Source organism: Eutrigla gurnardus (assembly GCF_963514095.1).
Source record: "Eutrigla gurnardus genome assembly, chromosome: 7".
NCBI classification, from domain to species: domain Eukaryota; kingdom Metazoa; phylum Chordata; class Actinopteri; order Perciformes; family Triglidae; genus Eutrigla; species Eutrigla gurnardus.
The window spans coordinates 23,571,436-23,715,614 of record NC_139921.1 but is presented as its reverse complement, the minus strand read 5'-3'; the positions used below and the strand labels follow the sequence as shown (position 1 = coordinate 23,715,614).

The window sequence follows — 144,179 nt, the reverse complement described above, 5'->3', positions numbered from 1 at the left end:
GTTTCACAGTCTCTCTTTAACATAAAACCAAATAAAAGTGTCCAATAGGAACCGTAACGTTCCTTTAATGTTCTTGAATGTTCTTGTTGTTGGTCAGCGCGCTTCAGTCAATTGTGTGTAAGTCAAGTCAAGGGAAAGTTCAAAGAGTCAGGTGTGTGTGTGGTGGTCCTACCACAGACACACTCAGTTAAGGTGAAGAAGGGCTGGATGTTCTCCTCGGGCTCAGGTGCTGGTTCTCTGCTCCTTTGGGCAAGGAACATTTCACTGGCTCGCCATCTCCCTCAATCAGGAGAATCCAGATCCACATCAAAAGGTTTCTCAAGGGTCTCAAAAAAACCTAGCCTGTATAAAGACAGGGCTATCACTTAACACAGAATCATCAAACTTCTCTTATGGCCATATTCAATACATACTATAAATCTCAACACACTCCTGGAACACAATAGTGATTGAATTAATTATCTTTTTAACTGTACAGTTCTTTTATTTTTATCTCAAGGTGAGTATTTTCACACATTCTTAATCATTTTAAATCAACATGAATTATTTTAGCTATTTAACCATGAATTATGATCATTTTAGCTTCTTTACCATGAATTATGATCATTTTAACTCAGTTTTCCACATGAAAAATTGTTCATTTTAATCCTTTTTAACCATTTCACACATTTTGAACTGAAAATTAGCTAAATGCACCTTTAACACACATCACAATATCAATTCAGTGCTTCAGAGTTTCTGCCTCTGTGATAAATGGACATGTTTAGCCGTATTTAACAGACACACACCCTAAACAGTGCATCTCAGAGTGAATACACACACAGGAAAATAAATAGCACACCTCATATTTTCATCAGATTATCAGAGCAAAATATGCAGCTTTAACTCTTAAAACACACAGTAAACAGTAGCGGCAGGTCACGTTCATGAGTAAACAAGCTTTCTGCCCTCTCACAGACTGAATCACGATGTGGCTACTCCGGTTAGCATGGGCTAGCGCTAGTTAGCTCGAGCGACTCACCAAGCCTCTGCCGAAAACAATAACCCACAGGTCCTCGACCACCTCTCTGCTTCAGGTAGGTACACTCTCACGGGTTATTCTGTGTTGATAAGTGAGTTAAACAACCGCCGTTTTCGTGACTTCTTATTGTCTTTCTCTTCCGTGTTTCTCATCTGCTCGTACCGCTGCTCTGACTCTGCACCGCGCTACTCTATACTCTCACTCACGCACTGTAACTCTCGCGAGACGAGGGTGGGACTACTTCCTCTTTCCTATCATGCATATAATACAACAAATAAGGACTATGTGTGTGCAAAATAATATTATTGACAGAATAATAAATTAAAGAGGGTGAAATAAATAAAAAATATATTTTAAGGGAAATAACAATATCTGTTTTCTACTGGGTTACAGTATGGAGTCAGCCAGAAGAGGGCGGCCTGTATCTATTTACCAGCAAAGGCAGAAGGAGCAGAGAGATGCAGAGTCCAACGTTTCTTCTGAATCAGTCCACAGGGAGATGTAGCCTCTACTTCCTCCACCTCCTCTCTCCCTTTCACTTCCACAACCGCAGCTGGGCCCAAACGGGTTTTGCATGATTTGAATGCATCGCTGCTCCTCGCAGTTTTAAGTTCTCGTGTCACCGTGAGTCTGAACTGTTTTCTCGTACTCACACTGAAAACTGCTTCAGGATGATGTTGCCAATAACTCTGATTGTCATGCTGGGTTTTCTGAGTCAGGGTGAGAGGTTTTGAAGACATATGTGATCATTTTTGCTGCTGATTTCTTCTCATGTTTGCGTCCAATTTTCTTTTCAAATGTCACAGAGAAATAAACATACGACCATCTCCTCTACTAACAGATGTATTAGATACTGAAAATATCAAGACGGTATTTTTCATGTTGAATTAAAAAGAAAAACAGGCTCATTATGATCCAGTTTTATTTAATGATGGTTTATGGTTCATGCTACATTCTTGATGAATAAATCGTTTCTCTTTGTGTGAAACAAATAAAACTCAGAGAAATCATTCCCATAGAGAGGAGGCTTTATTTATTGAACTATTTGTTTATTTAATAGGGACAGTGCATATTTATGGACATCAGTTTAAATACACAATGTAAATACTCGATAGTACAATGGCTAGTTTTCATCTATTGTACCCAGGCAGAAAACATAGAAAACATAAAAACAAAGTAACATACATACAACACCCTCATATTTAATCTGAGGGTCAAGACAAACACTAACAACAACAGACAAGACAAGATGCAACAGGACATGTGAGTGACACACATAATGAAGTGTGTGATGCAGTTAAAAGTGAGTGCAGCTTTGATTTTCCCTGAGCCACAATTTTAAATGAGTCTTAAAGTTCATAAACGTGGGACGGTCCCGTATTATGAGGGGCAGGCAATTTGCATCGTCAGCTGATCCTCCAGTGAACTGAGAAGCTTTATAGTCCTGTGAGTTCAACACTGCAGGACTCAGATCTGTCAGTCAACACAGCAGAGACCACAACCACCATGACTCTCATCACCATCCTCATCTGGACGCTGGCCTGCTGCTGGTTTACAGGTTCGTTGGCTCGGCAACATCTCAAACACGACGCCTCGCCTTTTCTCTCCTTTCCTTCTGCTGATGAATGAATGATTTGTTTTGTCCTGCAGGATGCAGCGGTCAGGTGACTGTGACTCAGCCTCCAGTAGTGACATCTACTCCAGGATCCACTGTCGCTCTCACCTGTAAGACTAGTCAACCTGTTAGCAATAATAATTATTTGCACTGGTATCAACAGAAATCTGGACAGCCTCCAAAGCTCCTGATATATGACGCTAGCACACGTTACTCAGGAACACCATCTCGGTTTAGTGGCAGTGGAAGCAGGTCTGACTTCACTTTGACCATCAGTGGAGTTCAGGCTGAAGATGCAGCAGTTTATTACTGTCAGAGTGAGCACAGTGGCTATGTGTTCACACAGTGATTTGTCGTCGTACAAAAACCTCCTTCAGTGTGACTGAAGTGAGAACGGCCTGCTGCAGGTGCAGAGGGTTGTTGAAGAGACGGTGATGAGAATAACTGGTCCAGTGAACACAACACCAAGCAGAGTCACCAAGCAGAACCACAATGACTCTAAATAAAACTGAAACAGACTCACAGACGCTCTTCCACATGCAGTTTTAAACTCATATTCTTATCAGTTCATTCAGTCTCTTTATGAGTGAGATGGTCAGATTAGATTCTTCTCAGACTAGCAAACTTTTCCAATTTATTAGTCATTATATAAAAATCCATTCATTTTCTTCTTCAAAATATATTATTCTCTTCAAATGTCACTGCAAAATAAACATACGACTATTAGCTTTCATTTTCAGCAGGGCGCAGTACTAGTAGTTGTACTCTTTAAAAATGCCATCTCCTCGTTACCACCTCTAAACCCATGTCATGTTGACGATCTTGTAAACATCTTTAATTCCAAAATTCTGAATGTCATAGATGTCATTGCACCTGCGACGGTTAAAACATTTTCTGGTAAGCAAAAGGCACCCTGGAGAAAAGCTGCTGTTGTGACAGCCCAGAGAAGAGAGGCAGGAAGGCTGAACGAATCCTCTCGGAGTACTAAACTTCATATTCACCATGACATCTATAAAGACAGCCTCCGGGCCTACAATTTAGTCTTAAAAAGTGCGAGAGAAACATTCTTCTCCAATATCATAAACAACAACACTAATAAGGGGAAAACCCTATTTGCAACTGTTGACAGACTGACCAACCCCCCAACACAAATACCAGCTAAACTCCATTCCACGCAGAAATGCAATGAGTTTGCATTCTTTTACACTATTAAAAATTGAAGGCATCAGACGCGCCATCAATATCTCAAACAAAAAAGTTGGATCACCACCTTGTTCAGGCAAAAGTAACACAGCAATGATGGCAAGCTTTAATGCCATAGACTCTAAAACTCTAGTGGAAACGGTGACAAATCTAAAATCATCCACCTGCTGCCTTGATGCTTTACCTACCAACTTTTTTAAGAATGTTTTTGACTGCCTATCAATAGACGTATTGCAAATAATTAATAACTCCATTCAATCAGGCAATTTCCCAAAGGCCTTCAAAACTGCAGTCATTAAACCTCTTCTAAAAAAGCCGAGCCTAGATGCCTCTATTATCAACAACTACAGACCAATTTCAAATCTACCCTTTATAAGTAAAATAATTGAGAAAGTTGTCCTCCAACAACTAAATCACTTCCTGGCTTCAACTGGCTGCCACAACAACTTCCAGTCAGGATTTCGACCTTTTCATAGCACCGAGAGGGCCCTTATTAAAGTTGTAAATGACATCCGTCTCAACACAGACTCTGGCAAAACTTAAATATTAATGCTTTTAGACCTCAGTGCTGCATTTGACACTGTCGACCACTCAATACTCTTGGACAGGTTGGAAAACTGGGTGGGGCTCTCAGGCACAGTCTTAAGCTGGTTCAAGTCATATCTACAAGATAGGAACTATTTTGTTTCCATTGGCGACTTTGTATCAGAACCTACCAATGTAACGTGTGGAGTCCCCCAAGGTTCAATCTTGGGGCCGACTTTATTCAACATCTACATAATCCCACGAGGACAAATCATGCAAAATAATAACATTGAGCACCATTGCTATGCCGATGACACCAAAATCTATGTAGCACTATCACCAAACGACTATCGCCCCATAGATCTTCTGTGCCAGTGCATTGAGCAAGTCAAAGACTGGATGTGCCAAAACTTCCTACAACTAAATGAGGACAAAACTGAGATAATTGTTTTTGGTGCTAAAAAAGAAAGGTTTAAAGTAATTCAACACCTTCACTCTCTGTCCCTGAAAACCTCAAAGAAAGCCAGAAATCTTGGGGTTATTATGGATTCTGATTTACATTTCGACAGTCACATTAAATCAGTAACAAAATCAGCCTACTATCACCTCAAAAATGTAGCAAGACTTAGAGGGCTCATGTCAGCTCAAGACTTAGAAAAACTTGTACATGCCTTTATTACTAGTAGGCTAGACTACTGTAATGGTCTCCTTGCAGGTCTTCCAAAAAAAAACTGTCAGGCAGCTACAGCTTGTTCAGAACGCTGCTGCTAGAGTTCTTACAAAGACCAAAAAATGTGAGCACATTACACCAATTCTTAAATCCTTGCATTGGCTCCCTGTATGTCAGAGGATTGATTTCAAAGTCCTCCTGCTCACATATAAATCACTACATGGTCTAGGGCCGAAGTATATCACTGATATGCTCCCACTATATAAGACTTCTAGACCACTAAGATCTTCTGAGACCAATCTGTTAGTGATTCCCAGAGTAAACAACAATCACGGGAGAGCATCATTTAGTCACTATGCAACAAATGGCTGGAATAAACTTCCTGAAGATGTAAGACTTGCCCCAACTCTGACCACTTTTAAAACTAGACTGAAAACCTTTATGTTCACCATAGCTTTCTGCTAAATCTTTTAATGTCTGCACTGTTTTTATTTATTGCAAATATGTTTTTATCCTCCTTTCTTTCTGTAATGCATTTTAATTTTGCCTTTATTTTCTTTTAATTCTTTTCTTTTCACTTTATTGTATGACATGTCATGATGTGAAGCACTTTGAGTCTGCCTTGTGGATGAAATGTGCTACACAAATAAAGTTGCCTTGCCTAAAAATAACACAGAGACTCTGACTTCTTATAATCAGTTTTATTTTAGGACGGTATAACCTTTTTGAATGTATCAATCATTTAAAATGTTTATTTCGTAAAGTAATGAACATAAAGAAGATTATGGAAAATCAGCTTTCCTTCCTCTCGGACGTTTGTGCCGTTATCTTCACCGACTGCCTTCCTGTGTACCGAACCTGAACTGGTTTATTGAACACTGAGCCTCGGCACTGCAACCTTGTCTGTCTGCATGTGTGGGTCCTGTCTTCTCTGTCTGATGGATGGAGGTGAAGTTTCTGCAGAATCCTCCCTCAGTTTCACATCTCTGTATTATTGTATTGTAATGTAGAAATATCGATATTTACAAGATGAATCCAAAGCTTTATTTTTCTGCAGGGAGTAGTAGTAGTAGTTATAAAACCATATAATTCTCTAGTCCTATTCATAAAATAAAACACCAAACACTTCATCATGTTATTCATCAGTGAACGCTTTATTATTATAAAAAGACAGTTATTAAAAGCACACATCTACTTGCTGAGCTACACACATTACTCTCTAGCTACTTTACAGCAGTCACACAAGGCTTTATAGTTTCCTCTACAAACGCTGTCCTCAGATTGTTCAGAGCAGCAGGTGTGTTCCTCCTGCTCCCCCCATGCAGAGCTCCTGTCCTGGCCTCCATCCAGACCCTCTAGGCCTTACACTGGCTCCTGTGGAGGGACTGCATCTGGTTGTGGTTGTGATGGAGGACCTTGCAGGAGTACAGCTCTCCTGCCATCCAGCGCTCCTGGCTCAGGCTCAGGGTGCTGCTGCTGCTGTAGAGTCCGCTCTTCTCCTCCTCTGAGCTGCTCAGGACCCCCTCCGTCACCTCGGTGCCGTCCACCTCCCAGCTCACCACGGCTCCCTGAGGAGAGTAGCCGGTCAGCAGGCAGGCCAGCGTGGCCGAGCCCCCAGAGAGCTCCTTAGAGGAGGGGGGAAGCAGGGAGACTGAGGGCCGGATCATGGAGCCAGCTGGAGGGGAGAGCAGAGACACACGAGGAGCAGATTAACTTCCACTGTAGGAAAGACAGCTGAACATGACAGAGGTGACGTTACTGAGGGTTAGCTGTGTGCATGATGCTGTGGTCACACAGAGACATGGGATGGAGGGAGGATTTAACAAATACAACGCTGACTGGAGTTCTGTCATTTACAGGAACCAATCTTCTCCTGCGGCTCTCCTCATTAAATCATTATAGAATCATATACAATGTGACTGAGGAGTCATTGGAATAGAAAAGTTTCATTAATCATCTGTAAACTGTAAGCAGTGAAAGACTTTGACATCTGTCTGTTTCACTTCCTTTTCATCACTTTGAACTAACGAACCGTGAACACAAACTGCAGCGACACTGAATGTACAATAAACCCTCTTATTAGTTTGATCAACATTAGATTTTATAACGTACAGCTAACACACTAACAGATGTTTCAATGTTACAAAATAAAATACTGCATCTACTTCACCAAAACATAATCTATAATAGGAAAATAATATGCAGTGTTTTCCTAAACTCCAATATCAGCCTAGATTAATGAATAATAAATATCCAAAAAGTATAAATGATCTTAAATAATGATTTGGTTCATCACATTTACTTTAAACAAAACGATTATAATATTGAACGTTGTAGAAATCATAAATCTGTGATACTTACAGTTAACGATGAGTTTGGTTCCTCCACCAAAAGTCAACCACAGTGATACAACCTCGTTAAGTGGCCGTACAAAAACCTCCTGCACTGTGAACAAGCATCTGTCCACTGAAAACAGAGTTATTTTATAGCAAGAATGCATAATTAATCATTTGTTTTCATTAAGTAATGATTTATCTCCTATTCCTTCAACGTCTACATGTTTTTTAAAGAATTTTATAGCATATTTTTAAATTTGAGAGACAAATCTATCCACTGAAAACACCTTTTCAATTAATATAGAAATAATTATATTTAATGGAATCTACAAAATCTTTCAAATTATATGGATTTAAACTTATTGTAAAAATAAAGATTGATTATATGATTTTTTTTACTTTTCTACTCCAGAGAGAAAAAGATTACAGCCTCCTCATAAGTCATATTTTCAGTCTTATTTAAGTTCATACATGGTTAAATGAACATGATGCTTATAGATAATGATGATTTACAAAATCATATGATGAAAAAGTGAAATATCTGATAGATTTCATTAAATCCTGTCAGTAAATGAACAGCAGACAAACGTTTCATACCAACCACAGTGAACACAAACGTATCCTTAAATCCTCAACTGCACTTTTAATGTGAGTGTTTTCCTCTGTTCCATTAAGATCCTCCATGTTGTTCATCCGAGCCGTATTCCTCCTGATTTCGTGTCCCACGTTGCCTTCAGTCTGTTGAGAGCAGAGAAATCATTTCCATAGAGAGGAGGTTTTGCATCGTCAGCTGATCCTCCAGTGAACTGAGAAGCTTTATAGTCCTGTGAGTTCAACACTGCAGGACTCAGATCTGTCAGTCAACACAGCAGAGACCACAACCACCATGACTCTCATCACCATCCTCATCTGGACGCTGGCCTGCTGCTGTTTTACAGGTTCGTTGGCTCGGCAACATCTCAAACACGACGCCTCGCCTTTTCTCTCCTTTCCTTCTGCTGATGAATGAATGATTTGTTTTGTCCTGCAGGATGCAGCGGTCAGGTGACTGTGACTCAGCCTCCAGTAGTGACATCTACTCCAGGATCCACTGTCACTCTCACCTGTAAAATTAGTGAACCTGTTTACGATGATGGAGATGAGTATTTGTCCTGGTATCAACAGAAATCTGGACAGCCTCCAAAGCTCCTGATATATGAAGTTAGCAAACTTAACTCAGGAACACCATCTCGGTTTAGTGGCAGTGGAAGCAGCTCTGACTTCACTTTGACCATCAGTGGAGTTCAGGCTGAAGATGCAGCAGTTTATTACTGTCAGAGTGGCCATATCATAAACGGTGCTTGGGTGTTCACACAGTGATTTAGAGCCGTACAAAAACCTCCTTCAGTGTGACTGAAGTGAGAACGGCCTGCTGCAGGTGCAGAGGGTTGTTGAAGAGACGGTGATGAGAATAACTGGTCCAGTGAACACAACACCAAGCAGAGTCACCAAGCAGAACCACAATGACTCTAAATAAAACTGAAACAGACTCACAGACGCTCTTCCACATGCAGTTTTAAACTCATATTCTTATCAGTTCTTTCAGTCTCTTTATGAGTGAGCTGGTCAGGTTCAATTCTACTCAGACTAGCACATTTTTTACAATTTATTCAATCATAATTGACAAAATCCACTAATTTTCTTCCTCAAAAAATATAGTATTCTCTTCAAATGTCACAGCAAAATAAACATCCGACTATTAGCTTTCATTTTCTGCAGGGAGATGTACTAGTAGTTATAAAACTCCCTGCTCTCCTGAGTTGGACACATTTGAACCTGTGACCCTGTCCTTCCTTCAGGAGACTGTTTAATAATTTGAAGCCCTCGGGGTCCCCTGAAGATACTGTCCCTCCCCGACTTTTTAAGGAGGTTTTCCAGACTGTTGGTCCATCCTTTCTTTCATTAATTAATTGCAGTCTGTCCTCTGGAGTGTCCCCTGCTAATTTTAAGCATGCAGTTGTTCAACCTTTGCTGTAGAAACCTGGGCTTGATCCTACAGTGAGACACCTTTCAGGCCTATCTCTAAATTGCCTTTCCTTTCTAAAATCTTTAAAAGATTGTGCATTCTCAGCTCATGGACTTTTTAAATGAACAAAATATTCTTGAGATTTTCCAATCCGGTTTTAAAACATTGCACAGCACAGGACCATAAAATCCTGGTTGCTCGTTTAGAGCAGTGGGTGGGCATCAGTGGCACAGCACTTGAATGGTTCAGGTCATACCTGTCACATCGAACCTTCTGTGTCAGCCTTGATGACTCTGTGTCCTCCACTGCTCCTCTCTCATGTGGGGTACCGCAGGGCTCTGTGCTTGGCCCTCTTTTATTTTCCCTCTATCTACTCCCTCTTGGCTCGATTCTCAGGAAACATGGCATTTCCTTTCATTGTTAAGCTGATGACAGTCAGATCTATGTCCCCCTTAAAAAGCCAGACCTCTACAATATTAACCCTGTAACACCCCTTGTTGTAAAATTACAACGTTACCTAAAAAACAATCTGGTATATTTTATTTTGTTTTTTACCACATATACATAGTCATTGGGTTCTATTGTTCAGTCTCACAATGCTATTGGAACATACCTTTGTTTATAAGTCCCGCTTTATGGCCATGAACTCACACAACCTCTCAACAACATCTCTCTGTTTCATTGGACTGGATTCATCAGATTCAAGTAAGTAAATAAAATATCTTTTAGTGTAGTAAGCAATCAACCTTGCAAATGAACCCTTAGTTGTTCTGAATTGTTGTTCAGACAATGTGAGCACAAATACAGGAATTCTGCTCCTATCCAAGCCCAATTTTGCAATATTATTATTTATTATTATTATTCTCTAAAATCATACATAACATTTTTTTTTTAAAAACTCTTTAATTTCTGCATCGAAGGCCTCCTACAACAACATCTGAAAGGTAAAATAACTTTTTTTTTGTTTTTTCTATATCTGGGTCTTACAGGGTTAAGCCACTCCTAGACTGCCTACATGACATCAAAGCCGTGATGTCTTTAAATGTTCTTAATTTTAATGAAAAAAAGACAGAGGTCATGGTCTTTGGTGGCGCTTCTGTGACCCCCCTAGTTGACCTGGGTTCTTTGGCACAACATCACAAGCCAATTGTGAACAATCTGGGTGTAAAGGTGGATGCAGAGCTTAAATTCGACAGCCAGATTAAAGCTGTGGTGAAGTCGAGCTTTTTTCAGTTGAGGCAGTTGGCAAAAATTAAACCGCTCCTCCAGAGACAACATTTTGAGACAGTGATCCACGCCTTTGTGACCACTCGGCTGGATTACTGCAATGGACTTTATATGGGGGTTAGTGGGTCCTCCATTGCCCGTCTTCAACTGGTTCACAATGCTGCTGCACGTCTTTTAACTGGCACAAGAAAGTTTGAGCACATTTCACCTATTTTAGCTTCCCTCCACTGGCTGCCCGTTCATTTAAGGATTCATTTTAAAATCCTTTTATTTGCTATTAAAGCCTTAAATGGCCTTGCTCCACCCTACCTCTCTGAGCTGCTACACCCCTACACTCCCAGCCGCTCTCTGACAGTGCCTAAAGCCAGGCTGAAGCTCAGAGGGGAGCGAGCATTTGCGGTCGCAGCTCCAAGACTTTGGAACGGATTGCCGCTGCACATGAGACAGGCGTCTTCACTGTCTCATTTTAAATCTCTTCTTAAAACCCACCTCTTCTCTTTGGCGTTTGACACCATGTAGCGTGTTGATTTTAAGTGTATATGTGCTTACTTTTTACCTTTTAATTTTTTTTATTTTTTTTTTATTTAATTTAATTTTTATGTTGTGCGGGCGGTGCACCCTTTGATTTTCTTTATTAGGGCCCGAGCGCCGACAACGTCGGGCTGCGAAGCCCTATTGAAATTCGATTGTTTATTATTATTATTATTATTATTATTATTATTATTATGCAAAGTAACTGCCTTTTTGGGGGCCTTAGCAATATAATTAGCTTACCAAAATTCACGTGCATATTGGGACTGGCGAAAAATTTGATATTTTAAAGGTTTTATAGTTGGCCACAAAAAGGTGGCTCTCTAGCGCCATCTAACGCGTCTTATGCCAGCCCCAGCACATCGTAACTCTAATTGACACAAAATTCGCCTCACATGTGCAGGCAAGTGTGCTCTACAAAAAAGCCTCTTGGAGTACTAAAGTCCGCCTACCGAAATTTTCCGCCATTTTGAATTTTGTGAAGAACACGTTTTTGCTAATTCCTCCTAAACCGTAAATCCGATTCTCACCAAAATTGCTGTGTGTCATCACTACACCGAGCTGATTAATCCCTACAAAGGGCATAGTGAAACATTGTTGCGTTCAGAAGTTATAAGCCAATGAACATTAGAGGGGCGGGGCTCTAGAAATCAATACACATAACTCCACAATATTTAACCCAATCATCATGAAACTTGCAGGACATGTTGACATATGTCCCTGGAACATATCCTGAAAGTTTTATTAAAATTGACCACTCGGGGACGCTACAGTAAATCAGCCATTTTTCAATTGTAAGCTTTGTATTTTAACGAACTCCTCCTAAACCGTTGATCCGATTCCTACCAAACTTTGTGAGCCTGTTCTAGAGGCCTCGATGATTAAAAATGATCAAGAGGTCTTACATAAGTCCTATGGGAGCGCAATTACAGCGCCCTGAACATGGACGAATTTCATGCTTCGCCACAATACTCAATACTTACTGTTATAACTTCAATGTACATTGTCCGATCCTGTTCAAACTTCTCACATTTGATGAGAGTCCCACCCTGAACACGTCTGCACTGCAATATTGACTCACAATCAGAGCGCCACCTAGTGGCGACATAAAATGTCATGTTTTTACACCCGTATAAGGTCCCAGTGTCGTGGAACTTTGCACCCCAGTCTAGCAGGACAACTTCAATCGTCTGATACGGTGATCGACGCGACGATTCAGGCAAGGGACGACCGGCTGCGTGGCAATGGACGGGGATGACGCGCGCCATGGCGGGGGCCGGGGACGACGCGCGCCGTGGCGGTGGCCGGGGACAACAGGCGCCAGCCGTGGCGGTGGCCGGGGACGACCCGCGCCGTGGCGGTGGCCGGGGACGACCGGGGACGACTGGCAACGTGGCGGTGGCCGGGGACGACCCGCCCCGTGGCGGTGGCCAGGCCAGGCGGTCCGACACGTCAGGCGGCCGTAGCACTAACCGAGTTACGTGCCATGCGAGGGCCCGTTATCACTGCTCGCAGTTTTAATTTGTATTTGTTTTTTAATTATTTTATTTGAGTTTTATCTGATTTTATCTGGCTTTATTTGCGTTTTATCTTATTTATTTGATTTTATATTGTTTCTATCCTATTGTGTCCATCATTGTTATTGCGCTTCTGTTGTATTGAAATTGATTTATTTACTGTGAAGTACTTTGGAAACCGTTGTGTTTGTTTAAATTGTGCTAAATAAATAAAGTGGATTGGATTGGATTGGATTGAAAACCACTACATTCTCTAGTCCTATTCATAAAATAAAACACCAAACACTTCATCATGTAATTCATCAGTGAAAGCTTTATTATTATAAAAAGACAGTTATTAAACGCACACATCTACTTGCTGAGCTACACACATTACTCTCTAGCTACTTTACAGCAGTCACACAAGGCTTTATAGTTTCCTCTACAAACGTTGTCCTCAGATTGTTCAGAGCAGCAGGTGTGTTCCTCCTGCTCCCCCCATGCAGAGCTCCTGTCCTGGCCTCCATCCAGACCCTCTAGGCCTTACACTGGCTCCTGTGGAGGGACTGCATCTGGTTGTGGTTGTGATGGAGGACCTTGCAGGAGTACAGCTCTCCTGCCATCCAGCGCTCCTGGCTCAGGCTCAGGGTGCTGCTGCTGCTGTAGAGTCCGCTCTTCTCCTCCTCTGAGCTGCTCAGGACCCCCTCCGTCACCTCGGTGCCGTCCACCTCCCAGCTCACCACGGCTCCCTGAGGAGAGTAGCCGGTCAGCAGGCAGGCCAGCGTGGCCGAGCCCCCAGAGAGCTGCTCAGAGGAGGGGGGAAGCAGGGAGACTGAGGGCCGGATCATGGAGCCAGCTGGAGGGGAGAGCAGAGACACACGAGGAGCAATTAACTTCCACTGTAGGAAAGACAGCTGAACATGACAGAGGTGACGTTACTGAGGGTTAGCTGTGTGCATGATGCTGTGGTCACACAGAGACATGGGATGGAGGGAGGATTTAACAAATACAACGCTGACTGGAGTTCTGTCATTTACAGGAACCAATCTTCTCCTGCGGCTCTCCTCATTAAATCATTATAGAATCATATACAATGTGACTGAGGAGTCATTGGAATAGAAAAGTTTCATTAATCATCTGTAAACTGTAAGCAGTGAAAGATTTTGACATCTGTCTGTTTCACTTCCTTTTCATCACTTTGAACTAACGGACCGTGAACACAAACTGCAGCGACACTGAATGTACAATAAACCCTCTTATTTGTTGATCAACATTAGATTTTATAACGTACAGCTAACACACTAACAGATGTTTCAATGTTACAAAATAAAATACTGCATCTACTTCACCAAAACATAATCTATAATAGGAAAATAATATGCAGTGTTTTCCTAAACTCCAATATCAGCCTAGATTAATGAATAATAAATATCCAAAAAGTATAAATGATCCAAAATAATGATTTGGTTCATCACATTTACTTTAAACAAAGCGATTATAATATTGAACGTTGTAGAAATCATAAATCTGTGATACTTACAGTGAAAGATGAGTTTGGTTCCTCCACCAAAAGTCCACCACAGTGATACAACCTCGTTAAGTGGCCGTACAAAAACCTCCTGCACTGTGAACAAGCATCTGTCCACTGAAAACAGAGTTATTTTATAGTAAGAATGCATAATTAATCATTTATTTGAATTAAGTCATGATTCATCTCCTATTCCTTAAACTTCTATATGATTTTTTAACAATTTTATAGCATATTTTTAAATTTGAGAGACAAATCTATCCACTGAAAACACTTTTTAAATTAATATAGAAATAATTATATTTAATTTAATTTACAAAATCTTTCAAATTATATGGATTTAAACGTATTTTAAAAATAAAGATTGATAATATGATTTTTTTTTAATTTTCTACTCCAGAGAGAAATGATCACATCCTCCTCACAAGTTATATTTTCAGTCTTATTTAAGTTCATACATGGTTAAATGAACATGATGCTTATAGATAATGATGATTTACAAAGTCATATGATGAAAAAGTGAAATATCTGATAGATTTCATTAAATCCTGTCAGTAAATGAACAGCAGACAAACGTTTCATACCAACCACAGTGAACACAAACGTATCCTTAAATCCTCAACTGCACTTTTAATGTGAGTGTTTTCCTCTGTTCCATTAAGATCCTCCATGTTGTTCATCCGAGCCGTATTCCTCCTGATTTCGTGTCCCACGTTGCCTTCAGTCTGTTGAGAGCAGAGAAATCATTTCCATAGAGAGGAGGCTTTGCATCGTCAGCTGATCCTCCAGTGAACTGAGAAGCTTTATAGTCCTGTGAGTTCAACACTGCAGGACTCAGATCTGTCAGTCAACACAGCAGAGACCACAACCACCATGACTCTCATCACCATCCTCATCTGGACGCTGGCCTGCTGCTGGTTTACAGGTTCGTTGGCTCGGCAACATCTCAAACACGACGCCTCGCCTTTTCTCTCCTTTCCTTCTGCTGATGAATGAATGATTTGTTTTGTCCTGCAGGATGCAGCGGTCAGGTGACTGTGACTCAGCCTCCAGTAGTGACATCTACTCCAGGATCCACTGTCGCTCTCACCTGTAAGACTAGTCAACCTGTTAGCACATATAATGGAAATGGGTATTTGTCCTGGTATCAACAGAAATCTGGACAGCCTCCAAAGCTCCTGATATATTTAACTCGCACACGTTACTCAGGAACACCATCTCGGTTTAGTGGCAGTGGAAGCAGCTCTGACTTCACTTTGACCATCAGTGGAGTTCAGGCTGAAGATGCAGCAGTTTATTACTGTCAGAGTTACCACAGTGGCGGTGTGTTCACACAGTGATTTGTCGTCGTACAAAAACCTCCCTCAGTCAGACTGCAGAGAAGCTGAGCTGTTCCAGCAGGAACCTTCTGCAGCTGCTGAGGAGACACAGACCAGTGAACACAGAGCTGACACAAACCTCACCAAGCACACACATTACTGGGATCTCTGCCTCTCACTTCAAAGTATTATTTCTTAACATTTTCAGATATTTCTCCAGTTTCATTATCAGCCCAAGGTTCAGAGTGATCGGGCCTCCAGCTGCAACCGTGTTGTTTCTGCTCCAATTCAGGGAAATTGTTTTTGAATTCATCTGAAAAAAAGATCAAACCATTGTTTAGACAAACTACTGTCTGTTCTTGTGTCTTGGTGCCAAAAGCAGTGTGACCTGGAACATTTTATACTTTTAAAGAAGTGTTTACCTTTTCAATTCAATTCAATTCAATTCAATTCCAAAAACTTTATTGTCCGTCACAGGGACAGAACATTTTCATCAGTTTGGGCTCAGTTAAACATAAACATACAGACACCAACATAAAAACTCACATTAAAAGATCTCACATAAAAACCATAAAAATCCTAAAATTCCTGTGGCGCTCACATAAAAGCTGCAACAGCAGATAAATCTTGCCCTAAAAACCGGCACCTATTTCTTTTCGTTTAAAATACGCCCTGCAGTAGGGATGAAAGAGTTCTTGTAGGTCTTTTTTTTGGCCAGGGTTACTCTGAACCGGCTGCCTGATGGTAAAAGCTGAAAGGAGCCGTGTAGGGGATGTAAGGGGTCCCTAGTGATCAAGAGCGCTTTCCTCTGTACTGCACGTCTTTAGAGATCTGGGAGTTGTAACTGAGGTGTACCAGTGATTTTCACAGCTTGTTTTATGATTCTGGAATTGTACCAGGATGCAATGTTGAAAGTGAGGACTGACTCAATGAGTGACCGGTACACTACTGTTAAAATGTCCTGTTTTACATTAAAACCTTTCAGCCTCCTCAATAGAAACATGCGCTGCTGGGCCTTTTTGTAAACTCCATCTGCATGTTGGAGAAAGGACAGGTGGTGATCGATGTCAGTGCCTAAAAGTACCTAAAAACATTGACCTGCTCCACCGCCTGCCCCTCTAGCATGAGAGGCTCAAAGAGGGGGTGGGGGTTATCACGTGTCTGGCGGCCCCCACAACACAGCTCCTTGGTCTTTGAGATGTTTAGGACCATGGAGCTGAGTACAGATGCCTTGTCACGGTGTCCAGGAGGGTTAGGCTGGCGTCCACAACTCCCAGTTTTGACTTATGCAAACTGCAACGGGTCCAGGTTCTCACCCACCATGGTTCTGAGCTCTTCAACCAGCACTCGTTCCATGCATTTACAAAGAATGGAAGTGAGTGCTACAGGCCTGAAGTCACACGTCTTTTGCATTGGGCTTTTTGGGAACAGGAATGATGGTTGTTTCCTTCCATGCCCTTGGGACAAAGCTCGATGCCAGGAACAGCTGGAACAATGGTGCCACAACGCGGCCCAGCTGGGCTGCACGTTCTTTTAGCACCCGTTCTTTAAGCCCATCCGGTCCTGGGGCTTTCTTTGGATGAAGTTTAGACAGGATTGAACTGACCCTCCTCTCCTCTATCCTGATTGGGAGAGGGGAGTGGCTGGTGTTGGTCGGGGTCCAGTCCTCCCTGGCTGCTGAGCTGTCGAACCTGGCATAATGGGTGTTACGTTTTTCTGCAAAGGAGGCAGGGTCTGGGCACTGTAATCCAGCAGGACTCTGAGCTCTTCCCATCATGTTGTTTAGGCTCTGCCATGCCATCCTTGCATCTCCCCTGGAGAACTTCTCTTCCATTCTGTCCTTATAGCGGAGCTTAGCCAGCCTGGTCTTATATTTAGCTCCTTTCTCAGCTCTTCAACTCTTTCTTTGTCTCCCTGCATAAATGCCAACTTTTTGAGATTCAAACAGTGTTTCAGCTCCTTGGTTACCCATGGTTTATTGTTGGGGTATATTCTGATTTGCTTCGTGGGTATGACACTGTCAGAAAGACATATATGAACAGATGGAGTCATTCAGCATATCCAGAGTGTAATGTTAAACAAAAGCAGACAGGAAGGCCTGTCTTGAATGATCCTGATAAACTGAACCAGGACTTAACTGTGGGTATTTTGCTGTATGCAGATGATACTGCGCTGCTGGCTGAATCAGAAGATGATTTACAGATTATGTTACATTTATTAAAGACCTGGTGTTACAGATGGAGGCTGTCAATAAATCAGAGTAAAACACAGATAATTCCTTTTTGGGAAAAAAAGGGTTCCAAGAAGTGGGAACATTTTCACTTTCTGGAACATGACATTGGAATATGAATCTGAGTACAAATATGTGGGATTCCCTCTTGATGAATTTATGACTTACGAAAATGGAATTAAACTCTTGGCTGGTTCAGCTAGCAGAGCTTTGGGGTCTGTTGTTAACAAGTTAAAAATATGTAAAGACCTGGGATATTCCACTTACTCTCAACTGTATGATGCATGTGTTTCTCCTATTATGAATTATGCTGCAGGGATATGGGGATTTAAAGAAAGGTCCATTTCAGATGCAGTACAAAACAGAGCTATACGTTGTTTTCTGGGCATTCATAAATGTGCTGCTCAGGGTGACATGGGTTGGATTCCTGGATCAATAAGGAGGAAATGTGAAATGATTAGACTGTGGAATCGTTTCATTAATATGTCAGATAATAGGATCAGTAAGAAGGTTTTCCTTTGGAGTGAAGTTCAGAATGGTCCATGGGCTGCAGAGCTTCATGCTGTCTTCAGAGAAGCTGAACTACAGTATATCTATAGAAATAATTTATCATGCAGTGGAAACACAATTAGAGAAAAGTTACTCTTTGGATTTGAAAAAAAGTGGTTAAATGACATCTTGTTAAAACCGAAATATCGAACATTCAAATCAAACATAACTATGCTACTGAATTTAATGTAAAAGCAAACTTAGGGAGAAATCAAAGATCCTTGTGTGCTCAGTTAAGAACAGGAATCCTTCCTCTGGCCCTTGAAGTCGGCAGATTTAAAAACATCCCAGAGGAACACAGACTTTGTGAACTTTGTGACTTAGGAGAGGTAGAAAATGAATCTCATTTTATTTTATATTGTCCTTTTTATGATGAGCTGAGAATACCTTTTTTCAACGAAATGTTTATTCAGTATCCTGAAATGTTTTGGAGCACTGATGATGACAGGATTGAAGGGTTGTTTAATTTCAATGTTTTTAAGTTAGCCTCTTTTGTTGCAAAAGCCTGGAAGAAACGTCAGGATGGTTTATTTTGTTAGTATTAGTGTTGTTAAGCATCTACTTTTGGTTTCTGGTCTTTTTATTGTCTAATATTGGTGTCTTGTAAGCCCTTGTGGGCTGGGCATATTGATTATGCATGACACAATAATACATTTAATCAATCAATCAAAAATCAGTCTGTATCATGAAGACAATTCATCAAACGTCTCAGAGGAGGAAATCAGTCCCAACTGGACAAAACGTCTTGCTTCTTTTAGGATGAAGAGTCAAATGTTTTTTAAATAAACTTTCCTAACAGGAAGTGACTCAAATCTCAGCTGAAATGTGTCAGAGCTGCAAATAATTGAACCTGTTTCACACGGATGTTTGTGGAACGCTTGATGATGTTAAACTTATTCAAATTTCTATTGGAGAAAAAAAGCAGAATAATATTTTTGATTTGATTAATTTAACACAATTAAAATACACAACAGAAACAGAGGAGACAAAACAAGGAGAGGCATGAAACCCATAGTGTCACACAGCGGTGAGGGGTGTCCTGTCTTGGGTTTTCTGTCTTGTGAATGTTTTATTTTGAAAAGTAACTCTCCTCTCGTTTCAGGTCACTTGCTCTTCCTCATGTGTCTCCGGTCTGACGTCATCCCTAATCCCTGATTGTTGTCCCCTGTGCTCCCCTCCCTGATGTCTATATAGTCTGTGTCTTCCCCTGTCTCCTTGCCAGAGTGTTTCATCCCACATATACGTCCAGCCCTTGACCACAGCTATCGTTCTCGACCAAGTTTTGTACATTCCAGAGTTTCAGGTTTTCCTGAAGACGAGTGATTTTTGGTTTTGTAATGTTTTAAGTTCCAGGTTCATAGTTAGATATTCTCGTAGTAGTGATTTACCTTAGTTTGTATTCTCGTCGTAGTTTTTGTCCTCCTCTTTTGGGAGCGTTTTCTGTTCTTTAGCCCTGTTAGCGATATTGTTATATTCCTCCCTTGCTGGAGCGTTTTCTGTTCTTGAGTTCTTCCTAGTGTAAGTGTTGATATTCCTTTTCGTAGCCTCGTGCCCTCCCTTTTGGAGAGTTTTTACGTTCTAGAGTTATTCATAGAGTGAGAGTAGTTAATCCTTTTGTAGCCCCGTATCCTCCCTTTTGGAGCGTTTTCTGTTTATTAAAGTTCATAGATTAGTCCTCGCTAGAGTAGACGATTAGTTAGCCTTTTCTTTTGTATCCTCCCCTTCGGAGCACTTTTCCGTTTTGGTGTTTGTTGCGTCCGCTGCCTACCCTTTCCCTTCCCCGTCTCTCCCTTTTTCCTGAAGTCAGGGATCAAGCATTTCATAGCCGAATTTCGTTGTCACTCTGTTTATTGGAATCTTGCAAAGTCTGCGAATAAAAGCTTGGTTCTACTGTCCTCACTCTGAGCCTGAGTCCTCCTTCAAATCCAGTCCTGACACATAGGAGCTTACAATAATATCATATATTATAAAATCAGTAACAAAATAGAGCAGAGACATATAAAGCAGAATATGATTTCATAATCCAACAACTATTTGTTTGAAGAATTAAAGCCTCTAAAGGGATCGTTAACCCTTCACACATGATTGATCCCCTAAATCCATCAGTGTCACATCTGGAGCATCTCCATTAACAGCCAGCAGAGGGCAGCATGCAACTATTTATCAGTACAAAGGCCTTTGGGAAAGTTGACAAAGACAGAAACAGCAGAGAGGTGAGAAACAGAGAGTCACCAGTTTCTTCATGTTCTGGATCAGTCCACAGGGAGATGTAGCCTCTACTTCCTCCACCTCCTCTCTCCCTTTCACTTCCACAACCACAGCTGGGCCCAAACGGGTTTTGCATGATTTGAATGCATCGCTGCTCCTCGCAGTTTTAAGTTCTCGTGTCACCGTGAGTCTGAACTGTTTTCTCGTACTCACACTGAAAACTGCTTCAGGATGATGTTGCCAATAACTCTGATTGTCATGCTGGGTTTTCTGAGTCAGGGTGAGAGGTTTTGAAAACATATGTGATCATTTTTGCAGCTGATGTCTTCTCATGTTTGCGTGCTATTTTCTTTATGTCTTAATCTCTGTATGATTGTTATAATTTAGACTGCTGCTGCATGTTGTTGGCTATTCCATTTCATTCTCAAAATCTCATTTCATTTCTCATTTCAGAGACTTCTGCCCAAAAATTTCTGACTCAGGCCGACAAATCCAAGTCTGTTAGTGTTGGAGGGACTGTGGAACTCACCGCCACGGGGAGCTCAGATATTGGTGGTGATCTCAGTTGGTACCTTCAGAAACCTGGACAGGCTCCCAAACTTCTTATATACTCTACATCAACTCGCTTCTCTGGAACGCCGTCTCGATTCAGTGGCAGTAGATCTGGTTCTCGCTACACTTTAACCATCAGAGGAGTTCAGGCTGAAGATGCTGGAGATTACTACTGTCTGGGTTACCATGGTAGCGGTGTGTTCACACAGTGATTTAGAGCCGTACAAAAACCTCCTTCAGTGTGACTGAAGTGAGAACGGCCTGCTGCAGGTGCAGAGGGTTGTTGAAGAGACGGTGATGAGAATAACTGGTCCAGTGAACACAACACCAAGCAGAGTCACCAAGCAGAACCACAATGACTCTAAATAAAACTGAAACAGACTCACAGACGCTCTTCCACATGCAGTTTTAAACTCATATTCTTATCAGACTAGCAAATTTTCCCAATTTATTAGTCATAATATAAAAATCCATTCATTTTTTTCTTCAAAATATAGTATTCTCTTCAAATGTCACAGCAAAATAAACATACAACTATTAGCATTCATTTGCTGCAGGTAGTAGTACTAGTAGTTGTACTCTTTAAAAATGCCATCTCCTCGTTACCACCTCTAAACCCATGTCATGCTAACGATCTTGTAATCATCTTTAATTCCAAAATTCTGAATGTCATAGATGTCATTGCACCTGCTACGGTTAAAACAATTTCTGGTAAGCAAAAGGCACCCTGGAGAAAAGCTGCTGTTGTGACAGCCCAGAGAAGAGAGGCAGGAAGGCTGAACGAATCCTCTCGGAGTACTAAACTTCATATTCACCATGACATCTATAAAGAGAGCCTCCGGGCCTACAATTTAGTCTTAAAAAGTGCGAGAGAAACATTCTTCTCCAATATCATAAACAACAGCACTAATAAGGGGAAAACCCTATTTGCAACTGTTGACAGACTGACCAACCCCCCAACACAAATACCAGCTAAACTCCATTCCACGCAGAAATGCAATGAGTTTGCATTCTTTTATACTAATAAAATTGAAGGCATCAGACGCGCCATCAATATCTCAAACAAAAAAGTTGGATCACCACCCTGTTCAGGCAAAAGTAACACAGCAATGATGGCAAGCTTTAATGCCATAGACTCTAAAACTCTAGTGGAAACGGTGACAAATCTAAAATCATCCACCTGCTGCCTTGCTGCTTTACCTACCAACTTTTTTAAGAATGTTTTTGACTGCCTATCAATAGACGTATTGCAAATAGTTAATAATTCCATTCAATCAGGAAATTTCCCAAAGGCCTTCAAAACTGCAGTCATTAAACCTCTTCTAAAAAAGCTGAGCCTAGATGCCTCTATTATCAACAACTACAGACCAATTTCAAATCTAACCCTTCATAAGTAAAATAATTGAGAAAGTTGTCCTCCAACAACTAAATCACTTCCTGGCTTCAACTGGCTGCCACAACAACTTCCAGTCAGGATTTCAACCTTTTCATAGCACCGAGACGGCCCTTATTAAATTTGTAAATGACATCCGTCTTAACACAGACTCTGGCAAAACTTCAATATTATTGCTATTAGACCTCAGTGCTGCATTTGACACTGTGGACCACTCAATACTTTTGGACAGGTTGGAAAACTGGGTGGGGCTCTCAGGCACAGTCTTAATCTGGTTCAAGTCATATCTACAAGATAGGAACTATTTTGTTTCAATTGGCGACTTTGTATCTAAACCTACCAATGTAACGTGTGGAGTCCCCCAAGGTTCAATCTTGGGGCCGACTTTATTCAACATCTACATGCTCCCACTAGGACAAATCATGCAAAATAATAACATTGACCACCATTGCTATGCCGATGACACCCAAATCTATGTAGCACTATCACCAAACGACTATCGCCCCATAGATCTTCTGTGCCAGTGCATTGAGCAAGTCAAAGACTGGATGTGCCAAAACTTCCTACAACTAAATGAGGACAAAACTGAGACAATTGTTTTTGGTGCTAAAAAAAGAAAGGTTTAAAGTAATTCAACACCTTCACTCTCTGTCCCTGAAAACCTCAAACAAAGCCAGAAATCTTGGGGTTATTATGGATTCTGATTTACATTTCGACAGTCACATTAAATCAGTAACAAAATCAGCCTACTATCACCTCAAAAATGTAGCAAGACTTAGAGGGCTCATGTCAGCTCAAGACTTAGAAAAACTTGTACATGCCTTTATTACTAGTAGGCTAGACTACTGTAATGGTCTCCTTGCAGGTCTTCCGAAAAAACCTGTCAGGCAGCTACAGCTTGTTCAGAACGCTGCTGCTAGAGTTATTACAAAGACCAAAACATGTGAGCACATTACACCAATTCTTAAATCCTTACATTGGCTCCCTGTATGTCAGAGGATTGATTTCAAAATCCCCCTGCTCACATATAAATCACTACATGGTCTAGGACCGAAGTATATCACTGATATGCTCCCACTACATAAGACTTCTAGACCACTAAGATCTTCTGAGACCAATCTGTTAGTGATTCCCAGAGTAAACAACAATCACGGGAGAGCATAATTTAGTCACTATGCAACAAATAGCTGGAATAAACTTCCTAAAGATGTAAGACTTGCCCCAACTCTGACCACTTTTAAAACTAGACTGAAAACTTTTATGTTCACCATAGCTTTCTGCTAAATCTTTTAATGTCTGCACTGTTTTTAATTATTGCAAATATGTTTTTATTCTCCTTGTCTTTCTGTAATGCATTTTAATTTTGCTTTTATTTTCTTTTAATTCTATTTTTTTCACTTTATTGTATGACATGTCATGATGTGAAGCCCTTTGAGTCTGCCTTGTGGATGAAATGTGCTATACAAATAAAGTTGCCTTGCCTTGCCCTTGCCTAGTTATGAAACCATTTTATTGTCTATTCCTATTCATAAAATAAAACACCAAACACTTCATCATGTTATTCATCAGTGAAAGCTTTATTATTATAAAAAGACAGTTATTAAACGCACACATCTACTTGCTGAGCTACACACATTACTCTCTAGCTACTTTACAGCAGTCACACAAGGCTTTATAGTTTCCTCTACAAACGTTGTCCTCAGATTGTTCAGAGCAGCAGGTGTGTTCCTCCTGCTCCCCCCATGCAGAGCTCCTGTCCTGGCCTCCATCCAGACCCTCTAGGCCTTACACTGGCTCCTGTGGAGGGACTGCATCTGGTTGTGGTTGTGATGGAGGACCTTGCAGGAGTACAGCTCTCCTGCCATCCAGCGCTCCTGGCTCAGGCTCAGGGTGCTGCTGCTGCTGTAGAGTCCGCTCTTCTCCTCCTCTGAGCTGCTCAGGACCCCCTCCGTCACCTCGGTGCCGTCCACCTCCCAGCTCACCACGGCTCCCTGAGGAGAGTAGCCGGTCAGCAGGCAGGCCAGCGTGGCCGAGCCCCCAGAGAGCTGCTCAGAGGAGGGGGGAAGCAGGGAGACTGAGGGCCGGATCATGGAGCCAGCTGGAGGGGAGAGCAGAGACACACGAGGAGCAGATTAACTTCCACTGTAGGAAAGACAGCTGAACATGACAGAGGTGACGTTACTGAGGGTTAGCTGTGTGCATGATGCTGTGGTCACACAGAGACATGGGATGGAGGGAGGATTTAACAAATACAACGCTGACTGGAGTTCTGTCATTTACAGGAACCAATCTTCTCCTGCGGCTCTCCTCATTAAATCATTATAGAATCATATACAATGTGACTGAGGAGTCATTGGAATAGAAAAGTTTCATTAATCATCTGTAAACTGTAAGCAGTGAAAGACTTTGACATCTGTCTGTTTCACTTCCTTTTCATCACTTTGAACCAACGAACCGTGAACACAAACTGCAGCGACACTGAATGTACAATAAACCCTCTTATTTGTTTGATCAACATTAGATTTTATAACGTATAGCTAACACACTAACAGATGTTTCAATGTTACAAAATAAAATACTGCATCTACTTCACCAAAACATAATCTATAATAGGAAAATAATATGCAGTGTTTTCCTAAACTCCAATATCAGCCTAGATTAATGAATAATAAATATCCAAAAAGTATAAATGATCCAAAATAATGATTTGGTTCATCACATTTACTTTAAACAAAGCGATTATAATATTGAACGTTGTAGAAATCATAAATCTGTGATACTTACAGTTAACGATGAGTTTGGTTCCTCCACCAAAAGTGTACCACAGTGATACAACCTCGTTAAGTGGACGTACAAAAACCTCCTGCACTGTGAACAAGCATCTGTCCACTGAAAACAGAGTTATTTTATAGTAAGAATGCATAATTAATCATTTATTTTAATTAAGTAATGATTCATCTCCTATTCCTTCAACATCTACATGTTTTTTAACAATTTTATAGCATATTTTTAAATTTGAGAGACAAATCTATCCACTGAAAACACTTTTTCTAATGATATAGAAATAATTATATTTAATTAAATCTACAAAATCTTTCAAATTATATGGATTTAAACGTATATTAAAAATAAAGATTATATAATATATTTTTTTACTTTTCTATAAGTCATATTTCCAGTCTTATTTAAGTTCATACATGGTTAAATGAACATGATGCTTATAGATAATGATGGGTTACAAAATCATATGATGAAAAAGTGAAATATCTGATAGATTTGCATTAAATCCTGTCAGTAAATGAACAGCAGACAAACGTTTCATACCAACCACAGTGAACACAAACGTATCCTTAAATCCTCAACTGCACTTTTAATGTGAGTGTTTTCCTCTGTTCCATTAAGATCCTCCATGTTGTTCATCCGAGCCGTATTCCTCCTGATTTCGTGTCCCACGTTGCCTTCAGTCTGTTGAGAGCAGAGAAATCATTTCCATAGAGAGGAGGCTTTGCATCGTCAGCTGATCCTCCAGTGAACTGAGAAGCTTTATAGTCCTGTGAGTTCAACACTGCAGGACTCAGATCTGTCAGTCAACACAGCAGAGACCACAACCACCATGACTCTCATCACCATCCTCATCTGGACGCTGGCCTGCTGCTGTTTTACAGGTTCGTTGGCTCGGCAACATCTCAAACACGACGCCTCGCCTTTTCTCTCCTTTCCTTCTGCTGATGAATGAATGATTTGTTTTGTCCTGCAGGATGCAGCGGTCAGGTGACTGTGACTCAGCCTCCAGTAGTGACATCTACTCCAGGATCCACTGTCACTCTCACCTGTAAGACTAGTCAGCCTGTTTACAATGGTATTGTGTTGAACTGGTATCAACAGAAATCTGGACAGCCTCCAAAGCTCCTGATATATGACGCTAGCACACGTTACTCAGGAACACCATCTCGGTTTAGTGGCAGTGGAAGCAGCTCTGACTTCACTTTGACCATCAGTGGAGTTCAGGCTGAAGATGCAGCAGTTTATTACTGTCAGAGTTACCACGAGATAAACGGTGCTGCAGTGTTCACACAGTGATTTGTCGTCGTACAAAAACCTCCCTCAGTCAGACTGCAGAGAAGCTGAGCTGTTCCAGCAGGAACCTTCTGCAGCTGCTGAGGAGACACAGACCAGTGAACACAGAGCTGACACAAACCTCACCAAGCACACACATTACTGGGATCTCTGCCTCTCACTTCAAAGTATTATTTCTTAACATTTTCAGATATTTCTCCAGTTTCATTATCAGCCCAACCTTGGTTCAGAGTGATCGGGCCTCCAGCTGCAACCGTGTTGTTTCTGCTCCAATTCAGGGAAATTGTTTTTTAATTCATCTGAAAAAATCATCAAACCATTGTTTAGACAAACTACTGTCTGTTCTTGTGTCTTGGTGCTAAAAGCAGTGTGACCTGGAACATTTTATACTTTTAAAGAAGTGTTTACCTTTTTAGTATTTGTTATCCCTTAAAATGTATCAACTTTTAATTAAATGCAAACAGACCGTTAAAATGCAGGAGACAGGTTTCCTCCATCATGTGTAATATGCAGGTGAAGGTCACATGATCAGCTCCTGAAGAGAGTGTAAAGTTAAACAAAAGCAGACAGGAAGGCCTGTCTTGAATGATCCTGATAAACTGAACCAGGACTTAACTGTGGGTATTTTGCTGTATGCAGATGATACTGCGCTGCTGGCTGAATCAGAAGATGATTTACAGATTGTTAGGAAAAATTTGAAAAAGGTTATGGATGGGATGGATTTAACACAGCTAATTAATGGGCCCACAAGAATAACAGATTGATTTAGTTTTTAGTAACAAACCTGAGAGAATTTGAAAATCATTCAATATGCTTACAGGACTATCTGATCATAATCTGATTTTAGTGTCCAGGAAGCTGAATAGGAAGCGATTTAAACCCTTGGCTGCATCAGAATCTCATAAAATTCCCCGTACTGAGCAAAATAATTTTAAAACCTTAATCCAGCAGGTAAACTGGAATGAGCTGCTATCAGGAAGTAATCTGGAACAAGATTGTTTAACATTTTCAAACAAAATACAGGACATTATTCAACAATTTACCCGTAAGATTAAAAATGGGGGCAAAAAGAACAATCTCCCTTGGCTAACTGACAACATCTTTAAACTGATGAGAGAGCGTGATCTTGCTCTAAAAAAATCCATCAAAATAAAACTTCAACATGATAAGTATGAATACACAATGTTAAGAAACAAGGTAATGAGAGAAATCAGAAAAGCCAACGCAGCTTATAGCAGCTTTAAGTGAGGCCAGAGGAAGGTTAAAATGATCTGGAGCCACTTAAAGAAACTGACAGGGGAAAGTCTCAGTAATAGAAAAATGTCTGAAATTAACCTAAATGGAACTATTTTAAATCAGCCAAATGAAATAGCGAAGGCTTTCAACCACTACTTTGTTGACTCCGTGGCTGAAATCTCCCAGAGTTTCCAGGTAGACCGGGGTAGAGAGGAGCCAGCCACCATAGTAGAACCTGCCTTTACCCTAACAAACATCACTGAGTCACAGGTCATGAAAACCATCAGGTCTCTCAAACCTTCTAAGGCAAAATATGTGTTTGGGATGGGATGTGATACGACTATGCTTAAAGACCTGGGCTCAGTTCTGGCTTATCCTATTACATCTATTATTAATCAGTCAATATCAACTGGACAGTTTCCAAATGCCTGGAAATCAGGTATTGTCAGTCCGATCTTCAAATCTGGTGAATTAAATTCTCTAAGTAATTATAGGCCGATCAGTATTCTCCCGACAGCATCTAAAATTGCTGAAAAATGGGTAGCTGAGCAGATTATTTTCCATCTTGATTACAGCTCTACCTCTCTCCACCCCATGCAGTTTGGCTTTAGGGCCAAACATTCAACAGAGACAGCTACATGTCTTTTGTTAGAGCAAATAAAATTCTCACTTGATTCGGGTGGTGTTGTAGGTGCAGTATTTCTTGTTCTCAGGAAGGCTTTTGATACGGTCAATCACAAAGTGCTCCTTAATAAAATATCAAAATTTAATTTCTGTAATGGTACAACAAAATGGGTGGAATCATATTTAACAAACAGGTCTCAGTCAGTTTCTATAAATAATCATAGATCAAAGTCGCTGCAGTTGCCCACTGGTGTGCCGCAAGGGTCCATTCTTGGTCCACTCTTGTTCAGTATTTATATTAATGACCTCCCATCTGTGTGTCCTGAGGTTGAAACTATAATGTATGCAGATGATACTGTTTTATTTGTAAATGGCAGGTCCAAGGCAGTTGTTGTAGATAAGCTTACAAGATCCATGGCTCAGGTTACAGCATGGCTGAGAGAATGTTGCCTGCAGTTAAATGTCTCAAAAACAGTCAGTATGTTCTTTTGTAAAACCAATAAACCCAATAGTGACCATCACATTATTGTAGCGGGAGAAAAATTACAGGTTGTGAGTGAATTTAAATATCTCGGGGTGTTAATTGATTCAAACCTTTCCTTTAAGGCACATGTAAAGAAAACCTGCAAAACTGCAAAACTCAATATTGCAAATTTTCGTTCCATTAGAAATTACACGTCCACAGAGGCTGCCAAAATGTTTTTACACTCTATGATTTTTGGTCAAGCTGGTCGCAGGCCAACTTGAGCACATTAAAACCACTTGAATCACAATACAAACAAGCAATAAACATTTTAGATAAAAAGCCAAAACACTTCCATCACTGTTCGATTTTAAAAAAGTACCAGCTTTTAAGCTGGGAAGACCTCAAAAAATATTTTAATGTATGCTTGGTTTTTAAAGTCACTCACAATCTAGCTCCACCACCACTTGTTGCTTACATCAACAGAAGAACAGGTACTGATCGGGTCACAAGGGGATCGTCTAGGGGGGATTGTGTTATTTCATTGCGAAAAAGCACTTTTAGTCAGTCAGACTGGTCCGTCAAAAGTGCAAGAGAATGGAATTCAATCCCACAACATAGAGAACTCAACACATACACATCTTTTACCAAGCAGTTAAGACAATGGATGTTCAATACATATACATGTCAGCACTAAAATAATTTGTTTTGAATGTGGTCTATTTTTTTTCTTTCTTTCTGGTGCTTTGTATTCTACGCTCCGTTATTTTACCCTGCTACCTGCTGTGTTTGTTCCGTGATGTTCTGTGTTGTTCTGTGGAGTTCTGTCCTGCTCATGTTGTTGTTTTTTATACTTTTTATTTGTATTCTTTTTTACATTGATGCCAGGGGACTACAGATGAAAATTAGCATTTTTGGCTAATTCTGGCATTTTTAACCCATGTATTATCATGTGTTTCATTAATTTGCACTGTCCCCTTCTTAAATAAACTGAATTGAATTGAATGTCAAATTTATTTAAGACGTGGTGTTACAGATGGAGGCTGTCAATAAATCAGAGTAAAACACAGATCATTCATTTTCTCTACATAGCATGACCCACTAACACCCCCCCCCCCCCAAAAAAAAAAAAAACACCCTTACCTATAGCACTCTGATCATAGCACTGTTGCTCTTAAGGTACTACTTTACTCAGATGAGGACCTAACACTTGTTCTATTTTTAGCTCTTACTTTATCGGCAATGATACGTTGTGGTTTCTTTGTTTCCTTCTTTTGAAAAATGTACTTATTGTAAGTCGCTTTGTACAAAAGCGTCTGCTAAATGACCTAAATGTAAATGTCATGATAAGGAGAAGAGCAAAGGGCTGTACAAATTAAATGTCATGGTAATATGGAGTCAGCCAGAAGAGGGCGACCTGTATCTATTTACCAGCAAAGGCAGAAGGAGCAGAGAGATGCAGAGTCCAACGTTTCTTCTGAATCAGTCCACAGGGAGATGTAGCCTCTACTTCCTCCACCTCCTCTCTCCCTTTCACTTCCACAACCACAGCTGGGCCCAAACGGGTTTTGCATGATTTGAATGCATCGCTGCTCCTCGCAGTTTTAAGTTCTCGTGTCACCGTGAGTCTGAACTGTTTTCTCGTACTCACACTGAAAACTGCTTCAGGATGATGTTGCCAATAACTCTGATTGTCATGCTGGGTTTTCTGAGTCAGGGTGAGAGGTTTTGAAGACATATGTGATCATTTTTGCAGCTGATGTCTTCTCATGTTTGAGTCCAATTTTCTCTTCAAATGTCAGTGAAATAAACATACGACCATCTCCTCTACTAACAGATGTATTAGATACTGAAAATATCAAGACGGTATTTTTCATGTTGAATATGTAAAAGAAATACAAAAACAGGCTCATTATGATCCAGTTTTATTTAATGATGGTTTATGGTTCATGCTACATTCTTGATGAATAAATCGTTTCTCTTTGTGTGAAACAAATAAAACTCAGAGAAATCATTCCCATAGAGAGGAGGCTTTATTTATTGAACTATTTGTTTATTTAATAGGGACAGTGCATATTTATGGACATCAGTTTAAATACACAATGTAAATACTCGATAGTACAATGGCTAGTTTTCATCTATTGTACCCATGCAGAAAACATAGAAAACATAAAAACAAAGTAACATACATACAACACCCTCATATTTAATCTGAGGGTCAAGACAAACACTAACAACAACAGACAAGACAAGATGCAACAGGACATGTGAGTGACACACATAATGAAGTGTGTGATGCAGTTAAAAGTGAGTGCAGCTTTGATTTTCCCTGAGCCACAATTTTAAATGAGTCTTAAAGTTCATAAACGTGGGACGGTCCCGTATTATGAGGGGCAGGCAATTTGCATCGTCAGCTGATCCTCCAGTGAACTGAGAAGCTTTATAGTCCTGTGAGTTCAACACTGCAGGACTCAGATCTGTCAGTCAACACAGCAGAGACCACAACCACCATGACTCTCATCACCATCCTCATCTGGACGCTGGCCTGCTGCTGTTTTACAGGTTCGTTGGCTCGGCAACATCTCAAACACGACGCCTCGCCTTTTCTCTCCTTTCCTTCTGCTGATGAATGAACGATTTGTTTTGTCCTGCAGGATGCAGCGGTCAGGTGACTGTGACTCAGCCTCCAGTAGTGACATCTACTCCAGGATCCACCGTCACTCTCACCTGCAAGACTAGTCAACCTGTTTACACATATAGTGATGGAGATGAGGGTTTGTTCTGGTATCAACAGAAATCTGGACAGCCTCCAAAGCTCCTGATATATTACGTTAGCACACGTCACTCAGGAACACCATCTCGGTTTAGTGGCAGTGGAAGCAGCTCTGACTTCACTTTGACCATCAGTGGAGTTCAGGCTGAAGATGCAGCAGTTTATTACTGTAAGAGTCTCCACAAGATAAACAGTGCTTGGGTGTTCACACAGTGATTTGTCGCCGTACAAAAACCTCCTTCAGTGTGACTGAAGTGAGAACGGCCTGCTGCAGGTGCAGAGGGTTGTTGAAGAGACGGTGATGAGAATAACTGGTCCAGTGAACACAACACCAAGCAGAGTCACCAAGCAGAACCACAATGACTCTAAATAAAACTGAAACAGACTCACAGACGCTCTTCCACATGCAGTTTTAAACTCATATTCTTATCAGACTAGCACATTTTTCCAATTTATTAGTCATAATATAAAAATCCATTCATTTTCTTCTTCAAAATATAGTATTCTCTTCAAATGTCACAGCAAAATAAACATACGACTATTAGCTTTCATTTTCTGCAGGTAGAAGTACTAGTAGTTGTACTCTTTAAAAATGCCATCTCCTCGTTACCACCTCTAAACCCATGTCATGCTAACGATCTTGTAAACATCTTTAATTACAAAATTCTGAATGTCATAGATGTCATTGCACCTGCTACGGTTAAAACAATTTCTGGTAAGCAAAAGGCACCCTGGAGAAAAGCTGCTGTTGTGACAGCCCAGAGAAGAGAGGCAGGAAGGCTGAACGAATCCTCTCGGAGTACTAAACTTCATATTCACCATGACATCTATAAAGAGAGCCTCCGGGCCTACAATTTAGTCTTAAAAAGTGGGAGAGAAACATTTTTCTCCAATATCATAAACAACAACAATAATAAGGTGAAAACCCTATTTGCAACTGTTGACAGACTGACCAACCCCCCAACACAAATACCAGCTAAACTCCATTCCACGCGGAAATGCAATGAGTTTGCATTCTTTTATACTAATAACATTGAAGGCATCAGACGCGCCATCAATATCTCAAACAAAAAAGTTGGATCACCACCCTGTTCAGGCAAAAGTAACACAGCAATGATGGCAAGCTTTAATGCCATAGACTCTGAAACTCTAGTGGAAACGGTGACAAATCTAAAATCATCCACCTGCTGCCTTGATGCTTTACCTACCAACTTTTTTAAGAATGTTTTTGACTGCCTATCAATAGACGTATTGCAAATAGTTAATAACTCTATTCAATCAGGCAATTTCCCAAAAACCTTCAAAACTGCAGTCATTAAACCTCTTCTAAAAAAGCGGAGCCTAGATGCCTCTATTATCAACAACTACAGACCAATTTCAAATCTACCCTTCATAAGTAAAATAATTGAGAAAGTTGTCCTCCAACAACTAAATCACTTCCTGGCTTCAACTGGCTGCCACAACAACTTCCAGTCAGGATTTCAACCTTTTCATAGCACCGAGACGGCCCTTATTAAAGTTGTAAATGACATCCGTCTTAACACAGACGTTGGCAAAACTTCAATATTAATGCTATTAGACCTCAGTGCTGCATTTGACACTGTCGACCACTCAATACTCTTGGACAGGTTGGAAAACTGGGTGGGGCTCTCAGGCACAGTCTTAAGCTGGTTCAAGTCCTATCTACAAGATAGGAACTATTTTGTTTCCATTAGCGACTTTGTATCAGAACCTACCAATGCAACGTGTGGAGTCCCCCAAGGTTCAATCTTGGGGCCGACTTTATTCAACATCTACATGCTCCCACTAGGACAAATCATGCAAAATAATAACATTGAGCACCATTGCTATGCCGATGACACCAAAATCTATGTAGCACTATCACCAAACGACTATCGCCCCATAGATCTTCTGTGCCAGTGCATTGAGCAAGTCAAAGACTGGATGTGCCAAAACTTCCCTCAACTAAATGAGGACAAAACTGAGATAATTGTTTTTGGTGCTAAAAAAGAAAGGTTTAAAGTAATTCAACACCTTCACTCTCTGTCCCTGAAAACCTCAAACAAAGCCAGAAATCTTGGGGTTATTATGGATTCTGATTTACATTTCGACAGTCACGTTAAATCAGTAACAAAATCAGCCTACTATCACCTCAAAAATGTAGCAAGACTTAGAGGGCTCATGTCAGCTCAAGACTTAGAAAAACTTGTACATGCCTTTATTACTAGTAGGCTAGACTACTGTAATGGTCTCCTTGCAGGTCTTCCAAAAAAAAACTGTCAGGCAGCTACAGCTTGTTCAGAACGCTGCTGCTAGAGTTCTTACAAAGACCAAAAAATGTGAGCACATTACACCAATTCTTAAATCCTTGCATTGGCTCCCTGTATGTCAGAGGATTGATTTAAAAATCCTCCTGCTCACATATAAATCACTACATGGTCTAGGACCGAAGTATATCACTGATATGCTCCCACTACATAAGACTTCTAGACCACTAAGATCTTCTGAGACCAATCTGTTAGTGATTCCCAGAGTAAACAACAATCACGGGAGAGCATCATTTAGTCACTATGCACCAAACGGCTGGAATAAACTTCCTGAAGATGTAAGACTTGCCCCAACTCTGACCACTTTTAAAACTAGACTGAAAACTTTTATGTTCACCATAGCTTTCTGCTAAATCTTTTAATGTCTGCACTGTTTTTAATTATTGCAAATATGTTTTTATTCTCCTTTCTTTCTGTAATGCATTTTAATTTTGCCTTTATTTTCTTTTAATTCTTTTCTTTTCACTTTATTGTATGACATGTCATGATGTGAAGCCATTTGAGTCTGCCTTGTGGATGAAATGTGCTATACAAATAAAGTTGCCTTGCCTTGCCTAAAAATAACACAGAGACACTGACTTCTTATAATCCACAGTTTTATTTTAGGATGGTATAACCTTTTTGAATGTATCAATCATTTAAAATGTTTATTTCGTAAAGTAATGAACATAAAGAAGATTATGGAAAATCAGCTTTCCTTCCTCTCGGACGTTTGTGCCGTTATCTTCACCGACTGCCTTCCTGTGTACCGAACCTGAACTGGTTTATTGAACACTGAGCCTCGGCACTGCAACCTTGTCTGTCTGCATGTGTGGGTCCTGTCTTCTCTGTCTGATGGATGGAGGTGAAGTTTCTGCAGAATCCTCCCTCAGTTTCACATCTCTGTATTATTGTATTGTAATGTAGAAATATGAATTTTTATAAGATGAATCCAAAGCTTTAATTTTCTGCAGGCAGTAAAACCAGTTGATATGAAACCATTTCATTCTTTACTTCTCTTAATAAAATAAAACAACAAACACTTCATCATGTAATTCATCAGTGAAAGCTTTATTATTATAAAAAGACAGTTATTAAACGCACACATCTACTTGCTGAGCTACACACATTACTCTCTAGCTACTTTACAGCAGTCACACAAGGCTTTATAGTTTCCTCTACAAACGTTGTCCTCAGATTGTTCAGAGCAGCAGGTGTGTTCCTCCTGCTCCCCCCATGCAGAGCTCCTGTCCTGGCCTCCATCCAGACCCTGTAGGCCTTACACTGGCTCCTGTGGAGGGACTGCATCTGGTTGTGGTTGTGATGGAGGACCTTGCAGGAGTACAGCTCTCCTGCCATCCAGCGCTCCTGGCTCAGGCTCAGGGTGCTGCTGCTGCTGTAGAGTCCGCTCTTCTCCTCCTCTGAGCTGCTCAGGACCCCCTCCGTCACCTCGGTGCCGTCCACCTCCCAGCTCACCACGGCTCCCTGAGGAGAGTAGCCGGTCAGCAGGCAGGCCAGCGTGGCCGAGCCCCCAGAGAGCTGCTCAGAGGAGGGGGGAAGCAGGGAGACTGAGGGCCGGATCATGGAGCCAGCTGGAGGGGAGAGCAGAGACACACGAGGAGCAGATTAACTTCCACTGTAGGAAAGACAGCTGAACATGACAGAGGTGACGTTACTGAGGGTTAGCTGTGTGCATGATGCTGTGGTCACACAGAGACATGGGATGGAGGGAGGATTTAACAAATACAACGCTGACTGGAGTTCTGTCATTTACAGGAACCAATCTTCTCCTGCGGCTCTCCTCATTAAATCATTATAGAATCATATACAATGTGACTGAGGAGTCATTGGAATAGAAAAGTTTCATTAATCATCTGTAAACTGTAAGCAGTGAAAGACTTTGACATCTGTCTGTTTCACTTCCTTTTCATCACTTTGAACTAACGGACCGTGAACACAAACTGCAGCGACACTGAATGTACAATAAACCCTCTTATTAGTTTGATCAACATTAGATTTTATAACGTACAGCTAACACACTAACAGATGTTTCAATGTTACAAAATAAAATACTGCATCTACTTCACCAAAACATAATCTATAATAGGAAAATAATATGCAGTGTTTTCCTAAACTCCAATATCAGCCTAGATTAATGAATAATAAATATCCAAAAAGTATAAATGATCCAAAATAATGAATTGTTTCATCACATTTACTTTTGACAAAGCGATTATAATATTGAACGTTGTAAAAATCATAAATCTGTGATACTTACAGTTAACGATGAGTTTGGTTCCTCCACCAAAAGTGTACCACAGTGATACAACCTCGTTAAGTGGCCATACAAAAACCTCCTGCACTGTGAACAAGCATCTGTCCACTGAAAACAGAGTTATTTTATAGTAAGAATGCATAATTAATCATTTATTTGAATTAAGTAATGATTCATCTCCTATTCATTCAACTTCTACATGTTTTTTAATAATTTTATAGCATATTTTTAAATTTGAGAGACAAATCTATCCACTGAAAACACTTGTCAATTAATATAGAAATAATTATATTTAATTTAATTCACAAAATCTTTCAAATTATATGGATTTACACTTAATGTAAAAATAAAGATTGATTATATGATTTTTTTAAACTTTTCTACTCCAGAGAGAAAAGATTACAGCCTCCTCATAAGTCATATTTTCAGTCTTATTTAAGTTCATACATGGTTAAATGAACATGATGTTTATAGATAATGATGATTTACAAAATCATGTGATGAAAATGTCAAATATCTGATAGATTTCATTAAATCCTGTCAGTAAATGAACAGCAGACAAACGTTTCATACCAACCACAGTGAACACAAACGTATCCTTAAATCCTCAACTGCACTTTTAATGTGAGTGTTTTCCTCTGTTCCATTAAGATCCTCCATGTTGTTCATCCGAGCCGTATTCCTCCTGATTTCGTGTCCCACGTTGCCTTCAGTCTGTTGAGAGCAGAGAAATCATTTCCATAGAGAGGAGGCTTTGCATCGTCAGCTGATCCTCCAGTGAACTGAGAAGCTTTATAGTCCTGTGAGTTCAACACTGCAGGACTCAGATCTGTCAGTCAACACAGCAGAGACCACAACCACCATGACTCTCATCACCATCCTCATCTGGACGCTGGCCTGCTGCTGGTTTACAGGTTCGTTGGCTCGGCAACATCTCAAACACGACGCCTCGCCTTTTCTCTCCTTTCCTTCTGCTGATGAATGAATGATTTGTTTTGTCCTGCAGGATGCAGCGGTCAGGTGACTGTGACTCAGCCTCCAGTAGTGACATCTACTCCAGGATCCACTGTCGCTCTCACCTGTAAGACTAGTCAACCTGTTAGCACATATAATGGAAATGGGTATTTGTCCTGGTATCAACAGAAATCTGGACAGCCTCCAAAGCTCCTGATATATTTAACTCGCACACGTTACTCAGGAACACCATCTCGGTTTAGTGGCAGTGGAAGCAGCTCTGACTTCACTTTGACCATCAGTGGAGTTCAGGCTGAAGATGCAGCAGTTTATTACTGTCAGAGTTACCACAGTGGCGGTGTGTTCACACAGTGATTTGTCGTCGTACAAAAACCTCCCTCAGTCAGACTGCAGAGAAGCTGAGCTGTTCCAGCAGGAACCTTCTGCAGCTGCTGAGGAGACACAGACCAGTGAACACAGAGCTGACACAAACCTCACCAAGCACACACATTACTGGGATCTCTGCCTCTCACTTCAAAGTATTATTTCTTAACATTTTCAGATATTTCTCCAGTTTCATTATCAGCCCAACCTTGGTTCAGAGTGATCGGGCCTCCAGCTGCAACCGTGTTGTTTCTGCTCCAATTCAGGGAAATTGTTTTTGAATTCATCTGAAAAAAAGGTCAAACCATTGTTTAGACAAACTACTGTCTGTTCTTGTGTCTTGGTGCTAAAAGCAGTGTGACCTGGAACATTTTATACTTTTAAAGAAGTGTTTACGTTTTTAGTATTTGTTATCCCTTAAAATGTATCAACTTTTAATTAAATGCAAACAGACCGTTAAAATGCAGGAGACAGGTTTCCTCCATCATGTGTAATATGCAGGTGAAGGTCACATGATCAGCTCCTGCAGAGAGTGTAACGTTAAACAAAAGCAGACAGGAAGGCCTGTCTTGAATGATCCTGATAAACTGAACCAGGACTTAACTGTGGGTATTTTGCTGTATGCAGATGATACTGCGCTGCTGGCTGAATCAGAAGATGATTTACAGATTATGTTAGGAAAAATTTGAAAAAGGTTATGGATGGGATGGATTTAACACAGCTAATTAATGGGCCCACAAGAATAACAGATTGATTTAGTTTTTAGTAACAAACCTGAGAGAATTTGAAAATCATTCAATATGCTTACAGGACTATCTGATCATAATCTGATTTTATTGTCCAGGAAGCTGAATAGGAAGCGATTTAAACCCTTGGCTGCATCAGAATCTAATCAAATTCCCCGTAATGAGCAAAATAATTTTAAAACCTTAATCCAGCAGGTAAACTGGAATGAGCTGCTATCAGGAAGTAATCTGGAACAAGATTGTTTAACATTTTCAAACAAAATACAGGACATTATTCAACAATTTACCCGTAAGATTAAAAATGGGGGCAAAAAGAACAGTCTCCCTTGGCTAACTGACAACATCTTTAAACTGATGAGAGAGCGTGATCTTGCTCTAAAAAAATCCATCAAAATAAAACTTCAACATGATAAGTATGAATACACAATGTTAAGAAACAAGGTAATGAGAGAAATCAGAAAAGCCAAGGCAAATTTTTTTATAGCAGCTTTAAGTGAGGCCAGAGGAAATGTTAAAATGATCTGGAGCCACTTAAAGAAACTGACAGGGGAAAGTCTCAGTAATAGAAAAATGTCTGAAATTAACCTAAATGGAACTATTTTAAATCAGCCAAATGAAATAGTGAAGGCCTTCAACCACTACTTTGTTGACTCCGTGGCTGAAATCTCCCAGAGTTTCCAGGTAGACCGGGGTAGAGAGGAGCCAGCCACCATAGTAGAACCTGCCTTTACCCTAACAAACATCACTGAGTCACAGGTCATGAAAACCATCAGGTCTCTCAAACCTTCTAAGGCAAAAGATGTGTTTGGGATGGATACGACTATGCTTAAAGACCTGGGCTCAGTTCTGGCTTATCCTATTACATCTATTATTAATCAGTCAATATCAACTGGACAGTTTCCAAATGCCTGGAAATCAGGTATTGTCAGTCCAATCTTCAAATCTGGTGAATTAAATTCTCTAAGTAATTATAGGCCGATCAGTATTCTCCCGACAGCATCTAAAATTGCTGAAAAATGGGTAGCTGAGCAGATTATTTTCCATCTTGATTACAGCTCTACCTCTCTCCCCCCCATGCAGTTTGGCTTTAGGGCCAAACATTCAACAGAGACATGTCTTTTGTTAGAGCAAATAAAATTCTCACTTGATTCGGGTGGTGTTGTAGGTGCAGTATTTCTTGTTCTCAGGAAGGCTTTTGATACGGTCAATCACAAAGTGCTCCTTAATAAAATATCAAAATTTAATTTCAGTAATGGTACAACAAAATGGGTGGAATCATATTTAACAAACAGGTCTCAGTCAGTTTCTATAAATAATCATAGATCAAAGTCGCTGCAGTTGCACACTGGTGTGCCGCAAGGGTCCATTCTTGGTCCACTCTTGTTCAGTATTTATATTAATGACCTCCCATCTGTGTGTCCTGAGGTTGAAACTATAATGTATGCAGATGATACTGTTTTATTTGTAAATGGCAGGTCCAAGGCAGTTGTTGTAGATAAGCTTACTAGATCCATGGCTCAGGTTACAGCATGGCTGAGAGAATGTTGCCTGCAATTAAATGTCTCAAAAACAGTCAGTATGTTCTTTTGTAAACCCAATAGTGACCATCACATTATTGTAGCGGGAGAAAAATTACAGGTTGTGAGTGAATTTAAATATCTCGGGGTGTTAATTGATTCAAACCTTTCCTTTAAGGCACATGTAAAGAAAACCTGCAAAACTCAATATTGCAAATGTTCGTTCCATTAGAAATTACACGTCCACAGAGGCTGCCAAAATGTTTTTACACTCTATGATTTTTAGTCATCTGAATTATTGTTTGACAAGCTGGTCGCAGGCCAACTTGAGCACATTAAAACCACTTGAATCACAATACAAACAAGCAATACAAATTCTAGATAAAAAGCCAAAACACTTCCATCACTGTTCGATTGTAAAAAAGTACCAGCTTTTAAGCTGGGAAGACCTCAAAAAATATTTTAATGTATGCTTGGTTTTTAACCCTCCTGTTATGTTCATTTGTCAGGAACAGCAATGGTGTTCCCGGGTCAATTTGACCCGGTGCATGTTTATTTATCCAAAGGATGTCTGAAACCAAAAAAATCCTAACAAGCAGTGTGAATACTTCATTACTAACTCCATTACTAATTATTCTATCAATATTTAGTGCAATGGTGTTCCTTACCTCTAACAGGAAATGGTTCAATTAGGATAATTTACTCGTTTTTCATTAAAAAAAAATACATGTTCAAACCTTTTTTTAATGTTTCACTACTTTATTACTTTTGAAAGACCAACATATAAATCACAATAGTTTTACATAACTTTGAAATATAACATTGAAATTTTGTTTTACATACATGCAGTGTGAACCAGAAATGAACAAAATCGCAATACAACAATACAACAAATATGAACGTGTGTGTGTGTGTGCGTGTGTGTGTGTGTGTGTGTGTGTGTGTGTGTGTCTGTTCATCTACACAGCACACGAGTGACATGTCATCACACTGTGCTTTGTGCAAATGAATTTTGCACATTTCGCACAGGTCATGTTTGTCTTGACATCGTCAGATGGCCTGCAGACCTGGCACCTCTTCCTCTTTCTTTTTCCCTCAGCAACAACCTAGAAACAAGAGGACCATGATTACTTTACTATGGTGTCTTTTTGCTGATACCAAGACACACACAACACACTCTCATACACTTATACACCCCCCCCCCCCCCCCCCCCCCCCCCCCCCCACACACACACACACACACACACACACTGACTCACCTCACGCACTGGTATAGTATAGTACTTGGTGCAGTGCTCTCCTGGATCTCCCTCACCATGGCTGCAGCGACTGGGGTCCTTGGCAGGTGCTGCTTCCATTGGATGTGCGGTGTCACAAACGCCTTCCCCAGCTCCTCAAGATAAATGCACCTCTTGTACAGCTTCCTGACACATTCCAGTCAGGAAAGATCTCAGTCCAGATGACAAATGCATTGTAGGCCGATACATCTATCATGTTATAAAAGATGACCAATGGCCAGCGCGCAGTCATTCGTTTGGTACTGTAGGACCCTGTTACTTTGTCCAAGTTGTCTACCCCCCCCCCTTTGGTGGCATTGTAATCAAGGATCATGCTTGGTTTCTGGTCTTCTCTTATGCTGATTTCAGCATTTTTGTGCAGAGTGTTCATGAGCACAACATTTTTTCCCTTTTTGGGGCAGTAAGACACCAGGGCTGTGGTGTCTGTGAAGGCAAACATGGAAGATTGAGGGGCCCTGTTCTTGATTACCTGCAGCTCAGCAGGGAGGAGCACACCTGTGTGTGTGTGTGTGTGTGTGTGTGTGTGTGTGTGTGTGTGTGTGTGTGTGTGTGTGTGTGTGTGATTGGGGTGAAATATGTCTCAAAGTTGCAAAGAAAGAAATACTCTGACATTTCTGACACCCTTTTACCTCCAGTTTGACTGCTGGGTCAAATTGACCCGAACAGTATCTATGTGATATAAACATGCAGGGGGTGGTTGCAAATATGTGAGATGAACCATTTTCATATTATATGTTGATTACACTAATTAAGGAAAGCAGAAGAAGTTTCATACTGAAAAAAATACTTTTAACTATTTTTCCTAGATCTTCAAACTTTAAAACGGGTCAATTTGACCCGTAACATAACAGGAGGGTTAAAGTCACTCACAATCTAGCTCCACCACCACTTGCTGCTTACATCAACAGAAGAACAGGTACTGATCGGTCACAAGGGGATCGTCTAGGGGGGATTGTGTTATTTCATTGCGAAAAAGCACTTTTAGTCAGTCAGGCTGGTCCGTCAAAAGTGCAAGAGAATGGAATTCAATCCCACAACATAGAGAACTCAACACATACACATCTTTTACCAAGCAGTTAAGACAATGGATGATCAATACATATACATGTCAGCACTAAAATAATTTGTTTTGAATGTGGTCTATTTTTTTTCTTTCTTTCTGGTGCTTTGTATTCTACGCTCCGTTATTTTACCCTGCTACCTGCTGTGTTTGTTCCGTGATGTTCTGTGTTGTTCTGTGGAGTTCTGTCCTGCTCATTTTGTTGTTTTTTATCCTTTTTATTTGTATTCTTTTTTACATTGATGCCAGGGGACTACAGATGAAAATTAGCCTTTTGGCTAATTCTGGCATTTTTAACCCATGTATTATCATGTGTTTCATTAATTTGCACTGTCCCCTTCTTAAATAAACTGAATTGAATTGAATGTCAAATTGATTTAAGACGTGGTGTTACAGATGGAGGCTGTCAATAAATCAGAGTAAAACACAGATAATTCATTTTCTCTACATAGCATGACCCACTAACACCCCCCCCCCCCCCCCCCCCCCCCCAAAAAAAAAAAAAAAAAACACCCTTACCTATAGCACTCTGATCATAGCACTGTTGCTCTTGAAGTACTACTTTACTCAGATGAGGACCTAACACTTGTTCTATTTTTAGCTCTTACTTTATCGGAAATGATACGTTGTGGTTTCTTTGTTTCCTTCTTTTGACAAAATGTACTTATTGTAAGTCGCTTTGTACAAAAGCGTCTGCTAAATGACCTAAATGTAAATGTAAATGTAATGATAAGGAGAAGAGCAAAGGGCTGTACAAATTAAATGTCATGGTAATATGGAGTCCGCCAGAAGAGGGCGACCTGTATCTATTTACCAGCAAAGGCAGAAGGAGCAGAGAGATGCAGAGTCCAACGTTTCTTCTGAATCAGTCCACAGGGAGATGTAGCCTCTACTTCCTCCACCTCCTCTCTCCCTTTCACTTCCACAACCACAGCTGGGCCCAAACGGGTTTTGCATGATTTGAATGCATCACTGCTCCTCGCAGTTTTAAGTTCTCGTGTCACCGTGAGTCTGAACTGTTTTTTCGTACTCACACTGAAAACTGTGAGTGAGCTGGTCAGGTTCAATTCTTCTCAGACTTTTACAATTTATTAGTCATAATTTAAAAAAACCATTTAATTTCATCCTCAAAATATAATATTTTCTCTTCAAATGTCAGTGAAATAAACATACGACCATCTCCTCTACTAACAGATGTATTAGATACTGAAAATATCAAGAAGGTATTTTCCATTTTGAATTAAAAAGAAATACAAAAACAGGCTCATTATGATCCAGTTTTATTTAATGATGGTTTATGGTTCATGCTACATTCCTGATGAATAAATCGTTTCTCTTTGTGTGAAACAAATAAAACTCAGAGAAATCATTCCCATAGAGAGGAGGCTTTATTTATTGAACTATTAGTTTATTTAATAGGGACAGTGCATATTTATGGACATCAGTTTAAATACACAATGTAAATACTCGATAGTACAATGGCTAGTTTTTCATCTATTGTACCCAGGCAGAAACCATAGGAAACATAAAAACAAAGTAACATACATACAACACCCTCATATTTAATCTGAGGGTCAAGACAAACACTAACAACAACAGACAAGACAAGATGCAACAGGACATGTGAGTGACACACATAATGAAGTGTGTGATGCAGTTAAAAGTGAGTGCAGCTTTGATTTTCCCTGAGCCACAATTTTAAATGAGTCTTAAAATTCATAAACGTGGGACGGTCCCGTATTATGAGGGGCAGGCAATTTGCATCGTCAGCTGATCCTCCAGTGAACTGAGAAGCTTTATAGTCCTGTGAGTTCAACACTGCAGGACTCAGATCTGTCAGTCAACACAGCAGAGACCACAACCACCATGACTCTCATCACCATCCTCATCTGGACGCTGGCCTGCTGCTGGTTTACAGGTTCGTTGGCTCGGCAACATCTCAAACACGACGCCTCGCCTTTTCTCTCCTTTCCTTCTGCTGATGAATGAATGATTTGTTTTGTCCTGCAGGATGCAGCGGTCAGGTGACTGTGACTCAGCCTCCAGTATTGACATCTACTCCAGGATCCACTGTCGCTCTCACCTGTAAGACTAGTAAGCCTGTTGCAACATTTAGTGATGGAGTAAGGGCTTTGTCCTGGTATCAACAGAAATCTGGACAGCCTCCAAAGCGTCTGATATATCGCGTTAGCACACTTCACTCAGGAATACCATCTCGGTTTAGTGGCAGTGGAAGCAGCTCTGACTTCACTTTGACCATCAGTGGAGTTCAGGCTGAAGATGCAGCAGTTTATTACTGTCTGAGTGACTTTGGTAGCGGTGTCTTCACACAGTGATTTAGAGCCGTACAAAAACCTCCTTCAGTGTGACTGAAGTGAGAACGGCCTGCTGCAGGTGCAGAGGGTTGTTGAAGAGACGGTGATGAGAATAACTGGTCCAGTGAACACAACACCAAGCAGAGTCACCAAGCAGAACCACAATGACTCTAAATAAAACTGAAACAGACTCACAGACGCTCTTCCACATGCAGTTTTAAACTCATATTCTTATCAGTTCATTCAGTCTCTTTATGAGTGAGATGGTCAGGTTCAATTCTTCTCAGACTAGCAAGTTTTTCCAATTTATTAGTCATAATATAAAAACCCATTCATTTTCTTCTTCAACATATAGTATTCTCTTCAAATGTCACAGCAAAATAAACATACGACTATTAGCTTTCATTTTCTGCAGGGAGTAGTACTATTAGTTGTACTCTTTAAAAATGCCATCTCCTCGTTACCACCTCTAAACCCATGTCATGCTAACGATCTTGTAATCATCTTTAATTCCAAAATTCTGAATGTCATCGATGTCATTGCACCTGCTACGGTTAAAACAATTTCTGGTAAGCAAAAGGCACCCTGGAGAAAAGCTGCTGTTGTGACAGCCCAGAGAAGAGAGGCAGGAAGGCTGAACGAATCCTCTCGGAGTACTAAACTTCATATTCACCATGACATCTATAAAGAGAGCCTCCGGGCCTACAATTTAGTCTTAAAAAGTGCGAGAGAAACATTCTTCTCCAATATCATAAACAACAACACTAATAAGGTGAAAACCCTATTAGTAACTGTTGACAGACTGACCAACCCCCCAACACAAATACCAGCTAAACTCCATTCCACGCAGAAATGCAATGAGTTTGCATTCTTTTATACTAATAACATTGAAGGCATCAGACGCGCCATCAATATCTCAAACAAAAAAGTTGGATCACCACCCTGTTCAGGCAAAAGTAACACAGCAATGATGGCAAGCTTTAATGCCATAGACTCTAAAACTCTAGTGGAAACGGTGACAAATCTAAAATCATCCACCTGCTGCCTTGATGCTTTACCTACCAACTTTTTTAAGAATGTTTTTGACTGCCTATCAATAGACGTATTGCAAATAGTTAATAACTCCATTCAATCAGGCAATTTCCCAAAGGCCTTCAAAACTGCAGTCATTAAACCTCTTCTAAAAAAGCGGAGCCTAGATGCCTCTATTATCAACAACTAGAGACCAATTTCAAATCTACCCTTCATAAGTAAAATAATTGAGAAAGTTGTCCTCCAACAACTAAATCACTTCCTGGCTTCAACTGGCTGCCACAACAACTTCCAGTCAGGATTTCAACCTTTTCATAGCACCGAGACGGCCCTTATTAAAGTTGTAAATGACATCCGTCTCAACACAGACTCTGGCAAAACTTCAATATTAATGCTTTTAGACCTCAGTGCTGCATTTGACACTGTGGACCACTCAATACTTTTGGACAGGTTGGAAAACTGGGTGGGGCTCTCAGGCACAGTCTTAAGCTGGTTCAAGTCATATCTACAAGATAGGAACTATTTTGTTTCCATTGGCGACTTTGTATCAGAACCTACCAATGTAACGTGTGGAGTCCCCCAAGGTTCAATCTTGGGGCCGACTTTATTCAACATCTACATGCTGCCACTAGGACAAATCATGCAAAATAATAACATTGACCACCATTGCTATGCCGATGACACCCACATCTATGTAGCACTATCACCAAACGACTATCGCCCCATAGATCTTCTGTGCCAGTGCATTGAGCAAGTCAAAGACTGGATGTGCCAAAACTTCCTACAACTAAATGAGGACAAAACTGAGATAATTGTTTTTGGTGCTAAAAAAGAAAGGTTTAAAGTAATTCAACACCTTCACTCTCTGTCCCTGAAAACCTCAAAGAAAGCCAGAAATCTTGGGGTTATTATGGATTCTGATTTACATTTCGACAGTCACATTAAATCAGTAACAAAATCAGCCTACTATCACCTCAAAAATGTAGCAAGACTTAGAGGGCTCATGTCAGCTCAAGACTTAGAAAAACTTGTACATGCCTTTATTACTAGTAGGCTAGACTACTGTAATGGTCTCCTTGCAGGTCTTCCAAAAAAAAACTGTCAGGCAGCTACAGCTTGTTCAGAACGCTGCTGCTAGAGTTCTTACAAAGACCAAAACATGTGAGCACATTACACCAATTCTTAAATCCTTGCATTGGCTCCCTGTATGTCAGAGGATTGATTTCAAAATCCTCCTGCTCACATATAAATCACTACATGGTCTAGGACCGAAGTATATCACTGATATGCTCCCACTATATAAGCCTTCTAGACCACTAAGATCTTCTGAGACCAATCTGTTAGTGATTCCCAGAGTAAACAACAATCACGGGAGAGCATCATTTAGTCACTATGCAACAAATGGCTGGAATAAACTTCCTGAAGATAAGACTTGCCCCAACTCTGACCACTTTTAAAACTAGACTGAAAACTTTTATGTTCACCATAGCTTTCTGCTAAATCTTTTTAATGTCTGCACTGTTTTTAATTATTGCAAATATGTTTTTATTCTCCTTTCTTTCTGTAATGCATTTTAATTTTGCCTTTATTTTCTTTTAATTCTTTTTTTTCACTTTATTGTATGACATGTCACGATGTGAAGCACTTTGAGTCTGCCTTGTGGATGAAATGTGCTATACAAATAAAGTTGCCTTGCCTAAAAATAACACAGAGACACTGACTTCTTATAATCCACAGTTTTATTTTAGGATGGTATAACCTTTTTGAATGTACCAATAATTTAAAATGTTTATTTTGTAAAGTAATGAACATATAGAAGATTATGGGCAAATCAGCTTTCCTTCCTCTCGGACGTTTGTGCCGTTATCTTCACCGACTGCCTTCCTGTGTACCGAACCTGAACTGGTTTATTGAACACTGAGCCTCGGCACTGCAACCTTGTCTGTCTGCATGTGTGGGTCCTGTCTTCTCTGTCTGATGGATGGAGGTGAAGTTTCTGCAGAATCCTCCCTCAGTTTCACATCTCTGTATTATTGTATTGTAATGTAGAAATATGGATTTTATAAAGCTTTAATTTTCTGCAGGGAGTAGAACCAGTTGATATGAAACCATTTAATTATTTACTTCTCTTAATAAAATAAAACACCAAACACTTTATCATGTTATTCATCAGTGAAAGCTTTATTATTATAAAAAGACAGTTATTAAACACATCTACTTGCTGAGCTACACACATTACTCTCTAGCTACTTTACAGCAGTCACACAAGGCTTTATAGTTTCCTCTACAAACGTTGTCCTCAGATTGTTCAGAGCAGCAGGTGTGTTCCTCCTGCTCCCCCCATGCAGAGCTCCTGTCCTGGCCTCCATCCAGACCCTCTAGGCCTTACACTGGCTCCTGTGGAGGGACTGCATCTGGTTGTGGTTGTGATGGAGGACCTTGCAGGAGTACAGCTCTCCTGCCATCCAGCGCTCCCGGCTCAGGCTCAGGGTGCTGCTGCTGCTGTAGAGTCCGCTCTTCTCCTCCTCTGAGCTGCTCAGGACCCCCTCCGTCACCTCGGTGCCGTCCACCTCCCAGCTCACCACGGCTCCCTGAGGAGAGTAGCCGGTCAGCAGGCAGGCCAGCGTGGCCGAGCCCCCAGAGAGCTGCTCAGAGGAGGGGGGAAGCAAGGAGACTGAGGGCCGGATCATGGAGCCAGCTGGAGGGGAGAGCAGAGACACACGAGGAGCAGATTAACTTCCACTGTAGGAAAGACAGCTGAACATGACAGAGGTGACGTTACTGAGGGTTAGCTGTGTGCATGATGCTGTGGTCACACAGAGACATGGGATGGAGGGAGGATTTAACAAATACAACGCTGACTGGAGTTCTGTCATTTACAGGAACCAATCTTCTCCTGCGGTTCTCCTCATTAAATCATTATAGAATCATATACAATGTGACTGAGGAGTCATTGGAATAGAAAAGTTTCATTAATCATCTGTAAACTGTAAGCAGTGAAAGACTTTGACATCTGTCTGTTTCACTTCCTTTTCATCACTTTGAACCAACGAACCGTGAACACAAACTGCAGCGACACTGAATGTACAATCTTATTTGTTTGATCAACATTAGATTTTATAACGTACAGCTAACACACTAACAGATGTTTCAATGTTACAAAATAAAATACTGCATCTACTTCACCAAAACATAATCTATAATAGGAAAATAATATGCAGTGTTTTCCTAAACTCCAATATCAGCCTAGATTAATGAATAATAAATATCCAAAAAGTATAAATGATCCAAAATAATGATTTGGTTCATCACATTTACTTTTGACAAAGCGATTATAATATTGAACGTTGTAGAAATCATAAATCTGTGATACTTACAGTTAACGATGAGTTTGGTTCCTCCACCAAAAGTCCACCACAGTGATACAACCTCGTTAAGTGGCCGTACAAAAACCTCCTGCACTGTGAACAAGCATCTGTCCACTGAAAACAGAGTTATTTTATAGTAAGAATGCATAATTAATCATTTATTTTAATCAAGTAATGATTTATCTCCTATTCCTTCAACTTCTACATGTTTTTTAACAATTTTATAGCATATTTTTAAATTTGAGAGACAAATCTATCATCTACTGAGGAAACTTTTTCTATTAATATAGAAATAATTATATTTAATTGAATCTACAAAATCTTTCAAATTATTTGGATTTAAACTTACTGTAAAAATAAAGATTGATTATATGATTTTTTTTTACTTTTCTACTCCAGAGAGAAAAAGATTAAATCCTCCTCATAAGTCATATTTTCAGTCTTATTTAAGTTCATACATGGTTAAATGAACATGATGCTTATAGATAATGATGATTTTCAAAGTCATACGATGAAAAAGTGAAATATCTGATAGATTTCATTAAATCCTGTCAGTAAATGAACAGCAGACAAACGTTTCATACCAACCACAGTGAACACAAACGTATCCTTAAATCCTCAACTGCACTTTTAATGTGAGTGTTTTCCTCTGTTCCATTAAGATCCTCCATGTTGTTCATCCGAGCCGTATTCCTCCTGATTTCGTGTCCCACGTTGCCTTCAGTCTGTTGAGAGCAGAGAAATCATTTCCATAGAGGAGGCTTTGCATCGTCAGCTGATCCTCCAGTGAACTGAGAAGCTTTATAGTCCTGTGAGTTCAACACTGCAGGACTCAGATCTGTCAGTCAACACAGCAGAGACCACAACCACCATGACTCTCATCACCATCCTCATCTGGACGCTGGCCTGCTGCTGGTTTACAGGTTCGTTGGCTCGGCAACATCTCAAACACGACGCCTCGCCTTTTCTCTCCTTTCCTTCTGCTGATGAAGGAATGATTTGTTTTGTCCTGCAGGATGCAGCGGTCAGGTGACTGTGACTCAACCTCCAGTAGTGACATCTACTCCAGGATCCACTGTCGCTCTCACCTGTAGGACTAGTCGACCTGTTTACAGAGATGGTTTTGGAGATGAGTATTTGTACTGGTATCAACAGAAATCTGGACAGCCTCCAAAGCCCCTGATATATGAAGTTAGCAAACTTCACTCAGGAACACCATCTCGGTTTAGTGGCAGTGGAAGCAACTCTGACTTCACCTTGACCATCAGAGGAGTTCAGGCTGAAGATGCAGCAGTTTATTACTGTCAGAGTGGCCACTATATAAACAGTGGCTATGTGTTCACACAGTGATTTGTCGCCGTACAAAAACCTCCTTCAGTGTGACTGAAGTGAGAACGGCCTGCTGCAGGTGCAGAGGGTTGTTGAAGAGACGGTGATGAGAATAACTGGTCCAGTGAACACAACACCAAGCAGAGTCACCAAGCAGAACCACAATGACTCTAAATAAAACTGAAACAGACTCACAGACGCTCTTCCACATGCAGTTTTAAACTCATATTCTTATCAGTTCATTCAGTCTCTTTGAGAGTGAGCTGGGGAGGTTAAATTCTACTCAGACTAGCACATTTTTTACAATTTATTCAATCATAATTGACAAAATCCACTAATTTTCTTCCTAAAAAATATAGTATTCTCTTCAAATGTCACAGCAAAATAAACATACGACTATTAGCTTTCATTTTCTGCAGGGAGATGTACGAGTAGTTATAAAAGTCCCTGCTCTCCTGAGTTGGACACATTTGAACCTGTGACCCTGTCCTTCCTTCAGGAGACTGTTGATCATTTGAAGCCCTCGGGGTCCCCTGAAGATACTGTCCCTCCCCGACTTTTTAAGGAGGTTTTCCAGACTGTTGGTCCATCCTTTCTTTCATTAAGTAATTGCAGTCTGTCCTCTGGAGTGGTCCCCTGCTAATTTTAAGCCTGCAGTTGTTCAACCTTTGCTGAAGAAACCTGGGCTTGATCCTACAGTGAGACACCTTTCAGGCCTATCTCTAAATTGCCTTTCCTTTCTAAAATCTTAGAAAATATTGTGCATTCTCGGCTCATGGACTTTTTAAATGAACAAAATATTCTTGAGATTTTCCAATCCGGTTTTAAAACATTGCACAGCACTGAATCAGCGCTTTTAAGAGTTTGTAATGACATATTTTTAGCTACTGACTCTGGTCACTGTGTTGTCCTTGTTCTTTTAGATCTGACTGCAGCATTTGATACGGTGGACCATAAAATCCTGATTGCTCGTTTAGAGCAGTGGGTGGGCATCAGTGGCACAGCACTTGAATGGTTCAGGTCATACCTGTCACATCAAACCTTCTGTGTAAGCCTTGATGACTCTGTGTCCTCCACTGCTCCTCTCTCATGTGGGGTACCGCAGGGCTCTGTGCTTGGTCCTCTTTTATTTTCCCTCTATCTACTCCCTCTTGGCTCGATTCTCAGGAAACATGGCATTTCCTTTCATTGTTACGCTGATGATGTCAGATCTATGTCCCCCTTAAAAAGCCAGACCTCTACAATATTAAGCCACTCCTAGACTGCCTACATGACATCAAAGCCATGATGTCTTTAAATTTTCTTAATTTGAATGAAAAAAAGACAGAGGTCATGGTCTTTGGTGGCGCTTCTGTGACCCCCCTAGTTGACCTGGGTTGGCACAACATCACAAGCCAATTGTGAACAATCTGGGTGTAAAGGTGGATGCAGAGCTTAAATTCGACAGCCAGATTAAAGCTGTGGTGAAGTCGAGCTTTTTTCAGTTGAGGCAGTTGGCAAAAATTAAACCGCTCCTCCAGAGACAACATTTTGAGACAGTGATCCACGTGTAGCAGAATGGGGCTGCAGTTTATTCTGCTCCAGTGTCGGTGATCCCGTACGTTGGCCCGGTGATTGACAGCCAATCATTGTAGGCTGGCAATCTATAAAGACAGGCAGGGGTCCTATAGGCTCCCCCTCTAGTCGCTGAAACCACACGTCATCTCCGTTGCGTCCGATGTCCGCTGCAGCAGGTATGTTAGCGGTGGCCGTACAAGTTGTGCCGGCAGCAATCTCTGTTAGCATATCTGAACTAGCTGTATGGTTCTTTTAGATGCCTGTCGTGGACCCTCCTCCCTTCCTCAGACCTGCCGCTATTCTCGATCAATGCTGGTAGGTCGTTTTTATGCCGTGCGCCGCCAACTCAGGTGCGGTGTTGAAACTAATAGGCTGCGTTTCATTTTAGGAATTGGCTCATCTGACAGGCTAAGCTCCAGACACTTGTCTGCTCCCCTCCCCGAGCTCATAGGCACGGCCGGATCGGGACTGCGTGCCGGTGCATCTCTCAGTGCCAGTATTCGGCAGCTAGCGACGTAGCAGCTACATCTGTCCGAACTATCCCTACGCTGCTGCTTTGCCTACCTGTGTTTTTGCCTAAACGTTACCATTGTTTTTGCTCATGGTGGCTGTTGACCGTCTCCATTCATTTTAGTGTCATTTTTAGTATTGTGGGTGCGATCAGTGGGGCTTAACTTGTCATTTTTGATTGCTTAATTGCTAACTGGTTACTGCCATTGTTTCTTTTGAAGTTGATTCTGTTTATTTTCCTTATTCCATTTTTGCTTTGTTAATTTTTTATTATTTGTCATCCCTGGCTGCTTAGACCTACCAAGAATCTGTTTTGTTTGTGTTCGTACAGTAATCATACCTTAATCCTTTGCCGCATGTCGGCCAGTGTTATCCAGTCTTTTTGTTTATTTGTGAGTGATGTCCCACTAATTGTCACGTCTGTTCTTTTCCCGTGCAGAAGCTGAGAGCCTCAAGGTGGTGGTTGGTGCGCGTAGGTGGTGGTGTCCCCTCGTTGTGTGCTGTGTTGACCCCTGGTGTGATCCTCCACGTGCGTGTGTGTGTGCGAGTGTGGAGGTGTGTGTGCACGTGTGCTTGGGGCGTCTCTCTCCCTAGGATACCTCACTCCTGGTGACCCATCCTTCCACTGGTAAGCCTCAGCGTCGGCCGTTTCCCCCCCCCCTTCATAATTGTGTTTGTTGTGTTTTTGGCCTTTTTATTATTGAGGTGTTTGTGTAAAATAAAATATGAACTATTGTTAAATGGAACCACGTCTCCAGCCTCATAAGTATTGCGAACCTCTGTGCCTTTGAATATCTGTTTTAGTCTGAGGTATAAGTATCATTCCTTGGGCGAAATCCCAAGGTGGCGTTGTTGGCTCCTTAATTGTATCAGTTTTCTGGTCTACCTAAAACCGCCCGCCACATTTGGCGTTGTTGACAGGATTTACTTTTGAAGGCAGAAACGTGTGTTCCATTTTTGGTGTTTGTTTTTCCCTTGACAAAAGTGAGTTTAAAGGGACGTTTGGTGTTTTGTTTTTTTGTATTTTTTTGTGTTTGGAGGCAAAGCAGCAGCTAGTGGTGAACCTTGGTGGGGTCTCGTGTTTTGGGGTACTGTGTTGCAGCGTGTCATTTAAACCTATACGGCTGTAGTATGGGGAAAGAGTTGCAGGAACTGAGGGATCTAGTTGCCCAGTTGCGAGCAGATAATGAGAGGTTGTGCCAGGAGCAGGATGTGGCCCTACCTGGCCCTAGTGCAGCGCCTTCTATTTCTGTGCTGCCTACTGCGCCTTCGGCTGCTAGTGCCCATGTAACCGACAGACTAGTTTTTGTACCCAGAGACAGGAAATGCCCCATGTTTAGTGGACGAGCAGGCACCAGTTTGACGGAGTGGATTGAGGAGGCACAAGCTTGCATGAGGGTACGGCATTTATCTACACCTGACCAGGCATTCTTTCTGTTTGATCACCTACAAGGGGAAGCTCGTGAAGAGATAAAGTATCGCTCTAGTGCTGAACGGGGGGATCCAACTAAGATCATTGCTGTGTTGAGGGAGTTGTATGGGTGTTCAGAGTCCTACATAGCCTTACAGCAGGCCTTTTTCTCCCGAAGGCAGCAAGAAGGGGAGACTCTGCAAGAGTTTTCCCACGCTTTGCTCGGGCTCATGGAGGTGGTGAAACAGCGTGCACCGAGTGATATGCCTAATGCTGAAGTTTTACTACGGGACCAGTTTGTTGAGCACGTTATTGATGGAGCCCTTCGTCGCGAGCTGAAGCAGCTTGTGCGCAGGCAGCCCACTGCCACCTTACTTGAGGTCAGGGGAGAGGCGATCAGGTGGGAACGTGAGGGTTTGCCAGGTGGTGCGAGGGGCCGAAGTCAATCCGTCCCCACAGCCTTAGGTATACAGTATGTGGTCCAGAGTGGTCATCAGGGGACAGCTAACTCCCCCCAAGCGTCTGAGATGAGTGAGATGAGCCCAAGCGTCTGAGATGAGTGAGATGAGGGAGTTGTTGAAATGTCAGCAAGAGCAGTTAAATCAGCTTACTCGCAGCATGTCCCTGTTGCAGAGCTCTCATCAGCGCAGTCGTTCCCCTCGGAATGGCCCAATAATATGTAGACGCTGCCAGCAGCCTGGCCACTATGCTAGTGAGTGTGATGGGGTACGTGCTCCCCCTCGTGCCCAGCCCATGTTGCGTGCTCCATTGTCTACTCGGCCGTCTCATCTCTCGGAAAACTAGCGCCCACTGAACTGCAGGGCCACAGTTCGGTTTGGGTAACCACTGGCTCCGGGGTTGTTTCAAGTGTTTTGGGGGATACATCAAAACTGATGGCATCGTGCCCTCATCTAGATGTGAGCATTGGTGGAGTTAAGGTGCCCTGCTTAGTGGATACTGGGTCCATGGTATCTACGGTCACGGAGAGCCTTTTCCTCCAGCATTTTGAGCCATGGGGTCGAGAGCGACTCCAATCTTGTCATTGGTTGGAGCTAAGAGCGGCCAATGGTCTAACTATTCCCTATATTGGCTACCTAGAACTAGATGTTGAGCTCTGTGGTAAGTTAATGCCACGGTGTGGGGTTTTGGTGGTTAAGGACCCCGCTGGGGGTTTGTCAGTGCAGGTCCCTGGTGTTTTGGGAATGAATGTCATCCGCAGGTGCTATCGTGACCTCTTTGGGCAGCATGGCTTTGCCTTGTTTGATTTGCCTTCGGTATTTGAGGCCCCAGAATTAGTTGTGCAGGCGTTGCAGAAGTGTCACCACGCTAGTGTGCAGGCCCCTCAGGAAGCTGCGGGTAGGGCAAAAGTCAGAGGCAGGAAGGTTTGTCGCATTCCAGGCGGTGTAATGAAGATAGTGGAGGCCACATGCTCCGAACAGTATTCCGGTACCACAGTGCTGTTTGAGCCCCTACACTCTGGCTTACCTGCAGGACTGCTTGCTTCCCCAGCTTTAGTTCAGGTGCTACGGGGCACGGCCTACATCCCAATTGTCAATGTTGGTTCAACCGATGTGTTGCTTTACCCCCGCACCATTGTAGGTACGTTGGATGGGGTTAATGTTGTGAGCCTTCCCACAGGAGTCACTGAGGTACCATCTGGCATAGCCACTGTGAGGTCCCAATCAGTGGTTCATGCCATGCAGGGTCAGATAGAGGCCATTGATCTGTCCCCATTGCCTGCCGATGAGCAGGGCCCGGTGAAGTCCCTTCTTAGGAAGTATCACTCAGTTTTTTCAGCTCATGATGGGGATTTGGGGTGCACTAACCTAATGGCCCATGATATCCCTCTCCTAGACCAGGTCCCTGTGCGGCAGCGCTATAGGCGTATACCCCCGTCCGAGTACGAGGTTGTCAAAGAACACATCAACCAACTGCTAGAGGCACAGGTAATCCGAGAGAGCAGCAGCCCCTACGCTTCCCCCATTGTGCTGGTCAAAAAGAAGGACGGCAGTCTGCGCATGTGTGTAGACTATCGACAACTGAACCACAAGACACGGAAAGATGCATTCCCTCTGCCCCGTATCGAGGAATCCCTGGATGCACTGACAGGCGCTCGCTGGTTTTCCACTATGGACCTGGCCAGTGGATATAACCAGGTCCCGGTAACAGAGGAAGATCGTGCCAAGACTGCCTTCTGCACTCCGTTTGGATTATTTGAGTGGAACCGCATGCCCTTTGGGCTCTGTAACGCCCCCAGCACATTCCAGAGACTGATGCAGAGAATATTCGGTGACCAACAGTGCCAATCCTTGCTTCTTTACCTAGATGACATTGTTATTTTCTCCTCCACAGTACAGCAACATCTTGAGAGGCTGGAGGTGGTGCTGGGTCGGCTACAACGGGAAAATCTGAAGGCAAAGCTCACCAAATGTGCGTTTTTCCAGCGAGAGGTGCGCTACTTGGGCCACGTGATCTCGGACAAGGGGGTTTCCACCGACCCAAGTAAGATAGAAGTGGTAGCCAAGTGGCGACCTCCCACTACCATCTCTGAGCTGCGGTCTTTCCTGGGGTTCGCCAGCTACTATCGTCGGTTTGTGGAGGGCTTTGCCAAGTTGGCGGCCCCTCTACATAGGCTGGTGGCAGAGCTAGGAGGCACCAGATCCAGGACAAAGGCAGCGCGGGGTGCTATTGGGGACTGGACGGAGGAGTGCCGTAGCAGTTTTGAGACACTAAAGACCAAGCTAACCACTGCACCAGTACTCGCTTACGCGGACTTCTCACGCCCCTTTGTTCTGGAGGTGGATGCAAGTTACGGTGGCCTTGGGGCGGTGCTTTCCCAGGAGCAAGGAGGCAAGGTCCGGCCTATCGCTTATGCCAGCCGCGGTCTGACCCCCCCCTGAGCGCAATATGCAGAACTATAGTTCCATGAAGTTGGAGTTCCTGGCACTCAAGTGGGCCATGACGGAGAAATTCAGGGAGTACCTGCTTGGCAATAAGTGTGTGGTCTATACCGATAATAACCCACTCAGCCATCTGTCAACAGCTAAACTCGGTGCTACTGAGCAACGGTGGGCAGCCCAACTCGCATCCTTTGACTTTGAGCTGAAGTACCGATCAGGAAGGAGCAACCAGAACGCTGATGCTCTTTCCCGTCAGTATCCATCCGGGGTGCAAGAGATGGAAGCCATGGTCCCTGGCACGTCACTTCCTAAGCCATTACAGCAAGCTTTGCAGTTAGGAAGGACTGAAGCAACTCAAACTGCCATCACAGTCCTGCCCCATCATTCAGCTGCTGACATGGCTACCCTCCAGCAGACAGATCCCGTTATCCAGCAAGTGTTGGTGTTTTTGAGGCGGAAGCAGCGGCCCAACCAGGAGGAGCGGAAACTTGTTTCGCGTCCTGTACTGGCGCTACTCCGGCAGTGGGACCGCCTGGTTGAGAGGAATGGAATCCTCTATCGCCAGGTTTTCCGTCCCGATGGTGCCGAGCCAGTGCTTCAGCTGCTGTTGCCGGCTGCCTTGAAGGAGGAAGTGTTGACTCGGGTTCACCAGGAACATGGCCATCAAGGGGGAGAGAGAACGATGGAGCTACTGCGCCCACGGTGCTACTGGCCAGGGATGTCCTCGGAGGTGGCACAGTGGTGCCAGGCTTGTGAGAGGTGCCAAGTGGCCAAGGATGTTCAACCCGCTGCTCGTAGCTTTATGGGGCATTTGATGGCTTCCCGACCCAATGAAATCCTAGCCATTGATTATACCATGTTGGAACCTGCCAGTACCGGACAGGAAAACGTCTTGGTGATGACGGATGTCTTCAGCAAGTACACACTGGCAGTTCCCACACGTAATCAATGTGCCTCTACTGTGGCACAGGTTTTGGTAGTGGAGTGGTTTTATAAGTTTGGTGTTCCAGCTCGCATACACTCAGACCAGGGTCGGAATTTCGAGAGTGCTCTCATCCAGCAGCTTTGCGGCCTGTACAACATTGAGAAATCTCGCACAACCCCGTACCATCCAGCCGGCAATGGCCAGTGTGAGCGTTTCAATAGAACCCTCCACAACTTGTTGCGCACGCTACCCGTGTCTCGGAAGAGAGACTGGAGTTCCTGCTTACCACAGGTCCTCTACTGTTATAACACCACTCCCCATCAGGCTACCGGTGAGTCACCCTTCTTTTTGATGTTCGGCCAGGAACCCAGGCTACCAGTCGATTTTCTGCTGGGTAGAGTTCAGGAGCCTGCTGGTGGGAATATTCATGAGTGGATTCAGGAGCACCAGACCCGACTACAGATGGCCTTTGAAGGGACTAGGGAACGGTTGAAGACGGCTGCAGAGCGCCGAAAGAAGAACTATGATCAGCGTGTTCACGATGCACCACTGAAGGAGGGCCAGTTGGTATTGCTGCGTGATTTCAGTGCCCGAGGGCGTCATAAAATCCAAGATCTTTGGAGCTCTGTAACATACCAAGTCCTGAAAGCGCCTCAAGAGGGTGGATCAGTATATACCATCGCCCCTGTAGACGACCGGTCCAAAATCAGGCGAGTCAATCGTGCCTTGTTGAAAGCCATGGTCAGAAAGCACTCCCCGGGTGGTGTCTTCACCAGTAACCCACTCCCCGTCAACGAGCCACCACCAGAGGATTCCGCATCAAGTGACGGTGATGTGTTGGTCCTCTGGCATGACGTTCCTCCAACCGTCCCTACTGGGACTCCTACCAGACCAATCGCAGTGACCCAGACCACCCCTCGGTTGCTGCCCTCACCATCTGAAGTGACTCCCATTGCACCAGGCCCTTCAGTGGCTCCCACTACTGTGATGCAGCGCCAACCCTCGGCTTCGTCAGCTGTTCTACCAACCAGTTATTTTGACACCAGCGAAACAGCAGTACGAAGGACGGCACGGTCAACTGCTGGCCAGCATTCCAACGTCTACCATCTTCCCCGGCCTGTGGGGGAAGTAGCACATGGGGCTGCAAACTCTTCTGGTCCTGTGTGTAATGCAGTTTCTGTCTTATTTAGGCCGTGGACCCAGCTTAGGTAAGGTCTTGATTGGTTCATCGCCGGGTCGACGATGCAAATTGGGGGGGTAGATTGTAGCAGAATGGGGCTGCAGTTTATTCTGCTCCAGTGTCGGTGATCCCGTACGTTGGCCCGGTGATTGACAGCCAATCATTGTAGGCTGGCAATCTATAAAGACAGGCAGGGGTCCTATAGGCTCCCCCTCTAGTCGCTGAAACCACACGTCATCTCCGTTGCGTCCGATGTCCGCTGCAGCAGGTATGTTAGCGGTGGCCGTACAAGTTGTGCCGGCAGCAATCTCTGTTAGCATATCTGAACTAGCTGTATGGTTCTTTTAGATGCCTGTCGTGGACCCTCCTCCCTTCCTCAGACCTGCCGCTATTCTCGATCAATGCTGGTAGGTCGTTTTTATGCCGTGCGCCGCCAACTCAGGTGCGGTGTTGAAACTAATAGGCTGCGTTTCATTTTAGGAATTGGCTCATCTGACAGGCTAAGCTCCAGACACTTGTCTGCTCCCCTCCCCGAGCTCATAGGCACGGCCGGATCGGGACTGCGTGCCGGTGCATCTCTCAGTGCCAGTATTCGGCAGCTAGCGACGTAGCAGCTACATCTGTCCGAACTATCCCTACGCTGCTGCTTTGCCTACCTGTGTTTTTGCCTAAACGTTACCATTGTTTTTGCTCATGGTGGCTGTTGACCGTCTCCATTCATTTTAGTGTCATTTTTAGTATTGTGGGTGCGATCAGTGGGGCTTAACTTGTCATTTTTGATTGCTTAATTGCTAACTGGTTACTGCCATTGTTTCTTTTGAAGTTGATTCTGTTTATTTTCCTTATTCCATTTTTGCTTTGTTAATTTTTTATTATTTGTCATCCCTGGCTGCTTAGACCTACCAAGAATCTGTTTTGTTTGTGTTCGTACAGTAATCATACCTTAATCCTTTGCCGCATGTCGGCCAGTGTTATCCAGTCTTTTTGTTTATTTGTGAGTGATGTCCCACTAATTGTCACGTCTGTTCTTTTCCCGGGCAGAAGCTGAGAGCCTCAAGGTGGTGGTTGGTGCGCGTAGGTGGTGGTGTCCCCTCGTTGTGTGCTGTGTTGACCCCTGGTGTGATCCTCCACGTGCGTGTGTGTGTGCGAGTGTGGAGGTGTGTGTGCACGTGTGCTTGGGGCGTCTCTCTCCCTCGGATACCTCACTCCTGGTGACCCATCCTTCCACTGGTAAGCCTCAGCGTCGGCCGTTTCCCTCCCCCCCCTTCATAATTGTGTTTGTTGTGTTTTTGGCCTTTTTATTATTGAGGTGTTTGTGTAAAATAAAATATGAACTATTGTTAAATGGAACCACGTCTCCAGCCTCATAAGTATTGCGAACCTCTGTGCCTTTGAATATCTGTTTTAGTCTGAGGTATAAGTATCATTCCTTGGGCGAAATCCCAAGGTGGCGTTGTTGGCTCCTTAATTATATCAGTTTTCTGGTCTACCTAAAACCGCCCGCCCGCCACACACGCCTTTGTGACCACTCGGCTGGATTACTGCAATGGACTTTATATGGGGGTTAGTGGGTCCTCCATTGCCCGTCTTCAACTGGTTCACAATGCTGCTGCACGTCTTTTAACTGGCACAAGAAAGTTTGAGCACATTTCACCTATTTTATCTTCCCTCCACTGGCTGCCCGTTCATTTAAGGATTCATTTTAAAATCCTTTTATTTGCTTTTAAAGCCTTAAATGGCCTTGCTCCACCCTACCTCTCTGAGCTGCTACACCCCTACACTCCCAGCCGCTCTCTCAGGTCAGCTGACCAGCTGCTCCTGACAGTGCCTAAAGCCAGGCTGAAGCTCAGAGGGGAGCGAGCATTTGCGGTCGCAGCTCCAAGACTTTGGAACGGATTGCCGCTGCACATGAGACAGGCGTCTTCACTGTCTCATTTTAAATCTCTTCTTAAAACCCACCTCTTCTCTTTGGCGTTTGACACCATGTAGCGTGTTGATTTTATGTGTATATGTGCTTACTTTTGACCTTTTCATTTTTTTTTTTATTTAATTTAATTTAATTTTTATCTTGTGCGGGCGGTGCACCCTTTTATTTTCTTTATTTGTATTTGTTTTTTAATTATTTTAATTATTTTATTTGAGTTTTATCTGATTTTATCTGGCTTTATTTGCGTTTTATCATATTTATTTGATTTTATATTGTTTCTATCCTATTGTGTCCATCATTGTTATTGCGCTTCTGTTGTATTGAAATTTATTTATTTACTGTGAAGTACTTTGGAAACCGTTGTGTTTGTTTAAATTGTGCTAAATAAATAAAGTGGATTGGATTGGATTGGATTGAAAACCACTACATTCTCTAGTCCTATTCATAAAATAAAACACCAAACACTTTATCATGTAATTCATCAGTGAAAGCTTTAATTTTCTGCAGAGAGTAGAACCAGTTGATATGAAACCATTTCATTCCTTACTTCTCTTAATAAAATAAAACACCAAACACTTCATCATGTTATTCATCAGTGAAAGCTTTATTATTATAAAAAGACAGTTATTAAACGCACACATCTACTTGCTGAGCTACACACATTACTCTCTAGCTACTTTACAGCAGTCACACAAGGCTTTATAGTTTCCTCTACAAACGTTGTCCTCAGATTGTTCAGAGCAGCAGGTGTGTTCCTCCTGCTCCCCCCATGCAGCGCTCCTGTCCTGGCCTCCATCCAGACCCTCTAGGCCTTACACTGGCTACTGTGGAGGGACTGCATCTGGTTGTGGTTGTGATGGAGGACCTTGCAGGAGTACAGCTCTCCTGCCATCCAGCGCTCCTGGCTCAGGCTCAGGGTGCTGCTGCTGCTGTAGAGTCCGCTCTTCTCCTCCTCTGAGCTGCTCAGGACCCCCTCCGTCACCTCGGTGCCGTCCACCTCCCAGCTCACCACGGCTCCCTGAGGAGAGTAGCCGGTCAGCAGGCAGGCCAGCGTGGCCGAGCCCCCAGAGAGCTGCTCAGAAGAGGGGGGAAGCAGGGAGACTGAGGGCCGGATCATGGAGCCAGCTGGAGGGGAGAGCAGAGACACACGAGGAGCAGATTAACTTCCACTGTAGGAAAGACAGCTGAACATGACAGAGGTGACGTTACTGAGGGTTAGCTGTGTGCATGATGCTGTGGTCACACAGAGACATGGGATGGAGGGAGGATTTAACAAATACAACGCTGACTGGAGTTCTGTCATTTACAGGAACCAATCTTCTCCTGCGGCTCTCCTCATTAAATCATTATAGAATCATATACAATGTGACTGAGGAGTCATTGGAATAGAAAAGTTTCATTAATCATCTGTAAACTGTAAGCAGTGAAAGACTTTGACATCTGTCTGTTTCACTTCCTTTTCATCACTTTGAACCAACGAACCGTGAACACAAACTGCAGCGACACTGAATGTACAATAAACCCTCTTATTAGTTTGATCAACATTAGATTTTATAACGTACAGCTAACACACTAACAGATGTTTCAATGTTACAAAATAAAATACTGCATCTACTTCACCAAAACATCATCTATAATAGTAAAATAATATGCAGTGTTTTCCTAAACTCCAATATCAGCCTAGATTAATGAATAATAAATATCCAAAAAGTATAAATGATCCAAAATAATGATTTGGTTCATCACATTTACTTTTGACAAAGCGATTATAATATTGAACGTTGTAGAAATCATAAATCTGTGATACTTACAGTTAACGATGAGTTTGGTTCCTCCACCAAAAGTCCTCCACAGTGATACAACCTCGTTAAGTGGCCGTACAAAAACCTCCTGCACTGTGAACAAGCATCTGTCCACTGAAAACAGAGTTGTTTTATAGTAAGAATGCATAATTAATCATTTATTTTAATCAAGTAATGATTCATCTCCTATTCCTTCAACTTCTACATGTTTTTTAATAATTTTATAGCATATTTTTAGATTTGAGAGACAAATCCATCCACTGAGGAAACTCTCAGATTTTTCTAATAATATAGAAATTATTATAAATAATTGAATCTAGAAAATGGGTAACACTTTACTTGAAGGGACCGTCATAAGAGTGACATGACACAGTCATAAGAGTGACATGACACAGTCATAAACATGTCATAAACATTATGACAATGTCATTAAACGTTTATGACTGTTGTCATTAAGTGTCATTCGATTTGGTAATGACAAGTTGACATTATTTTGGTTGTCTTCATTATGACAACTTGACATTAATCAAGGTGACATAACCAGAATTTGTCTTTGTCATGACAACTTGACATTAAATTTGTTTGCGATGTCCTTATTATGACAACGTGACATTATTCAAAGTGACATTATTAGAAAATGTCTTTGTCATGACAACTAGACATTAAATTTGTTGGAGATGTCCTTATTATGACAACGTGACATTATTCAAAGTGACATTATTAGAAAATGTCTCTGTCACGACAACCTGACATTAACGAAATATGCATCTGTTTTTGTGTTTATGGCAAGTTGACAATGATTATTATAATTAGCTGTGCAAGGTTAAAGACCAATTCTAGCACTTGGTTATTGATGTTTGACAGAATACCAAAAACTGACTGTCATGACATTATTATGACAATGTAATGAAGAAATTCTTTGACCTAAAGTAAAGTGGTAGCATTTTGATCTGTCATTAACATATCATGAAGGATAAACTGACTGTCATGACATCATTATGACAATGTAATGAAGAAATTCTTTGACCTAAAGTAAAGTGGTAGCATTTTGATCTGTCATTAACATATCATGAAGGATAAACTGACTGTTATGACATCATTATGACAATGTAATGAAGAAATTCTTTGACCTAAAGTAAAGTGGTAGCATTTTGATCTGTCATTAACATATCATGAAGGATAAACTGACTGTCATGACATCATTATGACAATGTAATGAAGAAATTCTTTGACCTAAAGTAAAGTGGTAGCATTTTGATCTGTCATTATCATAGCATGAAGGATAAACTGACTGTTATGACATCATTATGACAATGTTTTTATTATCATTATCATTGACAATTTTATTTTCTCAAACATATGAACTGGTTGTCACGACATCATACACGTTATAATGTGCTTACAAACAGGACCTCTTCTGCCCAACACCCACCCACTCAGGAACTAAACAATACCATAACATTCATAACATGCATGCTCATGCATACTGACATTCAATAAAGAACAGACAGTAACTATTTATGAAAAATAAAAAATAAAATGGAAGAAACATGTCTGTCATGACTGACTATCTGTCAAAACTGATTACTTTTGTGCCTTCTTTATGTCATGCACCAGTCGACCCCAAATGCCACCGTGATGTCGAATCGCCAGCCAGTAATACCACTCAATCATCTGTAGGTGTATTTTGAGTGATTCTTTTGTTCTATTACCTCTCAGGCGCCATATTTGTTGTTTGTATGACTGCCATGCCCGCTCTATGTGCTGGGTATGGGCTCCAGTTTGTGGGTTCACAAAATTCTGCTTATGGCAAACACTAAATTGTTTGTACCCATACTGGGCAAGGCGGTCCTTGTAAGCGCGCCACTCATCAGAGACAATGTTGGCATTCCTCCTGACATGCCTTCGGATTTGGCGCAAGAGGGTTGTCCCGCGGCGGTTCCTCACTAGTTTCAGGATGGGTGTCCTAGATTCCTCCTCCACTTCCAACATCCCAAAGACCCAGGTGTGAGAACGCCTCCAAGTGTTGCCGCAACGGCCACGATGATACTACAAACAAAAAAACAAAACAAATACAATGTGACATAATGTTCTTTGTTGTTTTGACTATGTGGTTATGTAACCCTCATACTCCTTTAAGAAATACTAATGTCGTGCAAAACATTGCAATTTGATCTGACATCAGATGTGACGGGACAATCAATATAGATATAATGTATGTGCTGATTAAGATCATTGCATTGAATAGTGGTTGTTGTGATTATTTATTCCATTAGAACGGGCCTGAACTGAAGCTGTGGAAACCTACTTAATATGTGACACCTCCCCCTCCTACGCTGCCACTCCCATCTCGGCGCGCCTTGGTCTACCAAACTAGGGTCCATTGTATCGAAAGTATCGTCCCATGTAATTTCATTTAGGATGGTAATCATTTTGCACCAAAATGGAAAAGGAAAGTAGGATGGGGTGGGTTGTGAACAAACACACTATCTACTGCACCTTTTGTTTGTGAGCAAATTTGCTTTCATCAATCGCAACAAATCGATGGCGACCTCCAATCCTCATCCCTCTCTTCCTGAGGCGTTTGACGGCAGCCACGCAAACCTGTGAAGACAGAAGTAAAAAATCAATATACTACAACGTAATTGAAAAATCTTTTCCAAGTATGTTAAATTGAAGTACAGTACTTATGAATGGAGTTCTATGTGTATTATACGTAATTCTTTTTTTTTAATGTATCAGCTATCAGCCACTGAATAAGTAAAATATAGTGTTAATTCTGTACTGTAAGTCTTGTGGTCTGTGACTTGTTTGAATCAATATTGCATCATTCACCAACCTCTCTCAGTTTTTGGGTCATTCTGGACAATGTCCTTGAGCTTGCTGCTATACCATCACAGATCATGTCCAGTTGTTTCAACCGCAAACCTTGTGCAAACCTTAAGAAAAGTAAATTATATTGAAGACATACTGTGAACTAATACATAGGTAATTAAGTAATATACACATGGGGCTGAAACAGGGAGCACATCCCAAAATTTTCAATCTTTCTTGACATTCAAATTCAGCATGGTTTGAAATTTCAAAATAAAGTTGGTTTAGTTGGAAATTAAGGTGCACTACGGACTCTTCTGGCCCGCAGCCTAATTGCTAAAGCAGATATTTAAGTTTTTAGTTACAGTATACTACACACTATTCCTCTCAGGAAGAGCAAAGCATTTAGAATATACTTGGTAGTCTGAAAATTCATGACCTGATCCAGCAAAATGAGTCATAGTGACCCAAATTTCAAAATTGAGATTTTGGCATCAATAGAAAGGGGAGAAAATAGGCTTTAAAATGATACCCTAGTCAAAGTCATACATTGGATAGTTTTTAAGATATGACGATTTTAATTATGGTCTTCCACTCACTGCTTTGCGTTCAAACAATTTAGAACGTCTCCTTCCGTGAATCTGGCGTCTGTTCCGTACCATGTGATTACACGTACCTTGTAGAGGCACCATTCAATGACCCTCGGAAGGCAGAATGTAACTATTCAGATGCTGTTTACAGCTCGTCTCTATCATAAACGGTTCAGAAGATATTTCATGTTTTGTAAAACATCTGCAAGCGTTAGCATGCTACTACGTTCGGTTTAGCATCGCTGCTACCGCTCAGCTTAGCATCTGGTCCCGTACTACGTTATTACACGTGGCTACCCTTGTCATAAATGCACCATTCAAAGACCCCCGGAAAGCAGAGAATCTCACGATTCAGATGCAGTTTACAGCTCGTCTCTATCAGATTCAGAAGTTATTTAGCCTAATGTTGTGCTCCTCTCTAGAGGGTTAAAAGTTGTAAGTCAACTTTAATCGTCATTTACGTGCCTTTCCTCAATTATCTGGACTATGAAACTTTGGGAGATTGTTTTTGAATGTCATTTCTTTGAAATTAGCAAAACATGTATTAACAACACAGAACCAGATAACAGAGTCACAGCGCACATATTAATTTCGTGCCTACCTGTGTATGAATTCGAGCCATTTTGCCAAAGGAATGTGGGATTTCGAGAATATTGTTCCATGTCGTACTGCCAGTGGGTGGTTTTTATGAAGATTGCAGACCCTAAAGAAGGAAAAATTATCACCAATTATAGCCTTGACTAGTCAGTAACGTTACTGATTATGATATTTTAATAGAGCCCATCTTACCTGCGAAATCCATCGCTGCATCTAGATTTCTTCAGATGCATCTTGCCATTGCATCTTGCGCAGGTTATATTGCTTTTCAATAGTCCCCATTTACACATCCATTTCACAGTTTTTCTTTTGTTTTCTGTAGTGTCGGGGCGCCGACTGTTTCTTAAAAGTCCTCGTAATAATCTTGTCATCGTGCTTTACTGCCTCGATGTCTCCTCTCTACCCACAGCAGCACAGAATAGCACTTACAATTGGGCGGCAATCTTGAATTTACCATAATTACACCAATACTGTCGCAATGTCAATTGTTGAAGACATTTTAGAAAGTGACACGATAACAAGCCATGCATCATTTGAATAATTTCCTCTTTTGCTTCTCTTATCTGGATGCATAGTTTGTTTTAAAGTTGTACATGAATGCGTTAAGTCTTCAGTGCACTGCACTGCAGGTATTGGTCTATTACCTGCTTTACGGTAACAGCAACACTCACGTTACTCAGCAGACGTTCCAGACGGTTCCACAGGACGCTTGTTGAAGACGACAAGAGGGAAAAGAACTACTACGACTAAAGCGAAGTTCGAAAGAGAGGTAATTCAAACGAAGCATATTATAACTTATTTTTTTGTAAATACACGTATATCTCTGGCAGCTGTCTTCCTTGGTCAGTATTTGGTAGTTCATTGCTCACTATGTTAACGTTAGCTAACATTAGCTAGGTAAGGACAGGGCCTGAATTTCTGCGTGGGGTGTAACTTATTGTGCAGTTGTGAGTAAATGTTGCCGTGCTGCGTTTTATCAACTGATGTTACAAAACGTCTCTCATTCAGCAGTCCTGAAGAGAGAACTTCCAGTTAGCTAGAATGCAAACTTATCCCATTTTATAGCCTATTCTAGATTTTAAGAGAGGTTGCGAGATGTAAATGGCTTGCTTTAAACCGTTTGATTTGGTTTTACATGGAGTGGTGGTGTTTTTTCCCTCTTTTTTATGCTGGTCTAGATGGAAACTCGTGGCAAGAAGAGAGGTGAAGGGAGCAGCAAGACTGAAAGACCATCCAACCCTAACCTGTGTTCCTCTATGACTGGTGAGTTTAAAAACATTAGAAATCATTGAATAAATAAATAGTTTTCCAATAATTTTGAAGCCTTGTACTGTATGAGGCATGTACAGTAGGTACTACTTCGTTGTGGCCGAGTTCACGCGAGAATCACGCACCTTTTTAGTGGAGGATCAATTGTGTTTTCATGAGAAGCGGCAATGTGTCCAAACAACCACCAGGTGGCATCTGTGAGCAGGAGGACGACAACATGCAGCAGCAGGGAGCACCCCTATATATTCAGAATCCTTTTTCCCCCCCCCACAACCACATTTTGCGACTATTTGACGAGGTTCAGTCGAATCAGACTTCTCCGAATCGAATCGTTGAATAGTTGCCTATTTGAATAGTATTCAAATAAATAAATATGATTATACAACAGGTAGTTCCGACCGGTCCCAACCGAGCAATTTGATTGGACAAGAGACGTTCCATGAGTGCTGATATACAGTATAACAGCACTGCGACTTTTTACAGACATAATCACTCCGCTGTACGGGCGTTCTAATAACCGTTATTAGCTAACGTTACATCAGCTGTTAAATAGCCTATCTTAGATTGTGGCAAACTTTGCACGGTAAAGATGGACATATTTCCAAAAATAACATTTGATTTGAACTATGAATGGTCATCATCAGACATCAGACCTGGACAGAGCAGAGCCTATCGCTCTGACACAGAGTAGCGAGCTTGTGTCTAGGAATGTTTATGTACTGTAATATGTGTTGCCTGGCAACAGCCTTGTCTCCCTTCAGTTGCGGAACTATTTGTGTTGGCAGAGCCGAATAAATAATTACTAAACAAACAAATCATAATCTCTTGTTTCTTATTACTGTTAACTAATAAAATGTGCTCGTAGCACTGTTGTATAAAAGCAATATCACACTCGAGGTCGTGCTGTTGTACTGTATATCAGCACGGTGTGATTATCTGCGGCACTCGGCCTGCGGCCTCGTGCCTACGACCGAATCACAGCCGTGCTGATATACAGTACAACAGCACTCCCTCTCCTGTGATATTGCTTAAATAAATAATAGTATTCAAATAAATTTTCTTCTTTTTCCTATGGACCACATGTGATGAGCTTGAACAATGGGGCTTAGGTCTAACACCAAACGTCTCCTTTAAGGAAATCAATCATAACTAATTCAAATTTTGTCATCTTCTCTTCCAAGTGACAACCATTGATGGCGTGGTGCGGCGCTACAAGAGGGCTCTCAAGAGCTTCAAAAAAACTGGATCCATGAAGCGAGCCTTTGAGCATTTGGGGGTGGACCGGAACACTATTGCAAGGACCGCCCCAATCGCTGAGGTCAACATCATTTTCCCAGACATATTTGAGGGTTTGAGTAAAGATAGCCATGACAAAATGTCCATCTTCACAGAGAGGTGCAGGGAAGCCATAACAGCAGAAATGGCGAGCACACTGACGCACAAAAAAAAGGCAGGTGAACTACTGCCGATCACTTACAAAATGACCTAGTCATTAGACAATTAGTCAATAGTTTTTATTGTTGTTCATGTTTTGTTAAGAAACTTTTTCCAGTATTTGTGTTTGCTTGTTTTGTAGCAATGTTGCAGTTATTGCAGGCCCAGAAGTCACAATGTATGCCAGCAAAAGCTGGTTAAGTTTGATTTGAGTCATTAGACCTCTAGATTTTGAGTTAAGTTTGATATTGTTGATAGCTACTGGTCAGGAGCAGCAAAGCATTCTGTAAGGGTGATCAAAAGCAGCTTTTACCCATTAGTTCGAGTAAAAATGGTGAGGGAAATACATGCAACATGTTCATGGTCAGTAATCATGACATGAGTGTTGAGCAGAAGAGGTTTCTAAGCACATTGTAACGTGTATAGTATAATGTTGTGACCTTGTGTCGTGATAATGATGATGTTCATGAGAAAATAAAATTGTCAATGATGTTATAATAAAAACATTGTTATAATGATGTCATGACAGTCAGTTTATCCTTCATGATATGTTAATGACAGATCAAAATGCTACCACTTTACTTTAGGTCAAAGAATTTCTTCATTACATTGTCATAGTGATGTCATAACAGTCAGTTTATCCTTCATGATATGTTAATGACAGATCAAAATGCTACCACTTTACTTTAGGTCAAAGAATTTCTTCATTACATTGTCATAATAATGTCATGACAGTCAGTTTTTGGTATTCTGTCAAACATCAATAACCAAGTGCTAGAATTGGTCTTTAACCTTGCACAGCTAATTATAATAATCATTGTCAACTTGCCATAAACACAAAAACAGATGCATATTTCGTTAATGTCAGGTTGTCGTGACAGAGACATTTTCTAATAATGTCACTTTGAATAATGTCACGTCATAATAAGGACATCTCAAACAAATTTAATGTCAAGTTGTCATGACAGACATTTTCTAATAATGTCACTTTGAATAATGTCACGTTGTCATAATAAGGACATCGCAAACAAATTTAATGTCAAGTTGTCATGACAAAGACAAATTCTGGTTATGTCACCTTGATTAATGTCAAGTTGTCATAATGAAGACAACCAAAATAATGTCAACTTGTCATTACCAAATCGAATGACACTTAATGACAACAGTCATAAACGTTTAATGACATTGTCATAATGTTTATGACATGTTTATGACTGTGTCATGTCACTCTTATGACAATGTCATGTCACTCTTATGACGGTACCTTCAAGTAAAGTGTTACCAGAAAATGTTTCAAATTATATGGATTCAAACTTATTGTATAAATGAATATTGATTATTTAAGTTTGTTTTACTTTTTTACACCAGACAGAGAAATGATGACAGCCTCTTCATAAGTCATATTTTCAGTCTTATTTAAGTTCATACATGGTTAAATGAACATGATGCTTATAGATAATGATGATTTACAAAGTCATATGATGAAAAAGTGAAATATCTGATAGATTTCATTAAATCCTGTCAGTAAATGAACAGCAGACAAACGTTTCATACCAACCACAGTGAACACAAACGTATCCTTAAATCCTCAACTGCACTTTTAATGTGAGTGTTTTCCTCTGTTCCATTAAGATCCTCCATGTTGTTCATCCGAGCCGTATTCCTCCTGATTTTGTGTCCCACGTTGCCTTCAGTCTGTTGAGAGCAGAGAAATCATTTCCATAGAGAGGAGGCTTTGCATCGTCAGCTGATCCTCCAGTGAACTGAGAAGCTTTATAGTCCTGTGAGTTCAACACTGCAGGACTCAGATCTGTCAGTCAACACAGCAGAGACCACAACCACCATGACTCTCATCACCATCCTCATCTGGACGCTGGCCTGCTGCTGGTTTACAGGTTCGTTGGCTCGGCAACATCTCAAACACGACGCCTCGCCTTTTCTCTCCTTTCCTTCTGCTGATGAATGAATGATTTGTTTTGTCCTGCAGGATGCAGCGGTCAGGTGACTGTGACTCAGCCTCCAGTAGTGACATCTACTCCAGGATCCACTGTCGCTCTCACCTGTAAGACTAGTCAGCCTGTTGCTGGTGGTGATCGGTTGTCCTGGTATCAACAGAAATCTGGACAGCCTCCAAAGCTCCTGATATATTACGCTAGCACACTTGAATCAGGAACACCATCTCGGTTTAGTGGCGGTGGAAGCAGCTCTGACTTCACTTTGACCATCAGTGGAGTTCAAGCTGAAGATGCAGCAGTTTATTACTGTCAGAGTTACCACTATATAAACAGTGCTGCAGTGTTCACACAGTGATTTGTCGTCGTACAAAAACCTCCCTCAGTCAGACTGCAGAGAAGCTGAGCTGTTCCAGCAGGAACCTTCTGCAGCTGCTGAGGAGACACAGACCAGTGAACACAGAGCTGACACAAACCTCACCAAGCACACACTACATATTCACCCTAATAGACACATGACACATTTCAGACCTATCTTCCAATTCAGAAATAGAAAATTGACATCAAGATGCATTTTTCACATTAGCAGAACTGTTTCATAATTCATTCCACTATCTCCTACTCAGTCCCTTCACTTTGATTAGAAGATGTTCATTTTCCACATGGAAGTCTCAGTAAAATACATAAAACTACTTTCATTGCATTGTTTAAGTACATGTTTGTGTCCGGGTTTAAAAGACAAACCTTGGAAAGGTTGCGTCCCTTTTGCAGCTTTCGTTGATCTTGCTGCGTGTATTGTTCAAGGCGAGGATTAGATGTTATTGGATTGGTGACAGGTGACGTAGGCAGACATTGTTGGACAGCAGTCAACATCGGATCCGTTCCCAGATCAGCGTGACGTCGGCAGACGCACATATTCTGCTCATCGCAGATCAACAAGGTTTTCCAATTCAAATGCCAAATCCTGACGTTATGGCCTGCGATTCCTGAGCAGACAGCCTATGAGAGCCAAAGACAAGTGTCAGGGCGCGTCCTAAACACCGACGACTGAGGAGCAAAAGTTGGCGTTTCGGTGACCTCGTCCACCTGAATGAAAGTCACAGAGGTCAAAAGAGCAAGCACTTGTTTATGGGAGGCGGGTAGTAATGTAAATGTAAAATGTAAATGTACTTTATTTATACAGCCCTTTACAACAGACCTTTCGGCGTACCAAAGTGCTTTACAGCAGGTAATAAATTAAAAGAGCAAAAAGAAAATAAAAACAAAAACAATTAAAACAGTGAAAGTGAAAAAAAAGATAAGAAGTGTCATCACGCTACTGAGTATTAAAAGCCATCTTAAATAAATAGGTTTTTAGCTTAGCCTTGAAGAGGCCCACGTCAGAAATAAGACGCATCTCAGTGGGGAGCCTATTCCAGAGCCTGGGAGCAGCAACAGAAAAGGCCCGGTCCCCCCAGTGTTTATATTTTGACCTGGGCACTTCTAGCAATCTTTGGTTAACTGACCTCAGAGCTCTACCAGGATTACGAACGGTTAAAAGCTCAGATAAATACGATGGGGCGAGGCCGTTAAGAGCTTTAAAAACAAACATTAAAAGTTTAAAATCAATAGTAATAACCCATAATGAGCCATGCATGGTGGAGCCTATCAGTGTTGAGCCTCTGTAATGAGCCGCGTTGGCCCGTGGAGAAGCATGGGATAGGGATAATCCTTTTAGGCGACGCTTCTCCAGGAATCAGCGAGTCACCGCTTCCTCTCACAGTCGGGATGAGCTCCTTCAGGACCCACCTTTGATCAGCTCCACTAGCCGTCCTCAGCCCTCGGATCCCTGTGTGGACACACAGCCCCGCTGAATCGACCCTGCATTCACTCGGGACATCCGCAGTCACTCGGGGTGGGGGGCAGGGGGGGGTTGGGAGGGGAATCCCTGTGGAGTGATTTTTTTGTTAGTAGTGTTTTTTTAGAGTTAGTCTTTTTCCCCTTGGTCTTTTGTTTGGTACGTTTTGCCACCTTTTGAGTTTTTTTGAATAAAGCCTTTAAAAGAAAAGCCTTGTCCTGCATCTGGGTCCTCCCTCTTCGTCCACGTTCTGACACAAACATTGGAAACGTTACGTCATTTTTGCAGCTTTTGTTTATGTTGATGAGATTAAAACTGACAAAGTTTGAATCTTTGTGAACTCAATTCCTCTCACAGTGTCCTTACAACTCAGCTGGTAGAAGAAAAACATCCCACCTGTGTGTGTTTCTCTTTCTGTCAACCAACTGTTTCATAAAGGTTTCTTTTAATGTGAAAAGCCTTTCTTGAACGAGCCAAGAGAACTGAACCAGGATCAGCATCTTTCAAAAAGACACTCGGAGCAGAGCCTGAATTCACCAAAACGCCTCAGAGGAGGAAATTAATCTGAACTGAACAAAAGTTCTCTGAGTGACACGTTTGGTTTCTTCTTTTAGGACAAATAGCAAAAGCATGTTATCAACTTTATCAACTTAAGATTCAACCTGTTTCACACTGATGTTTTTGGAACGCTTGATGACAACTTGATGAAAGAGCTTTTTCACAAAAAGCAGAGTGATATTATTTATTTATCCATAAACACAACTTTGACATTGATTGAAGAATGACAGTCCCTTTAAGGGATTATTACCCATTTAAAAAAACCTTAAACAATGCAGATAATCCTTTAACCTTCAGAGGAAAGCAAGGACATGCTCAAAATACAAGCCACAAGAAACCTAAAGGATTTGAGGGCTTAAACAAATCTTGAATGGAGAAGAGAACCAAGTGTGCAGTTTTCTAGCATTCCCCCTGAGACCTCTATAGTATCACAGCTGAAGATTCCCGATTAGACTGATGTCATGATCAGGAGAAGAGCAAAAGGCTGTACAAATTAAATGTCATGGTAGTGTAACCCACTAGTTACTATAGAGTTTGGACCAGAGACTAGGTTCATAGAGGAGGGTTTAAAGAGGAAGTGACAGACACAATAAATAAATGGAGCCACGGCGTATATTTAAAGTAAGTTGACTGTATTGAACTGTATGAAAATAAAATAAAATCTAAATAAAATTCAATGCAATGACATCTGATTGCTCAATGTTTCACAGTCTCTCTTTAACATAAAACCAAATAAAAGTGTCCAATAGGAACCGTAACGTTCCTTTAATGCTCTTGAATGTTCTTGTTGTTGGTCAGCGCGCTTCAGTCAATTGTGTGTAAGTCAAGTCAGGGGAAAGAGTCAGGTGTGTGTGTGGTGGTCCTACCACAGACACACTCAGTTAAGGCAGGAACACACCGGCCCAACCGTTGGACGTCCGAAGCGTTTGGAGAGGCTCGGACGAGGTCGGGAACACATATGTTTGGTGTGTACAGCTGCGTCGGAAGCTTTCGGAGCCGCGCGGACGTTGTCTGATCAGACTGAGCATACGAAGTCTGAGGAGGTGGGCTGTTGGACGTCTGAGCCATTGGATACTCTGATTGGCGGTGTGCTAGCGAATCAGAGTATCCAATGGCGGTGTGTGGGCGGGGCGGAAGTGATGATGGTAAACTCCGTATTACTCGTTCCCTACTGAGACGACGTCTTCGTAAAATAATGAGCCCGAGAGCACACAACGCGAGTGTCACCCTAGCCAGAGTCATCTTTCCAGAAATGCCAAGTATTTAGTCCACAAAGGTCTTCTCGAGTCGAACGAATACTGAACCAAAACTGTGTGTGCATTGTTTTTATCTGCACTCCGTTCCGTCATTTCCTGTTTTGGAGTACTGGCACGAGACTAGCGCCACCTGCTGTTAAGCAAGCGCAGAACGTACACGCTGCTGTGGTGTCGGAAGCACGTCGAAGCGGTGTGTACAACGCAACTTTTCTGCCGAACGGGTCAGACAAGAGGCAACAGAGTGGGCGGAGAATGGTCGGATAAGGCAGTTGGACGTCTGGGCGGTGTGTGGGGGCCTTTAAGGTGAAGAAGGGCTGGATGTCCTCCTCGGCTCAGGTGCTGGTTCTCTGCTCCTTTGGGCAAGGAACATTTCACTGGCTCGCCATCTCCCTCAATCAGGAGAATCCAGATCCACATCAAAAGGTTTCTCAAGGGTCTCAAAAAAACCTAGCCTGTATAAAGACAGGGCTATCACTTAACACAGAATCATCAAACGTCTCTTATGGCCATATTCAATACATACTATAAATCTCAACACACTACTGGAACACAATAGTGATTAAATGAATTATCTTTTTACTGTACAGTTCTTTTATTTTTATCTCAAGGTGAGTATTTTCACACATTCTTAATCATTTTAAATCAACATGAATTATTTTAGCTATTTAACCAAGAATTATGATCATTTTAGCTTCTTTACCATGAATTATGATCATTTTAACTCAGTTTTCCACATGAAATATTGTTCATTTTAATCCTTTTTAACCATTTCACACATTTTCATTGAATTATGAACTGAAAATTAGCTAAATGCACCTTTAACACACATCACAATATCAATTCAGTGCTTCAGAGTTTCTGCCTCTGTGATAAATGGACATGTTTAGCCGTATTTAATAGACACACACCCTAAACAGTGCATCTCAGAGTGAATACACACACACAGGAAAATAAATAGCACACCTCATATTTTCATCAGATTATCAGAGCAAAATATGCAGCTTTAACTCTTAAAACACACAGTAAACAGTAGCGGCAGGTCACGTTCATGAGTAAACAAGCTTTCTGCCCTCTCACAGACTGAATCGCGATGTGGCTACTCCGGTTAGCATGGGCTAGCGCTAGTTAGCTCGAGCGACTCACCAAGACTCTGCCGAAAACAATAACCCACAGGTCCTCGACCACCTCTCTGCTTCAGCTAGGTACACTCTCACCGGTTATTCTGTGTTGATAAGTGAGTTAAACAACCGCCGTTTTCGTGACTTCTTATTGTCTTTCTCTTCCGTGTTTCTCATCTGCTCGTACCGCTGCTCTGACTCTGCACCGCGCTACTCTGTACTCTCACTCACGCACTGTAACTCTCGCGAGAAGAGGGTGGGACTACTTCCTCTTTCCTATCATGCATATAATACAACAAATAAGGACTATGTGTGTGCAAAATAATATTATTGACAGAATAATAAATTAAAGAGGGTGAAATAAATAAAAAATATATTTTAAGGGAAATAACAATATCTGTTTTCTACTGGGTTACAGTAGTATGGAGTCAGCCAGCAGAGGGCGGCCTGTATCTATTTACCAGCAAAGGCAGAAGGAGCAGAGAGATGCAGAGTCCAACGTTTCTTCTGAATCAGTCCACAGGGAGATGTAGCCTCTACTTCCTCCACCTCCTCTCTCCCTTTCACTTCCACAACCACAGCTGGGCCCAAACGGGTTTTGCATGATTTGAATGCATCGCTGCTCCTCGCAGTTTTAAGTTCTCGTGTCACCGTGAGTCTGAACTGTTTTCTCGTACTCACACTGAAAACTGCTTCAGGATGATGTTGCCAATAACTCTGATTGTCATGCTGGGTTTTCTGAGTCAGGGTGAGAGGTTTTGAAAACATATGTGATCATTTTTACAGCTGATGTCTTCTCATGTTTGTGTCCAATTTTCTATTCAAATGTCACAGTGAAATAATCATACGACCATCTCCTCTACTAACAGATGTATTAGATACTGAAAATATCAAGACGGTATTTTTCATGTTGAATATGTAAAAGAAATACAAACACAGGCTCATTATGATCCAGTTTTATTTAATGATGGTTTATGGTTCATGCTACATTCTTGATGAATAAATCGTTTCTCTTTGTGTGAAACAAATAAAACTCAGAGAAATCATTCCCATAGAGAGGAGGCTTTATTTATTCAACTATTTGTTTATTTAATAGGGACAGTGCATATTTATGGACATCAGTTTAAATACACAATGTAAATACTCGATAGTACAATGGCTAGTTTTCATCTATTGTACCCAGGCAGAAAACATAGAAACCATAAAAACAAAGTAACATACATACAACACCCTCATATTTAATCTGAGGGTCAAGACAAACACTAACAACAACAGACAAGACAAGATGCAACAGGACATGTGAGTGACACACATAATGAAGTGTGTGATGCAGTTAAAAGTGAGTGCAGCTTTGATTTTCCCTGAGCCACAATTTTAAATGAGTCTTAAAGTTCATAAACGTGGGACGGTCCCGTATTATGAGGGGCAGGCAATTTGCATCGTCAGCTGATCCTCCAGTGAACTGAGAAGCTTTATAGTCCTGTGAGTTCAACACTGCAGGACTCAGATCTGTCAGTCAACACAGCAGAGACCACAACCACCATGACTCTCATCACCATCCTCATCTGGACGCTGGCCTGCTGCTGGTTTACAGGTTCGTTGGCTCGGCAACATCTCAAACACGACGCCTCGCCTTTTCTCTCCTTTCCTTCTGCTGATGAATGAATGATTTGTTTTGTCCTGCAGGATGCAGCGGTCAGGTGACTGTGACTCAGCCTCCAGTAGTGACATCTACTCCAGGATCCACTGTCGCTCTCACCTGTAAGACTAGTCGACCTGTTTACAATAATAATCATATGTCCTGGTATCAACAGAAATCTGGACAGCCTCCAAAGCTCCTGATATATTACGCTAGCACACTTCAATCAGGAACACCATCTCGGTTTAGTGGCAGTGGAAGAAGATCTGACTTCACTTTGACCATCAGTGGAGTTCAGGCTGAAGATGCAGCAGTTTATTACTGTCAGAGTTACCACTATATAAACAGTGCTTCGGTGTTCACACAGTGATTTGTCGTCGTACAAAAACCTCCCTCAGTCAGACTGCAGAGAAGCTGAGCTGTTCCAGCAGGAACCTTCTGCAGCTGCTGAGGAGACACAGACCAGTGAACACAGAGCTGACACAAACCTCACCAAGCACAAGCTAAACCTCACAAACCCTTCTGCTACAACTAGTTATTTACCATATTTTCTGGTTATAAACTCTCAGACGCCATAGTTAACTCATATACATTAAGGGGCATTAAATCAATGGGATTTTAACATCCCTGAGGGCAGTAACTAAATTAAAGACTCTACCCTCATGGTATAAAAAGTGTAATAAAGGCGATGCACATGATCATCTTCACGCTGTTGAACCATTACCAGCCACGGAGTACAAGAGCTGCCTCCATTCACTCACAGCTGAACTAAATTACAAATTTGATTATACTTCGACTCCACTACATTTCTGGTCAGGGAAATATACTTTTCACATTACTACATTTGTTTTGTACCTCTAGGTCTACAATTGTTGCTTTGGCTATTCAGATTCTCCATATCACAAAATATAATCAGTTTATAAGATATCATATGTTATTATAGATCCAATGTATTAATTCACTTAGCTTGATCTAATTAAGTGCTTGGGTCATAGTAATGAGGATCAATTACAGTAAAAGTGCACATAATAATTATTTTTATATTGTTGCTCCTGCAGAATTATTGAAGTCACTTTTTAATGCAGGACTGTTACTTGTATCTGAGTAGTTTGATGTTTTTTTGTATTGTCCCCTTGTTTTACTCATTTCAACTCTCTTTGTGGTTATATGTCTTAATGTCGCCAGAGGGCGCTGTCGACCAGAAGCAGGAATGCATTGACGGTGTTATTACCAATACATTACGTCAGCACAGCCACCCAGGTGATCACTGGACTTCATGCCTTGTCTTCACCTTCAGATTCACGCAGTAGCATAAAAAGTCACAGTTCTGCCTTACCTCCGACCCTTGCCTTTAAATAAAACAGGCTGCTGTGCTGCATTACCGCCTCAGACCTCAGAGACGTCTAGGGGAAGTTGATCTTTGGCCTTTGCGGAAGGAAAGTTGTTATTGTAAAAAAAAAAAAAAAAAAAATCACGTGCCTCCAGCCTTCAGATTGCATTTTCCTCAGACACAGGCTTCTGATTATTACGCCTTGGTTGCGTCGACTACACTGGACGTGTGAACATGATCGGGCAGAGAACAGCGCTGTACAATTTAAGTTTAAAATAAAAATAAATAATCATTAGCCTATCAAGCTAGCTTGATCTCCTGGCATGTGTATTTACAGCTTCTTCATTTCCTCCTTGTTGTTGTTGGTGGAAATTCTCAAGTTGAAATCGACGCGCAAATCGCAACGGACGACGACGACGAACGCAAGGTTTGAACGTTTTTAGTTGTTGAAATGAAATCACACACACTCTTCACACACTCCCGTGTGACATACCTCAGGCGGGATTCAAACCCACTTCCCTGTGACAGCAGTCTGCGTTCTTAACCGCTGGACCACCTCTGGCACGGGACCAAGAAGCAGAGACAGAAGATGAGAGTGAAGCTGCAGAGGCACGACGTTGACGGCCTGAGACCTGGTCTGGTGTTCTTTAGGGCGGTCCTACAGGTTCCTCTGGTGGTTCTACTGTTCTTTCAGGAGGTTTCAGTGCGGGTCGTTCTGGAGGTTCTAGGATGCTTCAAGATGTTCTAGTGGTCATGGAGGAGCATCTCTTTTAACACACTGGAACCTGTTGTACTTCTTCTCTGTGTGACAGTTTACCTCTCAGACCATCAGGTGGCTCAGCTGTTAGAAACACAGCTTCATCGTCTGCATATCGGTGGTCCAAACTCCACTGTTTGTTCTTTCTCTATGATTTAGAGTAACTTTTTGAACATGAAGTCGTTTTGATGTCTTGCTGCTTGTCTGGTCTTTGGCCTTGAGGTCAGGAATCAGGGTTTTCACTCTGGGGATCTGGTTTCAAATCTAGGTTTAGGTAAAGATTGTCTGAATGTTCTGTTTCATATTTGTTTTTTTTAAATATCAGAAAATCTATTCCTCTCATGTTTTATGGTGTAAATCTGTGATGAACACAAAAATGCTTTGAAGCAAATCTGGTGAGTTAAGAACAAAGGATTCCCACACCGGGACTCAAAACCCAGACCATCTGGATCTAAACCAGAAGTCCTTACCATCAGACCATCTAGGACACATGTTATCCACGTCTGCTTTTACCTGTAAATCATGAGACAAGCAGCTCAATGTAGCTCCACAACAAAACGATGGTAAAGTCAAAGGAGAGACAGAGACAGAAAGTCTAAGTCCCATCCGAAGTTTTCTCTCTCAGCATCGATTGTCACGCTCCGGGTTTGTTTAGAGGTCAACTTGTCTTTGTCAACATTTTTCTAGGTTTTCATTTTCGTTTCCCTAACTCTTGGCTTCTCTCGTGTCCTGTCAAGTGTCCTCCTGTGTGATTGCTTGTCCCGCCCTCATGTGTCTCACCTGTGTCCAGGTGTCCCCCCCCCCCCTCGTCTACTTCAGCTGTGTGTTTCTCCGTCCTCCTGAGCCAGATGGTCTTTGGCCTCGTGGGAGAGATGCAGCTTTCCTTCCTCTCGGACGTTTGTGCCGTTATCTTCACCGACTGCCTTCCTGTGTACCGAACCTGAACTGGTTTATTGAACACTGAGCCTCGGCACTGCAACCTTGTCTGTCTGCATGTGTGGGTCCTGTCTTCTCTGTCTGATGGATGGAGGTGAAGTTTCTGCAGAATCCTCCCTCAGTTTCACATCTCTGTATTATTGTATTGTAATGTAGAAATATGGATTTTATAAAGCTTTAATTTTCTGCAGGGAGTAGAACCAGTTGATATGAAACCATTTAATTCTTTACTTCTCTTAATAAAATAAAACACCAAACACTTCATCATGTTATTCATCAGTGAAAGCTTTATTATTATAAAAAAAGACAGTTATTAAACGCACACATCTACTTGCTGAGCTACACACATTACTCTCTAGCTACTTTACAGCAGTCACACAAGGCTTTATAGTTTCCTCTACAAACGTTGTCCTCAGATTGTTCAGAGCAGCAGGTGTGTTCCTCCTGCTCCCCCCATGCAGAGCTCCTGTCCTGGCCTCCATCCAGACCCTCTAGGCCTTACACTGGCTCCTGTGGAGGGACTGCATCTGGTTGTGGTTGTGATGGAGGACCTTGCAGGAGTACAGCTCTCCTGCCATCCAGCGCTCCTGGCTCAGGCTCAGGGTGCTGCTGCTGCTGTAGAGTCCGCTCTTCTCCTCCTCTGAGCTGCTCAGGACCCCCTCCGTCACCTCGGTGCCGTCCACCTCCCAGCTCACCACGGCTCCCTGAGGAGAGTAGCCGGTCAGCAGGCAGGCCAGCGTGGCCGAGCCCCCAGAGAGCTGCTCAGAGGAGGGGGGAAGCAGGGAGACTGAGGGCCGGATCATGGAGCCTGCTGGAGGGGAGAGCAGAGACACACGAGGAGCAGATTAACTTCCACTGTAGGAAAGACAGCTGAACATGACAGAGGTGACGTTACTGAGGGTTAGCTGTGTGCATGATGCTGTGGTCACACAGAGACATGGGATGGAGGGAGGATTTAACAAATACAACGCTGACTGGAGTTCTGTCATTTACAGGAACCAATCTTCTCCTGCGGCTCTCCTCATTAAATCATTATAGAATCATATACAATGTGACTGAGGAGTCATTGGAATAGAAAAGTTTCATTAATCATCTGTAAACTGTAAGCAGTGAAACACTTTGACATCTGTCTGTTTCACTTCCTTTTCATCACTTTGAACTAACGGACCGTGAACACAAACTGCAGCGACACTGAATGTACAATAAACCCTCTTATTAGTTTGATCAACATTAGATTTTATAACGTACAGCTAACACACTAACAGATGTTTCAATGTTACAAAATAAAATACTGCATCTACTTCACCAAAACATAATCTATAATAGGAAAATAATATGCAGTGTTTTCCTAAACTCCAATATCAGCCTAGATTAATGAATAATAAATATCCAAAAAGTATAAATGATCCAAAATAATGATTTGGTTCATCACATTTACTTTAAACAAAACAATTATAATATTGAACGTTGTAGAAATCATAAATCTGTGATACTTACAGTTAACGATGAGTTTGGTTCCTCCACCAAAAGTCCACCACAGTGATACAACCTCGTTAAGTGGCCGTACAAAAACCTCCTGCACTGTGAACAAGCATCTGTCCACTGAAAACAGAGTGATTTTATAGTAAGAATGCAAAATTAATCATTTGTTTTTATTAAGTCATGATTTATCTCCTATTCCTTCAACTTCTATATGATTTTTTAACAATTTTATAGCATATTTTTAAATTTGAGAGACAAATCTATCCACTGAAAACACTTTTTAAATTAATATAGAAATAATTATATTTAATTTAATTTACAAAATCTTTCAAATTATATGGATTTAAACTTACTGTAAAAATAAAGATTGATTATATGATTTTTTTTAATTTTCTACTCCAGAGAGAAAAAGATTACATCCTCCTCATAAGTCATATATTCAGTCTTATTTAAGTTCATACATGGTTAATTGAACATGATGCTTATAGATAATAATGATTTACAAAATCATATGATGAAAAAGTGAAATATCTGATAGATTTCATTAAATCCTGTCAGTAAATGAACAGCAGACAAACGTTTCATACCAACCACAGTGAACACAAACGTATCCTTAAATCCTCAACTGCACTTTTAATGTGAGTGTTTTCCTCTGTTCCATTAAGATCCTCCATGTTGTTCATCCGAGCCGTATTCCTCCTGATTTCGTGTCCCACGTTGCCTTCAGTCTGTTGAGAGCAGAGAAATCATTTCCATAGAGAGGAGGCTTTGCATCGTCAGCTGATCCTCCAGTGAACTGAGAAGCTTTATAGTCCTGTGAGTTCAACACTGCAGGACTCAGATCTGTCAGTCAACACAGCAGAGACCACAACCACCATGACTCTCATCACCATCCTCATCTGGACGCTGGCCTGCTGCTGGTTTACAGGTTCGTTGGCTCGGCAACATCTCAAACACGACGCCTCGCCTTTTCTCTCCTTTCCTTCTGCTGATGAATGAATGATTTGTTTTGTCCTGCAGGATGCAGCGGTCAGGTGACTGTGACTCAGCCTCCAGTAGTGACATCTACTCCAGGATCCACTGTCGCTCTCACCTGTAAGACTAGTCAACGTGTTTACGGTGGTAATGAGTTGTCCTGGTTTCAACAGAAATCTGGACAGCCTCCAAAGCTCCTGATATATTTAGCTAGCACACGTCAATCAGGAACACCATCTCGGTTTAGTGGCAGTGGAAGCAGCTCTGACTTCACTTTGACCATCAGTGGAGTTCAGGCTGAAGATGCAGCAGTTTATTACTGTCAGAGTGGCCACAGTGGGCCAGTGTTCACACAGTGATTTGTCGTCGTACAAAAACCTCCCTCAGTCAGACTGCAGAGAAGCTGAGCTGTTCCAGCAGGAACCTTCTGCAGCTGCTGAGGAGACACAGACCAGTGAACACAGAGCTGACACAAACCTCACCAAGCACACACTACATATTCACCCTAATAGACACATGACACATTTCAGACCTATCCTCCAATTCAGAAATAGAAAATTGACATCAAGATGCATTTTTCATGTTAGCAGAACTGTTTCATAATTCATTCCACTATCTCCTACTCAGTCCCTTCACTTTGATTAGAAGATGTCCATTTTCCACATGGAAGTCTCAGTAAAAGACATTTTGCAGCTTTCGTTGATGTTGCTGCGAACTGAACCAGGATCAGCATCTTTCAAAAAGACACTCGGAGCAGAGCCTGAATTCACCAAAACGCCTCAGAGGAGGAAATTAATCTGAACTGAACAAAAGTTCTCTGAGTGACACGTTTGGTTTCTTCTTTTAGGACAAATAGCAAAAGCATGTTATCAACTTTATCAACTTAAGATTCAACCTGTTTCACACTGATGTTTTTGGAACGCTTGATGACAACTTGATGAAAGAGCTTTTTCACAAAAAGCAGAGTGATATTATTTATTTATCCATAAACACAACTTTGACATTGATTGAAGAATGACAGTCCCTTTAAGGGATTATTACCCATTTAAAAAAACCTTAAACAATGCAGATAATCCTTTAACCTTCAGAGGAAAGCAAGGACCTGCTCAAAATACAAGCCACAAGAAACTAAAGGATTTGAGGGCTTTACAAAATCTTGAATGGAGAAGATAAGCAAGTGTGCAGTTTTCTAGCATTCCCCCTGAGACCTCTATAGTATCACAGCTGAAGCATCCAGATTAGACTGATGTCATGATCAGGAGAAGAGCAAAGGGCTGTACAAATTAAATGTCATGGTAGTGTAACCCACTAGTTACTATAGAGTTTGGACCAGAGACTAGGTTCGTAGGAGGGTTTAAAGAGGAAGTGACAGACACAATAAATAAATGGAGCCACGGCGTATATTTAAAGTAAGTTGACTGTATTGAACTGTATGAAAATAAAATCAAATCAAAATCAAATTCAATGCAATGACATCTGATTGCTCAATGTTTCACAGTCTCTCTTTAACATAAAACCAAATAAAAGTGTCCAACAGGAACCGTAACGTTCCTTTAATGCTCTTGAATGTTCTTGTTGTTGGTCAGCGCGCTTCAGTCAATTGTGTGTAAGTCAAGTCAGGGGAAAGTTCAAAGAGTCAGGTGTGTGTGTGGTGGTCCTACCACAGACACACTCAGTTAAGGTGAAGAAGGGCTGGATGTCCTCCTCGGGCTCAGGTGCTGGTTCTCTGCTCCTTTGGGCAAGGAACATTTCACTGGCTCGCCATCTCCCTCAATCAGGAGAATCCAGATCCACATCAAAAGGTTTCTCAAGGGTCTCAAAAAAACCTAGCCTGTATAAAGACAGGGCTATCACATAACACAGAATCATCAAACTTCTCTTATGGCCATATTCAATACATACTATAAATCTCAACACACTACTGGAACACAATAGTGATTAAATGAATTATCTTTTTAACTGTACAGTTCTTTTATTTTTATCTCAAGGTGAGTATTTTCACACATTCTTAATCATTTTAAATCAACATGAATTATTTTAGCTATTTAACCATGAATTATGATCATTTTAGCTTCTTTACCATGAATTATGATCATTTTACCTCAGTTTTCCACATGAAATATTGTTCATTTTAATCCTTTTTAACCATTTCACACATTTTCATTGAATTATGAATTGAAAATTAGCTAAATGCACCTTTAACACACATCACAATATCAATTCAGTGCTTCAGAGTTTCTGCCTCTGTGATAAATGGACATGTTAAGCCGTATTTAACTGACTGTTACAACCCGGCTCGACGGAAGTAACATAAAGTAGACAAACAAGGATTAAATATAAGAAAACTGGGTTTATTGTTATGAATGGTAATCAGACGGGTGAATGGGAGCCATGCGGCCGGCCCTGCCTAGAGAGAGCCATGAGGGAAGCCTCCCAGGCTTTTAAGGCAGCAGCAGGTGCCAGGTAACGAGGAGAAGGAGGGGCTGAAGGAGGAGCTCCAGGAGCACTGCAAAACAAGGAGCAGATCTGCACATAACACCCCCCCCCTTAAAACGGTTGCTCTAGGCAACCGCCAAGTTACACACAACAAATTAACACCAAAATAAATTGAAATGTTGCATCACATATGCCTCTGATACTTATGACCTTGAAAGGGCATCTGCGAGCACATTGTCCCTTCCACGGATGTGCTTTATTTCCAGGTTAAAGCCCTGCAGAAACAGACTCCATCGCATTAGCCGGTGGTTGGAGTTATGGTCGGTGGGTTATGGTCGGTGTAGACCACCAGGACCTGACTGGAAGAGACATACACATCGAAGTGGTCCAGAGCAGAGATAAGAGCCAAGGCCTCTTTCTCAATGGTAGAATAAAGGGGCGTTCACACCGAACGCGATAGACGCGAATTGAGCGGCGACTCTACATTGAAAACCAATGTAAATGGCGCGATGACACGCGATTCAGGCGGAGGTGGCGCGAATGGAGCGTCTGGCGCGATGAGACGCGGCGCGAATGGCGCGTCTGACGCGGCGCGAATGGCGCGTCTGACGCGAATGAAGCGAATGGCGCGTCTGACGCGTCTGACGCGGCGCGAATAAAGTTGAAAATATCGAACTTTTCAGGCGGCATCGCGCCGCGACATCCAATCAGCGACGAGTTCAAGCCGACAGACAGATGAGCTGAGATGGACGGGCTGCATTACCAAACCCGACTCGGGAAGACCGGACCCCGGCGCGACGGGGGCCGTACCGGCCTCACACCGTCAGGGCTGAGCCTCGATCAGAAGGACTCAGGCCCCCGCGCGACACCGGGCAATCGGTCTTCCGTACGCCACATTTCCCACGTCCGCCCGCCCGTCGGACGGGGATTCGGCGCTGGGCTCTTCCCTCTTCGCTCGCCGCTACTGAGGGAATCCTAGATAGTTTATTTTCCTCCGCTTAGTAATATGCTTAAATTCAGCGGGTTGTCTCATCTGATCTGAGGTCGAATGTGGCCACGACTCTGGGGAGAGGTGCGAGGGACGTGGCTCCCGGAGGAGGCTCACGGACTCTGGCATCGGGTACCCCGAGGCGGAGGAGGAGGGTCCGCCGACGTGACCCGCCGGCTCCCCTCAAAAATGAGCGTCATGCGCGAATGAAGCGAATGACGCGAATGAAGCGAATGACGCGAATGACGCGAATGACGCTAAAAAAGTCCAAAATGATCAAGCGGCGCGATACACGCGTCTGACGCGATTGTATTCGCGTCTATCGCGTTCGGTGTGAACGCCGCATAATGCATTTGATGAATGTCAAACTTCTTTGAAAAATAACAAACAGGATGCTCAACCCCTGACGAGTCGTCTTGAAGTAGGGCAGCACCAACCCCAGCATCACTAGCATCGACAGCCAGTTTAAATGGCCTGTTAAAGTCAGGGGCAGCCAGGACTGGGGCACTGACCAACAGGCCCTTCAGATTCTCAAATGCCAACTGACACATCTCTGTCCACACAAAATGGACCTTTGGGCTAAGTAAGCTAGTCAAGGGGGCAGCCGCAGTAGCAAAGTTCTTGCAAAAACTTCTGTAATAGACGGCCATGCCAAGAAACCGTTTCAGCTCACGCCGAGAAGTAGGAACACCGAAACAGCAAATGGCCTCTACTTTAGCGCCGATAGGACAGACTTCCCCGACATCAATGTCATGCTGGAGAACATTGGTACAAGTAGGCACATCAGAGAACAGGGCAGGATATTTACAAATAACCTCAATAACGTCGGACCGATGTGATGACTCGAGATAAGACAGATGGACCTCCAAATTGGCTACAATTTCTGAGTTCAGAAGCCTAGCACGAGAGACCCCACGTTCAACAACACCATCAATGTCCTTTTCACCCACAGGAATCGAAGTGCTCAGCACAGCAACCGTCTTCACCCCTGAGAGCCCAGCCTGGCTCCTCTCACAGTACTGTTTCAACAGATTAACATGACAGAGACGTGTTTTACGCTTTCGTTCTGGAGTCTTTATCAAATAATCCAACTCACCCACCCGACGCTCAATCACATATGGACCGCTAAATCGAGCTTGCAAAGCAGACCCCGGAAGTGGCAGCAGCACCAACACCTTGTCACCAGGAGAGAACGCTCGATGCTTTGCCCTTTGGTCATACCACCCCTTCATCCGTCCTTGGGCTTCCCCCAAGTTCTGCCTCGCCAGCTCACATGCCTTGTTCAGCTTTGACCGAAAATTACAAACAAAGTCTAGCAAATTTGTGGCGGGGGACTGGTTTGCCAACCATCTCTCTTTCAAAAGTTTCAAAGGGCCCCTCACAGTATGACCGAACACCAGTTCAGCTGGACTAAAGCCAAGGGACTCTTGAGTGACCTCTCTAGCTGCAAAGAGGAGCAAAGGGGTTCCCTCATCCCAATCTCTCTCAAACTCCTTACAGTAGGCTCGTAACATGGACTTTAGGGTCTGATGAAACCGCTCAAGGGCCCCTTGAGACTCTGGATGGTAAGCAGATGAAGTCTGGTGCTCAATAGACAACTGCTGGAGAACCTGAGAGAACACACGGGACATAAAATTCGAACCCTGGTCGGTCTGGGTAACTCTTGGCAGGCCAAACACTGTAAAGAACTTAATAAGGGCCTTGGAAATGGCTGAAGCAGTGATTTTACGTAGAGGGATAGCTTCAGGAAACCGGGTAGCTGTACACATGATTGTCAATAAGTACTGGTTACCTGATTTGGTACGAGGAAGGGGACCAACACAATCAATCAAGATACGCTCAAAAGGCTCTCCTATGGCAGGGATAGGATGTAAAGGAGCTGGGGGAATCTTCTGGTTGGGCTTACCAATAGTTTGGCACACATGACATGTTCTACAATGCTCAGCAACATCAGATTTCACACCAGGCCAAAAGAAATGTCTCAGCACTCTGTCTAAAGTTTTCTTAATCCCCATATGACCAGCCAGACAATGATCATGAGCCAACTGCAAGACATCCTGACGATAGACACTTGGCACTACCACTTGAAACACACTACTCCAATCATCATGACAGGACAGTTTTGGAGAAGTCCACTTTCTCATTAACACACCATTGTTTACAAAATAGCAACAAGACACAGCTGTCATCTCATCATCAGGAACCACCTGGTTAAAAAGAGAAGATATGGTTTCATCTCCCCCCTGCTCTCACTTGAGCTCTTTACCAGAGGGAAACACTTTACCAAATCCCAACATGTCACCCTTCGCCAAAAATGTGTCAAACAGTGCAATATCAGAATCAGCTTCTTTGTCTTGTTTCTTCTTCTTTGACATGGCACGGGTAGTGACACAGACAGGGAAGGCTTCTGGGTATTGCTTCTCAAGATCATCTGGGCATTTTGACACTACAGGAAAAGGAACAACCTCAGGAGCCGTAAGCACCCTACCACCGGCTAGGTCATTTCCCAAGATGAAGGACACCCCTTTAATGGGAATGCTTGAACACACAGCTACAGCTACTTCCCCAGAAACAAGACCAGTTTCAAGTGTAAGGTTATGCATAGGCAGAGACAGATACCCCCCCCCCAAACCCTTGGACGAGGACACTGGAACCCAACTTAGACTGGTCAGAAAACGGTAGGAGGTCCTGTAGAATCAAAGACTGAAAAGCTCCACTATCTCTCCAAATCTTAATCGGTTGCTTAGTTGAAGGATCAGTGACAAGAGACACAAAACCATCCATAAGGAAAGACGAAGAACCAGGCAGCTCACTCTTTTGAGCGGGTTGGTCGATGTTTTGGATGACAGCACTATTTTTCACAGTTTTTAGTAAGGCAATAGGCTTATAAGACTCTTGTTTCTTACTCAAGACAGGGCAATCTGCAATGAAGTGACCACTGTTCTTGCAATAAAAACAAGTCCTCTTTAATGGAGTACTCACAGTAGCCGATCTTCTAGTGAAAGTTGTAGAAACGGTGGGAGGAGGTTTTGAGCTGGTGGAGGAAGTGGTTGGAGTATTTGGAAACCGAGGTAAAACCAGTCCTTCCTTTTCGCTCACCTTGGTCGTTATCAAAGTTTACCTTGAGCGTCAATACAAACTTGTCTGCTAGAACAGCAGCCTTATCAAGAGTGGTCACTTCTTGCTGATTGAGATAAGTACACACGGCAGTAGGCAGACAATCTTTAAAGTCCTCCAGCAGAACTAATTGTCTAAGATCTTCCTTAGTTTCCGCCTTCTGTGACTTGCACCAAGAGCTAAAACTGATCTCCTTTTCTCTTGCAAACTCAACATAAGTTTGTTCATCTAGCTTACTGAGGCCTCTAAAACGCTGGCGGTACGCCTCAGGAACGAGCTCATAAGTTCTTAGAATAGCACCTTTAACTTTTTCATAGTCCTTAATATCCTCAATGTTTAAAGCAGTGTAAGCGTCTTGTGCTTTTCCCACCAGAACGCTTTGCAAAAGCGATGTCCAGGCATGTATTGGCCAGTCTGACACAGTAGCCACTCGTTCAAAATGAGCGAAGTACCTCTCAACATTTTTCTCAGCAAATGGAGGTACTAGTCTGATGTTGCTCGCTACATTAAACTGAGCCGAGGCAGAACTGGATGAGCTCAAAGCAGCATGCTTAAATTCAAGCTCTTTTAGGAAACGCTCATGTTCTAGGTGCATTTGTCTTTCGTTAAGGATACGCTCTTTTTCTTTATCCTCTAGTTCTAATTCTCGAAACGCCAACTCCTTCAACCTGAACTCCAGCACAGCATCTGACATTTGAGGAAGATCAAGTTGATGCTGATATGCTGGTAAAGCAGACGGCTTTAGGACGCCTCCTTCTGCTAGGCTAGCCTTAAGTGCTTCCCTTAAATTATCTTTAAGACGTTTATCACCACTGGCAATCTCAATGTCATAATGGCTGGCAAGGCTAAGGAGCTGTTCTTTAGTGAGCTGACAAAGCAACTCCTCCGAGGGTGCACTAATAAAGTCATCGATAGCCTCCATACTAGATAACTTCAGTAACCAAACATAACAAAATACACCAATCGCCGTTACCCAAGGTTTCAACTTAAACCAGTACGCCCAGTACACACCTCATCCAACACTACAGCTTATCACAAATTCTCTCTACTAAATGATTCTTGAAACCATGATCACAGAGATAGGCCTAGTAACTCCCATCTAGCTACTAAGTAGCGCAAAATATTACCCATAAAAACCCATTACCCAAAATGGACCCTGCTGGTAATCAAGACCAAGGCAACAACAACCTCCGGGAGAACTAGCCCACAAAGTCAAGCTAGACACCACACACACCGCACCTGACAAATCCACAAGCTATACAAAACAAAGTTAGGACCCTGGACATGTTACCACAACTTTCCCCATAAAACAGTCACTAACTCAAATAACTTTACAAAATCAATCACTGCTGAGCACAGTGAGCAAGCCTCCGAGTGCAAATGATCATCTAAGCAAGCCCCCTGGTACCTGCCTAACTTCAAACTAACCCTAACTGTCTTCTGAGGCGTGCCAGGCTCGAGGCCTCTTTAAAGCAAAGCTCAGTTAACCTCATCCATGTGACCAAGACCCTGAAATGCTCGCCCCCACCAGAGAACAAGTCTCCACCCAGGATTACCTCCAAAAAAAATAAAATAAATAAATATAACAAATAGTGCACCGATGGAAGGACAGATTGCTCTGCCCAGCTGGCACACTCCCTAACTAACCAGGGAGATCACTCACAACTTAAAATCATAGCACTCAGATTCAATGCTCACCATACTCACCATGACAAGAAGCTGCTCACAGCCACCCTACCAAACACCACCAAAGCATACCGGGTTACTCTGTCTAGAGGAAAAAATAGAAAAAAAAATAACTCATCCAGATTGATCCTGGACGAGCCCCCAATATGTTACAACCCGGCTCGACGGAAGTAACATAAAGTAGACAAACAAGGATTAAATATAAGAAAACTGGGTTTATTGTTATGAATGGTAATCAGACGGGTGAATGGGAGCCATGCGGCCAGCCCTGCCTAGAGAGAGCCATGAGTGAAGCCTCCCAGGCTTTTAAGGCAGCAGCAGGTGCCAGGTAACGAGGAGAAGGAGGGGCTGAAGGAGGAGCTCCAGGAGCACTGCAAAACAAGGAGCAGATCTGCACATAACACTGACACACACCCTAAACAGTGCATCTCAGAGTGAATACACACACACACACACAGGAAAATAAATAGCACACCTCATATTTTCATCAGATTATCAGAGCAAAATATGCAGCTTTAACTCTTAAAACACACAGTAAACAGTAGCGGCAGGTCACGTTCATGAGTAAACAAGCTTTCTGCCCTCTCACAGACTGAATCACGATGTGGTTACTCCGGTTAGCATGGGCTAGCGCTAGTTAGCTCGAGCGACTCACCAAGCCTCTGCCGAAAACAATAACCCACAGGTCCTCGACCACCTCTCTGCTTCAGGTAGGTACACTCTCACGGGTTATTCTGTGTTGATAAGTGAGTTAACAACCGCCGTTTTCGTGACTTCTTATTGTCTTTCTCTTCCGTGTTTCTCATCTGCTCGTACCGCTGCTCTGACTCTGCGCCGCGCTACTCTATACTCTCACTCACGCACTGTAACTCTCGCGAGAAGAGGGTGGGACTACTTCCTCTTTCCTATCATGCATATAATACAACAAATAAGGACTATGTGTGTGCAAAATAATATTATTGACAGAATAATAAATGAAAGAGGGTGAAATAAATAAAACATATATTTTAAGGGAAATAACAATATCTGTTTTCTACTGGGTTACAGTAGTATGGAGTCAGCCAGAAGAGGGCGGCCTGTATCTATTTACCAGCAAAGGCAGAAGGAGCAGAGAGATGCAGAGTCCAACGTTTCTTCTGAATCAGTCCACAGGGAGATGTAGCCTCTACTTCCTCCACGTCCTCTCTCCCTTTCACTTCCACAACCACAGCTGGGCCCAAACGGGTTTTGCATGATTTGAATGCATCGCTGCTCCTCGCAGTTTTAAGTTCTCGTGTCACCGTGAGTCTGAACTGTTTTCTCGTTCTCACATTGAAAACTGCTTCAGGATGATGTTGCCAATAACTCTGATTGTCATGCTGGGTTTTCTGAGTCAGGGTGAGAGGTTTTGAAAACATATGTGATCATTTTTGCAGCTGATGTCTTCTCATGTTTGCGTCCAACTTTCTTTATGTCTTCATCTCTGTATGATTGTTATAATTCACCCTGCTGCTGCATGTTGTTGGCTATTCCATTTCATTCTCAAAATCTCATTCCATTTCTCATTTCAGAGACTTCTGCCCAAAGATTTCTGACTCAGGCCGACAAATCCAAGTCTGTTAGTGTTGGAGGGACTGTGGAACTCACCGCCACGGGGAGCTCAGATATTGGTGCTGATCTCAGTTGGTACCTTCAGAAACCTGGACAGGCTCCCAAACTTCTTATATATAGAGTATCAAACAGCTTCTCTGGAACGCCGTCTCGATTCAGTGGAAGTAGATCTGGTTCTCGCTATACTTTAACCATCAGTGGAGTTCAGGCTGAAGATGCTGGAGATTACTACTGTCTGGGTAACCATGGTAGCGGTGTGTTCACACAGTGATATAGAGCCGTACAAAAACCTCCTTCAGTGTGACTGAAGTGAGAACGGCCTGCTGCAGGTGCAGAGGGTTGTTGAAGAGACAGTGATGAGAATAACTGGTCCAGTGAACACAACACCAAGCAGAGTCACCAAGCAGAACCACAATGACTCTAAATAAAACTGAAACAGACTCACAGACGCTCTTCCACATGCAGTTTTAAACTCATATTCTTATCAGACTAGCACATTTTTCCAATTTATTAGTCATAATATAAAAATCCATTCATTTTCTTCTTCAAAATATAGTATTCTCTTCAAATATCACAGCAAAATAAACATACGACTATTAGCTTTCATTTTCTGCAGGTAGTAGTACTAGTAGTTGTACTCTTTAAAAATGCCATCTCCTCGTTACCACCTCTAAACCCATGTCATGCTAACGATCTTGTAAACATCTTTAATTCCAAAATTCTGAATGTCATAGATGTCATTGCACCTGCTACGGTTAAAACAATTTCTGGTAAGCAAAAGGCACCCTGGAGAAAAGCTGCTGTTGTGACAGCCCAGAGAAGAGAGGCAGGAAGGCTGAACGAATCCTCTCGGAGTACTAAACTTCATATTCACCATGACATCTATAAAGAGAGCCTCCGGGCCTACAATTTAGTCTTAAAAAGTGCGAGAGAAACATTCTTCTCCAATATCATAAACAACAACACTAATAAGGTGAAAACCCTATTAGTAACTGTTGACAGACTGACCAACCCCCCAACACAAATACCAGCTAAACTCCATTCCACGCAGAAATGCAATGAGTTTGCATTCTTTTATACTAATAACATTGAAGGCATCAGACGCGCCATCAATATCTCAAACAAAAAAGTTGGATCACCACCCTGTTCAGGCAAAAGTAACACAGCAATGATGGCAAGCTTTAATGCCATAGACTCTAAAACTCTAGTGGAAACGGTGACAAATCTAAAATCATCCACCTGCTGCCTTGATGCTTTACCTACCAACTTTTTTAAGAATGTTTTTGACTGCCTATCAATAGACGTATTGCAAATAGTTAATAACTCCATTCAATCAGGCAATTTCCCAAAGGCCTTCAAAACTGCAGTCATTAAACCTCTTCTAAAAAAGCGGAGCCTAGATGCCTCAACAACTAGAGACCAATTTCAAATCTACCCTTCATAAGTAAAATAATTGAGAAAGTTGTCCTCCAACAACTAAATCACTTCCTGGCTTCAACTGGCTGCCACAACAACTTCCAGTCAGGATTTCAACCTTTTCATAGCACCGAGACTGTTAGGTTTTTGTCTATTGGACCCGGACTGAGAGACCAGAGGCAGAAGGCAGGTTTAAGATGTTTATTGTAACCAGAAGTGAATAGTGCAGCAGGCTGGTGCGGGTGACGTGTCCGTTCGCGCTGGTTAGCAGAGGACTGCTGAGGTGACGAGCAAGCAGGTGGACTGGCAGGCAGGGATGAGTCCAGCGGAAGAACGCTGGAGTCCTTCTGGAGAGTGAAGTCACAAGAAAGGCGTTAGTAGAGATTACGACTAGGCAGGAGAAAACACTGTTTGCGGAGACGAAGATCAGAGCTTCACACATCACCGTAGGGACGAAATAATCTGGCGCCGGAGTGATGAGGAAGCCAGGTTTAAATAGTCTGCTGGTGATTTGATGATTGGCATCAGGTGTGCCCGCTTGGTCCTCTGCTGCCGGCACGCCCACCGGCCACACCCCCCGGAGTGGCTGGAGAGTGAGAGGGAAAAGGAGGGGAAAGACAGACAAGGGAAAACACACAACACAGAAACACAAAAATCCCCCCCACTGTCCTGGCAGAACCGTGACAGAGACGGCCCTTATTAAATTTGTAAATGACATTCGTCTTAACACCGACTCTGGCAAAACTTCAATATGAATGCTATTAGACCTCAGTGCTGCATTTGACACTGTCGACCACTCAATACTTTTGGACAGGTTGGAAAACTGGGTGGGGCTTTCAGGCACAGTCTTCAGCTGGTTCAAGTCATATCTACAAGATAGGAACTATTTTGTTTCCATTGGCGACTTTGTATCAGAACCTACCAATGTAACGTGTGGAGTCCCCCAAGGTTCAATCTTGGGGCCGACTTTATTCAACATACATGCTCCCACTAGGACAAATCATGCAAAATAATAACATTGACCACCATTGCTATGCCGATGACACCCAAATCTATGTAGCACTATCACCAAACGACTATCGCCCCATAGATCTTCTGTGCCAATGCATTGAGCAAGTCAAAGACTGGATGTGCCAAAACTTCCTACAACTAAATGAGGACAAAACTGAGATAATTGTTTTTGGTGCTAAAAAAGAAAGGTTTAAAGTAATTCAACACCTTCACTCTCTGTCCCTGAAAACCTCAAACAAAGCCAGAAATCTTGGGGTTATTATGGATTCTGATTTACATTTCGACAGTCACATTAAATCAGTAACAAAATCAGCCTACTATCACCTCAAAAATGTAGCAAGACTTAGAGGGCTCATGTCAGCACAGGACTTAGAAAAACTTGTACATGCCTTTATTACTAGTAGGCTAGACTACTGTAATGGTCTCCTTGCAGGTCTTCCGAAAAAAACTGTCAGGCAGCTACAGCTTGTTCAGAACGCTGCTGCTAGAGTTCTTACAAAGACCAAAACATGTGAGCACATTACACCAATTCTTAAATCCTTACATTGGCTCCCTGTATGTCAGAGGATTGATTTCAAAGTCCTCCTGCTCACATATAAATCACTACATGGTCTAGTACCGAAGTATATCACTGATATGCTCCCACTATATAAGACTTCTAGACCACTAAGATCTTCTGAGACCAATCTGTTAGTGATTCCCAGAGTAAACAACAAACACGGGAGAGCATCATTTAGTCACTATGCAACAAATAGCTGGAATAAACTTCCTGAAGATGTAAGACTTGCCCCAACTCTGACCACTTTTAAAACTAGACTGAAAACTTTTATGTTCACCATAGCTTTCTGCTAAATCTTTTAATGTCTGCACTGTTTTTAATTATTGCAAATATGTTTTTATTCTCCTTTCTTTCTGTAATGCATTTTAATTTTGCCTTTATTTTCTTTTAATTCTTTTCTTTTCACTTTATTGTATGACATGTCATGATGTGAAGCCCTTTGAGTCTGCCTTGTGGATGAAATGTGCTATACAAATAAAGTTGCCTTGCCTTGCCTAAAAATAACACAGAGACACTGACTTCTTATAATCCACAGTTTTATTTTAGGATGGTATAACCTTTTTGAATGTACCAATAATTTAAAATGTTTATTTCGTAAAGTAATGAACATAAAGAAGATTATGGAAAATCAGCTTTCCTTCCTCTCGGACGTTTGTGCCGTTATCTTCACCGACTGCCTTCCTGTGTACCGAACCTGAACTGGTTTATTGAACACTGAGCCTCGGCACTGCAACCTTGTCTGTCTGCATGTGTGGGTCCTGTCTTCTCTGTCTGATGGATGGAGGTGAAGTTTCTGCAGAATCCTCCCTCAGTTTCACATCTCTGTATTATTGTATTGTAATGTAGAAATATGAATTTTTATAAGATGAATCCAAAGCTTTAATTTTCTGCAGGGAGTAGAACCAGTTGATATGAAACCATTTCATTCTTTACTTCTCTTAATAAAATAAAACAACAAACACTTCATCATGTTATTCATCAGTGAAAGCTTTATTATTATATAAAGACAGTTATTAAACGCACACATCTACTTGCTGAGCTACACACATTACTCTCTAGCTACTTTACAGCAGTCACACAAGGCTTTATAGTTTCCTCTACAAACGTTGTCCTCAGATTGTTCAGAGCAGCAGGTGTGTTCCTCCTGCTCCCCCCATGCAGAGCTCCTGTCCTGGCCTCCATCCAGACCCTCTAGGCCTTACACTGGCTCCTGTGGAGGGACTGCATCTGGTTGTGGTTGTGATGGAGGACCTTGCAGGAGTACAGCTCTCCTGCCATCCAGCGCTCCTGGCTCAGGCTCAGGGTGCTGCTGCTGCTGTAGAGTCCGCTCTTCTCCTCCTCTGAGCTGCTCAGGACCCCCTCCGTCACCTCGGTGCCGTCCACCTCCCAGCTCACCACGGCTCCCTGAGGAGAGTAGCCGGTCAGCAGGCAGGCCAGCGTGGCCGAGCCCCCAGAGAGCTGCTCAGAGGAGGGGGGAAGCAGGGAGACTGAGGGCCGGATCATGGAGCCAGCTGGAGGGGAGAGCAGAGACACACGAGGAGCAGATTAACTTCCACTGTAGGAAAGACAGCTGAACATGACAGAGGTGACGTTACTGAGGGTTAGCTGTGTGCATGATGCTGTGGTCACACAGAGACATGGGATGGAGGGAGGATTTAACAAATACAACGCTGACTGGAGTTCTGTCATTTACAGGAACCAATCTTCTCCTGCGGCTCTCCTCATTCAATCATTATAGAATCATATACAATGTGACTGAGGAGTCATTGGAATAGAAAAGTTTCATTAATCATCTGTAAACTGTAAGCAGTGAAAGACTTTGACATCTGTCTGTTTCACTTCCTTTTCATCACTTTGAACTAACGAACCGTGAACACAAACTGCAGCGACACTGAATGTACAATAAACCCTCTTATTAGTTTGATCAACATTAGATTTTATAACGTACAGCTAACACACTAACAGATGTTTCAATGTTACAAAATAAAATACTGCATCTACTTCACCAAAACAATCTATAATAGGAAAATAATATGCAATGTTTTCCTAAACTCCAATATCAGCCTAGATTAATGAATAATAAATATCCAAAAAGTATAAATGATCCAAAATAATGATTTGGTTCATCACATTTACTTTAAACAAAACAATTATAATATTGAACGTTGTAGAAATCATAAATCTGTGATACTTACAGTTAACGATGAGTTTGGTTCCTCCACCAAAAGTCCACCACAGTGATACAACCTCGTTAAGTGGCCGTACAAAAACCTCCTGCACTGTGAACAAGCATCTGTCCACTGAAAACAGAGTGATTTTATAGTTAGAATGCATAATTAATCATTTATTTTTATTAAGTCATGATTTATCTCCTATTCCTTCAACTTCTACATGTTTTTTTTATCAATTTTATAGCATATTTTTAAATTTGAGAGACAAATCTATCCACTGAAAACACTTTTTCTATTAATATAAAAATACATATATTTAATTGAATATACAAAATCTTTCAAATTATATGGACTTAAACTTAATGTAAAAATAAAGATTGATTATATGATTTTTTTTTACTTTTCTACTCCAGAGAGAAATGATAACAGACTCCTCATAAGTCATATTTTCAGTCTTATTTAAGTTCATACATGGTTAAATGAACATAATGCTTATAGATAATGATGATTTACAAAATCATATGATGAAAAAGTGAAATATCTGATAGATTTGCATTAAATCCTGTCAGTAAATGAACAGCAGACAAACGTTTCATACCAACCACAGTGAACACAAACGTATCCTTAAATCCTCAACTGCACTTTTAATGTGAGTGTTTTCCTCTGTTCCATTAAGATCCTCCATGTTGTTCATCCGAGCCGTATTCCTCCTGATTTCGTGTCCCACGTTGCCTTCAGTCTGTTGAGAGCAGAGAAATCATTTCCATAGAGAGGAGGTTTTGCATCGTCAGCTGATCCTCCAGTGAACTGAGAAGCTTTATAGTCCTGTGAGTTCAACACTGCAGGACTCAGATCTGTCAGTCAACACAGCAGAGACCACAACCACCATGACTCTCATCACCATCCTCATCTGGACGCTGGCCTGCTGCTGGTTTACAGGTTCGTTGGCTCGGCAACATCTCAAACACGACGCCTCGCCTTTTCTCTCCTTTCCTTCTGCTGATGAATGAATGATTTGTTTTGTCCTGCAGGATGCAGCGGTCAGGTGACTGTGACTCAGCCTCCAGTAGTGACATCTACTCCAGGATCCACTGTCGCTCTCACCTGTAAGACTAGTCAACCTGTTTACACAAGTGGTGGATATCAGTTTTTGTCCTGGTATCAACAGAAATCTGGACAGCCTCCAAAGCTCCTGATATATTACGCTCGCAATCTTCAATCAGGAACACCATCTCGGTTTAGTGGCAGTGGAAGCAGCTCTGACTTCACTTTGACCATCAGTGGAGTTCAGGCTGAAGATGCAGCAGTTTATTACTGTCAGAGTTACCACGAGATAAACGGTGCAGTGTTCACACAGTGATTTGTCGTCGTACAAAAACCTCCCTCAGTCAGACTGCAGAGAAGCTGAGCTGTTCCAGCAGGAACCTTCTGCAGCTGCTGAGGAGACACAGACCAGTGAACACAGAGCTGACACAAACCTCACCAAGCACACACATTACTGGGATCTCTGCCTCTCACTTCAAAGTATTATGTCTTAACATTTTCAGATATTTCTCCAGTTTCATTATCAGCCCAACCTTGGTTCAGAGTGATCGGGCCTCCAGCTGCAACCGTGTTGTTTCTGCTCCAATTCAGGGAAATTGTTTTTGAATTCATCTGAAAAAAAGGTCAAACCATTGTTTAGACAAACTACTGTCTGTTCTTGTGTCTTGGTGCTAAAAGCAGTGTGACCTGGAACATTTTATACTTTTAAAGAAGTGTTTACCTTTTTAGTATTTGCTATCCCTTAAAATGTATCAACTTTTAATTAAATGCAAACAGACCGTTAAAATGCAGGAGACAGGTTTCCTCCATCATGTGTAATATGCAGGTGAAGGTCACATGATCAGCTCCTGCAGAGAGTGTAACGTTAAACAAAAGCAGACAGGAAGGCCTGTCTTGAATGATCCTGATAAACTGAACCAGGACTTAACTGTGGGTATTTTGCTGTATGCAGATGATACTGCGCTGCTGGCTGAATCAGAAGATGATTTACAGATTATGTTAGGAAAAATTTGAAAAAAGTTATGGATGGGATGGATTTAACACAGCTAATAAATGGGCCCACAAGAATAACAGATTGATTTAGTTTTTGGTAACAAACCTGAGAGAATTTTAAAATCATTCAATATGCTTACAGGACTATCTGATCATAATCTGATTTTAGTGTCCAGGAAGCTGAATAGGAAGCGATTTAAACCCTTGGCTGCATCAGAATCTCATAAAATTCCCCGTACTGAGCAAAATAATTTTAAAACCTTAATCCAGCAGGTAAACTGGAATGAGCTGCTATCAGGAAGTAATCTGGAACAAGATTGTTTAACATTTTCAAACAAAATACAGGACATTATTTTACCTGTAAGATTAAAAATAGGGGCAAAAAGAACAATCTCCCTTGGCTAACTGACAACATTTTTAAACTGATGAGAGAGCGTGATCTTGCTCTAAACAAATCCATCAAAATAAAACTTCAACATGATAAGTATGAATACACAATGTTAAGAAACAAGGTAATGAGAGAAATCAGAAAAGCCAAGGCAAATTTTTTTTATAGCAGCTTTAAGTGAGGCCAGAGGAAATGTTAAAATGATCTGGAGCCACTTAAAGAAACTGACAGGGGAAAGTCTCAGTAATAGAAAAATGTCTGAAATTAACCTAAATGGAACTATTTTAAATCAGCCAAATGAAATAGCGAAGGCTTTCAACCACTACTTTGTTGACTCCGTGGCTGAAATCTCCCAGAGTTTCCAGGTAGACCGGGGTAGAGAGGAGCCAGCCACCATAGTAGAACCTGCCTTTACCCTAACAAACATCACTGAGTCACAGGTCATGAAAACCATCAGGTCTCTCAAACCTTCGAAGGCAAAAGATGTGTTTGGGATGGATACGACTATGCTTAAAGACCTGGGCTCAGTTCTGGCTTATCCTATTACATCTATTATTAATCAGTCAATATCAACTGGACAGTCTCCAAATGCCTGGAAATCAGGTATTGTCAGTCCAATCTTCAAATCTGGTGAATTAAATTCTCTAAGTAATTATAGGCCGATCAGTATTCTCCCGACAGCATCTAAAATTGCTGAAAAATGGGTAGCTGAGCAGATTATTTTCCATCTTGATTACAGCTCTACCTCTCTCCACCCCATGCAGTTTGGCTTTAGGGCCAGCTAACAGAGACAGCTACATGTCTTTTGTTAGAGCAAATAAAATTCTCACTTGATTCGGGTGGTGTTGTAGGTGCAGTGTTTCTTGTTCTCAGGAAGGCTTTTGATACGGTCAATCACAAAGTGCTCCTTAATAAAATATCAAAATTTAATTTCTGTAATGGTACAACAAAATGGGTGGAATCATATTTAACAAACAGGTCTCAGTCAGTTTCTATAAATAATCATAGATCAAAGTCGCTGCAGTTGCCCACTGGTGTGCCGCAAGGGTCCATTCTTGGTCCACCCTTGTTCAGTATTTATATTAATGACCTCCCATCTGTGTGTCCTGAGGTTGAAACTATAATGTATGCAGATGATACTGTTTTATTTGTAAATGGCAGGTCCAAGGCAGTTGTTGTAGATAAGCTTACAAGATCCATGGCTCAGGTTACAGCATGGCTGAGAGAATGTTGCCTGCAGTTAAATGTCTCAAAAACAGTCAGTATGTTCTTTTGTAAAACCAATAAACCCAATAGTGACCATCACATTATTGTAGCGGGAGAAAAATTACAGGTTGTGAGTGAATTTAAATATCTCGGGGTGTTAATTGATTCAAACCTTTCCTTTAAGGCACATGTAAAGAAAACCTGCAAAACTCAATATTGCAAATGTTCGTTCCATTAGAAATTACACGTCCACAGAGGCTGCCAAAATGTTTTTACACTCTATGATTTTTGGTCAAGCTGGTCGCAGGCCAACTTGAGCACATTAAAACCACTTGAATCACAATACAAACAAGCAATAAACATTTTAGATAAAAAGCCAAAACACTTCCATCACTGTTCGATTTTAAAAAAGTACCAGCTTTTAAGCTGGGAAGACCTCAAAAAATATTTTAATGTATGCTTGGTTTTTAAAGTCACTCACAATCTAGCTCCACCACCACTTCCTGCTTACATCAACAGAAGAACAGGTACTGATCGGGTCACAAGGGGATCGTCTAGGGGGGATTGTGTTATTTCATTGCGAAAAAGCACTTTTAGTCAGTCAGGCTGGTCCGTCAAAAGTGCAAGAGAATGGAATTCAATCCCACAACATAGAGAACTCAACACATACACATCTTTTACCAAGCAGTTAAGACAATGGATGTTCAATACATATACATGTCAGCACTAAAATAATTTGTTTTGAATGTGGTCTATTTTTTTTCTTTCTTTCTGGTGCCTTGTATTCTACGCTCCGTTATTTTACCCTGCTACCTGCTGTGTTTGTTCCGTGATGTTCTGTGTTGTTCTGTGGAGTTCTGTCCTGCTCATGTTGTTGTTTTTTATCCTTTTTATTTGTATTCTTTTTTACATTGATGCCAGGGGACTACAGATGAAAATTAGCATTTTTGGCTAATTCTGGCATTTTTAACCCATGTATTATCATGTGTTTCATTAATTTGCACTGTCCCCTTCTTAAATAAACTGAATTGAATTGAATGTCAAATTTATTTAAGACGTGGTGTTACAGATGGAGGCTGTCAATAAATCAGAGTAAAACACAGATCATTCATTTTCTCTACATAGCATGACCCACTAACACCCCCCCCCCCCCCCCCCCCCAAAAAAAAACAAAAACACCCTTACCTATAGCACTCTGATCATAGCACTGTTGCTCTTAAGGTACTACTTTACTCAGATGAGGACCTAACACTTGTTCTATTTTTAGCTCTTACTTTATCGGAAATGATACGTTGTGGTTTCTTTGTTTCCTTCTTTTGAAAAATGTACTTATTGTAAGTCGCTTTGTACAAAAGCGTCTGCTAAATGACCTAAATGTAAATGTCATGATAAGGAGAAGAGCAAAGGGCTGTACAAATTAAATGTCATGGTAATATGGAGTCAGCCAGAAGAGGGCGACCTGTATCTATTTAGCAGCAAAGGCAGAAGGAGCAGAGAGATGCAGAGTCCAACGTTTCTTCTGAATCAGTCCACAGGGAGATGTAGCCTCTACTTCCTCCACCTCCTCTCTCCCTTTCACTTCCACAACCACAGCTGGGCCCAAACGGGTTTTGCATGATTTGAATGCATCGCTGCTCCTCGCAGTTTTAAGTTCTCGTGTCACCGTGAGTCTGAACTGTTTTCTCGTACTCACACTGAAAACTGCTTCAGGATGATGTTGCCAATAACTCTGATTGTCATGCTGGGTTTTCTGAGTCAGGGTGAGAGGTTTTGAAGACATATGTGATCATTTTTACAGCTGATGTCTTCTCATGTTTGTGTCCAACTTTCTCTTCAAATGTCACAGAGAAATAAACATACGACCATCTCCTCTACTAACAGATGTATTAGATAATGAAAATATCAAGACGGTATTTTTCTTGTTGAATATGTAAAAGAAATACAAAAACAGGCTCATTATGATCAGTTTTATTTAATGATGGTTTATGGTTCATGCTACATTCTTGATGAATAAATCGTTTCTCTTTGTGTGAAACAAATAAAACTCAGAGAAATCGTTCCCATAGAGAGGAGGCTTTATTTATTGAACTATTTGTTTATTTAATAGGGACAGTGCATATTTATGGACATCAGTTTAAACACACAATGTAAATACTCGATAGTACAATGGCTAGTTTTCATCTATTGTACCCAGGCAGAAAACATAGAAAACATAAAAACAAAGTAACATACATACAACACCCTCATATTTAATCTGAGGGTCAAGACAAACACTAACAACAACAGACAAGACAAGATGCAACAGGACATGTGAGTGACACACATAATGAAGTGTGTGATGCAGTTAAAAGTGAGTGCAGCTTTGATTTTCCCTGAGCCACCATTTTAAATGAGTCTTAAAGTTCATAAACGTGGGACGGTCCCGTATTATGAGGGGCAGGCAATTTGCATCGTCAGCTGATCCTCCAGTGAACTGAGAAGCTTTATAGTCCTGTGAGTTCAACACTGCAGGACTCAGATCTGTCAGTCAACACAGCAGAGACCACAACCACCATGACTCTCATCACCATCCTCATCTGGACGCTGGCCTGCTGCTGGTTTACAGGTTCGTTGGCTCGGCAACATCTCAAACACGACGCCTCGCCTTTTCTCTCCTTTCCTTCTGCTGATGAATGAATGATTTGTTTTGTCCTGCAGGATGCAGCGGTCAGGTGACTGTGACTCAGCCTCCAGTAGTGACATCTACTCCAGGATCCACTGTCGCTCTCACCTGTAAGACTAGTCAACCTGTTTACACAGATAGTGTATTTGAGTATTTGTCCTGGTATCAACAGAAATCTGGACAGCCTCCAAAGGTCCTGATATATCGCGCTAGCTATCGTCAATCAGGAACACCATCTCGGTTTAGTGGCAGTGGAAGCAGCTCTGACTTCACTTTGACCATCAGTGGAGTTCAGGCTGAAGTTGCAGCAGTTTATTACTGTCAGAGTCTCCACAAGATAAACAGTGCTTGGGTGTTCACACAGTGATTTAGAGCCGTACAAAAACCTCCTTCAGTGTGACTGAAGTGAGAACGGCCTGCTGCAGGTGCAGAGGGTTGTTGAAGAGACGGTGATGAGAATAACTGGTCCAGTGAACACAACACCAAGCAGAGTCACCAAGCAGAACCACAATGACTCTAAATAAAACTGAAACAGACTCACAGACGCTCTTCCACATGCAGTTTTAAACTCATATTCTTATCAGTTCATCCAGTCTCTTTGAGAGTGAGCTGGGGAGGTTAAAATCTTGTTGCACTATAGCCGCTGATAAAGTCCTCAACAGTGTCTCTACTGATTGCTGCACAAAACGATGGAATATAACAGTACACAGAAACATGTGTAGCTAAATGATTGAAATCTCAAAATGTAGTTCATATTAAATATCACAAACTAATTAAAACTGCGAGCAGTGATAACGGATTGTGAGTCAATCAGACGTGTTCAGGGTGGGACTCTCATCAAACGTGAGAAGTTTGAACCAGATCGGACGATGGACACTGAAGTTATAACAGTTTATAGTATTGTGGCGAAGCATGAAATTCGTCCGTACTCAGGGCGCCGTAATTGCGCTCCTGTAGGACTTATGTAAAACCTTTTGATGGAGGAATCGGATCAACGGTGTAGGAGAGGTTAGTTAAAATACCACCAATTGAAAAAACTTGAAAAATGGCTGATTTACTGTAGCGCCCTCGAGTGGTCAATTTTAATAAAACTTTCATGATATGTTCCAGGGCAATATGTCAACATATCCTGCAAGTTTCGTGACGATTGGGTTAAATATTGTGGAGATATGTGTTTTGATTTCTAGAGCCCCACCCCTCTAATATTCATTGGCTCATAACTTCTTAACGCAACAATGTTTCACAATGCCCTTTATAAGACTTGATCAGCTCGGTCTAGTGATGACACACAGCACTTTTGGTGAGAATCGGATCTACGGGTTAGGAGAAATTAGCAAAAACGTGTTTTTCACAAAATTCAAAATGGCGGACATTTTTTTCCAGGCGGACTTTGGTGCTCCAAGAGGCTTTTTTGTAGAGCACACTTGCCTGTGTCCCAAATTTTGTGTAAATTAGAGTTACGGTGTGCTGGGGCCGGCCTAAAACGCGTTTGGTGGCGCTAGAGAGCCACTTTTTGTGGCCAACTATGAAACCTTTAAAATCTCAAATTTTTTGCCAGTCCCCATCTGCACGGCAATTTTTTTCACCTAATTATTATGCTACGGCCCCCAAAAAGGCCGTCGAACTTGCGCAATAAAAATAATAATAATAAATAATAATTAAAAACATTACAGTTTCAATAGGGCTTCGCTGCCCGACGTTGTCGGCGCTCGGGGCCCAAATAAGAAAGCTTGTGTACTATCAGGTGTAATATCAGATATGATGCTGAGATGATCAACAAGACATTTTTCATAATGAACATGACCTAAAAGAAACAAAGAGACACTGACTTCTTATAATCCGCAGTTTTATTTTAGGATGGTATACCCTTTTTGATGTATGAATAATTTTAAATGTTTATTTAGTAAAGTAATGAACATAAAGAAGATAATAGAAAATATCAGTTTAAAAAAAGGAGCATTCACTTTAAAAGCCTGAATAGAAAGCTGTGAAATTAAATTGATGTAACCTGGAATGTTATTGTGTACAATTTAAGTTAAAAATAAAATTTAATAATGATTAGCCTATCAAGCTAGCTAGCTTGACCTCCTGGCATGTGTACTTACGGATTCTTCGTTCCCTCCTTGTTGTTGTTGGTGGAAATTCTCAAGTTGAAATCGACGTGCAAATCGCAACGGACGATGAAAGCAAGGTTTGAAGGTTTTTAGTTGTTGAGATGAAATCACACACACTCTTGACACACTCCCGTGTGACATACCTCAGGCCGGATTCGAACCCGCTTCCCTGCGACGGCGGTCTGCGTCCCGCTGGACCACCTCTGGCACGGGACCAAGAAGCAGAGACAGAAGATGAGAGTGAAGCTGCAGAGGCACGACGTTGACAGCCTGAGACCTGGTCTGGTGTTCTTTAGGGCGGTCCTACAGGTTCCTCAGGTGGTTCTACTGTTCTTTCAGGAGGTTTCAGTGCGGGTCGTTTGGGAGGTTCTAGGATCCTTCAAGATGTTCTAGTGGTCATGGAGGAGCATCTCTTTTAACACACTGGAACCTGTTGTACTTCTTCTCTGTGTGACAGTTTACCTCTCAGTCCATCAGGTGGCTCAGCTGTTAGAAACACAGCTTCATCGTCTGCATATCGGTGGTCCAAACTCCACTGTTTGTTCTTTCTCTATGATTTAGAGTAACTTTTTGAACATGAAGTTGTTTTGATGTTATGCTGCTTGTCTGGTGTTTGGCCTTGAGGTCAGGAATCAGGGTTTTCACTCTGGGGTTGTGGGTTCAAATCTTAATTGAAGATTGTGTGAATGTGTAATTTTGGTTTTTTCAAATATGTGAAAATATATATTCCTCTCATATTTTTATGGGGTAAATCTGTGATGAACGCAAAAATGCTTTGAAGCCAATATCTGGTGAGTTAAGAACAAAGTATTCCCACACCGGGACTCAAACCTGAGACGACCTGGGTCTAAAACAGAAGTCCTTACCATCAGACCATCTAGGACACATGTTATCCACGTCTGCTTTTACCTGTAAATCATGAGACAAGCAGCTCAATGTAGCTCCACAACAAAACGATGGTAAAGTCAAAGGAGAGACAGAGACAGAAAGTCTAAGTCCCATCTGAAGTTTTCTCTCTCAGCATCGATTGTCACGCTCCGGGTTTGTTTAGAGGTCAACTTGTCTTTGTTAACATTTTTCTAGGTTTTTATTTTCGTTTCCCTAACTCTTGGCTTCTCTCGTGTCCTGTCAAGTGTCCTCCTGTGTGATTGTGATTGCTTGTCCCGCCCTCATGTGTCTCACCTGTGTCCAGGTGTCCCCCCCCCCTCGTCTACTTCAGCTGTGTGTTTCTCCGTCCTCCTGAGCCAGATGGTCTTTGGCCTCGTGGGAGAGATGCAGCTTTCCTTCCTCTCGGACGTTTGTGCCGTTATCTTCACCGACTGCCTTCCTGTGTACCGAACCTGAACTGGTTTATTGAACACTGAGCCTCGGCACTGCAACCTTGTCTGTCTGCATGTGTGGGTCCTGTCTTCTCTGTCTGATGGATGGAGGTGAAGTTTCTGCAGAATCCTCCCTCAGTTTCACATCTCTGTATTATTGTATTGTAATGTAGAAATATGAATTTTTATAAGATGAATCCAAAGCTTTAATTTTCTGCAGGGAGTAGAACCAGTTGATATGAAACCATTTCATTCTTTACTTCTCTTAATAAAATAAAACACTTTATCATGTAATTCATCAGTGAAAGCTTTATTATTATAAAAAGACAGTTATTAAACGCACACATCTACTTGCTGAGCTACACACATTACTCTCTAGCTACTTTACAGCAGTCACACAAGGCTTTATAGTTTCCTCTACAAACGTTGTCCTCAGATTGTTCAGAGCAGCAGGTGTGTTCCTCCTGCTCCCCCCATGCAGAGCTCCTGTCCTGGCCTCCATCCAGACCCTCTAGGCCTTACACTGGCTCCTGTGGAGGGACTGCATCTGGTTGTGGTTGTGATGGAGGACCTTGCAGGAGTACAGCTCTCCTGCCATCCAGCGCTCCTGGCTCAGGCTCAGGGTGCTGCTGCTGCTGTAGAGTCCGCTCTTCTCCTCCTCTGAGCTGCTCAGGACCCCCTCCGTCACCTCGGTGCCGTCCACCTCCCAGCTCACCACGGCTCCCTGAGGAGAGTAGCCGGTCAGCAGGCAGGCCAGCGTGGCCGAGCCCCCAGAGAGCTGCTTAGAGGAGGGGGGAAGCAGGGAGACTGAGGGCCGGATCATGGAGCCAGCTGGAGGGGAGAGCAGAGACACACGAGGAGCAGATTAACTTCCACTGTAGGAAAGACAGCTGAACATGACAGAGGTGACGTTACTGAGGGTTAGCTGTGTGCATGATGCTGTGGTCACACAGAGACATGGGATGGAGGGAGGATTTAACAAATACAACGCTGACTGGAGTTCTGTCATTTACAGGAACCAATCTTCTCCTGCGGCTCTCCTCATTCAATCATTATAGAATCATATACAATGTGACTGAGGAGTCATTGGAATAGAAACGTTTCATTAATCATCTGTAAACTGTAAGCAGTGAAAGACTTTGACATCTGTCTGTTTCACTTCCTTTTCATCACTTTGAACTAACGAACCGTGAACACAAACTGCAGCGACACTGAATGTACAATAAACCCTCTTATTTGTTTGATCAACATTAGATTTTATAACGTACAGCTAACACACTAACAGATGTTTCAATGTTACAAAATAAAATACTGCATCTACTTCACCAAAACATAATCTATAATAGGAAAATAATATGCAGTGTTTTCCTAAACTCCAATATCAGCCTAGATTAATGAATAATAAATATCCAAAAAGTATAAATGATCCAAAATAATGATTTGGTTCATCACATTTACTTTTGACAAAGCGATTATAATATTGAACATTGTAGAAATCATAAATCTGTGATACTTACAGTTAACGATGAGTTTGGTTCCTCCACCAAAAGTCCACCACAGTGATACAACCTCGTTAAGTGGCCGTACAAAAACCTCCTGCACTGTAAGAATGCATAATTAATCATTTATTTTCATTAAGTAATGATTTATCTCCTATTCCTTCAACGTCTACATGTTTTTAATACTTTTATTGTATATTTTTAAATTTAAGAGAGAAATCTATCCACTGAGGAAACTCTCTGATTTTTGTAATAATATACAAGTAATTATAAATAATTGAATCTAAAAAATATTTCATATTATATGCATTTAACCTTAACCTATGAATTAATAGTGATTATTTAATTTTGTTTTACTTTTTCACACCAGACAGAGAAAAACATTACAGCCTCCTCATAAGTCATATTTTAGTCTTATTTAAGTTCATACATGGTTAAATGAACATGATGCTTATTGATAATGATGATTTACAAAATCATATGATGAAAAAGTGAAATATCTGATAGATTTGCATTAAATCCTGTCAGTAAATGAACAGCAGACAAACGTTTCATACCAACCACAGTGAACACAAACGTATCCTTAAATCCTCAACTGCACTTTTAATGTGAGTGTTTTCCTCTGTTCCATTAAGATCCTCCATGTTGTTCATCCGAGCCGTATTCCTCCTGATTTCGTGTCCCACGTTGCCTTCAGTCTGTTGAGAGCAGAGAAATCATTTCCATAGAGAGGAGGCTTTGCATCGTCAGCTGATCCTCCAGTGAACTGAGAAGCTTTATAGTCCTGTGAGTTCAACACTGCAGGACTCAGATCTGTCAGTCAACACAGCAGAGACCACAACCACCATGACTCTCATCACCATCCTCATCTGGACGCTGGCCTGCTGCTGGTTTACAGGTTCGTTGGCTCGGCAACATCTCAAACACGACGCCTCGCCTTTTCTCTCCTTTCCTTCTGCTGATGAATGAATGATTTGTTTTGTCCTGCAGGATGCAGCGGTCAGGTGACTGTGACTCAGCCTCCAGTAGTGACATCTACTCCAGGATCCACTGTCGCTCTCACCTGTAAGACTAGTCGACCTGTTCACGGTGGTAATCATTTGTTCTGGTATCAACAGAAATCTGGACAGCCTCCAAAGCTCCTGATAAAATATGCTAGCACACTTGAATCAGGAACACCATCTCGGTTTAGTGGCAGTGGAAGCAGCTCTGACTTCACTTTGACCATCAGGGAAGTTCAGGCTGAAGATGCAGCAGTTTATTACTGTCAGAGTCTCCACTCTATAAACAGTGCTTGGGTGTTCACACAGTGATTTGTCGCCGTACAAAAACCTCCTTCAGTGTGACTGAAGTGAGAACGGCCTGCTGCAGGTGCAGAGGGTTGTTGAAGAGACGGTGATGAGAATAACTGGTCCAGTGAACACAACACCAAGCAGAGTCACCAAGCAGAACCACAATGACTCTAAATAAAACTGAAACAGACTCACAGACGCTCTTCCACATGCAGTTTTAAACTCATATTCTTATCAGTTTATTAAGTCTCTTTATGAGTGAGATGGTCAGGTTCAATTCTTCTCAGACTAGCACATTTTTCCAATTTATTAGTCATAATATTAAAATCCATTCATTTTCTTCTTCAAAATATAGTATTCTCTTCAAATGTCACAGCAAAATAAACATACAACTATTAGCATTCATTTTCTGCAGGTAGTAGTACTAGTAGTTGTACTCTTTAAAAATGCCATCTCCTCGTTACCACCTCTAAACCCATGTCATGCTGACGATCTTGTAAACATCTTTAATTCCAAAATTCTGAATGTCATAGATGTCATTGCACCTGCTACGGTTAAAACAATTTCTGGTAAGCAAAAGGCACCCTGGAGAAAAGCTGCTGTTGTGACAGCCCAGAGAAGAGAGGCAGGAAGGCTGAACGAATCCTCTCGGAGTACTAAACTTCATATTCACCATGACATCTATAAAGAGAGCCTCCGGGCCTACAATTTAGTCTTAAAAAGTGCAAGAGAAACATTCTTCTCCAATATCATAAACAACAACACTAATAAGGTGAAAACCCTATTAGTAACTGTTGACAGACTGACCAACCCCCCAACACAAATACCAGCTAAACTCCATTCCACGCAGAAATGCAATGAGTTTGCATTCTTTTATACTAATAAAATTGAAGGCATCAGACGCGCCATCAATATCTCAAACAAAAAAGTTGGATCACCACCCTGTTCAGGCAAAAGTAACACAGCAATGATGGCAAGCTTTAATGCCATAGACTCTGAAACTCTAGTGGAAACGGTGACAAATCTAAAATCATCCACCTGCTGCCTTGAGGCTTTACCTACCAACTTTTTTAAGAATGTTTTTGACTGCCTATCAATAGACGTATTGCAAATAGTTAATAACTCTACTCAATCAGGCAATTTCCCAAAGGCCTTCAAAACTGCAGTCATTAAACCTCTTCTAAAAAAGCTGAGCCTAGATGCCTCTATTATCAACAACTACAGACCAATTTCAAATCTACCCTTCATAAGTAAAATAATTGAGAAAGTTGTCCTCAAACAACTAAATCACTTCCTGGCTTCAACTGGCTGCCACAACAACTTCCAGTCAGGATTTCAACCTTTTCATAGCACCGAGACGGCCCTTATTAAAGTTGTAAATGACATCCGTCTTAACACAGACTCTGGCAAAACTTCAATATTAATGCTATTAGACCTCAGTGCTGCATTTGACACTGTCGACCACTCAATACTCTTGGACAGGTTGGAAAACTGGGTGGGGCTCTCAGGCACAGTCTTAAGCTGGTTCAAGTCATATCTACAAGATAGGAACTATTTTGTTTCCATTGGCGACTTTGTATCAGAACCTACCAATGTAACGTGTGGAGTCCCCCAAGGTTCAATCTTGGGGCCGACTTTATTCAACATACATGCTCCCACTAGGACAAATCATGCAAAATAATAACATTGACCACCATTGCTATGCCGATGACACCCAAATCTATGTAGCACTATCACCAAACGACTATCGCCCCATAGATGTTCTGTGCCAGTGCATTGAGCAAGTCAAAGACTGGATGTGCCAAAACTTCCTACAACTAAATGAGGACAAAACTGAGATAATTGTTTTTGGTGCTAAAAAAGAAAGGTTTAAAGTAATTCAACACCTTCACTCTCTGTCCCTGAAAACCTCAAACAAAGCCAGAAATCTCGGGGTTATTATGGATTCTGATTTACATTTCGACAGTCACATTAAATCAGTAACAAAATCAGCCTACTATCACCTCAAAAATGTAGCAAGACTTAGAGGGCTCATGTCAGCTCAAGAGTTAGAAAAACTTGTACATGCCTTTATTACTAGTAGGCTAGACTACTGTAATGGTCTCCTTGCAGGTCTTCCGAAAAAACCTGTCAGGCAGCTACAGCTTGTTCAGAACGCTGCTGCTAGAGTTCTTACAAAGACCAAAACATGTGAGCACATTACACCAATTCTTAAATCCTTACATTGGCTCCCTGTATGTCAGAGGATTGATTTCAAAATCCTCCTGCTCACATATAAATCACTACATGGTCTAGGACCGAAGTATATCACTGATATGCTCCCACTACATAAGCCTTCTAGACCACTAAGATCTTCTGAGACCAATCTGTTAGTGATTCCCAGAGTAAACAACAATCACAGGAGAGCATCATTTAGTCACTATGCAACAAATAGCTGGAATAAACTTCCTGAAGATGTAAGACTTGCCCCAACTCTGACCACTTTTAAAACTAGACTGAAAACTTTTATGTTCACCATAGCTTTCTGCTAAATCTTTTAATGTCTGCACTGTTTTTAATTATTGCAAATATGTTTTTATTCTCCTTTCTTTCTGTAATGCATTTTAATTTTGCCTTTATTTTCTTTTAATTCTTTTTTCTTCACTTCATTGTATGACATGTCATGATGTGAAGCACTTTGAGTCTGCCCTGTGGATGAAATGTGCTATACAAATAAAGTTGCCTTGCCTTGCCTTGCCTAAAAATAACACAGAGACACTGTCTTCTTATAATCAGTTTTATTTTAGGACGGTATAACCTTTTTGAATGTATCAATCATTTAAAATGTTTATTTCGTAAATTAATGAACATAAAGAAGATTATGGAAAATCAGCTTTCCTTCCTCTCGGACGTTTGTGCCGTTATCTTCACCGACTGCCTTCCTGTGTACCGAACCTGAACTGGTTTATTGAACACTGAGCCTCGGCACTGCAACCTTGTCTGTCTGCATGTGTGGGTCCTGTCTTCTCTGTCTGATGGATGGAGGTGAAGTTTCTGCAGAATCCTCCCTCGGTTTCACATGTCTGTATTATTGTATTGTAATGTAGAAATATGAATTTTTATAAGATGAATCCAAAGCTTTAATTTTCTACAGGGAGTAGAAACAGTTGATATGAAACCATTTCATTCTTTACTTCTCTTAATAAAATAAAACACCAAACACTTCATCATGTTATTCATCAGTGAAAGCTTTATTATTATAAAAAGACAGTTATTAAACGCACACATCTACTTGCTGAGCTACACACATTACTCTCTAGCTACTTTACAGCAGTCACACAAGGCTTTATAGTTTCCTCTACAAACGTTGTCCTCAGATTGTTCAGAGCAGCAGGTGTGTTCCTCCTGCTCCCCCCATGCAGAGCTCATGTCCTGGCCTCCATCCAGACCCTCTAGGCCTTACACTGGCTCCTGTGGAGGGACTGCATCTGGTTGTGGTTGTGATGGAGGACCTTGCAGGAGTACAGCTCTCCTGCCATCCAGCGCTCCTGGCTCAGGCTCAGGGTGCTGCTGCTGCTGTAGAGTCCGCTCTTCTCCTCCTCTGAGCTGCTCAGGACCCCCTCCGTCACCTCGGTGCCGTCCACCTCCCAGCTCACCACGGCTCCCTGAGGAGAGTAGCCGGTCAGCAGGCAGGCCAGCGTGGCCGAGCCCCCAGAGAGCTGCTCAGAGGAGGGGGGAAGCAGGGAGACTGAGGGCCGGATCATGGAGCCAGCTGGAGGGGAGAGCAGAGACACACGAGGAGCAGATTAACTTCCACTGTAGGAAAGACAGCTGAACATGACAGAGGTGACGTTACTGAGGGTTAGCTGTGTGCATGATGCTGTGGTCACACAGAGACATGGGATGGAGGGAGGATTTAACAAATACAACGCTGACTGGAGTTCTGTCATTTACAGGAACCAATCTTCTCCTGCGGCTCTCCTCATGAAATCATTATAGAATCATATACAATGTGACTGAGGAGTCATTGGAATAGAAAAGTTTCATTAATCATCTGTAAACTGTAAGCAGTGAAAGACTTTGACATCTGTCTGTTTCACTTCCTTTTCATCACTTTGAACTAACGGACCGTGAACACAAACTGCAGCGACACTGAATGTACAATAAACCCTCTTATTAGTTTGATCAACATTAGATTTTATAACGTACAGCTAACACACTAACAGATGTTTCAATGTTACAAAATAAAATACTGCATCTACTTCACCAAAACATAATCTATAATAGGAAAATAATATGCAGTGTTTTCCTAAACTCCAATATCAGCCTAGATTAATGAATAATAAATATCCAAAAAGTATAAATGATCCTAAATAATGAATTGTTTCATCACATTTACTTTTGACAAAGCGATTATAATATTGAACGTTGTAGAAATCATAAATCTGTGATACTTACAGTTAACGATGAGTTTGGTTCCTCCACCAAAAGTGTTCCACAGTGATACAACCTCGTTAAGTGGCCGTACAAAAACCTCCTGCACTGTGAACAAGCATCTGTCCACTGAAAACAGAGTTATTTTATAGTAAGAATGCATAATTAATCATTTATTTTCATTAAGTAATGATTTATCTCCTATTCCTTCAACTTCTACATGTTTTTTAATAATTTTATAGCATATTTTTAAATTTGAGAGACAAATCTATCCAGTGAAAACACTTTTTCTAGTATTATAGAAATAATTATATTTAATTAAATCTACAAAATCTTTCAAATTATATGGATTTAAACATATTTTAAAAATAAAGACTGATTATATAATATTTTTTTTTTACTTTTCTACTCCAGACAGAGAAATGATGACAGCCTCCTCATAAGTCATATTTTCCATCTTATTTAAGTTCATACATGGTTAAATGAACATGATGCTTATAGATAATGATTTACAAAATCATATGATGAAAAAGATAAATATCTGATAGATTTCATTAAATCCTGTCAGTAAATGAACAGCAGACAAACGTTTCATACCAACCACAGTGAACACAAACGTATCCTTAAATCCTCAACTGCACTTTTAATGTGAGTGTTTTCCTCTGTTCCATTAAGATCCTCCATGTTGTTCATCCGAGCCGTATTCCTCCTGATTTCGTGTCCCACGTTGCCTTCAGTCTGTTGAGAGCAGAGAAATCATTTCCATAGAGAGGAGGCTTTGCATCGTCAGCTGATCCTCCAGTGAACTGAGAAGCTTTATAGTCCTGTGAGTTCAACACTGCAGGACTCAGATCTGTCAGTCAACACAGCAGAGACCACAACCACCATGACTCTCATCACCATCCTCATCTGGACGCTGGCCTGCTGCTGGTTTACAGGTTCGTTGGCTCGGCAACATCTCAAACACGACGCCTCGCCTTTTCTCTCCTTTCCTTCTGCTGATGAATGAATGATTTGTTTTGTCCTGCAGGATGCAGCGGTCAGGTGACTGTGACTCAGCCTCCAGTAGTGACATCTACTCCAGGATCCACTGTCGCTCTCACCTGTAAGACTAGTCAGCCTGTTTACAATGGTATTGTGTTGAACTGGTATCAACAGAAATCTGGACAGCCTCCAAAGCTCCTGATATATTACGCTAGCACACTTGAATCAGGAACACCATCTCGGTTTAGTGGCAGTGGAAGCAACTCTGACTTCACTTTGACCATCAGTGGAGTTCAGGCTGAAGATGCAGCAGTTTATTACTGTCAGAGTTACCACGAGATAAGCGGTGCTCCGGTGTTCACACAGTGATTTGTCGTCGTACAAAAACCTCCCTCAGTCAGACTGCAGAGAAGCTGAGCTGTTCCAGCAGGAACCTTCTGCAGCTGCTGAGGAGACACAGACCAGTGAACACAGAGCTGACACAAACCTCACCAAGCACACACATTACTGGGATCTCTGCCTCTCACTTCAAAGTATTATTTCTTAACATTTTCAGATATTTCTCCAGTTTCATTATCAGCCCAACCTTGGTTCAGAGTGATCGGGCCTCCAGCTGCAACCGTGTTGTTTCTGCTCCAATTCAGGGAAATTGTTTTTGAATACATCTGAAAAAAAGATCAAACCATTGTTTAGACAAACTACTGTCTGTTCTTGTGTCTTGGTGCTAAAAGCAGTGTGACCTGGAACATTTTATACTTTTAAAGAAGTGTTTACCTTTTCAATTCAATTCAATTCAATTCCAAAAACGTTATTGTCTGTCACAGGGACAGAACATTTTCATCAGTTTGGGCTCAGTTAAACATTTACATACAGACACCAACATAAAACTCACATTAAAAGATCTCACATAAAAACCATAAAAATCCTAAAATTCCTGTGGCGCTCACATAAAAGCTGCAACAGCAGATAAATCTTGCCCTAAAAACCGGCACCTATTTCTTTTCGTTTAAAATACGCCCTGCAGTAGGGATGAAAGAGTTCTTGTAGGTCTTTTTTTTGGCCAGGGGTACTCTGAACCGGCTGCCTGATGGTAAAAGCTGAAAGGAGCCGTGTAGGGGATGTAAGGGGTCCGTAGTGATCAAGAGCGCTTTCCTCTGTACTGCACGTCTTTAGAGATCTGGGAGTTGTAACTGAGGTGTACCAGTGATTTTCACAGCTTGTTTTATGATTCTGGAATTGTACCAGGATGCAATGTTGAAAGTGAGGACTGACTCAATGAGTGACCGGTACACTACTGTTAAAATGTCCTGTTTTACATTCAAACCTTTCAGCCTCCTCAATAGAAACATGCGCTGCTGGGCCTTTTTGTAAACTCCATCAGCATGTTGGAGAAAGGACAGGCGGTGATCGATGTCAGTGCCTTAAAGTACCTAAAAACATTGACCTGCTCCACCGCCTGCCCCTCTAGCATGAGAGGCTCAAAGAGGGGGTGGGGGTTATCACGTGTCTGGCGGCCCCCACAACACAGCTCCTTGGTCTTTGAGATGTTTAGGACCATGCTGTCCCGGAGCCAGGTGGTCATGAAGTCCACATACTGCCTGTATAAGAACAGGGAATGGTCATCTGTCAGACAGGCCACCAGGGCCATGTCGTCAGCGTACTTCAGAAGCGTCAGATTTTTGGCGTTGCAGGTGAGTTCGTTGGTGTCGATGGAAAAGAGGATAGGCTAGAGAACACAACCTTGTGGAACCCCAGTGTTTAGAGTTATGTTGGTTGATTTGACACCATTGACTTTAACGTGCTGGGGTCTGTCTGTTAAAGAGTTCTTAATCCATAAAACCAATTTTGTGTCAACCTGCAGTGACTGAAGGCGGCGCAGAAGACTGTTTATGTTTACTGTGTTAAAAGCTGATGATAAATCCATGAATAAAATCCTTACAAATGTATTTATAGAGTCCAGATGCCTTGTCACGGTGTCCAGGAGGGTTAGGCTGGCGTCCACAACTCCCAGTTTTGACTTATGCAAACTGCAACGGGTCCAGGTTCTCACCCACCATGGTTCTGAGCTCTTCAACCAGCACTCGTTCCATGCATTTACAAAGAATGGAAGTGAGTGCTACAGGCCTGAAGTCACACATGTCTTTTGCATTGGGCTTTTTAAGAACAGGAATGATGGTTGTTTCCTTCCATGCCCTTGGGACAAAGCTCGATGCCAGGAACAGCTGGAACGGGTGGTTCCACAACGTGGCCCAGCTGGGCTGCACGTTCTTTTAGCACCCGTTCTTTAAGCCCATCCGGTCCTGGGGCTTTCTTTGGATGAAGTTTAGACAGGATTGAACTGACCCTCCTCTCCTCTATCCTGATTGGGAGAGGGGAGTGGCTGGTGTTGGTCGGGGTCCAGTCCTCCCTGGCTGCTGAGCCGTCGAACCTGGCATAATGGGTGTTAAGTTTTTCTGCAAAGGAGGCAGGGTCTGGGCACTGTAATCCAGCAGGACTCTGAGCTCTTCCCATCATGTTGTTTAGGCTCTGCCATGCCATCCTTGCATCTCCCCTGGAGAACTTCTCTTCCATTCTGTTCTTATAGCGGAGCTTAGCCAGCCTGGTCTTATTTTTTAGCTCCCTTCTCAGCTCTTCAACTCTTTCTTTGTCTCCCTGCATAAATGCCAACTTTTTGAGATTCAAACAGTGTTGCAGCTCCTTGGTTACCCATGGTTTATTGTTGGGGTATATTCTGATTTGCTTCGTGGGTATGACACTGTCAGAAAGACATATATGAACAGATGGAGTCATTGAGCATATCCAGAGTGTAACGTTAAACAAAAGCAGACAGGAAGGCCTGTCTTGAATGATCCTGATAAACTGAACCAGGACTTAACTGTGGGTATTTTGCTGTATGCAGATGATACTGCGCTGCTGGCTGAATCAGAAGATGATTTACAGATTATGTTACATTTATTAAAGACCTGGTGTTACAGATGGAGGCTGTCAATAAATCAGAGTCAAACACAGATCATTCATTTTTGGAAAAAAAGGGTTCCAAGAAGTGGGAACATTTTCACTTTCTGGAACATGACATTGGAATATGAATCTGAGTACAAATATTTGGGATTCCCTCTTGATGAATTTATGACTTACGGAAATGGAATTAAACTCTTGGCTGGTTCAGCTAGCAGAGCTTTGGGGTCTGTTGTTAACAATTTACAAATATGTAAAGACCTGGGATATTCCACTTACTCTCAACTGTATGATGCATGTGTTTCTCCTATTATGAATTATGCTGCAGGGATATGGGGATTTAAAGAAAGGTAAATTTCAGATGCAGTACAAAACAGAGCTATACGTTGTTTTCTGGGCATTCATAAAGTTGCTGCTCAGGGTGACATGGGTTGGATTCCTGGATCAATAAGGAGGAAATGTGAAATGATTAGACTGTGGAATCGTTTCTTTAATATGTCAGATAATAGGATCAGTAAGAAGGTTTTCCTTTGGAGTGAAGTTCAGAATGGTCCATGGGCTGCAGAGCTTCATGCTGTCTTCAGAGAAGCTGAACTACAGTATATCTATAGAAATAATTTATCATGCAGTGGAAACACAATTAGAGAAAAGTTACTCTTTGGATTGGAAAAAAAGTGGTTAAATGACATCTTGTTAAAACCGAAATTACGAACATATATTCAAATCAAACATAACTATGCTACTGAATTTAATGTAAAAGCAAACTTAGGGAGAAATCAAAGATCCTTGTGTGCTCAGTTAAGAACAGGAATCCTTCCTCTGGCCCTTGAAGTCGGCAGATTTAAAAACATCCCAGAGGAACACAGACTTTGTGAACTTTGTGACTTAGGAGAGGTAGAAAATGAATCTCATTTGATTTTATATTGTCCTTTTTATGATGAGCTGAGAATACCTTTTTTCAACTAAATGTTTATTCAGTATCCTGAAATGTTTTGGAGCACTGATGATGACAGGATTGAAGGGTTGTTTCATTTCAATGTTTTTAAGTTAGCCTCTTTTGTTGCAAAAGCCTGGAAGAAACGTCAGGATGGTTTATTTTGTTAGTATTAGTGTTGTTAAGCATCTACTTTTGGTTTCTGGTCTTTTTGTTGTCTAATATTGGTGTCTTGTAAGCCCTTGTGGGCTGGGCATATTGATTATGCATGACACAATAATACATTTAATACATTTAATCAATCAATCAAAAATCAGTCTGTATCATGAAGACAATTCATCAAACGTCTCAGAGGAGGAAATCAGTCCCAACTGGACAAAACTTCTTGCTTCTTTTAGGATGAAGAGTCAAATATTTTTTAAATAAACTTTCCTAACAGGAAGTGACTCAAATCTCAGCTGAAATGTGTCAGAGCTGCAAATAATTGAACCTGTTTCACACGGATGTTTGTGGAACGCTTGATGATGTTAAACTTATTCAAATTTCTATTGGAGAAAAAAAGCAGAATAATATTTTTGATTTTATTAATTTAACACAATTAAAATGCACAACAGAAACAGAGGAGACAAAACAAGGAGAGGCATGAAACCCATAGTGTCACACAGCGGTGAGGGGTGTCCTGTCTTGGGTTTTCTGTCTTGTGAATGTTTTATTTTGAAAAGTAACTCTCCTCTCGTTTCATGTCACTTGCTCTTCCTCATGTGTCTCCGGTCTGACGTCATCCCTAATCCCTGATTGTTGTCCCCTGTGCTCCCCTCCCTGATGTCTATATAGTCTGTGTCTTCCCCTGTCTCCTTGCCAGAGTATTTCGTCCCACGTATACGTCCAGCCCTTGACCACAGCTATCGTTCTCGACCAAGTTTTGTATATTCCAGAGTTTCAGGTTTTCCTCAAGACGAGTGATTTTTGGTTTTGTAATGTTTTAAGTTCCAGGTTCATAGTTAGATATTCTCGTAGTAGTGATTTACCTTAGTTTGTATTCTCGTCGTAGTTTTTGTCCTCCTCTTTTGGGAGCGTTTTCTGTTCTTTAGCCCTGTTAGCGATATTGTTATATTCCTCCCTTGCTGGAGCGTTTTCTGTTCTTGAGTTCTTCCTAGTGTTAGTGTTGATATTCCTTTTCGTAGCCTCGTGCCCTCCCTTTTGGAGAGTTTTTACGTTCTAGAGTTATTCATAGAGTAAGAGTAGTTAATCCTTTTGTAGCCCCGTATCCTCCCTTTTGGAGCGTTTTCTGTTTATTAAAGTTCATAGATTAGTCCTCGCTAGAGTAGACGATTAGTTAGCCTTTTCTTTTGTATCCTCCCCTTCGGAGCGCTTTTCCGTTTTGGTGTTTGTTGCGTCCGCTGCCTACCCTTTCCCTTCCCCGTCTCTCCCTTTTTCCTGAAGTCAGGGATCAAGCATTTCATAGCCGAATTTCGTTGTCACTCTGTTTATTGGAATCTTGCAAAGTCTGCGAATAAAAGCTTGGTTCTACTGTCCTCACTCTGCGCCTGAGTCCTCCTTCAAGTCCAGTCCTGACACATAGGAGCTTACAATAATATCATATATTATAAAATCAGTAACAAAATAGAGCAGAGACATATAAAGCAGAATATGATTTCATAATCCAACTATCGATGACCAACTATCCTGCACCCCCAACATCACTGCTGTGGTTCGATCCTGCAGGTTTGCCCTCTACAATATCCGCAGGATTCGGACTTTCCTCACAAAGGATGCAACGCAACTCCTGGTCCAAGCACTGGTCATCTCCCGCCTTGACTACTGCAACTCTCTCCTGGCCGGACTCCCGGCCTCTGTGATTAAACCATTGCAGCGTATCCAGAATGCTGCAGCACGCCTTATCTTCAATCTACCCAAATTCTCCCATGTGACCCCCCTCCTCCGTGACCTCCACTGGCTCCCTGTTGCAGCACGCATCCAATTCAAGACGATGGCACTGGCCTTCAGGGCCATCAATGGAACGGCACCCATCTACCTTCAAACACTGGTCAAACCTCATGCCCCGAAGCGAGCACTTCGCTCCTCTACTTCAGCTGGCCGGCTGGTACCACCATCGCTGAAATCAAACAAATGTCGCTCAGCAAAGTCCAGACTCTTCTCTGTTCTGGTCCTCAGTGGTGGAACCAACTCCCGACTAATGTCAGGACAGCAGAGTCTCAAGGCTCAAGACTCACCTGTTCAGACTTCACCTCGACTCTACATAGCATGACCCGCTAACCCCCCCCCCCACCCCACCAAAAAAAAAACACCCTTACCTATAGCACTCTGATCATAGCACTGTTGCTCTTAAGGTACTACTTTACACAGATGAGGACCTAACACTTGTTCTATTTTTAGCTCTTACTTTATCGGCAATGATACGTTGTGGTTTCTATGTTTCCTTCTTTTGACAAATGTACTTATTGTAAGTCGCTTTGGAGAAAAGTGTCTGCTAAATGACCTAAATGTAAATGTAAATGTAAATGTAATCCATACACACAGCTTTGGGATGAAGCCCTGAATTTGTTTGAAGAATTAAAGCCTCTAAAGGGATCATTAACCCTTCACACATGATTGATCCCCTAAAAATCCATCAGTGTCACATCTGGAGCATCTCCATTAACAGCCAGCAGAGGGCAGCATGCAACTATTTATCAGTACAAAGGCCTTTGGGAAAGTTGACACAGACAGAAACAGCAGAGAGGTGAGAAACAGAGAGTCAGCAGTTTCTTCATGTTCTGGATCAGTCCACAGGGAGATGTAGCCTCTACTTCCTCCACCTCCTCTCTCCCTTTCACTTCCACAACCACAGCTGGGCCCAAACGGGTTTTGCATGATTTGAATGCATCGCTGCTCCTCGCAGTTTTAAGTTCTCGTGTCACCGTGAGTCTGAACTGTTTTCTCGTACTCACACTGAAAACTGCTTCAGGATGATGTTGCCAATAACTCTGATTGTCATGCTGGGTTTTCTGAGTCAGGGTGAGAGGTTTTGAAAACATATGTGATCATTTTTACAGCTGATGTCTTCTCATGTTTGCATCCAACTTTCTCTTCAAATGTCACAGTGAAATAAACATACGACCATCTCCTCTACTAACAGATGTATTAGATACTGAAAATATCAAGACGGTATTTTTCATGTTGAATTAAAAAGAAATACAAAAACAGGCTCATTATGATCCAGTTTTATTTAATGATGGTTTATGGTTCATGCTACATTCTTGATGAATAAATTGTTTCTCTTTGTGTGAAACAAATACAACTCAGAGAAATCATTCCCATAGAGAGGAGGCTTTATTTATTGAACTATTAGTTTATTTAATAGGGACAGTGCATATTTATGGACATCAGTTTAAATACACAATGTAAATACTTGATAGTACAATGGCTAGTTTTCATCTATTGTACCCAGGCAGAAAACATAGAAAACATAAAAACAAAGAAACATACATACAACACCCTCATATTTAATCTGAGGGTCAAGACAAACACTAACAGACAAGACAAGATGCAACAGGACATGTGAGTGACACACATGATGAAGTGTGTGATGCAGTTAAAAGTGAGTGCAGCTTTGATTTTCCCTGAGCCACAATTTTAAATGAGTCTTAAAGTTCATAAACGTGGGACGGTCCCGTATTATGAGGGGCAGGCAATTTGCATCGTCAGCTGATCCTCCAGTGAACTGAGAAGCTTTATAGTCCTGTGAGTTCAACACTGCAGGACTCAGATCTGTCAGTCAACACAGCAGAGACCACAACCACCATGACTCTCATCACCATCCTCATCTGGACGCTGGCCTGCTGCTGGTTTACAGGTTTGTTGGCTCGGCAACATCTTAAACACGACGCCTCGCCTTTTCTCTCCTTTCCTTCTGCTGATGAATGAATGATTTGTTTTGTCCTGCAGGATGCAGCGGTCAGGTGACTGTGACTCAGCCTCCAGTAGTGACATCTACTCCAGGATCCACTGTCGCTCTCACCTGCAAGAATAGTCAGCCTGTTTACACAAGTAGTGGATATCAGTTTTTGTACTGGTATCAACAGAAATCTGGACAGCCTCCAAAGCTCCTGATATATTACGCTAGCACACGTCAATCAGGAACACCATCTCGGTTTAGTGGCAGTGGAAGCAGCTCTGACTTCACTTTGACCATCAGTGGAGTTCAGGCTGAAGATGCAGCAGTTTATTACTGTATGAGTGTCCACAGTGGGCCTGTGTTCACACAGTGATTTCTCGTCGTACAAAAACCTCCCTCAGTCAGACTGCAGAGAAGCTGAGCTGTTCCAGCAGGAACCTTCTGCAGCTGCTGAGGAGACACAGACCAGTGAACACAGAGCTGACATAAACCTCACCAAGCACACACATTACTGGGATCTCTGCCTCTCACTTCAAAGTATTATTTCTTAACATTTTCAGATATTTCTCCAGTTTCATTATCAGCCCAACCTTGGTTCAGAGTGATCGGGCCTCCAGCTGCAACCGTGTTGTTTCTGCTCCAATTCAGGGAAATTATTTTTGAATTCATCTGAAAAAAAAACATCAAACCATTGTTTAGACAAACTACTGTCTGTTCTTGTGTCTTGGTGCTGAAAGCAGTGAGACCTGGAACATTTTATACTTTTAAAGAAGTGTTTACCTTTTTAGTATTTGTTATCCCTTAAAATGTATCAACATTTGTCGCCGTACAAAAACCTCCTTCAGTGTGACTGAAGTGAGAACGGCCTGCTGCAGGTGCAGAGGGTTGTTGAAGAGACGGTGATGAGAATAACTGGTCCAGTGAACACAACACCAAGCAGAGTCACCAAGCAGAACCACAATGACTCTAAATAAAACTGAAACAGACTCACAGACGCTCTTCCACATGCAGTTTTAAACTCATATTCTTATCAGTTCATTCAGTCTCTTTGAGAGTGAGCTGGTCAGGTTAAAATCTTGTTGCACTATAGCCGCTGATAAAGTCCTCAACAGTGTCTCTACTGATAGCTGCACAAAACGATGGAATATAACAACAGTACACAGAAAAAAAGAACCAATTCATATCTAAAATGTAGTTGATATTAAATATCACAATCTAATAAGAAAGCTTCTGTACTATCAGGTGTAATATCAGATATGATGCTGAGATGATCAACACAACATTTTTCATAATGAACATGACCTAAAACGGTTAAAACAATTTCTGGTAAGCAAAAGGCACCCTGGAGAAAAGCTGCTGTTGTGACAGCCCAGAGAAGAGAGGCAGGAAGGCTGAACGAATCCTCTTGGAGTACTAAACTTCATATTCACCATGACATCTATAAAGAGAGCCTCTGGGCCTACAATTTAGTCTTAAAAAGTGCGATAGAAATAAATCTAAAATCATCCACCTGCTGCCTTGATGCTTTACCTACCAACTTTTTTAAGAATATTTTTGACTGCCTATCAATAGACGTATTGCAAATAGTTAATAACTCTATTCAATCAGGCAATTTCCCAAAGGCCTTCAAAACTGCAGTCATTTAACCTCTTCTAAAAAAGCCCAGCCTAGATGCCTCAATTATCAACAACTACAGACCAATTTCAAATCTACCCTTCATAAGTAAAATAATTGAGAAAGTTGTCCTCCAACAACTAAATCACTTCCTGGCTTCAACTGGCTGCCACAACAACTTCCAGTCAGGATTTCAACCTTTTCATAGCACCGAGACGGCCCTTATTAAAGTTGTAAATAACATCCGTCTCAACACAGACTCTGGCAAAACTTCAATATGAATGCTATTAGACCTCAGTGCTGCATTTGACATGGTTGACCACTCAATACTCTTGGACAGGTTGGAAAACTGGGTGGGGCTCTCAGGCACAGTCTTAAACTGGTTCAAGTCATATCTACAAGATAGGAACTATTTTGTTTCCATTGGCGACTATGTATCAGAACCTACCAATGTAACGTGTGGAGTCCCCCAAGGTTCAATCTTGGGGCCGACTTTATTCAACATCTACATGCTGCCACTAGGACAAATCATGCAAAATAATAACATCGAGCACCATTGCTATGCCAATGACACCCCAATCTATGTAGCACTATCACCAAACGACTATCGCCCCATAGATCTTCTGTGCCAGTGCATTGAACAAGTCAAAGACTGGATGTGCCAAAACTTCCTACAACTAAATGAGGACAAAACTGAGATAATTGTTTTTGGTGCTAAAAAAGAAAGGTTTAAAGTAATTCAACACCTTCACTCTCTGTCCCTGAAAACCACAAACAAAACCAGAAATCTTGGGGTTATTATGGATTCTGATTTACATTTCGACAGTCACATTAAATCAGTAAGAAAATCAGCCTACTATCAACTCTGTAATGGGAATTTTGGATGTTTGTAATTTATAATCAGAATATTTGTCAGGCCAGACGTCGATCCACATCTCCTCATCTGACTGTTATGCTATGACGAAAATGAATGCCTGTTTGTAGATGTTATGAACATGAGTGCCACATTGACATAAGATAATTTCAGGACTGTGACGCCTGATTGTTGTTAGACTCAGGGTCGTTCCTGCTGATTCTGAACCTTTGCATCAGAAGGCAGGGGTGAACAGTACTTTCTTCTGCAGATGAGAATACTTAGTGGAATAAACCTCGGAGAAAAAGCTGATCCTGGTTGTTGATCTTTATTGGGCAGATTCATTTTTCCACAACACCTCAAAAATGTAGCAAGACTTAGAGGGCTCATGTCAGCTCAAGACTTAGAAAAACTTGTACATGCCTTTATTACTAGTAGGCTAGACTACTGTAATGGTCTCTTTGCAGGTCTTCCGAAAAAAACTGTCAGGCAGCTACAGTTCAGAACGCTGCTGCTAGAGTTCTTACAAAGACCAAAAAATGTGAGCACATTACACCAATTCTTAAATCCTTACATTGGCTCCCTGTATGTCAGAGGATTGATTTAAAAATCCTCCTGCTCACATATAAATCACTACATGGTCTAGGACCGAAGTATATCACTGATATGCTCCCACTACATAAGCCTTCTAGACCACTAAGATCTTCTGAGACCAATCTGTTAGTGATTCCCAGAGTAAACAACAATCACGGAAGAGCATCATTTAGTCACTATGCAACAAATAGCTGGAATAAACTTCCTGAAGATGTAAGACTTGCCCCAACTCTGACCACTTTTAAAACTAGACTGAAAACTTTTATGTTCACCATAGCTTTCTGCTAAATCTTTTAATGTCTGCACTGTTTTTAATTATTGCAAATATGTTTTTATTCTCCTTGTCTTTCTGTAATGCATTTTAATTTTGCCTTTATTTTATTTTAATTCTTTTTTCTTCACTTTATTGTATGACATGTCATGATGTGAAGCACTTTGAGTCTGCCTTGTGGATGAAATGTGCTATACAAATAAAGTTGCCTTGCCTTGCCTAAAAATAACACAGAGACACTGACTTCTTATAATCCACAGTTTTATTTTAGGATGGTACAACCTTTTTGAATGTATCAATCATTTAAAATGTTTATTTCGTAAAGTAATGAACATAAAGAAGATTATGGAAAATCAGCTTTCCTTCCTCTCGGACGTTTGTGCCGTTATCTTCACCGACTGCCTTCCTGTGTACCGAACCTGAACTGGTTTATTGAACACTGAGCCTCGGCACTGCAACCTTGTCTGTCTGCATGTGTGGGTCCTGTCTTCTCTGTCTGATGGATGGAGGTGAAGTTTCTGCAGAATCCTCCCTCAGTTTAACATCTCTGTATTATTGTATTATAATGTAGAAATATGACTTTTTATAAGATGAATCCAAAGCTTTCATTTTCTGCAGGGAGTAGAACCAGTTGATATGAAACCATTTCATTCTTTACTTCTCTTAATAAAATAAAACACCAAACACTTTATCATGTAATTCATCAGTGAAAGCTTTATTATTATAAAAAGACAGTTATTAAACGCACACATCTACTTGCTGAGCTACACACATTACTCTCTAGCTACTTTACAGCAGTCACACAAGGCTTTATAGTTTCCTCTACAAACGTTGTCCTCAGATTGTTCAGAGCAGCAGGTGTGTTCCTCCTGCTCCCCCCATGCAGCGCTCCTGTCCTGGCCTCCATCCAGACCCTCTAGGCCTTACACTGGCTCCTGTGGAGGGACTGCATCTGGTTGTGGTTGTGATGGAGGACCTTGCAGGAGTACAGCTCTCCTGCCATCCAGCGCTCCTGGCTCAGGCTCAGGGTGCTGCTGCTGCTGTAGAGTCCGCTCTTCTCCTCCTCTGAGCTGCTCAGGACCCCCTCCGTCACCTCGGTGCCGTCCACCTCCCAGCTCACCACGGCTCCCTGAGGAGAGTAGCCGGTCAGCAGGCAGGCCAGCGTGGCCGAGCCCCCAGAGAGCTGCTCAGAGGAGGGGGGAAGCAGGGAGACTGAGGGCCGGATCATGGAGCCAGCTGGAGGGGAGAGCAGAGACACACGAGGAGCAGATTAACTTCCACTGTAGGAAAGACAGCTGAACATGACAGAGGTGACGTTACTGAGGGTTAGCTGTGTGCATGATGCTGTGGTCACACAGAGACATGGGATGGAGGGAGGATTTAACAAATACAACGCTGACTGGAGTTCTGTCATTTACAGGAACCAATCTTCTCCTGCGGCTCTCCTCATTAAATCATTATAGAATCATATACAATGTGACTGAGGAGTCATTGGAATAGAAAAGTTTCATTAATCATCTGTAAACTGTAAGCAGTGAAAGACTTTGACATCTGTCTGTTTCACTTCCTTTTCATCACTTTGAACTAACGAACCGTGAACACAAACTGCAGCGACACTGAATGTACAATAAACCCTCTTATTTGTTTGATCAACATTAGATTTTATAACGTACAGCTAACACACTAACAGATGTTTCAATGTTACAAAATAAAATACTGCATCTACTTCACCAAAACATAATCTATAATAGGAAAATAATATGCAGTGTTTTCCTAAACTCCAATATCAGCCTAGATTAATGAATAATAAATATCCAAAAAGTATAAATGATCCAAAATAATGGTTTGGTTCATCACATTAACTTTTGACAAAGCGATTATAATACTGAACGTTGTAGAAATCATAAATCTGTGATACTTACAGTTAACGATGAGTTTGGTTCCTCCACCAAAAGTGTACCACAGTGATACAACCTCGTTAAGTGGCCGTACAAAAACCTCCTGCACTGTGAACAAGCATCTGTCCACTGAAAACAGAGTTATTTTATAGTAAGAATGCATAATTAATCATTTATTTTCATTAAGTAATGATTTATCTCCTATTCCTTCAACTTCTACATGTTTTTTAACAATTGTATAGCATATTTTTAAATTTGACAGACAAATCTATCCACTGAAAACACTTTTTCTAGTAATATAGAAATAATTATATTTAATTAAATCTACAAAATCTTTCAAATTATATGGATTTAAACGTATTTTAAAAATAAAGACTGATTATATAATTTTTTTTTTTTACTTTTCTACTCCAGACAGAAAAAGATTACAGCCTCCTCATAAGTCATATTTTCAGTCTTATTTAAGTTCATACATGGTTAAATGAACATGATGCTTATAATTAATGATGATTTACAAAATCATATGATGAAAAAGTGAAATATCTGATAGATTTCATTAAATCCTGTCAGTAAATGAACAGCAGACAAACGTTTCATACCAACCACAGTGAACACAAACGTATCCTTAAATCCTCAACTGCACTTTTAATGTGAGTGTTTTCCTCTGTTCCATTAAGATCCTCCATGTTGTTCATCCGAGCCGTATTCCTCCTGATTTCGTGTCCCACGTTGCCTTCAGTCTGTTGAGAGCAGAGAAATCATTTCCATAGAGAGGAGGCTTTGCATCGTCAGCTGATCCTCCAGTGAACTGAGAAGCTTTATAGTCCTGTGAGTTCAACACTGCAGGACTCAGATCTGTCAGTCAACACAGCAGAGACCACAACCACCATGACTCTCATCACCATCCTCATCTGGACGCTGGCCTGCTGCTGGTTTACAGGTTTGTTGGCTCGGCAACATCTCAAACACGACGCCTCTCCTTTTCTCTCCTTTCCTTCTGCTGATGAATGAATGATTTGTTTTGTCCTGCAGGATGCAGCGGTCAGGTGACTGTGACTCAGCCTCCAGTAGTGACATCTACTCCAGGATCCACTGTCGCTCTCACCTGTAAGACTAGTCAGCCTGTTGTCAGTGGTATTGCGTTGTCCTGGTATCAACAGAAATCTGGACAGCCTCCAAAGCTCCTGATATATTACGCTAGCACACTTCAATCAGGAACACCATCTCGGTTTACTGGCCGTGGAAGCAGCTCTGACTTCACTTTGACCATCAGTGGAGTTCAGGCTGAAGATGCAGCAGTTTATTACTGTCAGAGTTACCACAGTGGGCCTGTGTTCACACAGTGATTTGTCGTGGTACAAAAACCTCCCTCAGTCAGACTGCAGAGAAGCTGAGCTGTTCCAGCAGGAACCTTCTGCAGCTGCTGAGGAGACACAGACCAGTGAACACAGAGCTGACACAAACCTCACCAAGCACACACATTACTGGGATCTCTGCCTCTCACTTCAAAGTATTATTTCTGAACATTTTCAGATATTTCTCCAGTTTCATTATCAGCCCAACCTTGGTTCAGAGTGATCGGGCCTCCAGCTGCAACCGTGTTGTTTCTGCTCCAATTCAGGGAAATTGTTTTTGAATTCATCTGAAAAAAAGGTCAAACCATTGTTTAGACAAACTACTGTCTGTTCTTGTGTCTTGGTGCTAAAAGCAGTGTGACCTGGAACATTTTATACTTTTAAAGAAGTGTTTACCTTTTTAGTATTTGTTATCCCTTAAAATGCATCAACTTTTAATTAAATGCAAACAGACCGTTAAAATGCAGGAGACAGGTTTCCTCCATCATGTGTAATATGCAGGTGAAGGTCACATGATCAGCTCCTGAAGAGAGTGTAACGTTAAACAAAAGCAGACAGGAAGGCCTGTCTTGAATGATCCTGATAAACTGAACCAGGACTTAACTGTGGGTATTTTGCTGTATGCAGATGATACTGCGCTGCTGGCTGAATCAGAAGATGATTTACAGATTATGTTACATTTATTAAAGACCTGGTGTTACAGATGGAGGCTGTCAATAAATCAGAGTCAAACACAGATAATTCATTTTTGGAAAAAAAGGGTTCCAAGAAGTGGGAACATTTTCACTTTCTGGAACATGACATTGGAATATGAATCTGAGTACAAATATTTGGGATTCCCTCTTGATGAATTTATGACTTAGGAAAATGGAATTAAACTCTTGGCTGGTTCAGCTAGCAGAGCTTTGGGGTCTGTTGTTAACAAGCTAAAAATATGTAAAGACCTGGGATATTCCACTTACTCTCAACTGTATGATGCATGTGTTTCTCCTATTATGAATTATGCTGCAGGGATATGGGGATTTAAAGAAAGGTCCATTTCAGATGCAGTACAAAACAGAGCTATACGTTGTTTTCTGGGCATTCATAAAGTTGCTGCTCAGGGTGACATGGGTTGGATTCCTGGATCAATAAGGAGGAAATGTGAAATGATTAGACTGTGGAATCGTTTCATTAATATGTCAGATAATAGGATCAGTAAGAAGGTTTTCCTTTGGAGTGAAGTTCAGAATGGTCCATGGGCTGCAGAGCTTCATGCTGTCTTCAGAGAAGCTGAACTACAGTATATCTATAGAAATAATTTATCATGCAGTGGAAACACAATTAGAGAAAAGTTACTCTTTGGATTTGAAAAAAAGTGTTTAAATGACATCTTGTTAAAACCGAAATATCGAACATATATTCAGATCAAACATAACTATGCTACTGAATTTAATGTAAAAGCAAACTTAGGGAGAAATCAAAGATCCTTGTGTGCTCAGTTAAGAACAGGAATCCTTCCTCTGGCCCTTGAAGTCGGCAGATTTAAAAACATCCCAGAGGAACACAGACTTTGTGAACTTTGTGACTTAGGAGAGGTAGAAAATGAATCTCATTTTATTTTATATTGTCCTTTTTATGATGAGCTGAGAATACCTTTTTTCAACGAAATGTTTATTCAGTATCCTGAAATGTTTTGGAGCACTGATGATGACAGGATTGAAGGGTTGTTTAATTTCAATGTTTTTAAGTTAGCCTCTTTTGTTGCAAAAGCCTGGAAGAAACGTCAGGATGGTTTATTTTGTTAGTATTCGTGTTGTTAAGCAAATACTTTTGGTTTCTGGTCTTTTTGTTGTCTAATATTGGTGTCTTGTAAGCCCTTGTGGGCTGGGCATATTGATTATGCATGACACAATAATACATGTAATCAATCAATCAAAAATCAGTCTGTATCATGAAGACAATTCATCAAACGTCTCAGAGGAGGAAATCAGTCCCAACTGGACAAAACTTCTTGCTTCTTTTAGGATGAAGAGTCAAATGTTTTTTAAATAAACTTTCCTAACAGGAAGTGACTCAAATCTCAGCTGAAATGTGTCAGAGCTGCAACTAATTGAACCTGTTTCACACGGATGTTTGTGGAACGCTTGATGATGTTAAACTTATTCAAATTTCTATTGGAGAAAAAAAGCAGAATAATATTTTTGATTTGATTCATTTAGCACAATTAAAATGCACAACAGAAACAGAGGAGACAAAACAAGGAGAGGCATGAAACCCATAGGATGTTATAATAACATCATCTATTATAAACTCAGTAACAAAATAGAGCAGAGACATATAAAGCAGAATATGATTCATAATCCATACACACAGCTTTGGGATGAAGCCCTGAATTTGTTTGAAGAATTAAAGCCTCTAAAGGGATCGTTAACCCTTCACACATGATTGATCCCCTAAATCCATCAGTGTCACATCTGGAGCATCTCCATTAACAGCCAGCAGAGGGCAGCATGCAACTATTTATCAGTACAAAGGCCTTTGGGAAAGTTGACAAAGACAGAAACAGCAGAGAGGTGAGAAACAGAGAGTCAGCAGTTTCTTCATGTTCTGGATCAGTCCACAGGGAGATGTAGCCTCTACTTCCTCCACCTCCTCTCTCCCTTTCACTTCCACAACCACAGCTGGGCCCAAACGGGTTTTGCATGATTTGAATGCATCGCTGCTCCTCGCAGTTTTAAGTTCTCGTGTCACCGTGAGTCTGAACTGTTTTCTCGTACTCACACTGAAAACTGCTTCAGGATGATGTTGCCAATAACTCTGATTGTCATGCTGGGTTTTCTGAGTCAGGGTGAGAGGTTTTGAAGACATATGTGATCATTTTTACAGCTGATGTCTTCTCATGTTTGCGTCCAATTTTCTTTATGTCTTAATCTCTGTATGATTGTTATAATTTAGACTGCTGCTGCATGTTGTTGGCTATTCCATTTCATTCTCAAAATCTCATTTCATTTCTCATTTCAGAGACTTCTGCCCAAAAATTTCTGACTCAGGCCGACAAATCCAAGTCTGTTAGTGTTGGAGGGACTGTGGAACTCACCGCCACGGGGAGCTCAGATATTGGTGCTGATCTCAGTTGGTACCTTCAGAAACCTGGACAGGCTCCCAAACTTCTTATATACGATACATCAGATCTCTTCTCTGGAACGCCGTCTCGATTCAGTGGCAGTAGCTCTGGTTCTCGCTACACTTTAACCATCAGTGGAGTTCAGGCTGAAGATGCTGGAGATTACTACTGTCTGGGTGTACATACTGACGGTGTGTTCACACAGTGATTTAGAGCCGTACAAAAACCTCCTTCAGTGTGACTGAAGTGAGAACGGCCTGCTGCAGGTGCAGAGGGTTGTTGAAGAGACGGTGATGAGAATAACTGGTCCAGTGAACACAACACCAAGCAGAGTCACCAAGCAGAACCACAATGACTCTAAATAAAACTGAAACAGACTCACAGACGCTCTTCCACATGCAGTTTTAAACTCATATTCTTATCAGTTCATTCAGTCTCTTTGAGAGTGAGATGGTCAGGTTCAATTCTTCTCAGACTTTTACAATTTATTAGTGATAACTTGAAAATCCAATTAATTTCATCCTCAAACTATAGTATTTTCTCTTCAAATGTCACAGCATAATAAACATACGACCATTAGCTTTAATTTTCTGCAGGGAGTAGTACTAGTAGTTATAAAACCATTTCATTCTCTAGTCCTATTCATAAAATAAAACACCAAACACTTCATCATTTTATTCATCAGTGAAAGCTTTATTATTATAAAAAGACAGTTATTAAACGCACACATCTACTTGCTGAGCTACACACATTACTCTCTAGCTACTTTACAGCAGTCACACAAGGCTTTATAGTTTCCTCTACAAACGTTGTCCTCAGATTGTTCAGAGCAGCAGGTGTGTTCCTCCTGCTCCCCCCATGCAGAGCTCCTGTCCTGGCCTCCATCCAGACCCTCTAGGCCTTACACTGGCTCCTGTGGAGGGACTGCATCTGGTTGTGGTTGTGATGGAGGACCTTGCAGGAGTACAGCTCTCCTGCCATCCAGCGCTCCTGGCTCAGGCTCAGGGTGCTGCTGCTGCTGTAGAGTCCGCTCTTCTCCTCCTCTGAGCTGCTCAGGACCCCCTCCGTCACCTCGGTGCCGTCCACCTCCCAGCTCACCACGGCTCCCTGAGGAGAGTAGCCGGTCAGCAGGCAGGCCAGCGTGGCCGAGCCCCCAGAGAGCTGCTCAGCGGAGGGGGGAAGCAGGGAGACTGAGGGCCGGATCATGGAGCCAGCTGGAGGGGAGAGCAGAGACACACGAGGAGCAGATTAACTTCCACTGTAGGAAAGACAGCTGAACATGACAGAGGTGACGTTACTGAGGGTTAGCTGTGTGCATGATGCTGTGGTCACACAGAGACATGGGATGGAGGGAGGATTTAACAAATACAACGCTGACTGGAGTTCTGTCATTTACAGGAACCAATCTTCTCCTGCGGCTCTCCTCATTAAATCATTATAGAATCATATACAATGTGACTGAGGAGTCATTGGAATAGAAAAGTTTCATTAATCATCTGTAAACTGTAAGCAGTGAAAGACTTTGACATCTGTCTGTTTCACTTCCTTTTCATCACTTTAAACTAACGAACCGTGAACACAAACTGCAGCGACACTGAATGTACAATAAACCCTCTTATTTGTTTGATCAACATTAGATTTTATAACGTACAGCTAACACACTAACAGATGTTTCAATGTTACAAAATAAAATACTGCATCTACTTCACCAAAACATAATCTATAATAGGAAAATAATATGCAGTGTTTTCCTAAACTCCAATATCAGCCTAGATTAATGAATAATAAATATCCAAAAAGTATAAATGATCCAAAATAATGATTTGGTTCATCACATTTACTTTTGACAAAGCGATTATAATATTGAACGTTGTAGAAATCATAAATCTGTGATACTTACAGTTAACGATGAGTTTGGTTCCTCCACCAAAAGTCCACCACAGTGATACAACCTCGTTAAGTGGCCGTACAAAAACCTCCTGCACTGTGAACAAGCATCTGTCCACTGAAAACAGAGTTATTTTATAGTAAGAATGCATAATTAATCATTTATTTTATTAAGTAATGATTTATCTCCTATTCCTTCAACTTCTACATGTTTTTTAACAATTTTATAGCATATTTTTAAATTTGAGAGACAAATCTATCCATTGAAAACACTTTTTCTAGTAATATAGAAATAATTGTATTTAATTAAATCTACAAAATCTTTCAAATTATATGGATTTAAACGTATTTTAAAAATAAAGACTGATTATATAATATTTTTTTTTTTACTTTTCTACTCCAGACAGAAAAAGATTACATCCTCCTCATAAGTCATATTTTCAGTCTTATTTAAGTTCATACATGGTTAAATGAACATGATGCTTATAGATAATGATGATTTACAAAATCATATGATGAAAAAGTGAAATATCTGATAGATTTGCATTAAATCCTGTCAGTAAATGAACAGCAGACAAACGTTTCATACCAACCACAGTGAACACAAACGTATCCTTAAATCCTCAACTGCACTTTTAATGTGAGTGTTTTCCTCTGTTCCATTAAGATCCTCCATGTTGTTCATCCGAGCCGTATTCCTCCTGATTTCGTGTCCCACGTTGCCTTCAGTCTGTTGAGAGCAGAGAAATCATTTCCATAGAGAGGAGGCTTTGCATCGTCAGCTGATCCTCCAGTGAACTGAGAAGCTTTATAGTCCTGTGAGTTCAACACTGCAGGACTCAGATCTGTCAGTCAACACAGCAGAGACCACAACCACCATGACTCTCATCACCATCCTCATCTGGACGCTGGCCTGCTGCTGGTTTACAGGTTCGTTGGCTCGGCAACATCTCAAACACGACGCCTCGCCTTTTCTCTCCTTTCCTTCTGCTGATGAATGAATGATTTGTTTTGTCCTGCAGGATGCAGCGGTCAGGTGACTGTGACTCAGCCTCCAGTAGTGACATCTACTCCAGGATCCAGTGTCACTCTCACCTGTAAGGCGAGTCAACGTGTTAATGATGGTAATGATTTGTCCTGGTATCAACAGAAATCTGGACAGCCTCCAAAGCTCCTGATATATGTAGTTAGCAATCGTTACTCAGGAACACCATCTCGGTTTAGTGGCAGTGGAAGCAACTCTGACTTCACTTTGACCATCAGTGGAGTTCAGGCTGAAGATGCAGCAGTTTATTACTGTCTGAGTCTCCACAAGATAAACAGTGCTTGGGTGTTCACACAGTGATTTGTCGCCGTACAAAAACCTCCTTCAGTGTGACTGAAGTGAGAACGGCCTGCTGCAGGTGCAGAGGGTTGTTGAAGAGACGGTGATGAGAATAACTGGTCCAGTGAACACAACACCAAGCAGAGTCACCAAGCAGAACCACAATGACTCTAAATAAAACTGAAACAGACTCACAGACGCTCTTCCACATGCAGTTTTAAACTCATATTCTTATCAGTTCATTCAGTCTCTTTGAGAGTGAGCTGGGGAGGTTAAAATCTTGTTGCACTATAGCCGCTGATAAAGTCCTCAACAGTGTCTCTACTGATAGCTGCACAAAACGATGGAATATAACAACAGTACACAGAAAAAAAGAAACATTTGTAGCTAAATGATTTAAATCTCTAAATGTAGTTCATATTAAATATCACAAACTAATAAGAAAGCTTGTGTACTATCAGGTGTAATATCAGATATGATGCTGAGATGATCAACAGGACATTTTTCATAATGAACATGACCTAAAAGAAACACAGAGACACTGACTTCTTATAATCCACAGTTTTAATTTAGGATTCTATAACCTGTTTGATGTATGAATAATTTAAAATGTATATTTCTTAAAGTAAAGAACATTAAGAAGATTATGGAAAATATCAGTAACTCTATAATTTAGTATATTTTTGAAAATGAAGTCATTTTGATGTCATGCTGCTTGTCTGGTCTTTGGCCTTGAGACAGGAAGGCTTTATTTATTTAATTTATTTATTTATTTCGGGCATGTCAGTTAAATCATCATCATCACACTTTGTTCAAATAATACAATACACATGGCCGAAAGGGAAAGCGGGAGAAGCCAAGCTTCTCAATCATAATCATAATCATATTATCTTATCTTTAGCATTTTCCATTTGACATAACATTTTCTTTTACTTGTGACATTTGACATAACATGTTACAGCAGTAGGTGGTCCAGAGAGCTGTACTCCCTGCTACGTACAACTGACATCGTACCATACAAGCTTCTCAGGTTCAACTTATTGTTTGGGTACAGAATGTTCATTAGTTATTCTCCCATCCCGACACAACACCATGTCTGCTGATTCGTGCCTCAGACCTTTTTCAACTCTCATGCAATAATCTGTACCGGTCAAGTGTTGAATATACATACTTCTTCTTAAAGCCACTTAGTGTTGCTGATTTCTTGACTTCTTCTTCTAACACATTCCATTGTCTAACACCTGTGACCGATAAGGAGAAGGATTTTAACGTAGTTCGTACCTTCCTTTGCCTGAAAATCCTGTTCCCTCTAAGATTGTGTCTCTCTCTGTCTAGGAACAGTATTTGCAGGTTCTGGGGGAGAGTTCTGTCAGAAACTTGGTACATCATTTGTACTGTGTGATAGTTTATTAAGTCATATAGTTTGAGTATTCTCGATTTGATAAATAACTGATTGGTGTGTGCCCTGTAGTTGGCATAGTGAAAGATTCTCAAGGCTCTTTTTTGGAGAATTAACAAGGGCTGTGTGGAGCCTTTATATGTGTGTCCCCACACCTCTGCACAGTATTGCAGGTGCGGAGAGACTAGTGCGCAGTATAACAGATGAAGTGCTTTTTGATTTAGTATTTTTTGCACTTTCCAAAGTATGGACACACACCTGGCCAACTTCCTTTTTAATTGTGTTATGTGTGGCTTCCAACTTAGCATGTCATCGATAATCACTCCCAGAACCTTATTCTCAGGACCCTCTCAATATTAACTCTGTTTACTTGAATGTTGGGACTGTTGTTGCAGCCTCTTTTCCCATATAGCATGTATTTAGTTTTACCAAGATTTAGTGATAATTTATTTTTATTAAACCACACTTGAAGTTTGGCCATTTCCTGATTTACTGTTTCCACAAGTTGGTTCAAGTCACTCCCAGAGCAGAAAATATTGAGTCATCCGCAAATAATATGTATTTCAGAGTATTTGACACTTTGTATATATCATTTATGTATAGTATAAACAGCTTTGGACTCAGAACTGACCCCTGTGGGACAAAAGTCAAAGTCTAAAAGTCTAAGTCTCATCCAAAGTTTTCTCTCTCAGCATCGATTGTCACGCTCCGGGTTTGTTTAGAGGTCAACTTGTCTTTGTGAACATTTTTCTAGGTTTTCATTTTCGTTTCCCTAAGTCTTGGCTTCTCTCGTGTCCTGTCAAGTGTCCTCCTGTGTGATTGCTTGTCCCGCCCTCATGTGTCTCACCTGTGTCCAGGTGTCCCCCCCCCCCCCTCGTCTACTTCAGCTGTGTGTTTCTCCGTCCTCCTGAGCCAGATGGTCTTTGGCCTCGTGGGAGAGATGCAGCTTTCCTTCCTCTCGGACGTTTGTGCCGTTATCTTCACCGACTGCCTTCCTGTGTACCGAACCTGAACTGGTTTATTGAACACTGAGCCTCGGCACTGCAACCTTGTCTGTCTGCATGTGTGGGTCCTGTCTTCTCTGTCTGATGGATGGAGGTGAAGTTTCTGCAGAATCCTCCCTCAGTTTCACATCTCTGTATTATTGTATTGTAATGTAGAAATATGAATTTTTATAAGATGAATCCAAAGCTTTAATTTTCTGCAGAGAGTAGAACCAGTTGATATGAAACCATTTAATTCTTTACTTCTCTTAATAAAATGAAACACCAAACACTTCATCATGTAATTCATCAGTGAAAGCTTTATTATTATAAAAAGACAGTTATTAAACGCACACATCTACTTGCTGAGCTACACACATTACTCTCTAGCTACTTTACAGCAGTCACACAAGGCTTTATAGTTTCCTCTACAAACGTTGTCCTCAGATTGTTCAGAGCAGCAGGTGTGTTCCTCCTGCTCCCCCCATGCAGAGCTCCTGTCCTGGCCTCCATCCAGACCCTCTAGGCCTTACACTGGCTCCTGTGGAGGGACTGCATCTGGTTGTGGTTGTGATGGAGGACCTTGCAGGAGTACAGCTCTCCTGCCATCCAGCGCTCCTGGCTCAGGCTCAGGGTGCTGCTGCTGCTGTAGAGTCCGCTCTTCTCCTCCTCTGAGCTGCTCAGGACCCCCTCCGTCACCTCGGTGCCGTCCACCTCCCAGCTCACCACGGCTCCCTGAGGAGAGTAGCCGGTCAGCAGGCAGGCCAGCGTGGCCGAGCCCCCAGAGAGCTGCTCAGAGGAGGGGGGAAGCAGGGAGACTGAGGGCCGGATCATGGAGCCAGCTGGAGGGGAGAGCAGAGACACACGAGGAGCAGATTAACTTCCACTGTAGGAAAGACAGCTGAACATGACAGAGGTGACGTTACTGAGGGTTAGCTGTGTGCATGATGCTGTGGTCACACAGAGACATGGGATGGAGGGAGGATTTAACAAATACAACGCTGACTGGAGTTCTGTCATTTACAGGAACCAATCTTCTCCTGCGGCTCTCCTCATGAAATCATTATAGAATCATATACAATGTGACTGAGGAGTCATTGGAATAGAAAAGTTTCATTAATCATCTGTAAACTGTAAGCAGTGAAAGACTTTGACATCTGTCTGTTTCACTTCCTTTTCATCACTTTGAACTAACGAACCGTGAACACAAACTGCAGCGACACTGAATGTACAATAAACCCTCTTATTAGTTTGATCAACATTAGATTTTATAACGTACAGCTAACACACTAACAGATGTTTCAATGTTACAAAATAAAATACTGCATCTACTTCACCAAAACATAATCTATAATAGGAAAATAATATGCAGTGTTTTCCTAAACTCCAATATCAGCCTAGATTAATGAATAATTAATATCCAAAAAGTATAAATGATCCAAAATAATGATTTGGTTCATCACATTTACTTTAAACAAAGCGATTATAATATTGAACGTTGTAGAAATCATAAATCTGTGATACTTACAGTTAACGATGAGTTTGGTTCCTCCACCAAAAGTGTACCACAGTGATACAACCTCGTTAAGTGGCCGTACAAAAACCTCCTGCACTGTGAACAAGCATCTGTCCACTGAAAACAGAGTTATTTTATAGTAAGAATGCATAATTAATCATTTATTTTAATTAAGTAATGATTTATCTCCTATTCCTTCAACTTCTACATGTTTTTTTAACAATTTTATAGCATATTTTTAAATTTGAGATACAAATCTATCCAGTGAGGAAACTCTCTGATTTTTCTAATAATATAGAAATTATTATAAATAATTGAATCTACAAAATGTTTCAAATTATATTGATTCAAACTTATTGTATAAATGAATATTGATTATTTAATTTTGTTTTATTTTTCTACTCCAGACAGAAAAAGATTACAGCCTCCTCATAAGTCATATTTTCAGTCTTATTTAAGTTCATACATGGTTAAATGAACATGATGCTTATAGATAATGATGATTTACAAAATCATATGATGAAAAAGTGAAATATCTGATAGATTTGCATTAAATCCTGTCATTAAATGAACAGCAGACAAACGTTTCATACCAACCACAGTGAACACAAACGTATCCTTAAATCCTCAACTGCACTTTTAATGTGAGTGTTTTCCTCTGTTCCATTAAGATCCTCCATGTTGTTCATCCGAGCCGTATTCCTCCTGATTTCGTGTCCCACGTTGCCTTCAGTCTGTTGAGAGCAGAGAAATCATTTCCATAGAGAGGAGGCTTTGCATCGTCAGCTGATCCTCCAGTGAACTGAGAAGCTTTATAGTCCTGTGAGTTCAACACTGCAGGACTCAGATCTGTCAGTCAACACAGCAGAGACCACAACCACCATGACTCTCATCACCATCCTCATCTGGACGCTGGCCTGCTGCTGGTTTACAGGTTCGTTGGCTCGGCAACATCTCAAACACGACGCCTCGCCTTTTCTCTCCTTTCCTTCTGCTGATGAATGAATGATTTGTTTTGTCCTGCAGGATGCAGCGGTCAGGTGACTGTGACTCAGCCTCCAGTAGTGACATCTACTCCAGGATCCACTGTCGCTCTCACCTGTAAGACTAGTCAACCTGTTTATAGCAATAATCGGTTGCACTGGTATCAACAGAAATCTGGACAGCCTCCAAAGCTCCTGATATATTTAGCTAGCAATCGTCAATCAGGAACACCATCTCGGTTTAGTGGCAGTGGAAGCAGCTCTGACTTCACTTTGACCATCAGTGGAGTTCAGGCTGAAGATGCAGCAGTTTATTACTGTCAGAGTTACCACTATATAAACAGTGTGGATGTGTTCACACAGTGATTTGTCGCCGTACAAAAACCTCCTTCAGTGTGACTGAAGTGAGAACGGCCTGCTGCAGGTGCAGAGGGTTGTTGAAGAGACGGTGATGAGAATAACTGGTCCAGTGAACACAACACCAAGCAGAGTCACCAAGCAGAACCACAATGACTCTAAATAAAACTGAAACAGACTCACAGACGCTCTTCCACATGCAGTTTTAAACTCATATTCTTATCAGTTCATTCAGTCTCTTTATGAGTGAGCTGGTCAGGTTAAATTCTACTCAGACTAGCACATTTTTTACAATTTATTCAATCATAATTGACAAAATCCACTAATTTTCTTCCTCAAAAAATATAGTATTCTCTTCAAATGTCACAGCAAAATAAACATACGACTATTAGCTTTCATTTTCTGCAGGGAGATGTACTAGTAGTTGTAAAAGTCCCTGCTCTCCTGAGTTGGACACATTTGAACCTGTGACCCTGTCCTCCCTTCAGTAGACTGTTGATCATTTGAAGCCCTCGGGTCCCCTGAAGATACTGTCCCTCCCCGACTTTTTAAGGAGGTTTTCCAGACTGTTGGTCCATCCTTTCTCTCATTAATTAATTGCAGTCTGTCCTCTGGAGTGGTCCCCTGCTAATTTTAAGCATGTAGTTGTTCAACCTTTGCTGAAGAAACCTGGGCTTGATCCTACAGTGAGACACCTTTCAGGCCTATCTCTAAATTGCCTTTCCTTTCTAAAATCTTAGAAAAGATTGTGCATTCTCAGCTCATGGACTTTTTAAATGAACAAAATATTCTTGAGATTTTCCAATCCGGTTTTAAAACATTGCACAGCACTGAATCAGCGCTTTTAAGAGTTTGTAATGACATATTTTTAGCTACTGACTCTGGTCACTGTGTTGTCCTTGTTCTTTTAGATCTGACTGCAGCATTTGATACGGTGGACCATAAAATCCTGATTGCTCGTTTAGAGCAGTGGGTGGGCATCAGTGGCACAGCACTTGAATGGTTCAGGTCATACCTGTCACATAAAACCTTCTGTGTCAGCCTTGATGACTCTGTGTCCTCCACTGCTCCTCTCTCATGTGGGGTACCGCAGGGCTCTGTGCTTGGCCCTCTTTTATTTCCCCTCTATCTACTCCCTCTTGGCTCGATTCTCAGGAAACATGGCATTTCCTTTCATTGTTACGCTGATGACAGTCAGATCTATGTCCCCCTTAAAAAGCCAGACCTCTACAATATTAACCCTGTAACACTCCTTGTTGTAAAATTACAATGTTACCTTTAGCAATCCTAAAAAACAATCTGGTATATTTTATTTTGTTTTTTACCACATATACATAGTCATTGGGTTCTATTGTTCAGTCTCACAATGCTATTGGAACATACATTTGTTTATAAGTCCCGCTTTATGGCCATGAACTCACACAACCTCTCAACAACATCTCTCTGTTTCATTGTACTGGATTCATCAGATTCAAGTATGTAAATAAAATATCTTTTAGTGTAGTAAGCAATCAACCTTGCAAATCAACCCTTAGTTGTTCTGAATTGTTGTTCAGACAACGTGAGCACAAGTACAGGAATTCTGCTCCCATCTAAGCCCAATTTTGCAATATTATTATTTATTATTATTAATCTCTAAAATCATACATAAACATTAAAAAAAAAAAAAAACTCTTTAATTTCTGCATCAAAGGCCTCCTACAACAACATCTGAAAGGTAAAATAACTTTTTTTTTGTTTTTTCTATATCTGGGTCTTACAGGGTTAAGCCACTCCTAGACTGCCTACATGACATCAAAGCCGTGATGTCTTTAAATTTTCTTAATTTTAATGAAAAAAAGACAGAGGTCATGGTCTTTGGTGGCGCTTCTGTGACCCCCCTAGTTGACCTGGGTTCTTTGGCACAACATCACAGGCCAAATGTGAACAATCTGGGGGTAAAGGTGGATGCAGAGCTTAAATTCGACAGCCAGATTAAAGCTGTGGTGAAGTCGAGCTTTTTTCAGTTGAGGCAGTTGGCAAAAATTAAACCGCTCCTCCAGAGACAACATTTTGAGACAGTGATCCACGCCTTTGTGACCACTCGGCTGGATTACTGCAATGGACTTTATATGGGGGTTAGTGGGTCCTCCATTGCCCGTCTTCAACTGGTTCACAATGCTGCTGCACGTCTTTTAACTGGCACAAGAAAGTTTGAGCACATTTCACCTATTTTAGCTTCCCCTGGCTGCCCGTTCATTTAAGGATTCATTTTAAAATCCTTTTATTTGCTTTTAAAGCCTTAAATGGCCTTGCTCCACCCTACCTCTCTGAGCTGCTACACCCCTACACTCCCAGCCGCTCTCTGACAGTGCCTAAAGCCAGGCTGAAGCTCAGAGGGGAGCGAGCATTTGCGGTCGCAGCTCCAAGACTTTGGAACGGATTGCCGCTGCACATGAGACAG

At 41.7% G+C, this 144,179-nt stretch overlaps 1 long non-coding RNA gene, 2 pseudogenes and 1 gene segment (V, D, J or C); all 4 read right to left on the bottom strand.

The window, feature by feature from the left end:
* Positions 1-13,063: 13,063 nt before the first annotated feature.
* LOC311016162 (Ig kappa chain C region, B allele pseudogene) lies at positions 13,064-14,197 on the bottom strand (annotated as a pseudogene). Its single transcript has 2 exons — positions 14,170-14,197; positions 13,064-13,485 (listed from the first exon to the last, which is right to left on the bottom strand). The product of its transcript is annotated as an Ig kappa chain C region, B allele pseudogene (transcript).
* An 8,596-nt stretch (positions 14,198-22,793) lies between these two features.
* On the bottom strand, positions 22,794-113,018 carry LOC311015960. Its single transcript, XR_014597421.1, has 3 exons — positions 112,685-113,018; positions 33,859-33,997; positions 22,794-23,288 (listed from the first exon to the last, which is right to left on the bottom strand). It is a non-coding gene; the product is annotated as an uncharacterized lncRNA (long non-coding RNA).
* LOC311016595 (Ig kappa chain C region, B allele-like) lies at positions 47,654-49,054 on the bottom strand. The segment is given in 2 exons: positions 48,846-49,054; positions 47,654-48,166 (listed from the first exon to the last, which is right to left on the bottom strand).
* On the bottom strand, positions 108,031-140,890 carry LOC311015958 (Ig kappa chain C region, B allele pseudogene; annotated as a pseudogene). Its single transcript, XR_014599279.1, has 3 exons — positions 140,750-140,890; positions 109,139-109,435; positions 108,031-108,452 (listed from the first exon to the last, which is right to left on the bottom strand). The product of XR_014599279.1 is annotated as an Ig kappa chain C region, B allele pseudogene (transcript).
* Between the last annotated feature and the right edge of the window lie 3,289 nt (positions 140,891-144,179).